Raw genomic sequence first — 120,267 nt, forward strand, 5'->3', positions numbered from 1 at the left:
TTTGTTTGTTTCTGCAATTATAAATAACCTGGCCACTGACATCTTCATGCTTTTTCTGTATTTAGAATTTTCCTCTTAGAATAGATTTCCAATGATGAATTCACTGAGTCAAAGGGAATAACTATTTTTAAAAGACTGACAGACCAATTTATGAAAGGGTTGTGCCAGTTACATGCCCACCAGCTGGGGCATTTCCCCACATCCTTGACTAACAGTATTCCAAGGTCAAGCTAACTCCACACAGGAGAACAGTATCTCCTTGCTGTGGCTTTGATTTGCATTTCTTTAATCACTGAGGCTGAACATTTCTCAAAAAGTCTATAAGCCAAATTGGTTTCCTCTTCTGAGACTTGTCTGTGTCCTTTGTTCTTTTCATCTTTAGGGGCTCAGGGTTTTTCTGATCAATTTCTTAAGCACTCTGGACAATAATGTTGTCATCATTTGGCCACATTTCCTGCAAATATTTTTCCTATTGTTTGCCACTTTATTTTGAAACCAACTTTGCTTGTATTTTTTTAGTTTATGGGCCACATATCTTTTCTTTTGTGTTGTATACTGTGACTTCTAACATTAGAAAACATGCTCCCTTCCAGAGTTGATAGATATTCACTTCTTTTTTCTTTTTTTTTTTAAGGAGAAACTGATAAAACATATTTAAGTCTCTGAATCCCTCTGGATTCCAATCCTCCTCACCTGTTTGGTGGCAGGAGTGAGGAAGGGACCTAGCTTCCTGCTCACCCTGCACCCCTGCTCCCAGCTCTCTGCTCAGTTGGGGGTCCACAGGCTCCAGGCCAACGGGTGTCCAGGGGACACGGGTGCTCTTTCTCTAGTCACTGGAGTCATCAGGAGCCCAACCTTCCCCGGTGTCCCCACTTTCTGATCACCTCTCGACTTTTGTTGCTTGCTTGATTTCAAGGCACAGCCTTCTTAGAATTGGCTTTTAAAAACAGAGGCAGAGAAAACCGAGAAGGACCTGAGAGTAAGTGGTCGGCCCAAAAGAATCTGAAAGGCCTCTGAGATCCTGGGAATTAATCATCAGGTGCCTGGAGAAATGTGGTTACCCTGACGTTTTGAAACACTTTCCAAAGTTTATGATTAGACATTTTCGATTTAATTCTGTCTTGCCGTCTCCTCCACACCGTTCGCCTTGATGTTCCCCATAACTGGACAGTGCTGGGCACCCAATGTGCTCAAAAAACACTTGCGGACTGAATGACCGAATGATTCTAGAATCCCTCTTCCCATACTCTGATCCTCCCTCCCCGAGGGACCCCACTCGCCCAGACACCCCACCGGGACTCCGGGACACAGGACGGAGGGGTCGCAGAGGAGGGACAGGGGAGGCAGGGGGGCGAGAAAAGGCGGGCCAGCGCCTGGGTGGCAGTAAGGAATTCAGGGTGACGCCTCCTCCCCCTCACAGGGCTGATGGAGAAGCAAAGTGAGAATTGGGGGGAGGAGGTCAGGAGAGGAGGACAACGGACGGTGGGAGTGCTCGCGGTGTGTGTGTGTGTGTGTGGGAGCTGTGGGAGGAATGGGAAGAAGAGGGACAGTGAGGAGGTGAGAGACCACCCCCGCGCACCCCCCAGCATCCTGCCCGGCCCGCCCGGCGCTGCTGCCGGCGGCCACTAGAGGGCAGAACTGCGCTGACCAGGAGCTCCCCGAAGGCCAAGGCAAGAGGGCGTGGGTTGCCTGACACCCAACCCAGCCCCGGAGACCGCGACCCCGGCCCCGACTACCCCCCGGGGCGCACCGTAGCACACCCAGGCCACGCTCGCACCCACTGAGCAGGCGGGGAGGCTGAGGCAGGGCTCTGCCTCTTATCCTGCGCTCCCCACCCCAGTTCTGGAGGGGATCTGCCGGTCCTGGTCCCTTCCTCCGGCCCCAATCCGAACCCGCCGCCTGGGCGGGCAGTGGCCGCCGAGACCCGACTCCGCCTCTGACGTCAGCCCCGTGCCGCAAATAACTTCCTCCCGGAGCCGCTTCCGTGGCGGCCGCAAGTCCCGGACACGGCCAGCCGCGCCCAGGGCAGGGTCACCCGGGGACTGTCATCCCGGCCCGGCCTTCCCAGAACCAGCTTCCGCCCCGCCCACCCCGTCCCTCGGGTTCCGGGAAGCCCCCCCCCCCCGCCCCCGGCCCAGGGGAGGAGGGTGCTGCCCCGGGGACGGAAGGGAGGCAGGGGGAGGGAGGTCATGGCCACCTTGGGGCTGGTTCTGGGACTGCTGGGACCCACTTCCTGGAGGGAGGGCCGGTGAGAGCGCTGGGGTCGACTGGGGACCCCGCTCTGGACTCCTCGCCTGCTCTCCTTTGTTCCATAAGCACAGGTGACCTGGACTTTTCCGTGCCCATCCCCCCTCCCCCCAAAGTGTAAGCCCCAGTCCTGGACTCTGTTTCTTTCACTGATGTCCGGTACATAGTAGATGCTCAATAAATATGAATGAACAAATGAATGAATGAAACAGGGAGGGCCTCATGGGCAGACTGTAGTCAGCTTATGTGGGGCCTGTGGTCAGTTGGGGGATGCGGTCAGCCATGGTGGGGGTTGGAACCCCATGCCACAAGCACCTAAATGGGGCAGATGCACCTTGGCCCCCAAACCCCAAGGTGTCTTAGGGTGAGGGGTCTGGCCCCTTGGGGTTCAGGGCCAGGTCATGGAGGAGTTGGGGTTCTGGGGTGCCTCCTTCCTGCTGAGAGGAACTGGGCGGGCCAGGCTGACAGGTCCAGCGGCATAGCCAAGCTGACACTCATCTCCAGCATATAACCCTACTTCATGGAGCCCCGAATGTTGTGCTAGTGTTCACGGATCTCCTGCCACTGCAGTCCCCTGCCCGGCAGGCACTCCAGCCAGGCCAAGACCATGAGGCAGGTGCCGGCTGTGGCCCTGCTCCTGCTCCTGCTGCTGCTGCGGTTTGGTGAGTCCTAGAGGCTGCAGGGCTCCTCTCTCCTACCTGGAACTGTAGCTAAGCCCCCCGCTCCCTGGCCAGGCCTGGGGCTGCAGCACGGGCCTCTCCTCCCTGCCCCAGGGGGAAGGTTCCAGACGTCCCACCTGGGAGAGTGAAGTGGGGAAGGCTGGATGGGGGTGTGGTGCAGGCCCAGGAGGAGCCCAGAGGCAGTAACCATAATCCTGCTCCCCTTGCCTCGGGCAAGCACGGCCAAGCTCTGGGCTTGGCGCTTCTGCTTCCTCTCATCTGGGCCTCTCTCCCTTCTCCAAGGGCTGCATGGGTGCAGGATCTGAACTCGAAACCGCTGCCCTCCAATCCCTGGGCCACTGTTCGCTGGGCCCAGGAGGGGTAGCTGAGCTGCTGCCTGAGCCTGGGAGCCTCGGGAGGCTGGTGAGGGCTTAGCAGGGAGCAGGGGGACAGGGGTGCAGGCTCCAGCTCCTACCAGAGAGGGAGGGTATGGGAGGAGCAGGCCCTGAACTCCTGTCCCCTCTCCCAATCATGGGTCAGGGTTAGCAGGTGCCAGCCAGGGGGCCCCACCTGCAGGCCCCTCCCAGTGGGCAGGCTGCTCTCTGCCAGGGAAACTCTCCCGCATTCCTGGGCCACCTCACTTCCCTGTCCTTAAGTCACCTCCCAGGGCCAGGCCGGGTCATCCCAGGCTGCAACTCAGCCAGGGCTCCAGGCTTTCCACCAGGGGAGGGGGGCACCAGGGCGGCACCTTGGTGGGGAGGCCCCAGCCTCCCTGGGCTCCACAGGGCCTCCCCAGGTCTCGCTGCCCGGCCTACCTCTCCTGGTCTCCTGGTTCAAGAACCACAGCGTTCTTTGAGGGAGCCCATCTCTGCCAGGGTGTTAACACCGTGATTGCTCCTGGTGGGCTGAGAAACCAAGGTCATCGCCAAAATGGAAACAGCGGCCTGCACTTGGCTCTCAAACAGCTGTGACCAGAGGCCTGAACTCCTTCAACACTGTCCTTGCCCCTCATCCCAGGCTGTTCCCTCCTAGAGCCTTGGGTCTCTCCTATCCCCACTAGCAACTAGCTACGGGAGCATGAGGGCCCTGGGCCCAGAGGAGGGGCCTGACACTGCCACCAGCTCACCCAGCCCCTACAGGAGCCCAGGTCCTGCAGAGCCCAGGTCTCCACATCACCCCTTCCCGGTCAGCCGTGCTCCCACAGCTGCTCCCATTCTCTCCCTCTTATACATTCCCCAGGCTCAGGCCCCCTGGATGTGGGCTCTGCCTTCACAGAGCTCCTGAGCCCATAGGTGAGATGAGACAACAATTATACCCCCAGGGCAAGGTAAGCAGAGCTCTGTGAGGCCAAGCGGGAGGACAGAAAGCTCAGAAGAGGGAGCCAGGCTTCCCAGACAGACAGTGCAAGCAAGGAGGGCTGCCTGGAGGAGGAGGCATTTCAGTTAGGCCTGATCTGGATTAGGACCATATAGAATCTGGATTTGTAGACACCAGGAGGAAAGGGGTGCTGTGGGCAAACATTCAGAGGCCGGAAGGCTCAGTTCGAATTAGAAGCAGAGTTGCATTAGGCTGGGGTGAGGAAGACTGCAGAGCTCCAACGGGGTTGGGGGTGGGTGTGCTGCCAGGCAGGGTGCGAGTGCCCTTGATCCTGGGAGCAGGCAGTGGAGGATCCATCTGCATGTATGGGAGGGGGGATGGCTGTGGGGAGAATCTGGACAAGGCTCTGGAAAAGTCCCACAGGGAGGGAACAAGCCTGAAAGCACGTTAATGCCAGTGAGGACAAGGTGAATGGGAGCCTCTTGCCAGCAGAAGCATCAGCCTTAGCAAGAGCATGGGGTCTGGTGTTATCAATCTAATTAAATCATATTATACTAAGATGAGGTGCTGGAGGGAACTGCCCTCCTGGGGGCATTTGCATTTTAAAAAGGCACCTCATTAACACAAATCAATGTCCAGGCAGAATTCCTGCTCCCCCCCCACCCCCCACTGGCCTGGGCTGACTACTTCCACCCTCACATTTCTGCTTAGCACCTCTACTTTGAAGAGTGGCCAGTCCTGCCTGTGCCTCCTCAGCCCCCTCCTCCTCCTCTTGCTCCAAGCACAGCTCCCCCCCACACCGCTTCTTCATCCAGCACCCCCAGCATTGGGGAGTGCACCCCTTAGACTGCAAGAATGGGGGTCCTGTAAAATTCCCCAGGGTCCTTGGGCACCCCATAGAGAGGCGTGGCTCAGCCTGGTCATTTCCTGCCCCCAGGGCCCCTCAGCTGCCTGGGACTGGTTACCAAGAGGGGCTGGTGTATAGGGGGAATACTGAGGGCTGAGGTGGGGAGAGGCTGTCCTGAGCTCCCCACCCCAGCTCTGATCAGATCTGCCTCCAGTGAACCAGATATGCAAATGGGGCTCTCTCTACAGGGCGAGTATTTCTGGAGTGTTGCTGGCACTGGGCTGGGGACTGTCGGCCTGGCTGGGGTTTCTGGGCTGGGGGCGGGGGGGTGGGTCCTGTCAAAGCCAAGTAGCAGGCCCTGTGCCTATGTCCAGAGATAGGGGGGCAATGGATCCTGGGGAGATGGAGGCCATTACCGAACGGTCCCACCCTCACCCCTCCCCTGTCCCTCCCATGGGCAGGGGTGCCATGGCCCAGCAGGGTGCCCTGGGCTCCAACTGCAAGCATGCTGGAATGTCTGAGAGAGGGGTTGGCTCTTGGGAATCTGGAATCTTGGGAGGACTGACCCACGACCACTGGCTGGCCTTTCTCTACTCCCCCGAGACCCGAGTAGCTGGGCTGTCGCCCCAGGACTCCAGCCAGACATGGAGCCTTGCTCCCTCTATCTCGTCCTTCATCCCAGCCCCAGGCTGGTGGAGAGGGGTGGGGAGGGAGACCCCACAGCACCAGGGCCGAAAGCTGGATGCTCCGCAGAGCTTCCAACCAGGAAGAGTGTGGGGTGTGGAGGGAAGGCCCTGTGGGGACAAGAAGGAGCCCTCCTGCCCCAAACAGGAGAGTCAGCCCTGACAAGGTCCCCTCACTGGCATCTCCTGATTGTTTCCCCTGTGGCAAGGGGCTTGTCTGCCCTTGCAGGTGAGCTCTGGCCCACAGGCCTGGCCTGTACACATCTCGGGGGCCAGACCTGTGGGGAACTGAAGGCCGCTGGCCTCTCCTGCCAGGTCCCCCTGTGGGCTGTCCTGCTGAGTCCTCAGGAGGTTGCGTGTGGAGCAGATGAGGGGCTATGCTGACCAGCAGTGGTGGGTGGGGCTGGGAGGAGCAGACCTCAGCTTCAGCTCAGTTGGCTGATCATCCTCTTTTTTCTCATTTCCAGGAACTCAAGAGGCTGAGGCATTAATTGGTAAGCATTCAAGTCCCCTGGGTCGGGGGATAGGAGTGGGCTTGTCTGAGAGCTGCAAGACTAATCAGAAACCCACACCCTCAACACCCCCGGAATGAGACCCAGAATGAATGGGCCGGGCACAGGGAATCCCACAGTGCAGGAAAGTTGTGGAGCCCAGGCAGGAGTGGAGGGGGAAGGTCTGACACACAGTGCAGGTGGCACAAGAGGGCCATCAAGGCAGGAAGCATGGAGAAGGGGGGCAGGGAAAGCAACAGAAAAGAAGCTAAAGACAGAGTTGGAAGGCCACTCACCTACCCCACGTAGGACCCTCCCAACACCCACTGACCTTCCGGGAGCCCGTCTGTCAGGCTCTGTGATAAGACCTTTACCCGTGTTATCTCACTCCCCGCCCCAGGTAGGTCTGATGTCACCATTTCACAGGTGACGGGAGTGGGGCCCATGGGGGTGGGGCACTTTCCCACAGCTGGGAAGGGTCTGCCTGTGTCAGAGGCTGACCTGATGCCCAGGCCTCTGACTTGCCTAAGGTCCCCAAGCAGGTCAGGGGCAGGGAAGCCGGGAAGTGAACAGAATGTGAAAGTGTGGGTTTGGGGGTATGGAATCAGAGCCGATGGAACTGGCCCCCAGTGAGCGCACCCCTGGCTTTGTTCCCCTAGCCTGCGGGAGCCCAAGGATGCTGAACCGGATGGTGGGCGGGCAGGACGTTTTGGAGGGCGAGTGGCCATGGCAGGTCAGCATTCAGCGAAATGGAAGCCACTTCTGCGGGGGCAGCCTCATCACAGAGCGGTGGGTCCTCACCGCAGCGCACTGCTTCTCCAAGTGAGTTGGCTGAGCCCCGACGCTCCCCTCCCCCACCCCTTGCCAGCACAGCCAGCCTCCCTCCCCACCAGGGGCACAGATAATGCAGACAGAACAACACCTCCCACACCTCCCCAACCCCTCAAAACGCCCAGCTTCAGCACCGTGGACAGCGCCGACCCGCTGCAGGTGGGGCGCTCAGGCTGACCACCTATGAGGGGCGGGTTCGGTCTGCATTATCTGAGCTTTCCCTACCAGAGCTCCCCTTAGGTCCAACCTCAGGGCCAGCTTCCAGCAGCAACCCCTGCTTCCTGGCTCTTGCTCCCCGCAGCCCAGCTGGGAGGGGTACACTCTCCTACTGCTGGTCTCACCAGTGAGATGTTTTGCCAGACCTGGGGCCTGCCCCTGCCTATGCTGGCAGGCTCCTCCCATGCCCTGGCCCTCTTCCCCATCCCCCTCCCACACCTCAAATCCAAGACACTCCCTTTCTGGCTGGGACTCTGGGTACAGGTGGACTAGAGCAGAATGGCCTTAAGGTCACCTATGCCGTCCCTAACCAAAGGGCCAAGTAACCCAATCCCTACTACCATACTATGACCCACCTGGTCCTAGACCTTCAGGGTTTCTCGAGCATCTTGGCTCTTGCCTCACCACAGCTCTGCAATTCTTTTAAAACCTCACATCTTAAGTTCAGATATTCGGGCTCAGAGGGAGTAGGCGGCTTGCCCAAGGCTAGGCCCAACCCCCAGATGCACCCCGGTGGGTGATCATCTCCTTCAACCCTCACAGCAAGCGTTTCAGGTGGGGACTGTTAGTGTCCCCATTTTACAGACAAGGAAACTGAGTCACAGAGAACTTGCTGGGTGACTTGCCCAAGGTCGCGCCGGGCTGGCCGGGGTACAGCTGGGAATTAAAGTCAGGAATTAAAGCTGCTTCAGCTTCTACCCCCTTACCCACCTCATCCTGATGTATGTCCCACTGGAGATTACTTTTTTGAAGACAATGTGCAGAGAGAGAATGTTGGCACCACGGGGGGCCTGGAGGGAGCCCAACTCCTCCCCCTTTCCCATCTCCATTTAACTTCCACCAACTCCACCTGTGAAGCCCTTGTGGGGCTGCCTCACACCAGCTCTCTGCTCTCCCACCAGCACCTCTGAAACATCCCTGTACCAGGTCCTGCTGGGGGTGCGGCAACTGGTGAAGCCAGGGCCGCACGCCATGTACACCCGGGTGAAGCAGGTCAAGAGCAACCCCCTGTACCAAGGCATGGCCTCTAGTGCCGATGTGGCTCTGGTGGAGCTGGAGGCACCTGTGACCTTCACCAATTACATCCTCCCTGTGTGTGTGCCTGACCCCTCAGTCGTCTTTGAGAAGGGCATGAACTGCTGGGTCACCGGCTGGGGCAGACCCAGTGAACAAGGTAATGGGGCAGGGCCAGGAGAGAATGCGGGACATGCCTAGAGAAGGCAGCGTGGGGGCCACTCTGAACCAACAATCTTTTTCTGTTGATATTGGTGCACATGATTCTCTACTCAAATGGGTGGAGTAGGTATGGGAAAGGGGCAGTAGACTCAGGAGGAGGAGCCATGGGGAAGTAGAGAGTGGGGAATAGAAAGAGCCCAGGCTGGTGGGTGGGAGGAGGGAAGAAGGAATTCTGTCCCACAAAGCCCCCAGCCAGAAGAGAAGGTCTAAACACAAGCAAGAAACGGGGAGGGACAGAGTTGTGGTTCTCGAGAACCCATGGCCCTGGAGTCCCTAGTAAGGCTGTCCACTGAGCTGCAGGCTGTGTCTCCCCTCCCTAGAGCACCTGCCCAACCCCCGGATCCTGCAGAAACTCGCTGTGCCCATCATTGACACGCCCAAGTGCAACCTGCTCTACAGCAAGGATTCCGAGTCTGGCTTCCAGCCGAAAACCATCAAGGACGACATGCTGTGTGCTGGCTTTGCCGAGGGCAAGAAGGACGCCTGCAAGGTAGGGACCAGGGTGGGCCGTGCCAAGGCTGAGCCCTGCTCCCCAGGCCCCAGTCAAGGTGGAAGCCAGCCCACCTGGGACAAGGGATAAGGCCCCAGGAGGTGGGCCCATGGGGTCCAGACAGGGCTGTGCATTTGACCAGCTGGGAAAGCAGATTCCTGGACCCCACCCGGGGGAGTCAGGCAGCAGGTTTGCAGTGGGACCCAGGAAACTGCATTTTCAACACGCTCTCCTGAGGTGAATCAGGGTGGATAGTCTGGGGATGCTAGAGAAATGGGCACCCCAGGTCAGAGACGAAGGACTGGGTGGCATGGTGGGGGTGGGGGTGGGGGTCCTGGGCAGGGAAGAACAGATAAAGGGAGGCAGACAGGCATGTGTGCACCCATGTAGCTGCAAAGCCTGGCTCTTGGGCCTCCATGGACTGTAACGGTACCTCTTCTTCACCTGCAGGGAGACTCGGGGGGCCCCCTGGTGTGCCTTGTGGGTCAGTCATGGCTGCAGGCTGGGGTGATCAGCTGGGGTGAGGGCTGCGCCCGCCGGAACCGCCCAGGTGTCTATATCCGGGTCACCTCCCACCATAACTGGATCCATCAGATCATCCCAGAATTGCAGTTCCAGCGGCCTAGCTCGGGTGGCCAGAAGCAGAACCCCCGGGGCCAGCAGCCCCTCGGTCGGAACTTTGCACCTTGCCTGGCAGCCCATGCCATCCTCCTGGTCCTCATGGCCCTGCTCACCTTCCTCTGAGCTGCGCTCAGGCCAGTGGGCCAGTGGCACCCCGGGGCCTATGGTGTACATTTGTAAATAGATCTCCAATTCTCCCTACTCTCTAATGCCCACTTATTTTTATTTATGTTCACTCTCCAATAAAACCCCAACCTCAGTGCCGGCTGCCTGGGTGTAGACCCTTGGGGAAGGAGGGGGCCGGTGCTGGGCAGGGGGTGTGGCGGACGAGGCTCCCCAGTGGAAGGAGCTACAGCAGGCACACTGGAGACTAGATGTCACCGAGTCCTGTGACACCTGTGGCCTGACCCCCTCACAGGGGCTTCCGTGCTCCGCCCCCCGCCTCAGCATCCTTGCCAACGTGGTCGTCACCATGAATGTTGCCAAGGGGTGCCCTGCGCTGGGCACTGGGGGCAGCAACAGATACTGGCAGGGGGCCCGGCAGAGGGTCCTGAAGGAGGGGGGCTCTGCGGGGCGTGGGGGAGCACAGCCCCCACTGCCTATGTCTGAATCACCCTGAACTTCTCTTGGCTGTCACACACAGGAGGCAAGGCCCAGGCCACTCAGGGCCGTGGAGGTCGGCAGGACAGGCCCTCCACTGAGACAGGCCAAGGCTTCAGCAGCTCCCTGGGCCAGGACCCCCTCCTTCTTCCTTCCGCAAAGTTTGGGGTTCAGGCCATCCTTGCAGCAGTCTTTAATGGTTTCTGCGAGGATCCCTGGGGAATTCAGGAATGAGCTGCAATCCTGCACAGAGAGCCTGGTGCTTGGCCCTGCCCCCAGGGGCCCCACCCCAGCTCTGCTGCCCCCTCTCGTCCCTTGTCCTGTCAGTAGCTCCACGCCATCCCCCTCCCAGTCCTCCCGTGATGGCCTGTGGCCACCAGGAATCCAGCAGGAATAGGTCTCAGAGCCCAGGCCCCAGCTCGCTCTGGCCCTGCCTGTCCTGGCCGTGATGGTGCGGCTGCCCACGGAGGTGGCCCTGGGTTCTCAGCCTGGCCCAGCATGTCCACGGCAGGCCTTCTGCGGTCGGACAGTCAGCTCCCCAGTGTGGGCCAATTCCTGAAAGGCACCCAGCTTCCTGCCATGCTCAGTGACCATGAACAGACAAAGAGGCCTGAGAGGGCAGGGCCTCGCACACCACACGCACACCCATGCTCACATGCTAGTACATGCACACTTGCACACCCACACACAGAGAAACACGCACACGTACGCGAGCGCGTGCACAGGCCCAGCTGGCCCGGCAGGTGCTGGGAGAAAGCAGGCCTGGGTATTTATGGAACGTATCAATAAGCACTTAGCAGGCACCTGCTGTGGACCGGCCCCGGGGATGGAGTGGGGAACACACACTGAATTCGCCTCTGCTCTGCTTTGCCTGGGCATGTTCCTGCCAGGCAGGGAGCACTGCTTGGTGGCCCTCCAGGGACTGAGCCATCTGAGGGCTTTTTCTCCAGAGCAGAGATGGATTCCGAGTCCCGGTGGGGAAGGTGGGGGCGCGGGGCAGCAGGTGCACTGAGGCCTGATGGGGGGGACGACCGGGCTGTGGGTGTCCTGAGAGTGGCCCCAGGGACAAGTTCTGGGTCATCTTGGCTGGGAGCAGGGGCTGGCCTGGGTCCTGCAGCTTTGGAGAGAGGTGACCCTGCTGTGGGGAATAGAAAGAGCTTCAGGTCCTGCAGTGATGGGGGTCAGAGGAGGTTAGGTGGCCCATCTGCCACGTCTGTGGTGAGAGGCCAGGATGGAGCCCAGGTGAGGGCCAGGCCCCCCTTGGAGGAGGACTTGCCATCCTGCCCCTGCCTCCTCTTCCTGCTGTCTTAGCTTCCTGAGTGCCCTGGGATCCCCCATCACCCCACCATCCTCCTGCCTCTGCTACAGGGCAGGGGTCTGGTCAGGGTCCTGTGGGCCTAACAGGGAGGAGGGGCGAAGATGTCAGGGCAGCCCAGTGCTCCCCGGTGACGCCCCACCCAGCCAGGCTGGGAGAGCGAGGCTAGGGTCCTGGGTGGGTCCCAGGCGGTGGCCAGTGTGCGACCCTAGGGCACAGATCCCCCACGCCCTGGGCTCCCCAAACCCAGGGTGGACACTCAATGAGACAGCTGCAGGACGGGAAGAGACACACTCGTGCAGAGACTAGGGGTTTAAAGGGAAGCAGGTTTATTCACACTGTTCACAGTGTGCTCAGTGCTGTGACGGGGAAGGAGAGAAGTGCCCCCAGCTGTCACGGGTCCCCTCTCCCACCTGGGTGGGGCGCCGCTCAGACACAACTTTCCCTGCTGCCCCCAAGCAGTGCCTCAGGGCCACCGCCTGGTGGGTGGGGGCCCCACCAGGGCCCCACCGGCTGCAGGGAGAAGGCTTTGGAGTGACAGCCGGCTGGCACAGACCACTAAGCTGTGGCGGGCGGAAGGAGCGAGGCCCAGCCCAGGGCAGGGCCCACCTTGCAGCAACCAGAGCAGCCAGCAGGTGAAGCCACAGGAGGGGGCCACAACCGAGCCTGGAAATCCATGTGCGCACACATCATACTCCACGCTCGGGAACATAAGGCTTAGGATCAGCCTGTGGGAGCCCCAAGAAGGAAAACCGCTGGGCCAGGACCCCAGGACCCCTGACCCCTTCTGGCCTCAAGGATCAGGGGTCAGCCATGGTCCTGATGCCAACACCTGGAGCAGGCAGGGGTGCAAATCAAAGCCCCCCCAAGCCAGAGACACCGTCCCGACCCAGGGGTTGTACACCAGTGTCCTGATTTGCAGTCTGTCTCAGGGAAGCACGGCTCAGTCCAAAGGTGCCAGAGCGGCACTGCCTCTGCTCACAGATGCCAGCCCTGGAAACACGACAGACACTCCAAGAAGGCTGAGAGTTTGGGTTGCAGGAGACTCCGGCATCTTGGGGTCAAAGACATCCTACCCAACCTCTGGGAGCCAGAGCTCTCCAGGGAACACGGGGAATGGGAATTTCCTCAAAGCCTCGGCGTCCCGGGAGTTTCTGAAGAGCCACCACCAGGGGGAGCCAGATTGGCTGTGGGGGGTGGGGCCCAGGGAATTTCAGAGAAATTTCTCTGAAGCTGGTGCTTCTGGCCAGGGAAAGAGACAAGACAGGCGCACATGCTTGACGCAACGAGGCATCCGTACTTTTTAAAAAGTCTCTTGAAGATGATCTCCTTGGCCCAAGGGATGGGGGCACGATACCATCAAGAGATGATGGGTGAGGGGCCGGGGGCTGGTCCGGCCGAGGCGGGGAGACAGGCTTGTGCTGCTCTAACCTGCCAGCCCCAGACTGGACAGTGACACAGGTGGCAGGCCCGGGGCTGCCGCAAGGCCAAGGCGGCGCTTCCGCAGTAGTGGCTCTTCCGTGCATTTTAAGACACTAACAGTTGTTCTGCTCATTCATAAATACACAATTTTATTTGCTATTTTCAGGGGAAACTTAGGCATTAAACTGTAAGCTGATAAAATACGGATACCTAAAAAAGTACAAAAGTATAAATATCCCCTTACAATAAATTTTAGTGAATTAAGTCTTAATATCTTTAAATTAAAAAAAAAAAAACCCACAAGCCTATCTATTACGTCAAGGTCACAAATCAAACAACGCTAAACGGCCAGCAGCGCCCCACTGGTACACCCCGAGGCCAAGGAGGGGCTGCCCAGCCCCCGTGCGCTCCACCGGGAGGACAGGTCACCAGGGCCAAGTGTGTCCTACAGAAAGATTGCTATAAACGGATGAAGCCAAACATTTAACAACATACAACAGACCTTACAAAAGGAGGAGGTAAGTCCTAGGTGCTGGAGAACTTGGTTCATCAGGTAATATTGGCAAAGGAGAAGAGGGCACAGGCAAGAAGCCTCTGGAAGCGCCTGGAGCCAGACAGCGGTCGGTAGGCACAGCTCCCCTGGAAGCTGGAGGTCAGGAGGCAGAGCCGCCTGCCGGGCCAGGCCCTCCAGATGGACAGGCCCCACGACCAGCTGAGGAAGGTCTGTTCTCAAAGCATGCGGACAGCGGTTTTCAAAGGAATCCCGGTAGCTCCGTCACGTCAGGGGGCAGGGCCCTTGCAGCCTGTGTCCCCAGCGCCCCAGAAACGTCAGAGAGAACTGCATAGTTACACGAGAGAGCCGGCGAGAGAGAGATGTTTGTGATGTGCTGTAAACATCCAATTTCCAATGTGACCTGGAGTTTCAGCTCCAGAAGCCGGGTGGACAGGCCTCCCGCCCTGACCTCCATCCCAGGCGAGACCAAGGCACTGATGGGCGCCAGCTCCCTCTGAGCCCCAAGGTGGGTCAGACGAGGCAAAACTTGTACCTCCCTTTACATGACTTAACAGATCAGCCCAAAAGGCAGCAGCACTTTTAGGCATTTCTAAGAAGTGAAAAGCACTGGGTTGTCTATCCACAATTGGAAAGAAAGGATGCAAAGGTCTCTCGCCTGGAAACTACAAATGGAGAAGCCTTGACTGTGCCAGGCCGGGTCAGACCAGTGGAGCCCAGCTCTGAAGGAGGACCGGGAAGTAGTGAACACCCGAAGGCTGGGAGAAACCACCAACCGGTCATGTCTGGGAGGCACAGCAGACCCCCTGCCCTGAGGAAGAGGGCCTGGTGCATGCCAGGGTGACCAGCAGGCATCCAGAGCCCAGGGCCGTGGCGCTGCGGCCACTTCCTACCAGCAAGGCCCAGGCTCCGTTACAGACTGTTTATGTAGCACCAAGAACGCTGTCCTTTAAATGATCTTCGGTGATTAAAGGGTCAGTCAGGAGCGCCCTGCCTCAGGCCCGAGCGGCACTTGTGAAAACCAAGCGGAGGTCCCTACAGAGACGCCCGCCCAGGCAGCGTGCCGCCTCTGAGTGGCGACGCCCGGCCTCGGACAGCTGGTCCTGTCTCTCACCACCCACCTCAGAGGCAAAAAAAGGATTCACACCCAGATCTCTAGAGAAATTGTCAAAAGCAGGTTTCTTCTCACGGCCAAGCTTCCTCGACATGGCAGATCATTGCATCTTGGGAAAAGGTAAAACGTCTCTTCAGTTGTCAACACTGTTCCTCACATCCTTGAACCCCGTTCTTGCAAAATCTGAAAATGCCAAATGCAGACAATGAGGACTCAGGCCCTGAATGGAAAGGCAGCCTGCAGCCGGGAGCTTCCCGGCCCTGAGGCCAAGTGCCCTGCTTGGGGGTGGAGCCCACCGCAGGCCAGGGTCCGAGAAAGGGGACCCCGTTGTGCAGGCCTAGCTTGCCCACCTCCAGGCCGCACACAAGGGGCAGGCCTCCCAGCTCTCCACCTCTCCACCCGAGCCTGACATCACCGTGCCTGGGAAGTAGTGAACCTGTGGAGGCTGCGAGGAACCACCGAGTGATCACGCCTGGGGGGCAGCAGCAGACCTGTCCTCAACCCGGCGCCTCCCAGGCCTCCGGAGACATGCGGCAGGGCTCCGGGAGGGTGACTCCTCACTGAGGCCCCAAGGACCTCTGGGCAGCATCTCTCTCGATGGCCTCCTGAGGATGGGAGGCTCCCTGCTCCCAAGGGTGCCAAAGCCCACCTGGCGGTTTAACTGCCCATCGACTCCTGATTTTCTCTCCAGCCCAGCTTGATCCCGGGCAGAAGACACATGTGTGCAACCAGGGCCCCCTGGGCCCCCAGCCCAACCTGCCCCTCTTCTTTCTTCCATGCCCCATCGTAAACCACATCCCTTCCACCCTGCAGCCACACACCCAGAAACCTGGGCCCCTGGGATTGCCGTCACCCCCACATCCATACGGGCCAGCTTGCTCCCCACACTGCCTGGCTGGGGTCACATCTTCTGTAAATGGACCACCCCCCTTGAGGGTGCCAGCCCCCTTCTTGCCACAGCCAGACAGGACTCTCTGGGACACACACTTGACCCAACTGGGGGACCCTGCCAGCCCTCGGCCGCCATGCTTGAGCCTCTCCCTCCCACTCCTCAGCACCTCGGAGCCAGAGCAGCGCCCCCACCCGGCCTTCCTCGCCACTGGAACCATTCATGCCTCCCAACTTCCCCCAAATCAAGCTGGGAGCTCCTCAAGGCCACAACCCCATGGGAGCCAGGGAAGACTTTGGAGCTGGCAAAGTGTGCTGTTTCGACACGTCAAGCATGGCTGCTAAGTATGAAGTAACCAGGACAGAAAGGCCACGCGTCCCGGCCAAGCCCAACCATGCCCAGGCCAGCGCTGTAAGATGACCCTCCCTGCGATCCCGCTGGCAGCGAGAGTGGCCTCCCGGGGGCATTTTCCACTTGAATTTCAGAGCTGAGAGAGATACGCCCCCGAGGACACTGTGTGTTGCTGAGCCCTGGACCCGGTGCAACACGGGGACATGCCTGGAAGGGGCCCGCCCTGCTCATGCCAGGCCCAGCTCACACGGATGCCCAGCCAGAGTGAGGCCCTGCAGGCACAGGCAGACTTCTCAGGCTCATGGCCAGTGGCCACCGGCCCTGACTCCTGCTCACTGTCAGGGCGGCTGTCCAGAAACACACGGCCCATCTCTCACGTCCCCCGAGGGCTTGTTCAAATGACTCAAGAGAAGCCCAAGCTCTCCAGCCTGTCCCGACGCACCCCCATCCCTGTGGCTCCCCAGGCCTGTCCCTCTGTCTTTGACAGCTCTGAGGCCGTCCAGGCAGCACACCCTCTTGCTCGCTGCCCGTTCCCCAGTAGGTGCACCTTCCACTGTGCTGGGGGAACAGCACCCCAGGCTGAAGGCCCCTCCTCAGGCCAGACAAGGACAAGCCCCTAAGCTCAGCAGGACTCGCCCGCTCACTGGGAAAGCCCAGGAGGCCCCTGTCGGAGGGACATGGTCTGAGGACGTGACTTGGGGTGAGGGTGGGTCCCCACTCAGCCCTAGAGGACCCTCTGGCCCCCATGGCACTAGTCCCAGCCCCAAGAGGGTCTGCCGCCTTATCATCGTGGCTGTTTGCAGGGAAAACTGGAGTTTGGGGGGCCGTGAAGCCGAGAGCCGCTCACTCAGTGGGAGCCCAGCAGAGCAGACGGTGTCCGAGTTCCCAGGCCTCAGTGGCGGAAAGGACAAGGCCCACGTAACTATCACGTGGGCTGGGAGCAAGGTGACAGCACAGGAGGGGCCGCCCTGCCAGAGCCCGAGCCCCAGTGACTATCTCCTAACGAGGACAGAAGCCCCCTCCCGGGACCTGTGACGGTCACGGCCCATCTGCCCTGGAAGGAGCTCTCACTTGGGCTGCCGCCCACAAGAAGGCCTGAGTGGGGCCACAGGGACTGAGCAGGCTGTGCATGGCACATGGCACCCCTGCCCCCCGCCCCAACCCAGCGGGCCCAGGGGCCAGGGCCACTCCAGGGCTGCCCTGGCATCAGCCCACCTCGCCCCTCCCACAGCCCAGACCCTGGCAGTCAGGGTCACTGAAGCGGCTCCTGCCAGCAGATGTGAAGTCTGTAACTGGGGGCGGGGGGTGGGCAGTGCTGCTGAAAGAAGCCCCTCCTCCCTCCTGGAGGTTGGCTCCTCTGTCCCTGCCCGCCCCCCCACCCCGTGTCCCTGCTCCTACCACAGTTCACCATCAGGCCAGGCCAAAGTCAAGCTGAGCCCCTAAGGTGCGGCCACTCCAAACCGAGACGGGCCACAAACGCAAACTACCGCCTGATTTCAAAGACTTAGAGAAGAGCAAAGTAAAATATGTCAGTGATTTTTTAGGTTGAAATGACAATATTATGCATGTAATGGGCTAACAGTATTAGCATCAATTTCACGCATCTTTTTACTTTCTTAACATGGCTGCTAGAAAGTTTAAAACGACAGATGGAGCTCGTGCTGCACATGCCCTGGACGGCAGTGGTCCAGACCAGGGCCCAGCAAACCTTTCCTTAAAGGGCTAGGTAGTAAATACTTCAGGATTTCCGAGTCAAGAGGTAAAGCTGCGGATATTATGCACTCATATAATCACCAGAAAAATAACCACTAAAAATGTAAAAGCCATTCTTGCTCTGCGTCCCCATACCAGACTCACAGCCAGATGTTGGCCTCTCAGCACATGGCTGGCCACAGGCTCTTCCCAAGCTCCTCACCTGCAGGGCTTGGCGGGGAACCCTGCATGACACCTGTGCCCTGCCCTCTCTGGGCCTCAACCTCCCCTGTGCAACGCGAGGGAGCAGACGAGGCGCTCCCTGCCGATGGGATCTTGGCTGAGCCACAGGTTTCGGACAACAAGAAGGGCCGGGAGGCAGCAGGGACTTGAGGAGCAGCGAGGGGCTGAGGGGGCGTCCATGGAGCCTCCCATGACAGGGCAAACAGAAGGAGGGTCCCCACAGACTCCTCTCCACCAGCACCCCTAGTCTGAGGCATGAGGGAGTAGGGCTGCCACGGGCTTTGGTGTCGGGATCAGGGCCCACTCTCTGTGGCACAAGCTCCGACTCCTTGGCCCTGAGCCCGTGGGTGGACTGGTGACAGGGTGGGGAGGCTGGCGGGCTGGGGCCTGCGCGTCCCTAGGAGGCGCAGACCCGCGTCTCTGCTGCTGGCACCCATGGCAAGGAGGCCCTTCCCAAGCCTGACACACACAGCGCGCAGGTGCCTCAGCCAAGGTCCCAACCCCACCCACACGGGCATCCTCAAGGGGACAGACAGCCCCGCCCCGAGACAGACTGGCTCCAGTGCAGATCTATGCGCTGGCATCTAGCATGGAAGGTTCTCTGTCAACTACAGGCATGAGACAGACGCAGCGGAGGAGGGGCTGGGATCAAGGAGGCTAAGGTAGGTGGTCAGTTTCAAGGGCGCAGGCTCACCATGACATTTACACTTAATCTGAGTCATTCCCTTCGTGACCCGTGTCCTCGTCGTCACTCTGGCTCGGCACCGGCAGGCGGCAGGGAGGAGAAGAAGAGAGGGACCGTCATCAGTGCAGGGCGAGGCGGGAGGCAGCAGAGGGAAGCCCACCCAGACAGGCCAGGCCTCCACGGGGCAGCAGAGAGCACGGCGCTCAGGGCTGGACCTGAAGTTGTGCTGTGCGGTGAACTACAGGCCAGCCTCGTCCAGATCACACTGTGGGGGGAAGCACGACGTCCCTGGGCCCCGGCACTCCCGAAGTTCCAGAGTTTTCCTTCCCTCTGTGTTGTAAAAAACTGAACCTTGCCCAAACAGAGGTCTGGCCTTTGCCCTCGGCTCCTGGGAGGTCATGACCTCCAGGACACACCAGTCTGACCCTGTGATGGGGGGGGTTGGGTCAGTTGGCTGGGGGACTGGAGACTGCAATCAGGCACATGGGTGATCAACTGTTGATCAATGGATCAATCATGCCTATGTGACTGAGCCCAGTAATATCTCTGCACACGGAGGCTGGCGGGGCACCCCTAGTGGGCGGTGCTCCGTGCACGGTGCCACGCATCCTGACTGCACGAGGAGCACCTCTGCGACATGAGCTCCACGTCTGGCATACTTCCTGGCCTCTGCCCCACACACCCTCCCCTGGCAAGTTTGAAACCCCCCCTCTTTCCGTACTTCCTGTAATAAACTGTAACTTTGAGCAGAACAGCCAGCAGTGAGTTCTGAGTCCTCCCAGCAGATCATGGAGTCGGAGAGTGGTTTGGGAAGCCCCCGAAGTTGGGGCTGCTGGTGGCCGCTCTCAGTGGACCGGTCCCCTCACTGAGTTGCCCAACCTCCACCCACTCTCCTGCCACTTCCACCTCAAGACGCGCGCGCGCGCGCGCGTGCGTGCGTGCGTGTGTGTGTGTGTGTGTGTGTGTGTGTGTGTGTGTGTGTGTCTCTCTCTCTCTCTCTCTCTCTCTCTCTCTCTCTCTCTCTCTCTCTGGCCCGTGCTGTGGGCACCCAGTGAGCAGGTCCACAGTAGTGGACTCACTGTCCTCAGAACATGAAGTACTGCTCCAACCAGGCTGTGCACAGGTGTCCCCAGATCATGACCCCCAATCTGGCCTCAACACTTTTCCATGGCTTATGGAGGCCCTGGCTGTGCTCCACCTCCTGGGGAGCTCCTGCCACGGCCCCAGTTTAGAAGCTGCTGTGGCTGCCACACTCCAGAGCCACGTATTTCTGGAGAGAGACATAGGGCCGCACTTTCAATGGCAAAGGGATTTGGGGTCATGAGTGGAGTTCTGTCAGCACAAATGCATCCCTTCTGCAGCTGAAAAGCCACCAGAGGGACATGAGCTCAGGCAGTTGCCCTGGAGAACTTGGCTATGAGAATTTTTCAAGTTCAGAAATAAAAGTTTCTAAAAATAAGACAACTTGCAAAAGAGCCCTGCAAACGCTCAGAGAGGTATGGCTCCTCGTGAGGCTGGGGGCTCCGGGAAGTGGGGTTGCCTCCTACCCTGACTCAACAGGAAGCACGTCCCCAGGCATGGCACCAGGACCCCTTTGTTCCTGGCCCATTGCGGGGACCTGCACCAACCCCCATGACAGCCTGCCCTGGGCAGCGGCGGAACAGCCCGGACCCTGCACTTGCAGCTGTAGGCACCCTTGCAGGCCAGGAGTTGGGGGTGGGGTGGGGGGCAAGATGTGAGGACTCTGGAGGCCCCAGGGCCTGGACAACTGCCCAGTCGTGCTGGGGTGAAAGAGCTGCCTCGAGCACCAGTGGAGGACGGCCACCGCGGGAAGACCAGCGGGAGAGGCGAATCTGCCATCCATTCCCAAGCCCATGCCTCCAAGGAAGATCCTGAAAGGCTCACAGGGGCAGTTCTAGGCAGGTAGCAGCCAGGGTAGCACCAGCCAAGAGTGTGAGGAAGGCCTGGAGCCCCCGGTTTAATGTCATCCGTTAAAACGCCTCTGGCCTTGCCCACACTCACGCAAAACACCCTCTGACAGCATGCCAGAGCCTTCCACCAGGGCGGCCTGTGGGCCCAGGACACACAGGCTGGCCGCCACAGAGCCCCTGGGTCCCCTCAGAGCCAGCTGTGGGGCTGTCCAGGCACCACCTGGCTTGAAGGTCCAGAAGTCCTGCCCAGGCTGATGATGGACTCTGCAAGGACAGACACATCTGGAGTCACCGACCTCAGCAAAAAGCCCAGAGGAGATGCCACTAGAACCTGTCACCTCCAGGCAAGGGTAGCAGCTGCTCCCTGCCATGAGGCTGCCCTTGCGCTTCTCGGGAGACAGAAGGGCCAGACGTCCAGCAGGGAGCCGGTGCAGTTCAACAGGAACTGGCCTGTGCCAGGCCAAGGCAACACTCCGTGGAGTCTCAAAATCACACAACCTGCTGGATCTGCTCCGTTTACAAACCAGCACGACTCCCAAGCCTGGGATGGGTGTATCCGAGGCAGGTGCCAACCAGGAGGCCCTGCCCTCCAGCCTCGACGTCCCCAGTCCCCAGGAAAACAGCCCACAGTGGCATCACTCAGAAGCGTAGCCCCCACCGGCAGGACTGGAAGACAGCAACACTTCCAGGAGCAGGCTAGCGGGTTAGAAGAGGTGAGGGCAGAAGGTCTGGGCTGTGGTAGCCGCAGCGTGTTCAACAACCCCGCGCTCCACCACTCGCGTCCCATGGCCGTCCGTGTCCTCTGTTCCAGGACTCTGCTTCTGATATGCCAGGCGAGAATTAGGTGATGATGGACAAGCAGCATGAGGCGAGCAGGCCGCCAGGAAGCCTGCATGGCCAGGAGCGCCGTGACGACAGTAAGAAACAACACAGCAAAGGAGAGAAACCCAGCCCTGCAGAGGGCACTCAGGCTGCAGCCTCACCCACCTTGGCCTTCTCACTGGGCTCACTGGTCGTGCCATACGGGGAGTTGTGCAGCTCCTTGGAGACCACGCAGAGGAACTCGGCCTGGTCTTCACTCCCGTAGTTGTAGGAAGAGCCAATGCTGACCAGCTGGGAGGAGAGAAGGCCAGTGGGATGTGGGCAGAGAGCCTCACACACCTGGCTCAAGACCAGCCCCCCGCCAGGAGGGAAACAGCCTGCAAAGACCACCGGCAAAGACGGCCGATGCTCGGGGAAGCTAAGGGACAGGATTCAGCCAAGAGACTTTTAACGAACTTACTGAAAATAAAGTCCCTGAACACCGACACTCAAGCTCAGACGCACCCGTACACACACACCACACACACCACGTGCAGGACGGGCCTCCTGTGCCAGCACGTCCAAGCTCCTCTCATGTTCCTGGCTGGGTCCAGGGGATGCTGAGTGACCCGGGGAGGGGAATGCAACGCTGGAGTGGGCACCAAGTGGGCCAGGCCCGAGAGCAGGCAGCGGGGCAGCGGCACTCTGCTCTGCCCGTAAGTTGTGCCCTCTGCACGGGCTCTGAACACACGAGTGTGAGCACACGCCTGCACACATGTGAGGGTGAGCCCCTCCCCAAGGAAGCCAGGACCAAGCCTTCCTCCCACTGGGGCTACTGACTGCGAAGGGGCATAGGAGGGCCGCAGCAGCTCCGACAGGCTCAGGGAAGGGCCGGGGGCGAGAGAGATGCCAGGGCTGTGGCTTCCCACGCCTCAGCCGCAATCTCAGTCTGGGTGTGTCCACGCCCATGGCCCTGCATCCCCGGGCCTCCAGGTCACCACTACAGCCACACAGGAGCTGAGGGCCGACCCGCCTGCTCCAGCTTAGCCCAGAGCCACCAGGGATTTTGTGTTTAATGAAAAGAAAAGCACTAAAATTGTAGTGAACTATCAGTGGCACAATTATCAAGGCAGTGCCTGGAAGACCCTCCATCTTTGCCTTCTCTACTGATGGAACTGCCCACGGAGGAGAGGCCAGGGGCGGGAGCGCCATGTGCAGTGACAAGGACATGGTGAGCACCGCCGAGTGAGGGAAGTGTACAGAGCGGTGCGGCCTGCTCTGGGAAAGGAGAGGAAAGCTCCAGGGCCAGCGTGCCCACCCTGCCTCTCTGGTGGAGAGAAGTGGATGGTTTCTAGAGGTTATAGAGGGAACTGATCAGACCCCCTGAGAAACTCATCCCTCCCACCCTTCCCCCAAGGCTAGATAGGGTGCCCACCTGTCAGCCTCTGCCAGAGATAACACTCTGGATGCTGGGGAATGGGGTCCAGGGAGTTTGTGTTTTGTGTACACGTACAGGTATTTGTCTTCCCAAACATGGGACTGATTTTTGCAGCAAAGCTGTTTTGTAATTTCTTTGTAAACCTTAGGCTTTTCATTGGGGGTTAGATGGCTACCAAAGCGATGGTGAAATAAAGAGTTGAGGAAGGGGAGGAAAAAAAAAAAAAAAAAGGTCTGTTCTAGGAACAGACTGGAAGGCTGTTCTGGTTCATAAATGCCTCTCGGAGACAGGCCTGCCACCTGCGGACCTCAGGGGTGCCCAGCCCTGGATGCAGATGGAGCAGCGCATATGCAGCCACTCATAATCAGGTCGGCCCAGGGACCACATCCTCACGAGGCGTGCAAGCCTCTCAGAACCTGGCTCTGGCCTTGTCACTGACCACTGGGCGACTCTGGGTTCAGCCCCACCACCTCGCGGGGTCCCAGGCTCTGGCTCCTCTTCCCCTGCAGTTCCAGCTCCTGTTTCTGGGAAGTAGACAAGTGAACAAAACGTGACCCTGGTTCTGGTGTTTCTCTGGCATGAACGGGGGGAGCACGTCCCCAAGGGAGGAACTGGGCAAAGCGGGTGAGACTTGGGGACAGAGGAGCTGCTCTTTGCTGTGGGTTTGGGATCCGCTCAGAGGAGCTCAGGACAAAGCTCCTGAGCTGGTCTCAGGGAGGAAGTGCCCATGCAGGAGGCACGGGAACCCCTCTCCCTTCCGCAGCAGCCACAGCGAAGGTGACCTAGTTCACGGATCCTGAACCGGTGACCGCAGCTCCCGTCTCCCCAGCCCTTTTCCAGGCTGCACACCAAGGGACAAAACGAGGGGCGGTGGGAGCCTTCCTTTCCTTTGTGAGCCTGGTGTGACTGTGCTGGGGTCAGGGAGTGAGGAATGCAAATGCAACCACGGGACCCCACCTGGACACCCTCCACACCCCCGCCCCAGGGCAAGGGCAGGGCATCAGAGCGGCCCTGCTGGCTATGTCTCCGGGTGGAGAGTGGGACACAAGTGCCGACTGCACCTTTCATGACATTTCAAGAGGACGCCAAGCATTCTACAGCCTGATTCATTATTTCAAAAGACCCATAAAAAAGGGTAGCCTTAATTAGGAGGGATGCCAGGGGACCCCATGATTTCCCACCGTGGACAGAAAGCTCGCACCAGAGGATGCTCTCAGGAGCCAGAGGGGGCGGGCTGGGGTCACAGACCTGGTCTCCACCCTTCACGACCAGCGCCTGGGGCTCGGGCCAGGCAGGGTCATAAGCCCAAACCTCAGAGTCTCTGCCTAAGACACACAAACAGCGACAATGAGCTTGTGGGCAAGGTACCACCCACTCAGGAGGACATCCTTGCCGTGTTCTCAGGCCCACAGGTAATGGGCTGCAGTTCCCCAGGACGAGAGGCAGCATGCCCACAGAAACACCGGAGCGCTGTGGACAGAGGGCGGTGGGTGGGTGGAAGAGACTTGGTTCTCATCCCTTCTCACAGCCGTCCTAGCAAAAGCAGAGCTGAGGAAAATGAGGGGCATGGCCGAGCCAGAGTCAGCAGCACTTTCCAATCAAGGGCAGGACAGGGGGCTGGGGGGCTGCAGAGCAGCCCCAAGGGGAAGGGCATCTATGCCAACAGCAGCACAAAGGAGCCAGAGCCCCATCTGCTCGGCCAGCACGGAAGAGCCAGGAGGGGCCAGGGCGGACACGGGAGGGGACGGGTGCTGGGGTCAGGCCAGGAGGCACTCAGGATATCAACTCCACACACACACACACACACACACACACACACACACACACACACACACACACGCGGACACACACGGAGATGTCAGAGAAAAGCACACAGAACAGTCCTCCCACAAAAGAATGGGCTAGACTAAGAAAAATAACTGCAGAGAGAAGACTTGGGAGGTGGGAACCTAAGAACAACTCTTGCCGCTCCCCCCATCACCCGTGACCAATCCAGTCGGGACTGGTACAGCTGCTGCTTGTGAGAGGTGCTGGAGACATGATGGGGACCCATGCTTCCATGAACTGCAGGCCGCCCAACACCTCATTACTGGTCCCGGGGGCCAGCTGACCTGAGGACCCGAGCAGGGCCTTTATAATTAAAAGACCCACTGTGCTGCAGGCTCAGGGGGTACTGTACCTGCTCAAACTTCCAGCCGTCGGACATGGTGGAGACCATCTGCGTAAGCTCCTCCTCCTGACACTGGAGCACACGGTACACGTGTTTCACTGGCACCTGTGAGAAGGGCCACGGGTGAGGGCAGCGCCCGTGCCCCGCCCCCTCGCAGCCCCGCCCCACATGCCAACTGGGGATGGCGACAGGGGCCCAGGGGAGGCTGATGGTTCCCTTCCACCTCTAGGACCCAGGTCATGATGCCTAAAGGAACCCCAAAGGTATCCACCGAAGAAGCAAAAACAAACATGCTGGAACAGCTGCCGTTTTCTGCTTTCTCATCCACCTCCAAAAATATTTCCATTTCTGAATTCCAAAATAAAATGAGTCATGTTCCTGAAATCCCAAGAGCACCTGTGGCTAGATGTGAATACACGATGACAGCCATTCCTGTGCCTTGGGGGAACCACACAAAGTCTCTGAACTAAGGGGGTGCCTTGAGAGCTAAGCAGGACCAGCCTCAGCCCTGCTCACAGAAAAAAGCTCTCAGACACGCACAGCAGGTCGGACAGGAGCCCGTGGATCTTCTGACCCACTCACCCACCTGACCTTCGCTGAGCTATGCTCCAAGCTCGGCTTCTGGCAACACCGCGGGGAGCACTGGCCAAAGGCCTGTCCTAATACAGCTGCCGCTCCAGCCGATACACAACACGTCAGTGACAGGGTCACAGCTCAAAGTACACGGGTCACCACACAGCCCAAGTGCTTTCATTTGTGAAACAGTGGAGGACACTGAGCACTGCTCAGCCTGAGCCTGCTAATCCCCTTGCCAGCCTGTGAGGGGGCCTCTCCCACATACACCATGCAGTGGGGACACAGGCACAGAGGGCTGGTGCCAGCCCAGGTCACAGGGTTCGTAACCAGGGGTGCTGGGCAGAGGGAAAAGAGGCCTCAAACTGGCCAGAGATGACTGGGGAGCTTGTGGCCACATCTCCTATCCCCTCCCCGGGCCCCTCCCGCTGTCCCGATGGCCCTGTGGCTCCTGCAACAGGGAGAGGGCGGGAGCTGTGTGGTGGGTGGTCCCAGCCTCCCGCGCCGTCACCCCATTGTGCCCTCCCCTGGCCCCTGACCAGCCACTCGGAGTGGCCAGGCTGTCAGCAAGCCTCTTCACAAAGGCCAAGAGCTCCAGCTCAGGGCCTGCTGAGTGCCCAGCGGGAAGGCCCGGGGTCGGTGGGGGGCAGTGAAAGGGTTTTAAGTGGATGGTGACTCTTCATGTAGTCTGGCATGAAGCTCTGAGAGAAAGTGCACTTCACAGCAGCCTCCTGGCAGAGGGAACCCGCCGGGCAGGGCCTGGCACTCTACTAGCAAGTGCAGAGCTGGCACCGCAACAAAGACTAATGCCTAGACCCTCTGGTACCTCCCTTCGTGGGAGGTGCTAGACTCAGCCCATCTCAAACAACACTGGCCTAATGGGCAGCAGAGTGGCCAAGTGCAAATGGGTCCCACATGGGGCTCTGCACCACTGGGGACACAGTCCAGCACAAAGAGTACCTACTGAGCCCTTCCTTCCTGGTAAAAGCCAAACTCTCATCGTGCTTACACACACCTACAGGACCCCCACCTCATCTGTCTGTGCCCAGCTTGCCACCAACTCCCCTGTGCTGTCCCTCCAGCCACGCTGGCCCTCTGAATGGGTTGAGTACTCAGCTACCACAGGCCCTTTGCGCTCGCTGTGCCCTGTCTGCAATGCCCTCCCCGAGACGGCCACACACTCAAGCCCCACAGAGGCCTCCTGCTCTCCCTCTGCCCCCTCCTCACCCTCACTGGACCGTCCTCCTCAGCAGCTGCTCATTGTTCCCCACTGGAGTGGGGCCCACGAAGCACGTGCCCTGCGTGCCGGCCAGGGCGCCAGCTGGCAGAACCGCGGGAGGTGTCCAGAGGGCGGGCCACAGGCGCCAGGACAACTGCAGAGGAAGCCGGTCAGCAAGGAGGGAGGGAAGCGAGCCGCGCCTTTATGCCAGGCCTCGGAAGGTTCCTGCACCTTAGTCACCGGTCTCACCTGTGATGTTCTGCTGTCTCGTTCTCTAATTTTGTCCTTTACAAGTTTTATTAGTGAGGTGATATTGTAAAATTCTGCTTCCTCCAACACCCCTAGAATAAAGAAGAACAACTGTAATTCCCACCAGATCAAAGAATAAACGTTGTGCCTCTGCCCCTCAGTGGACCGGTGGCCCGTTCTCAGCCCAGCCCACTGGAAGCCCGGCCCCCGTCCTGCCATCCTACAGACTCTGCAGACACCGCTGGCTCTCAGGGCCCCAGGGTGCACACGGAGAAAGGGCATGTTTGTGGATGCACGTCTGGCCCGTGTCCTTCCAGGTGACCTGCTGGGTGCTGAGTTCACGCCGGGCCCCCAGGACGTTTCTCGGACAGACCCCCTCCAGAGCCTGTGGCCGTCTGTCCTGGGCTAGCGGCCGCCTCACATGGGTCCCTGCATCACTCAGTCAGAAGACGGCTGGTTGAGAGGCTGCTCAGCTGCGGGACACCTGCCAACTTAGGAACCCTTTCCTGCCATTTGCAACGTCCCCAGTTTAGGGGCTCTGAATGGCCAGGAAACTCTGAAGAGCGGATCGGAGGGGCCCTGCCTCGGGAGGCTCCTCGTGGGTATTCCAGAAGGTCAGGTGCATGCCTCCTGCCACCATGCCTGGTCGCCCCGACCAGTCTGCACTCTGTACAGCGGGTCCCTGCGCTAGCAGCACCGGGGGCTCGGAGATGTGGACTCTGTCTGACCCTTGAGCTGCAGCCTAATGAGGTCTCAGGGACTCAGCAGAGTGGGGGGTGGGGCAGCCACCGCCCAGGCAGATGTCTCTCTCTTCAAGGCCCCAAAGGGAGGTGCACCTGGCACGTCCCATCTCAGGATGACGCGGGGCGACGTCCTATCAACCCTTCCCTTTGGATCCAGGGGTGGGGACTGTGGGGCTGCGAATAAGCCCTGGAAGCCTCAGGATAAGCACTTTGGCCTGAAGGGCCAGCCTTCTACCATCCAGATGCTCCAGGCGCCCCTCGTGCTCTGAGGGGCAGATGGGAAATGGCACGCTTGGGGGCCTTTCTCCCGAAAAAAAGCACTCCATCTGAGGCTGACGGAAGACAGGTGAGCGAGGCCAGGCGGCAGGGGCTTGATCTGTGGCAAGTACCACATTTGCTTTCTAAGCAAATCACGCTGGGAACAGTTTGCCTAAAACTGTATAGCTGCACACACAGAACACACGTGTGCGCACGAAAAAGACGCTGCAAAAGAAGATGCAGACACGCAGTCGGAGGAGCAAGAGGGCCCGGAGAGAAGGAGGGAGCGGGCTCAGCTCAACAAGCAAAGGGGAGAGAGCTCTGGGCTCTCAGCACTGACTAGACCCTGAGCTGGGAGCCATAGCACGGCAGGCATCTGGAAACGCAGGAAGAACTCAGAGGGGGTTCTGCCAGGGCTGCCCCAGAAGGAGAGCAGACCCGGGGTGACCGAGACCGGGGACCCCTGGGAGGTGGCGGGCCCCAAGCTGTGTGAATCAAGGCAACCAGAGAGCAGTGGGCCCCAGGGAGGAGCCCCAACCTCACGGCACCACCAACCGGACACCTGAAGGAGGGAGTGGGTTGCAGTCCCAACCAGCCCCCACCCAGCTCTGGATTGTCTCAGCTTCCTGGAGGAAGAAAAGGGGAAGAGGCAGCACCGAGCAGCCCTGTTCCCTCTGAAATAAGCATCTGTGAGGGATGGAGCTGGAGAGCAAGGGAGGGCCCCCCCACCCCGGTCCCGCCTGCGACTCACCTTCCTCGGCAAGGTCTTTGTTAATGACCAGCTTTCCGTGTCTCAGGTAGTTCAGCACAGGCCCAAAATAGGTGGGGTCTCTGTCGATTAAATAGGCACCTGTTTCATCCTACAAAGAACAACACACCAAGGTGAATCCCAGACAAGAAAGCACAGTTCCCACAGCTGGTCCGCAGCCCAGCCACAGCTAAAGGGAGTTTTGGAGGCTTGTGGGCTGTATGCGTCTAACACACAACTGGAAGGATCAGCATCTGTGGCGCTTTAGGGAACCCCTAGGCAGCGCCGCCTGCTTCCAGCCACCTGCAGCCGTTGACCCTGATCTGTCACCACTGCAGGTGAAGCCAAGTTTAAGCTCTGTCGCGTCAAGGTGACCTCCCTATTTACTCTGAGGCAAGGAGATTGTGCACAAGGCCTCTTTCCTCACAGCTCCAATAATTCCTGAGAGCGAGTTCATCCTTTTCTCATTTCAGCAACCGTCCCACAAGAGTAACCTGACACACTTTCCCCCATGGGATGCTCTCAAAGGCGGGACTGATGCCAACAGGTCAGCATCTGAAGGACACTGCGACCCAGGCCGCCGCTGCTCATTTCGGGGCTCCTCGTTGGGCAGGACTGGGTAGTCAGAGGCTCATGGAACACAGCTTCATTTTCTGCTGCCAAGTGACCCTAGAGCCCCCCTGAGACTGCTGACCACCAAGGAGGCCTCCCCCACAGCAGCGCCTCCCGGGGTCCATCTACAGAAGGCGCTCCCTCCACACCTGGGCAGGCCCTGCTTCGCCCCCAGGGCCAGGGCCTTTCTGAGTGTTAGGGACCCTCACTGCCCACGGCACACAGCGTCAGGCATCTTGGCAGGGAGGTGGCGAGGCGGAACCCCTTGAACCTCTTGGACGTGGTGAGCCCACGGGCCCCAGAGCTCACTCCCACTGGGAGGAATCTCAACCGTGAAGCCGAGTGCTGTGTTAGGGCCCCCTTCTCACTCATGAGCACCAAATCTGGAATTTTGTGTAATAAACCTGGTGGTTTCAAGGGTTTCCTCCCGAGTCCACAAAGTATAAAAACCTGCTCTCCTCAGATCAAATCCGGATGTGGGGCCAGCGGGACCCAGAGCCTCGCTGATGGGTGGGCAGGGCCCCGCTCAGCCCGGAGCACCTCTGCCCCTTCCTCTCTCCCACAGGCCCTGGGTGCTCAACCCAACCTCCTGCCTCGATATGTCACTGCCTGGTCCCCCCATGGGCTTCCTGTCCCCCAGGGCAGCATCCAACCACACACAGACCCCCAACTTCATCTAAGGAAGCACTGGTCAGATGTTGTCCCAAGGGACTCTGCCTCCTGGCCTGGCTCCTCAGCCCTTTCTCCAGACTCCCTAGACCCCTCCTCTTCTCCAAGCAAGGCCAGAAGACCCCTGGGACAGGCTTCTGGAAGAATGATGCTTCAGCAGCCTCCCTACTGGTGAAAAACAGCCGCCATTTCCTACAAAGGGGTCGAGGTCTGGAAAGAAAAGGATGGAGCTGCTGCAACACGGAATCCAGGGGCTCTTCCCTGCACCTTGCGGATGAAAAGTGCCCAAGTGTGACAAGTGCAAATTGCCAAGCTCAGGAATTATTCATCGGCTCACCACTACCTCCACAGACAGCTGGCAGAAGGTCGAGAAGGAAAGATCAGACAGGGACTGGGCTCATCTCCGCCCTCAGGACACGCCAGGGAGCCTCCCTTGTCACACGGGGCTGAGGCCCCATGACGGGGCTCAAGGCCATGCCACCGACACACTGGGTATCTCGCTCAGCACCGAGAGTGGGAGGGAGAGGAAAAGGAAGTGACCCAGGCCTCCAAAGCCTGGAGGGATGGGGGATGGGACAGAGAAGGAGGGAAAGGAGGTGAGCCCACAAAACTGTGGTGGTGGCGCGCCCAGGGCCAGGTGAGAGGGCCACCGTCCAGATGCAAAAGGACCCCAGACCAAGCACTGGAGAGCCAGCAATGGGGCTGGGCCTCCAGACACCAGGCTGACCCGGACAAGGGCAGGGGCGGGAGGCCACTGAACAGGGGTGGCTTTTTCACTAAAAGGCCACGTGGCCAATGCTCCAAAGGAACTCCTGCCCAGGCCCAGCCCTCAGCTCGGCGCACACCAGGCCAGGCTCATGGCCCCATCTTAGGGTGCCTGAGGTGAGGCCCTCTAACCCCGGGGGGCTGAGGACTCCCCAGGAGGGACTGGGGACCCAGCACCCAGGCTGGCAAATGCAGAGGCAGCAGCAAGGGGTGGGGGGACAGCACGCCCCCATCAGCCTCCCCAACATGCTCCCACCCATACCCTATGCTCAAAGGCAAGTGGCCTCCGTGCTCAACTACCCAGCCATCCAAGGGAGGGGCAAGCCTGTCGCTGCGTGGGGACCCCTGCCTTCATAAAAGGAGCAGCCTCGGGCTTCCCTGGTGGCGCAGTGGTTGAGAGTCTGCCTGCCGATTCAGGGGACGCGGGTTCGTGCCCCGGTCCGGGAGGATCCCGTGTGCCGCAGAGTGGCTGGGCCCGTGAGCCGTGGCCGCTGAGCCTGCGCGTCCGGAGCCTGTGCTCTGCAACGGGAGAGGCCACAGCAGTGAGAGGCCTGTTGCTCCGCAACGGGAGAGGCCACAGCAGGAGCAGCCTCACGGATACTTCCAGAACAAGGTCAAAGAGTCCAAGGCGTTTGCTGCTAACTGGGCTGGAGCCCAGGCCCAAGGGTGGAAGAGCAAAGAGGACCCCACCTGCGTCTCAGGGTCTGGAACCTAGGCTTTGTATCCACCAACAGATGTTCCTGGTGGCCCAACTGGAGAACAAGAGAGGCACTGGTCCCTGGAGGTGCCGGGGGCACAACTGGGAGAGAGCTGGCACCACAGCGAGGGGGGCACAGAGCCACAGTTGGCAGAAGCACGGAGGTCGAACCCCTGGGGTCCAGGCTCACGCTCGGCTACTCAAGGCGCATTGCTCCTCTCTCCAGGCCTCAGCTTCCCCATCTGTCAAATGAGATACTCAGCCAAGAGGAGGCCGGGGGCCCTTCTGGCTCTAATGGTCTGTGTCTAGTCCAACGTCTCTTCAAGGTGACAGAGCTGGGCTCGTGACCTGTCCTGGGGGCTGGGACAAATTCCAAGGCAGAGGAAGCCACATGCTCTGGCCAGAGATGGGGAAGCACAGAGCCAGGAGACTGAAGCACACACCTGGCCGGGCTCTCGGAGACATGCGTGTTCCATGCCTCCTCCCCGGGCAGGAAGCGAAGGCAGTGCCTCCAGTGACACCCTCCCCACCCCCCACCCCCCTGCCGCACAGTCCATGGCTTATCTTAAAAACCTGTGTGAAAACTTAGAGGAGGCCATCCTGGGCACTCAATCCACACATGGGTTGAGAAAGCTGGGGCCGAGCACCCCAGAAAGAGAGGCCTGGGTGCTGTGCATCCAGACCTGCACCAGAGCACTGGCTGCCCACAGCTGGGCACCCCACCCCCCATCTCAGGGAACACATGCCAGCTCCCTGGGTGTCCCAGGACCCGCTGCCTGAGCCGGCCTCCAGGGGACTGGGGAAGCTGGAATGGGCTTCAGTTGGGACCCTTGTCACCCCATGCTTCTCCCATGTGGTGTCACCAGCTGAGGGCAGGAAGCTCAGTCCAGCAGCTGCCACGCTGGCCCCAGCAGTGTGGCCTTAGCACTCCCTCCCGGGAGGGAAGACCCACCCACCTAGACCTGGAATGCAGGCCCATGGGGTGACCCTAAGATACTGAAGGTCAAGTGGCCATCCCCTAGCAGTGACAAGCCCGCCCCTCCAGCCCCGCCACTGCTAAGCAGACTTCAGGAGGCTTCATGGCAGCCTCCTCCATGGACCCCACAGGGCTCTCTGGCCCAGTTTCTTCCCGTGGATGTGTTTTGCTCTGATGAGCTTCATTAAGAAACAAGGACGAGGACTTCCCTGGTGGTCCAGTCGTTAAGAATCCACCTGCCAATGAAGGGGACAGGTTCAATCCCTGGTCCGGAAAGATCCCACATGCTGCGGGGCAACTAAGCCCGTGCACCACAACTACTGAGCCTGCGTGCTGCAACTACTGAACCCTGCATGCCTAGAGCCCATGCTCTGCAACAAGAGAAGCCACTGCAATGAGAAGCCCACACACCACAACGAAGAGTAGCCCCCGCTCGCTGCAACTAGAGAAAGCCCACACACAGTAACGAAGACCCAGTGCAGCAAAAATTAAAAAAAAAAAAGAAAGAAAGAAAGAAAAAGAAACAAACAAGCCTGAGACTCTAGGGTTAGGAGAGACTGGGCAGCAGCATGTTGGGGCGGCGCTCTCATCCTAGAAGGAGTGCCGGGGGCCCCCAATTCCACTGGGCTTTATCTTGGGCAACAGCCCAGAGGACCGCAGACTGACTCTCGTTTAGAGGCACCCAGGCAGGAGCTCTGGAGGAACACCGTCCTCCAGCACCTGGGCCCGAGCAGCACTCGAGAGTGTATGCGTGCCGGCAAGGGCTGCCTGCACAATCGACTGTAACCAGGCTGCGACTGACACGGGCGCCAGGGCCCTTGGCATCTCATGTTGCTTGTGTTTGTAAGTGGCCCTGGGGCCTCCATCCTAAGGCAGAAATAAAGAAAACTACAGAACACAGAAAAAGAGAAAATACCAAAACATCCCAAATTCAGAAGTCTCAGGCTCGCTTATGCAAAAGCACAGAGAGAATGGTCTCTGTGACACCCACACCAGCAGCGGAAGGGGATGCCCGAGGCTCGGCCACCGGCAGCTGTGGTAACAGCAGCCCATCCATCACCTGCTCACAGGAGAAGAACCTTATGATGTGCACTTGGCATGGTCACACTTACAAAAGGCGGCAAGACACGAGGATCTCTCTCTTCCCTCCCTCTGTCCTCTCCTCAATTTATATAACAAGCATGTGCTACATTTATATAGTGGCAAGGCTTGAGGTTTTTGGGTTTTTTTGTAAAAGAGTCAAAATTAAGATTGCTTGCTTGACAAATCATTTTCCTCTATTGACTAACCCCACTTCTCACTGAATCTGCATTTGACCTACTTGTGAGGTGCTGGCTTTTAAAATATACATCTACCTTAAAGGCATAAAAGAGAGAAATGCCGGACTTGGCTCTTCAATATTTAATGGAGGTCATGCCCATCAGGTTACACACTGTTTGCTGGGGGCTCACTGATGCCCAAATTGGCCGAATCCCACTCCAAGAGGGCCCAGCCTCTGAGGCCGAGCTGCTGGGCTCCAGGGAACTGTGAATCCTGCATCCCTGAGCCTGTGTCGCAGAGGGAACGCCCTGGCCACAGCCAGGAGCACCCTGCCTGCAGTCACTTCTCTGAGAGGAGTCAGCAGGCAAGACAGGCCAGGGCCCAAGTCACACGCTCTCTGAGGAGACCCCTGACCTGCAGTCCCAACATGGACGGAGGCAGAGAAGATGATCCTGATTGGAAACCCGCACAGCCTCACCCCGTCCACTCCCTTCTGAGCAGCCTAGCAGCCTCAGCCCTCGGCGGTGGATAGGAGGCAATGCTCTGACAGGGCCACTGAGGTTCTCCTGCTTGCCTGTGCCTGGCTCTCACGTTCAAGACAGCTTCGAGTGCACTGCGCGGCAAAACATCGTGGGTCCAGGGCGGGCCGCCCACCCCCTTGATAGAACCGTGCACATGGCCTTGAAAATGGCCATAAGGAACGAGGGTCGAGGAAGTCAGGCTCTCAGGCAAGGCTGTAGACAGAAATGCATTCTGTGGCCACGTCTCACTCCAGCTCCGTGCATTCTCTGGAGAGGCCTGCACCTGGCTCCTTTCTATCACCTTCCCAACTTCCACAAACACACGAACTAATGGAACACGAGAAACGCACGGCCACTGGAGACCAGAAATGCAAAGGGTTGAGTGTCCCAAGCTAAACGCAAGATGTATTCTGTCAAATTTCCCCATTTGAAATCTGAACGCAAAAGCATAGAACTTTCTGTACACAAACATTTGCAATCAACATAATTAGAAATAATTTTCACTCTGAAATTATTTAAGTGATTCTGTTTCACTTAAAACCTTCACCTCTGCCCTCTTTTCTCTTTTGTTTTCTACAGTTTGTCAAATCCTTGACCTAGAAGAGGCCTTAGACATCACCAACTACAAATGAGGAAACAGAGGCCCAGAGGCCCAGAGACCTGTCCAAGCAGCAGATGTGCAGAACTGTGCTGACGTGTGTGGGAGTGCTGGCTGCTTCTGACTTAGCTTTCCCCATATAAGACCCTATGACGCCCTGTGTACACCTGGAGATCGGAAACCCTTCGACACACACAGGGAATAAAGGAAAAGCAAGGGCTCTGGGTCATTCCCACCCTCAGATCTCAACCAGCACCCAGCTCTCAGGGCCCTGACCCCCGGGTGCCTCCCAGTCCTAGAATGTGGCTTAGAAACAGAATTTAGGGTGACATAGAGGACTCAAACGAGGCTCACTAAGAAACAAATGCAAGAGGACGTGTGAAAGGCCCCCAGCACATGAGGCTCCTGGTTATTCTCATAGAATAAACGTGCTTCAAATTCACCTAAGGTGGCGGCGGGGGGGGGGGGTTCCCACCAATCTCCACGAACAAGCGGAGATGGCTCACAGGGACCGTTCAGCTCAGCAGGACTGGGGCCCGCTTGGAACAGATGCCACATCAACTGTGCAGACAGAAACAGGCATCAGGCCACCCCAGGGTGTGGGGCAGTCATGGGCAGGATGTCGTGGGTGGACCTGCCAGCCGGAGAGCCACCCGTCCAGGTCACAGCGCTATGAACATCTGTCACAAGGCAAGGGGGCAGCCATCTGTCCAGATTTCTCAGGTACTTCCCTCCCTACAGACACTCCAGTTACAGAACATCTGCACATAAATCCCCTACAGATGCCACACTACTTAGCTTGGTGGTGAGAGAGAGAGAGAGAGAGAGAAATTAGGAAGTCAACTTGACATGGAAACAGGCGGAAACCACGACTGCCTGGGAGAGAAGCACCAGCAGGAAGAGCCCAGGGTCCCTGGCCACAAACCTCCCCCCAGTGGTTCTGCCAGCCTGGAGGCGAGGCCCCCTCCAGGCCCAGAGTCTCCAGTCCCCTGGACGCCAGTCACTCAGCTCAGGCAGGCAGGACATTCTGCAGCCAGGACGCCCCGCCAGGGGTTCACACCACGCCTGCTGCTCCCAGGGGTGCCCAAGCCCTCCCCAGCAGCTGCCCCACAGCCACCGCCCTGCTGGCTCCAAGGCGGCCTCTGTTCTCTTCCTACGCTCGGCCCTGCCGGCAGATCCGGTGCAGAGTTCCCCCTTCCTTCTCGCTGGGGCTGAAGAGCAGGCCCACGGCTCCTCAGCACCCTCGCCCACCTCCCCTCCTCACCGAGGACTGCCTGGCGTCCAGCACTGCCTGCCTCTCCGTTACCTGTTTCGAAAGACCTACCTTGGCCTATGTAGTGGCAGTGATGGGCTGGCCCAGCTCATCACCTCCAGAACCAGCCCCAACAGAGCCTGGCTTGTAACACCAGGCCAGGATCCTGGAAGCCCAACCACTGAGGAAACTAAAACCCACAGAACATAATATGGATGACGAGGAGAGATGAACGGTACACACCCCTGCTCAGATGCCTCCCTGATGCCACGAGCCCATCCCAGACACACATGGAGGATGGTACTGAACTCTGGAGCTGTGTTCTCCAGGCTCGAGGGCATCAGGTTTCTTGTACGATAACTCGATGGCTGCCCAGAAGCTGTGCCCCTCCCCCTTGGCACAGGCTCCAGTGCCCAGAGTTGGGAACTGGCCCTCCAGGGCCTGTCCTAAGAAGTGTCCGTCTGAGAAGCAGGGGGCGCTGAAGGGCCCAGCTTCCACACCCCACCCTCTGAGGCCGGCCCAGCAACCAGAGCTACCTGCCAGCAGCATGAGGTTTGTGGCAAGTGAGGGAGCGTGTAATAAGTGACAAACAGGAACAAAAACAAATTCTGAGGGGGACAAAAAAGCATCCTTGGTACATTCTTTCTAAAAACAAAGTACAAAAGTAAAATAAAGACTATTAAGAGCCATCTCTAAGTCCTGCAACGACCCAGCACCAGGCACTGTGTGGGGGAGGGCTCATATTCCTCAGCTTCCTTAATTCTCACAACTCCTCCTCTGTGACTCCGCTCAGAGAGGTACATTAACTAACCCCAAATCGCAGGGCAGGTTAAGTTGTGGGTGGAGTCAAAGTCAGGCCTGAGTCCAAAGTCTAACTCGGCCACCATGAAAAATGCTCCGTACCCCCAACACCCACATCCCACCAACTCCAGACTGGAATGTGCTGGGCGCTCTGCAGTCTGGGGAGAGCGCCAGTGCTCGAGGTGGCCTGCTGGCACCCTGGCCACACAGACCCCTCCCTGGGTGCCACACAGAGTCAGCTCCTCTAAAGGACTTTAAAGATTCCTGGCCCAATGAAAGCTGTCCTTGAGCATCCCTGGAAAGCAGCCATGTGCACCCACTCCAGGGGAACGCAGCCACAGACAAGCCATAAGGAGCTGGCATCTCTGGGTTCCCATAAAACTCTATTTGCAAAACCAGGCAGGTGGACCGCACCATTCTGACTGCTGCTCGAAACCAAGACCAGTCACTGTCCCGCTGGCCAAGAGCAAGTGAAGGCTGCCCGTGCAGTCGGGGGAAAGAGGAACTGCTCTGCAGTTGACGACCACTTCCTCCCAGCTACCCTCAGACGGCTGCCAGGGGGACGGCTGACGGCTGTGTCCAATGCCCCGAACAGCTCTCCTCACTAAAGGCAAGGCCTTCCTCAGGGCTTCCCTGCTCAGGTCCGAGGGGCCCTGTGGAGAGGTGACCATGGCATCCATGGCGAGCGAACCCCCACTGCACTGGGCCACCACCTGCCCAGGGCCTGAGCCAGGCGCGGGGTCAGGGCTGAGAATATGATCGGAGCCAATCCTCAAGCAAAGCATAAGACGAAATGCATAGTGGTTCGGGACCCCCACTCCTGGCCTCAGACCGGAGACCCAGCCCTCTCACTGGAGCTGACGATGCTCTCAGCCTTTCGCCTCTGACTTAGTCACACAGAACATAATCTGCCGTTTCACTCTAAGTAATCCCCACTTCTCCTGCCAAGCGGCTTAAAAGATAGTCCTTCCACCCACACCCCCACCACTTAGCCCTGTCTGTAAAACTCCTTTCACTATCTTTCTAATCCTACAACTCTAGCTGGGGGTTGGCACAGGCAAAGAACTGCAGAGGACTTGGCATGTCATCAGAAACACCTCGACGGCCCCACCCCTCAAAGACCCATCTGATGCCACCACATCTGCAACCCCAAAGCCAGGACAACGGCCCTGCTGAAGGGCAAAAGCTCATGTGAAACACACAGTTTTCTCCAGGTCTGGCTCAGCTGCAGAGACTGAACCCCCACCCCCACCCCAAATCCTACTTAATCTGAGTGGTTTCCAACCACCAAGTAGCATTTCCTGTTTCCCTTTTATTCCTAAAGCATCTCCACACTGAGACAGGGACTGATTCAGCTCTGAACAAACTCTAACTTGTTTTCAACAATGCCACTGGGCCAGGTACCATGGAATACAGAGATATAACCCAAATGAATCACATGTCGAGTATTTACAAAGCACTTCTGGGAAGGAGTGTTACACCTGGCATGCCCCTGATGGAACAGGGGAGAGAAAAATGACCCAGGATAGCAGGTGAACAGATGCCGAAATGAATAACACAGAAACAGCCCTACTGGGGAAGCACCAGGAGGAAGTGAGAATTCACATTTGGGCTATCTATAGAGAGAACTTCGTGGCAGCAAGGGCCCCGAGTCAAAACTGGAGACAAGAGGGTAAGGGTTTAGCGGCTTGGGGCACAGTGGGCAGTGGGTCCCAGTTACAGCCCAGCTCCCCACCCTCCCTAACAACCTGTCTGTCGGCTATTTAACAAAGCACTCCTCCAGAAAAATGTCCTGACACCACTCCTCCCACAGGGCTTCATGACTGAACTCCCCGCCAGACATTGTGCGTTTAACAGCAAGCTCCAGGTACTCTCCCAGTGAACTCCAAACTCATCAGGCTCCTCAAAGATTCCAGATCTTCCACTTCTTGGAACTCCTCCCCCTGATCTCCCCACCCAACCCCGACCCAAGCACTACTCTGCAAGCCCAGGTGCTCAATAAACAGGAGACAAATGCCCAGCAGGAAATCTTCCACCAGGTGCATCCAGCCCTGTGAATATCTGCGAGGTATGCTTTCATCAATCTTTTAACTTTGAGGTCAGGGCTTGGAGATTTTTACATGTGAATCAACATCCTGTTTCTCTTCCATCACATAATTACTAGCATCCCACTCTTCCAAACACCCCTTTCCCTCCACCCTCATCCTCAGATTCCTCACTCAAGGTTTAACTATCTAGGAGTGAATCTCTGGGACATTCTTTCATCAGAACCAAAGGGGGAAAAAACTGAGAAGAATGAGTACCTTATACATTTTCTCATTTGAGGTAAAACACTCTACGAGCATGACTAATGGGAATTAGCATTACTCTTTCTGGCAAATTCACATTTGTGGCTAAAACTAACCCATATTTACTATCAATTATTTTATGAGACAGAAACTGTATCTGCTGCATTACCTTTATGTTCTAAATTTCAATTTTACAATTGGGAAATCAAATGTGGTTAAGTGGATGATGGTGAAAAAAAGCAACTTCAACATAGACATACCCTGATAAATTACCCTCCCCAAAGGACTACTATACAGTAAAGCATAATTTTTTTAAGTAGTCTTGAGACAGTAAGACTTAACTGGGCAAACTATAGTTAATCAGCTCTGAATAATTGTCTCAGTGCTGAACAGACAGCCATTGCCTCAAAACAACCCAATGGACAAGAGCAATGTAAAATCGGACTCAATATACAAAAGAGAAACGCTCAAGTAGAAATGCAAGTGAATGACCACTAAGGCCCACTGTTTAAACAGAAAAACAAAACAGTAAAACATACACCCACGCTATAAAAGGAAAATCATAGCTAACAAAAGCTTGTTTCTATCCTGGAGATGACTGTCATTTTCTGGGAGGTCAACTCTCTAGGAGTAGAGAGCTTGGTCAAATGAGCAATGGAAACAGCTTGGGTGGGGGGGGGGTGTACCAGAGCGCTGGCATCTCAAACCCTGATTTCTACCCATGACTAGTGGTTTTGTGGTAACTCGAGTTCTCGTCTCCCGATCATAAGGTCAAGCCACACAGAGGATGGTCTGTGTCAGGCTTCTGGATCTTCAAGAGGGATCTGAATCTTTCTGGGAAGCCTATGCCTGGCAAATGCTGGGCTGGCAAGGCACAAAGCCAAGTGCAATTATGTAGGCTCGAGTGAAAGACACAGGAAAGTTAGAATAAGGTTTGTGAACTGCCTAGGATAAATACAGGTAACAACTATTCTTCCAACAGAGCCTTTTCTGAGTTTCAATGCTGTTCAGCTCCAGAGATATTCTTCAGCCACACAAGTCTTGTAAAGGTAATAATCAAAATAGTTTCTAGTACCATCTGCACAACAGTATGAGCATTTAATCTGATGAAAGGCAATCAGCAAACCAAGCTAGAGATTCCTATCCCTTTGAGAGGGCAATAGGAAAACTAGGTAAATTAGAAAGCAGATTGAAAAATATTTCCTATTTTGCTCTTCCTTAACACCCCTAAGCCACCCCTTAATATGAGCAACATTCCGTTTGAAAAATCACTCTATGGACGGCACTTTCTGAGAGTGCTGAGTGGGTTCGTGTTGCGGCTGAAAACGATGGAGAACCAACTCTCTAAATGCAAGTCACTGGGAAAGGCAGGCCACCCGTGTCAACCCCCCACACCAACGTTAAGTCAAACGTCTGGAATGTGAGAAGATGAGAAGAACACCAGGGTTCTCGGATTCCAGAGCCACTAAGTACACTGGGACGGAGAAGAGGTGTTCTCACACCCGGGGCAAAACAATGTGGGGAGGAAAAGAAAGTAGATCCACAGCAGAGTCTGGGGTCTGCGAAACCTCCTCCACCGAAGAGCAGAGAGGGCGAGACAGAGAGACACCCCGAGGTGGACTGGCTGGGGATCTTCGAGGGTGGTGGGCGCCAGGGCGCCATCCTCTCCGTCCCCGGCCCAGGCCAGGGAGTCAGGGGGCTCGGGTCGAGCTGGTGACGAGGGGAGCACGGGGCTCGGAGCCGGGGCGGGTCTCCTCAGCGTGGGGTAGGGGGCGTGCGGCAGGCCGCCGACCAGGGTGGCCCGAACCCTCCTGGCTGGCCCGCGCGGCCCTCACCTTGTCCGAGTCCAGGTCGGGGTCGGCCTGGCACAAACGGTACAGGAAGGATTTCGGATCCCGGCACAGCGTCTGCCGAGTGGTGAGGAAGTAGGTGCCGCCGACGTTGAGCCGGACCCACTTGGACACGCTGCCAGGGCGCTGGGCTAAGGCGCCGAGCCCCGCGCTACAGCGGCGGCACAGGCTGCCCCCCAGCCCCGCCCCGAGGCCGCCCGGGGCCGGCGGCAGCAGCTCGCAGTGATTCTCCGCCATTATCCCAGCAAGCCCCGCCACAGCTCCTCTCTACCGGAAGCGTCCGGCCTTTAATACAGTCCTCCGAGTTCCGTCCCGCCCACAGGTCCGCCCTCGTAAAGCGCCCACCCCGACGTCACGCGGGAGGCGGAAGTTCAGGTCCGGAAAAGCGGCCCGCCATGCCACCTTCCGGCCGGAGCCCGGCGCGGCGTGGTCCGATAACGCCGGTGTGAGCGGGCCGCGGCGGAGCCGGGCGTCGGCCTCTAGAGGGGTTCGCTGGCCTCCGCCGGGCACCTGCATAACCGGACGCCCGTTTCCCGGCCCCGAATCCAGGTCACCCGACCCGCGACCCGGCCAAAGGAAGAGCTACGTCAGCGAGCGTCTATACTCTACATGCTTTTTTATTACAAGACTACCGAGCATACTTGGAAAATTCATCATCCGGTAACTACATCTAAAGCACAAATACTTGAAAAAAAGAATAAACAGATTCATTAAATTATGATATGATTAAATCATCGACCAAATAGAAAATTTATATAATAAAGCCAGAAAAAAAGTTGTAAAATATAGTTTACAATAATTATTCACATTCAAGGCTGTACATCAATACATACAACAACGTGGCCCCGAACATGAATTCAATCCAAATAATTCATATATTAGATTTTAAATAACACAGACTGAACTAGAGGCCAACAAGAGCCAGCAAATAACCTTATATAAGAATAAAAATACAAAAGTGTATATCCTAATATCATTGCATTATTTGTCTTCATAAGTTTTTTTTTAATTTTTGCTTTGCCTGTACATCACAGTTACAGCTACAGACCAGGTAGAGAATATTATACATGTTCTAACTGACTGCCACCAACCTGAAAGACAGCTAACATACTACTGATTCATCCTATTTTGTGTTGTTAAAGAACAGCTACAGCAGCTCTAAATATTGCAAAAATTTGATTGCAGTGTCCAAACTTATGACAGAGGCTTTTCATCAGCAAAACGACCCTTATTCATAGTCACTCAGCCAGATGGGTTAGACCAGGGTGGATTACACAGCTAAAAAACATTTTGCCTTTTGTAAAAAGTTCTCTGTACATAAAGTTTGGTATTTCTTCATATTGAAGAAATGAATTCTGGGGGAAATTCAGGTATACATGTAGGCTTGCCCACCACGCTGTCTGAGCTACAGATAAAACTGCCCTTTGCTGGAACAGCTTCCGCCCCAGACCAATTCTCCACAGGCAGCCTAATTTACAACCCTGCAATCTTGGGCCAGCAGCCTGCACCCCTCAGAGGCTCTGGGAGTGACTCCTGCCCCGATTTAAGGCACTTGCCATGTAGTCTGCCTAAGAGACAAGGGCCACACCCACTTGAGTCACCATCAGTTCATGTTAGGTTTGGATATGAAAAGAAACAATATGGAAAAACGCATATGGCACCATCTCCAAGAATAGTACCTTCACCATGTTCTCATAGTGGCTGCAGCCTCTGCCTCATTCTGCGGACCAACCTGGGGAGAAGGGAATTTGGGGTGTCACAGGGAAGGTAGGAAACCTACTTCTGCACAATCTGGCCATAATCTCTGGCACAGCCAGATGGCACTGAGCATGGCACCTAGAAAAATCTTTCATGCATGTTTCACCTCAGAATTGACACACCCCAAACTGAAGTGGAGAAATTAAGAATGAAACCAAATTTGGGTGGTTTGTACTTCAAGACAACTAGGCAACCTGCAACACTGTGGTCGAGGAGAGGGGAGGAGAAATCATTAAATCCTTGTCAGCCAGGACAATCACATTCTACAATGAAAAAGCCTGGCCAGCGTGCTCTACTGAACTGCTAAGACCTGACTAAGTCGCGCGATTTGAAGAACACGGGGGCAAACAAACTTCTGTAAAATCTAGTTGTCTACATGGTTTCTTTTTCAAGTAGAGCCTTTGCTCTTTTACTGATTCCAAATGGCCCAATGTACTTTCTGAGTCTATAAACTTAATTACAACTCATCCACTAAGTATGTGGCAAGGTCAGTTCAACATTTTTTATCTCTGCTGACTGTGCAGATGCAAATTCAGTACCATTGTGGACACAAAGTACAAGACTCTGTAAATATCACCAAGCACTTGAAAGCCATAGCAGCAGGGATGGGAAGGTAACATGCAAGCACAACCAGGTTCTTTCAAAAAAATAAGGAAATTGGCTTTTGGAAAAATGTGTCACAAATGGCCTGCAGTAATGACAACATTTTAGCATTTAAAAAAAAAAAGCAGTCTTATTCAAACATTCTTGGGAACACACAGCTTACCAGAAATTGATTTGTTCAGGATCTGTAGGACACAACTAAGAAAGTTCTGTACTGGAACTCTGAACATCTAAGCATCAGATCAAGACAGAGGAGAAGAGAGACTATACTAGCTTTAAAATGAACAAACTCTTTGACCCCAAAATACCACTTCTAGGAATCTGGGCAGGGTGGGGCCAAGGGAGATCAGAGTCAAAAATCAAAGATTTATAAGGATATTAATCACAGCATTATTTAAATAGTGAGAAACCAGAAACCATCTAAATGTTTTATAGCAATGAAATGGTCAGATAAGTTATGATAAAAATTATTAACCACTAAACTCTACAATCATTAAAAACAAGGTTTTTGAACAACATTAAGATAAATACCAAGTGAAAAAAGTGGGGTGCAAAATGGTGCATGTTGCAATGTTCCCACTTCAGTTACAAAAGCAAACACACATGTGCGGGTGGGGAGGAGGGGGCAGCAGGCTAGGCACCAAGATGCTCACAGTGGTCTTTCCTGGGCGCTGAGCCTCCAGTTGATTTTTTTCAGAAAACAAATGTTTTAAGAAAGTACAAAATCACCTGGAACCCCAGGCTGGCACTCTGTCCTCAGGAGTCTGTGCCACAGACTGTCTCCTACAATTCCTTCAGGCCTGCACCACAAATACCACAGAGTAGCCCCCAAGGGGGCTGGGGTAGGTGCAGCTCCCGTCAGCTCTGGCATGACCCCAAGAGCCATCTTTCCCAAAGCAAGTCCGTAACCAGCTTCCCCAGAGTCAAGGTTCAGGATGGCAGGCACGCAGGGTGCCACTCACAGGGTGGGGCTTTGTGCTCCACATGGGGCTGCCCATTGCCCACTGGCCTGGTCAGGTCCACAGAGGGAAGGAAACCCCATCCAAACCCAGCTTCCTCATGTTCCCAGAGAGAGGCAATGCACAGTGGGCTGTCTGGGCCAGCAGAGACTTGGCCCTCCTGGCCGTCCTCCCTCCACTCTGTGCCAAGAGAGGCTGCATGGTGTGAGACCATCGCTGCTTGACAGGTGCTGGCTTTGGTGCTTATCCCTGTCTTGTCCCCTCTCAGTAAGACACTCCTGGATCTATTAAACACCAGGGCATTTTCTTTCTCACCTTGGTTAAGACCACACTTATATATATTTCTAGGTATGTCTGCATGTGTACAGAGACTGACACCCGCGTCCACGTCTTAGAACATAAGGCACCTGCATGCCAGGACGATGGCTCAAAGGATGAGGTGGATAAAACTAAAGATGACATGAGTAAGCACAGGGTAAGACTGGAATATATAGGGGCCTTAAAAAAACAAAAAGGAAAGAGGACTCTGAGCAGAGAACGGTGACCTACAAAGAAGGGTTCAGCTGTCACTGGCTCAGGTTGGGCAGTCACTTCAGCTCTGCCAGCTTCGAGCTCAACCCTGAACCCCTCATTCTCTGGTTTCGGAGGTTAAGATGGAGCTTGTCGGTTAAGCCCAGGAGGTAGTGGCGCTATCCAGAGGGAAGAATGCAACGGAAGATTTGTCTCTCCCCGAGCAGCCCAGCCGAGTGCTCTCTTAAAAGCCAAATATCAGCTCTGCTTATTTCCCTGCAACCAGACACCCAAGAAAGACGCTGTGCAGGAGCGGGCTCCTCGCCCTCCTAACTGCACACACACAGATGAGGACGCTCTGACGAGGGTAAATATAAACACGGGAGTGCGCCTGAAATCAAAGTCCTGAAAGAAAGGGTCAAGACTCACTTTCTGGAAAGCACGTGAACACAGGCAAGACTTTTCCAAAACGAGGAGGAGGAAAGGGGGCTCAGTCTACGACCACACCCCCAGGGCAGGCACCTCCTACACCTTGGTATCCTCGACACACACACACACACACACACACAGCCCAAGCAGAAACCCCTGGCAAACCTGGCTCCCACCTCTGCTCCCATCCAACCCCTCTCCCTGTCCAAGCACCGTGGGATTCTCCACATCAGAACCTTTTTCCTAGTTTAAGAGCCACTACTATTATATCACTAAAACAGTTTAAGACATCTTTCCTCTACATGTGCACCAGTGGTCACACAAGGTGATGGATGGTTCATTTGAGATAGGAGACGGGGGCAGAGAAGTAGTCGGGACCTTTTCTGTGGGAGGTTCTGTTGGTGCCTTTATGAAAGTCTAAAGGAAATGGCAAAGTCATCCCTCCCCTGGGGACAGAGCCATGTCTGTGAGCGGCAGCCTGCAGGCCCCAGCGCCTGCTCCTCTCCCACCTGGGACTGAGGACTGCCCCCCAGGGACACCCTGGGCAGGGAGAGGAATGGCTGAGCCCTGCCTGGCTGACAGGCGTTCTCTGTTCAGGGGGCAGCAGCAAAGACAATCAACGGACCGGTAAGCCCTGGACCATCCTAAGTGCACAGCAGTGCGCAGCCTCTAAAGAGCTAAAGGAAATAAGCCTGAAACTGAAGGAGAGCGGGCTGGGGCTTGGGTTCAAGTGTGGTGTTCCTGCCCCTCATGCAAGGTGAGTGACACTTTTTTCCAGGCAAAGTCCACTTGATGGGGACCAGATGACCTGGCAACATGAGAAGGTTTTTTGATTTTCACTGTGCATATGTAAAAACGCTCTGAGTTAGACTATGAGAATGTTCAACTTTAGCAAGAAAAGCGTGCATGTGGCAGCTGGGAGCCTGCTCTCCTCCGTGAGGCCTGCGTGTGATGGAGGACCGTCCAGTGTGCCGACTCCAGGCACCTCTCAGCCCTGACTTAACCCTCCACCTTTCAAACAAAACTCTCAGGAGGGGCCACCAGCTCTCACTCCTCCACAGGGAGGCCTCCAGGCCCGTCTGCTGCACTGCCCTGGCCTCACGCGGGGAGGGGAAGCCACTGAGCCCCATCTCCTGGTGCACCTGGTATTCCTCCCAGGCAGGTACTCAGTTCCCCGCCTCAGAGGGCAACGCTGCTCCGAGGGATGACACATCAGAATGCTTGGCTGGCACCTTCTAACACAGCAGCGACTCCGTATTTCACCTGGACAACCTGTTCTACTTCTCAGTGCCCGAAGCCTGCCCGGCCAACTCACAGACAGCAAGGACCGCAGAAATCTCGCAGCCAGGGCTACTTGAGGAGGCAAGCACGGGCTGTGGGGACCAGGCCATACACTAGGGACGCGAAGAAAGGAGCACACGGACAAAAGCCAAGAACCCGCCTGCTCCGCGGAGCTCGGGGGTCACCCCAAGAGAGGTATGCCTGGCTCCCTGGTGAAAAGTTAGTTCCACGATGATCCGGGGGCAGAGAGAGCCCAGAGACATGCCTGGGTGGTCCCCTTGGCCACAGCAGGACCGGCAGGTGACAGGGCACATGGTGGAGAGCTGGTGCCGCGAGTCTGTCTACGAGTCCGGGCGGGAACCAGGCGGATGTGCATGATGCTGGTTCCCATGGCGAGCAGAGTGCGAGAAGCTCCACATGGCACAGAGAGCAAGCAAAGCGACCCTGAATTCCTTTTTGTTATTGGTTTTGTTCTTTGTGTGGTTGGGTATTTTTCTTTTCTTTTAAATAAAAAAGCTGCAAGGTTCCGCCGTCTGCGTCCCCCTTGAGATGGCTGGCAGGTGGCCTGGAAGTGTCCAGGTGGCGGTGAGCCGTGCTGGGCACACGTCCTGCAGCGGGTGCAGGGCCGCGGGCGTCACTGCACGGCGGCGTCCGGGTGGCTCTGGTATCTGTGCCTCCACACCTCCTGGATCTTTTTGCACCATTTGTGAGCATTCCCGCTCGGGTCCATCAGGTAATATGTCCTATTTGGCTGCAGAGACAGAAACGTTTAACATTCTCCAGGGAGTCCCACTAAGACCAGCACCTCCACCCATCAGCGAGAAACTGTAAAAAGAAATCGCCCTCCACTGCAGCCACCGCAAGTCCCTTCTGGAAGCACATAAGCATGTGAACTTTTTCCTTCCACATATGTGCAGAAATTAAACATACAGGTGATGACCTATAGCTCCCTGAGGTCACCCCCAAACTGAAAACAAGCACAGGCATCTCCAGCCCAACTCTGAACTGAGCCATGAACATTGGGGTCCCTGGAAGGTGGGAAAGGGGGAGACCACTGCCCCCCAACTCCAGATGCCTCCTTGGGCCACAGCATTTGGACGCTCTGAATGGAGGCACAAAGGCCCAAAGGCCTCTTAAGTGCCCTGCAAGGAAGAACCCGTGGGGACAAACTCACCGTGTGGACAAAGAAGGTTTTAAAATTCTTGGCCTCTGGCCGGAGTTCTTGTGACCATGGAATTTCACCTTTCAAGACTTTGTTGACAGGATCCACATAATATAAGTGTGGCCCTTCTGTGAGGAGTAACTGTCGTCGCCGTGCAAATAAACCCTGATGCAAATTAAGAAGAAAAAGAAAGAAAGAAGACACTGCTTGTTAAGGCTCAGAAGTGGATGCTGACAGCAGTTACTGCTGCCTTCGAGGTTGGACTGTCAGAGTAGCTCCAGGCACAGGGACCACTGCTGGCCACCTGCCCACTTGCCTGGGACAGAGGGGTGTGCACACCTCCTCCTCACCTGGACCCAGCCCCTCAGGTCAGAGAGAAGCGGGCAGCACTCACTGCCCGGCCTGTCTCCCTCTGTGAGCTGGATCCCGACGCCCCCGTGCCGGGCGTCATGTGGGGGAGCGGCCACACAGGCAGCGCACCCGAGGCCAGCACACCAGCACACGGCCCTGTTGCTGAGTCGGCCAAGAGGGGCCTGCCCTTGGCAGTCAGGCCCCTGCCGCTTCTCCTGCTCTCTGCTCCATGCCGAGGCACAGTGTCCTGTCTGCTGGCGGTCCCGCCACAAGCCACCTTCACAGAGGTTCTCATGGCAGAGATGCCCCAGGGTATAGGAGGTTGAGTGCGGCCAGCAATGCAGGCTGGGAGCCCGAACTGAGAAGGACCCACAGCAGCAGAGAGAGAACATTTGTGGAATCTGATATTTTTGGACACGTTAATCCATTTTAATTAATCCATAAGACATAATAAGTAAGATTTTCAAAAAGAATTCTAATGAAGTAATAAATGACTTGCTGGGATTCAAACAGAACCTCCTCAACCAGACAGAAGCCTTGACCTCAGTGAACCCAGCCTTGGGCACAAATCGGAACCCTGGCTCCCCAGTCAGAAACGAGAATCTGCATTTCTGTCTGCCACAGCCTCTGCGAGCTTTCAAATGCCTCCCCCAAATGGCTGAAATCTTCCTCAGCTATGAAATCTAGAGATGATCTCTTAAAGGGAACCAAGACAAAGGTGCTATGGGCAAAGAGTTATACAGGAGCCCGAGGAGCAAGGCCTGATCCTGAGTGAGAACTGGGAGGAAGATACAGACGCACGGCAAGGAGCCACAGTAATCTAACTTACCTTGCGCTTGTCTACTGGACCCATTTTTAGTATTAAATTATTTTCTACAAACTGGTGCCTATAAAAAGAAGAAAACATGAATGAGACACCCATATCAGAGTCAGAGACAGAAATTCTCTGAACACCTCCCTTCAAAACAAACTCCCCGATGGCACTGTGAACTCTGCTTCAGTAATGTGAGAAAACCCAAATGTACCCTAGCATGCAAGCCCTACTGCTTTACAGAATTTGCAATCTGTATGTGGACCAGGGTCCACAGATCCTAGAAATATCACCTACCCTCACCTCTCCTCAGCAGGGGAAAGGCAGAGGAGAGGTGGTGGGAACACAAGTCCTCATTACTTTAAGCAAGGCTGGGGTGAGACACAGAACCTCACCAGAGCGGGGAGGCCACTGCGAGGCAAGCTCAGGATGCAGACTGTTGTTCTCAAGTCACCTCCCCAAGCTGGGACCCCAACTCAGCGCTCAGAAGCCACTGCACTGTTTAGAATCACAAATCCCTAAAAGAGCCAAGTGGGAAACTTGCTTTAAGAGCATCTTATCTGGGGACTTCCCTGGCGGTTCAGTGGTTAAGACTTCACCTTCCAATGCAGGGAGTGTGGGTTCGACCCCTGGTGGGGGAGCTAAGATCCCACATGCCTCAAGGCCAAAACACCAAAACATAAAACAGAAGAAATACTGTAACAAATTCAATAAAAGACTTTAAAAATGGTCCACATCAAAAAAAAAGAGAACATCTTATCTGGTATTTCTACCATAGTAATAAAGCACTTGTATCCAAATACAGCAGGAATTTAGAAGGAAAAGCTTCAAATACAGGTTTTGACTTAATATACGTTGTTAACAAGTATAGTCCACTTTGATTCGTAGGAGTTTAATTTCTGCAGGTTCTCTCTTTTGGTTAAAGCTAACAGTTACTACTTTATGTTCTGTCTGATTTTACTGAAATTCCTAAGGTTCTACTGTAGAAACAGGAAAAGGCATAAGACAATTGTCACCTCAAACAGTGACAATTTTACCATGTGAGTATCTGAGCACATCCACCTGCTTCCCCTGGCTCCTCTTGGGATGTTCTCCCACCAAGCTTAACTGGCCCCCAGGTCTGCCCAGCCTAACCCACCAGACCAAGGCCCACTCCCCAGAGCCCACTGGGCTTCTCCACCAGTGCCCCATCACGGAGGACCCAGGCCCAGGTAAACTGACACAGCGTCATATGGATTTTGAAAACAACTAAGAAAAATGTCAATAACAATAAAAAAAGTGTTATGACCTTTATGAGGAAAAGTGCGATGCTTCCTCTCAGACATATTTAAAAACCAACCAAACAAAAACAAGACTTGAAAGAAAGAAAAAAATCAAGATTTTGTGAGAAAGAGACGTAATGAGGGTCACTGCAGCACAAGAAATACAGGGCCGAAGGGAAAGCCCCTTAACCAGCAGGCCCTACTATGTCAGAATGTATGCGTAGGTAAAGAACCACAAATTGATAATAAGCGGAAGACTTTAAATTATCGGCGGTGGGGGGCGGGGGCAGGGGGCGGGGTGAGTGCAGTCTAATCCCAGGCCAGTTAAGGACCGCACCACCAAGGCCTCCAGTTAGCTGGGCTGCTGGGGCCGGGTCACCAGGGCAGCCTGACAGGCAAGGACAGAAGGGAGCCTTTGCAGCCTCAGCTGGGTTAACACGAAGGATGGTTTAAAACAGTAAATTAAACAAGAGAAGGAAAAAGAGAAGGGGCCAGTCATCTACGCTGAAAACAGAACAAGTCACCAAATACAAAGTAACAGACGTGACTACACGGGAACAAAAGGAATCTCTAACTACAAAAACAACCAAAATTCACATGAAAACAGGCTGGAGAAGATTTTCAGCAAATATTACCTATAAATAGTAAACATTTGTACTCTAGAGAGCATACATAAAGCAACATAAAAGGCTTAAAACCTTGAGAGAAAACTGAGAAAGGACACAAACTGGAAATGCCCAAAAGGGAATTAAGTGACCACAAATTCTCAATGGTTCTAAACAAAGAAAGGAAATCAAGCCCCAATTTTCAGGCGTTCTACTGGGGTGCACTGGGGTGAGGTGAACGCAGGCGGGGGCTGTGGAGTAGCATTCTCACCCTCACCACCACCACCGGCCCTGAAATGAGGAGGACTCGCTGAATACTGCAGTAATCCAGCTCCCAGGAATTCTAAGGAGGAAAAGAAAAACAAAAAGGAGGAGCACAAATGTTCACAGCAGTACTAGTCACATGAGTGAACGTGAAGCCAGGGAAGCAGGCGAGCCCCTTCCCAGCCCTGCAGAGGGAGGGGCCCAGCTATCTCCTGACAAGGCCTCCACCACACTCTCCCAGCTTGTCCCAAGAGACAGGAGAACCACGGGTGGCCCAGAGCGGGAAAGGCCAAAGCTGGGCTCCGACTGCACCCTGTGGCTGCGGTGAAACGAGCCCAGGAAGCAGGACGCAGAGTGGGTGGACGGAGCAGCCCGAGGCTCCACTGTTAGCATAAACACCCTGGTCCGTTCATTCAGTTAACTAACCAAGCAGCTTACAGACAGGTTACCAGTTATTGATCTACTTTGAAAAGCTTAAGAACTTAAAGGAATCATTTTGATCTTTTACTTCAGAAAGTCAATTCCCACCCTCCTGAAGAAAGCTCCCCAGGCCCCTGCCCCGCACGGGCACCTTCTTCTCTCTGGCAGGTGGTAGATGCCGTCTGCAGATTAAGCGCCGAAACCAGACCTAAGTCAGAGACACGCCTGATTCTCAACATGTAGGTAGCATGTAGTTAGCATGTAGTTAGTGTGTAGACAGGGCTTTAACACAGCCTCGCTTTCTCACACAGCCTCTGGCTCCCACCATTCAGGCAACAGCTGTCACTGACTCTGTACAGATGTCAACACGGGGGCTGAGAGTCTCACAACTTTCCCACCATCATTTCACAAGGGGTAACCGTGTAAAACCCCCCACTTTTTTTGATTCCAAAGCCAGTTCTCTTCTCCTCACCCTCTCCCATCCCACCCAAACCCCGAGAAGACCAACCTCAAGGATATAAACCTGAGGCCACCAGCAACTGTGGGCCATTTCAGGAGAGCCGAGTGAGTCTGCCAGGGCCCGAAAGGCTCTACAACCACCTCGGGCGGGCTATCCACGCTGGGCTTCTAGGCAGGTGAGGGAGGACCACATGAGCACGGCCAGTTTGCTCTAAAATGCCACCTCTCAACCCTTCAGGTCTCAGGACCCCTTTATACTCTAACTTTATGGAAGACCCCAAAGAGCTCTCCTTCATTTGGGTTAGATGCATCGATACTTATGTATAAGAAATTAAAACAGGCATTTTCAAATATTTAATTCATTAAAAAATAAATCCATTCCACATTAACATAAATGATTTTTTAATTTTAAAAATAATTTCTTTCGAAAATGAAGGTAATTAATGAGAAGCATGACACTGCTGTACACTTTGCAAATCTCTTTAACATCTGGCTTCACAGAAGAGAGCTGGATTTTCACATCTGCCTCTGCCTTCACTCTACTGTGAACATGCTGTCCAGGCTGAAGTACACAAAGAAATCATAAGAGTATTTTAATAGCCTTTTTAGATATTTGTGGGCATTCTTCTTTGATACTACACCAAAACTCCAGAAGTGTAGTTTCTTAAACGTTAGCTGCCATGTGGAATCTGAATCCCCAAGAATGAATTTTTCATACTTTTGACATTAGAATCCACCAACCTACCTTGCACTTTGAATAGATCTTCTGCCCTTATATGATTTTACAGCACCAAACATTGGTCATCTGGAAATAGTGGTTCGCTGAGTTATGGAGATCTTCCAAATGTTGACAAATTTCATTCTATGATATCAACAAATCAACTCATAAATATTGCTACCTTTCTCCCCAAAAAGTCCGTAAATATTGGGAAGATGTTAAGCTCACAGTGATGAATAAAGTTTCCCACAATTCTAATTTTCACTTGAAGGTTTTGATTTTATCATTGGTAACAAACACCAGCAGTTGTCTTCCTTGAAGTGACAGGCTCATTCCAGTCATTTTCCAGAAAAATGTTGGTCAAATAGCCAAGCCTGAACAACCAGTTTGTCAGTCAAACCTTCCAGTGAAAATGGTCTTCCATGAAAAGAGCAGCTCCTTCAGCTCCCAGCACAAACCACCACACAGCGCTTTTCTTGAGGTAGCCGTCACCCTGGAGGTGCAGAAGTGCTTTATGCGTACTTCCCTTTTCGTTCTACAGCACATTAATTAAATCAATCATCTTCAATGACCACTCCTAAGTGAAGCTGGCTTGTTGTCTTTTCCTCTGCCGCTGTGATCGTGTGGCTGTGAAGAGCCGGCTCTTCTCGTACCTCCTGGTGCCATGGCAGGGATTCATGACCTGGCACTGACAGTTTTACCCACCGTTGCTCCTGCACCATCACTGCACATGTCAACAGTTTGTTTCAGAACTGTGAAATTCAAAAGAGGTGCTCAACACGGACTGTCTCAACACAACCTGTGCTTTCTGCCAAGCACTTAGGTAAAAGGTAAAAGAACCATCTTTCTTTGATGGTAAGTTGGGGTGAACACCAGACGTATATACAAGTAAAGCAGTGAGTGTAGTCCCGTCTGTAGATTCATCCACTTGGAAGGCAAAAAAACAATTTGGAGGTAGAGATACCAACTCACTCCCTGTGTCCTCCGCAGCCACATCTTTAATCCAGAGAGTCCTGTATCGTATCGTGGACCACCGTTGTGGCCGGGATTCCTCTCAGTGGCTCTCATCTGCATCAATGGCATTCACTCAGCAGGGTCAATGGCCCGAGGCTCTTCAGCCTCCCAGCACTTGTGTGACTCCTCCCGCCGCCCCACTTAACTCCTCGGGTAAGGCGCTCCAGAGGCTTTCTGACGTTTGGCTCTGAAAGAGTTCATCACGTGTACACTTACAATATTCAATTCCTGTATCTTTAAAATTCTGAATGACTGGTCTCTAAATGATGCTGCAACTTAACTGGCACCAAAATAGTATGCAAAGACATTCTGTTCATAGACACAACACAACAAGGTATTCACATCTATAAAGCCAGGGAAAGACAGCCTTTTGTCCTATTTCTGTTTCATATTTACAGTTTTGCCTAGTTTCTCTGGAGTGGATTCCTTCCTTCCTTCCATGAGTCAGAGAACCCAGTGTCTTCTTTTTGCATCTTTAGACTGAGGTGATGCTACTGTGGGTGGGAAAGCAAGTCTTCTCCCTTTTTAAGTCAATGATCTATACTCAAATATGAAAAACATATAAATGTTCTTTTGTTTTAGAATATATCATTAAAATCTAAAATAGGGCTTCCCTGGTGGCGCAGTGGTTGAGAGTCTGCCTGCCGATGCAGGGGACGCGGGTTCGTGCCCCGGTCCGGGAAGATCCCACATGCCGCGGAGCGGCTGGGCCCATGAGCCATGGCCGCTGAGCCTGCGCGTCCGGAGCCTGTGCTCCGCAACGGGAGAGGCCACAACAGTGAGAGGCCCGCGTACCGCAAAAAAAAAAAAAAAAACAACAAAATCTAAAATAAGTTTCAGATAGAAATTATTAAAGTTCTTGAGAAATTTTTAAATAATATTGCCAAACAACTCAAAATATACTTACTTCTTCACTGTGTTTCCATGTGGGCACAGGAAAAATTTCAGGATTGCAAAGCGGTAAATTACTCGATGATAGGAAGTTACAATAATTATAGGAGGTATAGCTGAAAATAGCTAGTAAGAGCCCAGCAGAAATACTGAGAACTTATTAATGTCTAAAAGTGCACATATTTACACCATAAAGCTACTTCTTTAGAAGATTCAAAAGACAGAAAACACAAATTCCATTAGCTGTCAAAGCAATGTCATCCTACAGTGTGTAGCTTCTGAAAAACTCCACTGTACATTCATAGAAAATAAAAGTAGAAAAGCAAATACCATCTTAGTATTATTACAGAATCATTATTATGGTCCATGGGCCAGGCATTGAGAATCACCGTTCTAAAGAATGTGCCTGAGGGATCTCCACTGACCAAATGAGAGATGCCTTAAAGCTTTCCACAGTCGTCAGCTTCCAAATGGGATTGAATTGGGAGGAAAGGGAAAAGAGCTCGAAAAAAAGAGTGGGTGAGAGGTTGCAGGGCCTGACCGGCCACCAGTTGCTCTGCCCTGCCCGGAACCGTAGGCTGAAGGGCCCGGGCTGCCCAGGGCCTCTGAAAACGCCCCGGGCGAGGCACATGGGCCTTCTGAGTAGCCACCCCCATACCAGCAATAGTGTTTCTTGGCCGTGCTCTGCACCCGCCCAAGCCTGTGGGGAGGACACAGCAGGCCCTTCTCAGGGATCACAACCTGGCGCATGGACCTGCTCAGAGCAGGGCGCCCAGAAGGAGCCCTTCCCTCCTGCTCGGTAAACGTTAGGGCTCCTCGGAACACCAATGCAGGGAACATAAGCCCCCAAGAACTGGAGATTGTTTCAGCTGGCCAAGAGATACACTCACTTTTCTAGAGATGATCTTTTTTTTTTTTTTTTTGATGTGGACCATTTTTAAAGTCTTTATTGAATGTGTTACAGTATTGCTTCTATTTTATGCTTTCATTTTTTGGCCACGAGGCATATGGGATCTTAGCTCCCCGACCAGGGATCACACCCACACCCCCTGCATTGAAAGGCGAAGTCTTAACCACTGGACCACCAGGGAAGTCCCTAGAGACAATCATTTCTAATTGTACAAAATCCTAGCCTCATCCACCCGTGACTTTTCCTCTGTGTCCCCCACCCCCATTCCTCCACACAATGGCGCCCATGTCCAGGTGGCCTCTCTTCCTCTAAACCTCCTTCCCCACCCCCAACCCAGGCTCCTCTCTGCTTGTGCAAAAGGTGAAACCATAAAAATGCTTGAAGAAAATGTCTAGGTGGAGAAGCTCTTCTCAACAGGACCAAGATGGAAAGCAGAAAATAAACACACAAACAGGTTCAACTTTGTAAGAGTCTGCAACTCTCCCCACCAAAAAATGCACAAATAGAATGAAGAGATAAACTGAAAAAAAATGTTCGCAAAATAAACAGAGAAATAGTCTTCGTATCTATGGCTCTGAAAAGTCAATTTTAGAAAGATGCAAAACATACAAGAAAAAAAGAGTCAAAGGATACAAATGAACCTCAAAAAATAAATACAAATGGCCAATAAACATGGAAGATGTTTGCCTCGATAAGAACACAAACGCCAATCACATGGGTCCACTGTTAGAGCATCTGAACGCTCCAGGGCAGAAAAGGCTGTTGGGCAGTGGTTATTTAAATCATGGTGAATCCAGGTCTCAAAACGGTTGCTGGCGTGCCTGGCCTGCCAAGTCCCAAGGGCCAGAGCCCGGAGGGTCCCAAACCCACTCACCCCCCAGACAGCTCTCCAAACACCCACTTCCAGTTGGACATTTTGAGAGTCCTCATTTACAGAAAGGCAGCTGTGTGAGGCGGAAGGGAGCAGAGCCTTTACAGCAGTGGTGACGAAGGTAGGACGCCCAAGCTCTGTCAGTTACCACGGCTGGCGTTCATCCCCGCGCGTTCCACCCTGCGTTTCTAAATGGAGCACTGCTTACAGCTGTATGTTCTTACCAAGGGTTTCCGCTGGCCTGCTTCTCCAATAACAACCTCTTCTCTTCTTCAGAAAACTGTAAGTCCAGTTCAAAAGAATTAGTGTCCAGGTCGTGGATATACTGCTCGATGTTGCTTCCCACCCTCTGGGGCAGCCCCGCGTCCGCGGCGGACAGGGAGTGGGAGGAGGAGGACGACGACACCTGCATGCAGCCGAACTGGCTCAGGAGATTGTCGTACTGCACAGAGAAGAGGGAAAAGTGAGAACAGCGCCTGGACTTCCCTCCGGTCCAAAGATCCAGACACACTCTGACCTATCGTACACCCAGCAAGCTCTCAGCCCGAAGGCCGTGGGAGACGAGTCGCCGACACGCAGCCCAGCTTTCTCCTCTACTACACAGCTGACCACCAGCCTCAGGCTGGATCCAGCCTGCCCTGTGTCCCCCTTCTGATGGCAATGTCAGAAGCTGTTCGCCCCAGAGAGGAGTTTATCCTCAGTCTTAACCTACAGGAAGGGGAGGCCCGGGACCTGCGGCCTGCTGGCCTCTTTGAGCCCTGTGCTGCCCTGGAGGATCAGGATTAAGATGGCAACACTTGAGTACCGAGAAGCCAGAGCTCTCAACGTGGCAAACATGATGGAACAGCAGACAGAGGGCCTGCAACAGACACTCAAGAGTGCGCACACGGCCCACGAAGCCAGGCTCCTTGGGCACCGAGACCTGAGACAACCAGGGCCCCAGTGGCTCCCTCAGAGCCTGGCCAGCAGAGCGTGCTGCTCCCCTGGCATACCCCTGCCAAAGGCCCTGGGGACCCCGCCCGTGCCTGCTGGCCATGACCCCAGAACAACATCAGGGCCCAAGGGCCTGGTCGGCAACTAGGGCCGAGGGAGGGAGCCCTTTGCAGTCTGCACACGCAGAGGCTGTGGACAGCCGTGACCACTGAGGTAGGGAAGCAAGTCAGGGGGGAGCACAGATGGCACTCCACATCTGGCTCAATTCAAGTCTGGGCATAAAGGATATTTTAGGGCAAAAAAGGGAGGGATGTGTTGCTTAAAACAGTAGGTAGGAGACATAGGGGGCTCTTGATCTCCAAGAGGTGATGCCAGTTGTAATTTTAACTTAGCCTTGGTTGACTTATACGTGAACTCTAGAATTCCTCGGTCAACTGAGGCGGAACTCTATATATGATAACTGGTTACAATAAGCCACAATGACAGAAATCATACCAGAAATATGGACTATGGCTGATAATCAAAACACCTGACATTACATGTAAATATGGGGGTCCTGGTGGAGGGTGACCTGAAAGTGGTGACGGACACACTGCAGCTCACCATCCTCCTTGGCCCATTTCTGCATGTTTCACACCGTCCATAAGGAAAGTTTAAAGGACAAAGTATACTGAAGACCCTATGTCTGAGCTTCCCTCGGAACCCAGGGTGCCTCATCCCTCGGGCCTGCACCCACTGTCCCGCTTGTACCAGGCACTAAGAGCCGACAGTGACCAGTGTCCATCCTCAACACTACATCCCCCAAAAGTTCAAAACAGCAGCAGCACCCTGGCATTCTCTGGGAAATACCAGAGGCATTCCGGAATGTCTTCAGATACAAAATTATAAGGACATCAGCCAAAACCGGAAAACAGAAGCCCACCAGCAGAATCAGTGCCCAGGCTCTGGTTCGACCCCTTTGGGCAAAAATTAACTAGAGGAAATGAGAAAGGGATGCATGCACCTGGCGATCTGCACTCGGGGCAGACATAAGCCTCTTCGGCCCCAGTCTCAGTGAGGGACTCAGACTCGGGCCACAGAGTGTTCACTGCTCCTCCCCCTCCACGGATCTACACTGGCTCCCCCTTTAGCCACTCATCCTACCACCTGGGGTCCCTGGCCCTGCCCAGAGGAGCCACTTCCCAGGCAGGCCGGCAGGACCCATCTCGGCCCTGGTGCGCTGGCAATTGGCTTACATTGCCGTAGCAGTCCTCATCATCTTCCGACATGGCCGGTAAATAAGCTGTGAGCTTCGGAGGCGTCTGGTGATGCAGGTTCTCCCACGTGATGGACTCAAAGAACGGATGAGCTTTCAGAGGGCCGTACCCTTCCATTTCTTCACAGCCTAATCGCTTTGTGGCATCTAAAACCTTAAATAGAAGTCAGGTCAGCGTCGGGGTTAAAAAGTAATTCTGACAAAAAAAATTATTTCTGAGTAGTTCTTCTCAATTCTTGGGATCTCCTGGAAACAGGAAGGGCACGGTGTGCTGGGGGCAACTGAGTCACCGTGGGGGGTGGGGGGTGGCCACGCGCAGCTTTCACTTCTCCGGAGTCTCTGCCCCTCCCCCAACAGGTGAAAATGAATCACAACATCAAAAGTTAATGAATAGCAGCAAGTATTCTCTTAAAATCCTAAAACAGGAAAAAGAGGAACTCACTGGCTTTAATAAGAGAATGAAGAGTTTACGTGAACAGGAAGCTTTCACAGATGGGGAGTAAAGGGCCTTGGGTCCCACCTGCACGTGGTCTCAAAGGGCCCCACAGCCAGTTCCTCCAGAATTCGGCTGCGCCCCCAAGACCCACAGAGGATCCAACGCACTCCCCCACTGAGGGGACAGACACACAAGGGACAGGTGGGAAGAGGCTGACTGACCCTGCTCCCCCAAATCAAGTGAATGGAAGGTCTGGAGCCAAAACACATCAGGGAAAGGGACACTATAGTTTCTAGAACATAAACAGACACTCCCTTCCTGGGTAAATCTGTTTACCTTTGCTATATAACTTGGGTTGATCTCTAGCACCTTCATGTAGCTGACTCTAAAGCTGATACTCACAGATGTCGCTAAGTAGAATTTACAGCCACCTGACACTGCAGCATGCCGAGCTGCTCCAGCATCTGGTAACTTAAAATGGTGTGTGTGTTGATGAGCAAATGCAAAGTGATACAGTAATTTCCTATCTTATTAAGCTCAGGAATCAGGCACTTGGAAACTGAAAAGGCCTGACGGGATGAGACTGAAGATATGCATCTACCTACAATCACTATCAGCCCTAAAATGCCCTTTTATTAAACATAGGTGCCTCCAAGGAAAGGCCCTCTGACCACAAGTTCAGAGGGACTCAGGGTGTGGCTACTGGATCATCCTACCAGAAGAAAATTCGAAATAATTACCAGAAGTTTTTCCACAAGATCTCTTGCCTTAGGAAAGAACTTTTCAGGAAAGTCATATTCCAACTTAATGATCTTCTGAAATATAAGATATTCATTTCTGTAAAATAAGAAAAGCCATCATTCTGGGCAGGGTCACACAAACCTCCCCAGTACAGAGCTGTACTTTCCTGGGACAGCCATCTCCCTCTCTCCCCAGAGAGCCACCATGTTCACTAAAGAGCCGTGATAAAAAGTTCCCCCCACCCTGCCCTAACCCTGGGACTGCCCCCTCCCACTTCTCTGTCAGGCTGCTGCGAAGGGCTAGGAGCGGGGTGTGGGGTGTGGGTCTCTTACCCAGCTCGGAACGGTGGCAGTCCTGCCACAAGCTGGTATATTATGCATCCAAGAGCCCAAAGGTCTGAACTTTGAGGGGAAAAACAAAGAAGAATGACATTTGTAACATTTCAGTAGCGAGTATGGTTCATTTCCATCCTGTCTACTCACACCACCCATTTCAGCCTCTGATCTATTTCTCACCTTTAAAACCACGTCAGTGTGAGGGTGGAAACCTGCTCTGGGCTCCCCTTGAGGGGGCCTCTCTGCGGATCCAGGACCAGAGGATCCCCCACACACACAGCAGGCACTGCTGGGCCAGGCTTGGTGCCTTGCTCAGGGGCAACCAACGACCTCACAGGCCCGGTCTGGTCCTGGCCAGAGAGCAGCGGTCACTCCTGACTACAGCAAACACTGACCAAAAAGCCCCTTCTTCCAGTGCCAGGGGCGAGGGCAGGGGCACTGGCAGGTTAGTACAGCTGAGTCTCAGATTCTCTCACAGCTCACTGTTTACCCCCAGGACACAGACGCGAGCTCACGTATGCCAAGGAGCCAAATCACAGTCCACAGGATGCGCACAAAGCAAGCTTTCACTTTCCCTTCTTGGACTCACTGTGCAAAGCCCTGCCCCTCCTTTATGAACATTTTAATTATATATTTTTTAAAATTTTATTTTTATTTTTGGCTGCATTGGGTCTTCGTTGTTGTGCGTGGGCTTTCTCTAGTTGCGGCGAGTGGGGGCTACTCTTCATTGCGGTGCATGGGCTTCTCGTTGCAGTGGCTTCCCTTGTTGCGGAGCACAGGCTCTAGGAGCGCGGGCTTCAGTAGTTGTGGCACGTGGGCTCAGTAGTTGTGGCTCGCGGCTCTAGAGCACAGGCTCAGTAGTTGTGGCGCGTGGGCTTAGTTGCTCCATGGCATGTGGGATCTTCCCAGATCAGAGCTCAAACCCGTGTCCCCTGCATTGGCAGGCGGATTTTTAACCACTGCGCCACCAGGGAAGCCCTTAATTATACATTTTAAAGGAAACACACTACGGTTCTGAATTTCCCTAAGTCTTTTCCAGAACCAGCTGGCAGGGACCCTGGAAGGGCTGCTCTGCTCACCACCCTCCTTCCCTCCTGCTCCTGTTTTTTCTCTCCCCTCAGTGCATCTCAGAGTTCACGGCTGAGAACTACTTTGCATATTTTATTTCCTCTGTAAATTTGCATTCTATTCCCAGCTCAGTCCTATGAAAGCATCAAGACGCAACTTGCCCTGCATGGCCAACTACCTCCCCGCAAGCCCTAAATGTACGGAGGGCTCATGCGTTGCTGGATACAGTCAGTTTCTGGAAGAGGCCACAGCTTGGCATTCTGGAAGATGAAATCGTAGGTCGTGGGTGGAGACAACAGGCCAATTACAGTGCTGGGGGCCTTGGGTGAAGGCTCTGTCCTCGGACCCATATCACAGCACCACTGGCCCGGGGTAGACGAAGCACTTGATGTGGGTGAAAAATGCCACAGATCAGAAATCTGAGTCATAACACACAGATGGAGTGAAGGGCATGTTAAAAATGAACGTACATTCTACTCAGTAACTAGTTCTTATACTTGGTTTTCTCTGCTGTTTAGTGTAGTTAAAATGGGGAGCTACAAGAGAAAAACGCCAACAGAAAAGTATCGGCCTTTCCATGTGGCAGTGGCCAGAGAGGAGGGGCAGGGCTGTGGGGTGGGGCTGCCTCTGCTGCTTTCACAGGTCATCTCCAGGGAGTGGGACTGCCAGCAGAACGGCTTCTGGGCTAACTTTCCACAGGTATCTTGCCATTTAAAATGTTTTTTAATACAATGAAAACTAAAGGGGGAAGCCAGTGTAACATTTCTGGAAAGCAGTATGCACCCATGATTTTTTAAATGCTCAGTTAAACCAAGTGACTCTACTTCTTGAAATTCAAAGAGGAACGTGGGGCATCCCTGGCAGACTCTCCAGCTGAACAGGCAGGAGGGCCCTTCTTCCCCAGCGCAGGGCATGCCGCACGTAGAGGCACACCAGGCTGTGCCCAATATATGAAAACTACTTCAACGTCTTTAACAGTAAAGGAAAAGCTCAATGAACTACAATGAATTCATATGTTGGAAAATCACACAGCTGTTAAAAGATTTCTGCCAATAATGTTAGTGATATGGGGAAATGTTCATCATATAATCAAAGGGAGCAGGATTCAAAACTGGTTATTCAGTATGATTCCAGTTGTATAAAAATTATGTAAACACATTTAAAACACACAGAAAAAAGTAGCTGGAAAGAAACACATACCCAATCATTATCTGTGACTACAAGTGGGTTGGAGACTATGAGTGTTTTTTTGGCTTTTATTGTTTGTTTGTTTTATTTTGGCCACCCGGACTGTGGGATCTCAGCTCCCCACCAGGAACTGAACCTGGGCCTCAGCAGTGAAAGCGCCGAATCCTAACCCCTAGACCACTGGGAAACTCTCTACTTTTTTTTTTTTTATTCTCCATATTTTCTAAGCATTCTTTATAATGAATAAGTATTATTTTTAGAATCAGGAAAAAATTCTTAACTATTTTTAAAATAAGTATCACATGACTTTAAAAATTAAAAGCATAAAAAGGCACCCAGTGAGGTCTCGCTCACAGCCCTAACCCTTACCCCCACCACAGATAACCAGTTATCCATGGCTTGTATATCCTTCTTGAGGTTTAAATGCACAGACAAGTGACTCTGGGTGGCCACTCTGTGTCTTCCTTCTCTCACTCAGTAGAGCCTGGAGACCTTCCTCCGTTAGTACGAAAGGAATCCCTCTTCCTGAAAGTAAACCCCAACTTGAGGAAAAGCTAGTTCTTAGGCAGCAGTGACACACACTTGGAGAAGCTGGCCCAGTGCACCCACCACCTGGAGGAGGGTCTCTCAGCCTGGGCCCTGTGGGCATCTGGGACCCCTCATCCTCGCTGGGGGGCCATTTCTACACTGCAGAATGTTGGGCAGCGCCCTTGGCTCCACCCATTCCCTCCCCATCCCCGCCAAGTTGTGACACCAAAACTGTGTCTAGACATGGCCAGATGTCCCCTGGCAGGCAGAACTGTCCCAGCTGGGAAGCCCTGACCTACAACAGCATCTGGCCCACAGTGAGAGCTCAAAGTCTGTTGGTTCAATAAGAGTAGAAAACAAAAAGCAAAACAAAAACAAAAAAAGCCCAAAGAGCCCAGCAACTGCTAAGATGCCCAAGCTTAATTTTTCTGAATATCCTTCCAACTGTCATGTTTGTGCCCTGTGGCTCCACCCCCTAAAGAGGTTTTAAAAAGCCGTCAGGCTCAGAAACACAGAGCTGCTGTGCCCAGAACCATCACTCCTCTGCTGCCCTGGCAGTCGCTTGTCACTTTAGGAAGGCGGCCCCTTGCAGCCTGCCAGTGCACAACACTGACCGTGTGGGCCTCTGTCAGCTCCAGCGATGGTCCCAGTGGGTTGAGTGTCTGGCCCAGGGCAGGAAGAATCCAAAGAAAAGCTTCAACCACAGAACTTGTCATCCCCAAACTCTGAAAGCCTAGGTTCTACTGCCGCCTCTCCGTCTTCTACCTGCCTCGTGTCCATCCAAGACAGCACCCCAGACTTCTCCCAGCTCCTAGCCATCGGCACCCCCACCTGCTGTACCTCCACTGCCCAACTGCCCTGCCACTGACCCTCTCCACTCTCTGGACCTCCACTCTTGTGAACACAATATCCCACCCCCTGCACTTCTCATTTTCACAACTGAGGACTCCACCAAGGTCCTCAATCCTGTGGCCACCACTGGGCCTGCCCCCTGTAGTGCTGGTTGGGCCCCTACTGGGAAACTGGCCCAGTCCTGTCCTCTCCCACAGACGCTGCCTTCTGGGCCTGTCCTGCACTCTGCAGAGCACGTTACACTGAACAGTTAACGTGCAGCTGCTGCCACAGCCAGGGTGCCTGAGCCGGAGGTGGCACTGTGGCACCAATGGTCCCGGGGCTCTGGGACACAGCAGGAAGCCTCGAGTCACTAATACAGACCTGCCGGCCACAGTACTCCCCACTGAATAGTTAGTTGTTTAGTTGTTCCTGAAGGAACAAGATCAAATCTCGAAGCATAAAAGCAACAACCACCCCAGGAAGTATAAGTAGTAACAAAGTAGCACACAGGTTATCAAAGGAAAGATGCTGGTTAAAAGACAAAAGGCTAACTTCTTCCAAAGTAGGCTTGGCTATGTAAAGGCCATGAAAGGCACTCTCTTAACTATTAATTTCACCTGAAAAAAATACCAACTACTTTAGAGAAAAGAGAATTATGGATCAGATGAAAACAGGTTACCTTTTACAGGCCGATTTCTCTGTGAGCAGCTCTGGAGAAACATACTGGGCTGTTCCTACAAACGAGTTGGCCCTGGCTGATGAGAAGAGGGAAAAGGGTAAAGTTCATGCTGAGACAGAGCATTTTCCACAGTGGACGCTGCACAGTCGGTGTTCATCTCTCGGGAAGCCACCGTCACCTGAGATCAGACTGTACACTCCCAAGAACAGGACTTGTCAGGGGCCCTCCCATCACACCCCTTCTTGGACCCGCCCCTTCGAGGGCTGGCTTCAAGGTCGCCTGCTCAGCAACACCAGCCCTGACTGCCAGGGCAGCACCTCCTAGACCCCTCCCTGCCTTTCGCCAACACACCTGAGTGGCCCTCGCCCAGCGTGCTGTCAGCTGGGAGCATCTTGAGGACAGGGGCCTTGTCTGTTCACAGCTGGACCTCTGGTGCCTAAAACAGCCCTGGACACACACAGAATGTGGAAAGGACTGGATCTCCCGCAGGCTGCACGCAGGGCAGGGATACCCTCTCCTCATAACAAACAGCTCAGGCAGGTTAGGGACTACGAGAGGAATAAGACTCGGGCGTCACGGCCAGAGACCCTTTGCAACAGTCTGCCACCTCCAGTACTGGATTGTGCCAAGTTCAACTGCAGACTTGTGGGGTCTGGCTGCTGGACCCACCCATCACTGCCGCAAGGAGGCATGACACCCACGTCACCCTAGTAGGTCCTCAGGGGCTCATCAGTGGCCAGGCAGCCCTGACAGAGCAGCACTGTGGGCACAAGCCAGCCTGCCCACCCCCCACCCCCCGGTGCCAATCCAGAGGTATCCCCCGCGGAGCACCCTCTGGCATCGGGGACAGAACAGCTGCTTTCAGCCTTGCCCACGACCAGAGGACACAGGATTGGGGATTCCCGTGTGAGAGCCGCCCACCATCTGAGGACAAACCACTACTCTAAGGAGCACGTGAAGTGCTGGGTCACCTCCACTGATTGATTCACTGGGGACACCCATGGCACTGGCACCCAACTGCCTCCCACGACCTTCCACGATTGCGCTGCATAACCAGACTCGGTAACCTGCTTTGAACGGCTGCCAGCGAGGCTCTGGTCCTGCTCAGACTGCCCTTCCCACGACCAGGTCCCTGCACGGCAACCCGGGGCACGTGCAGGACACAACACCACAGCTCAACACCACTGTGCTCCAGACAAACAAGACCCTTTCACCTAGCCTGACCTTCTACAGATCAAGCTGTCCCTTTCCTCAACATCTTTAATAATCTGGGCTAGAAATTACTTGTCTCCATGGACAAATTTTCCTGAACTAACTTAGAAAGTGTACTGGGTAAAACATTACACCAATATACCTACCACTGAGAGGTCTCTGGCCCTTCAGGATCACTTCTGAAATCAGGCAACACTAAAAACTGTAACAGACCCCTGGTGAAGGGGCCTGCCTGTTGGCCCCACTCTCTCAGCTGTGGACAACTGGGCCCCCGGGACATCTGGTAATGCCTGGAGACATCTCTCGCTGCCACAATGGGGGCAGGAAGGGGCTGCTGTCACCTAGTGGGTAGAAGCCAGGGATACAGCTAAGTATCCTGCAGGGCACCAGACAGCCCCAAAGCCAAGAATTCTCCAACCCTAAACTCCCCCAGCGGCTTGGCTGTGAAGCCCTGGGTGGCCTCCTTGGGACAGCACTCTGCCCAGACATGAGCACCTGCCCTCCAAAGACCCGGCTCTAAACACAGCAGGAGCAACTCACTCAGTTCTGGGATGTTCTAGAGGAGGGAGAGCTGGGGAAGGGAGGATGGCTGACACTTCCTTCTTTTTCGTCTTTCCTTCTCAAAGTCAACCACCCTGCTACACAAAGTGCTCCAGTGTGGGGAAAGTACCCTTCTCTTCCTGCACTGACTGAAGGCTCTGTACTGGGCACCTCAACTTAGGCCTGACTCAGAAATAACTTGACAGGGTACAGCCACCTGCAGTAAAACACGACAGACATATGCTTTGTCTGTCTACAGCTGTATTCTTTACAGTGTATGGCTATAAACAACACAACACCAGAATTAAAATGCAAAAGAAACCCAGGGCCCATGGCCACACCAATTCAGCATGCAATGGTCTGCTGTGAGGCAGGCCCACTGGCCGTGGTGGCCATCGGCTCCCCATCTGCCATCCCTGGGGTGGGAAGCCAGCAAGGCTCCCCATACGGCAGACTTCCTAATTGTGGGTCCAACAGCCCCCAAAGGCAGATGCCTAAAAAACACAGACAAGGCCGACATGCTGCATCTTCCCCATGTGTTCCCAGATGCGGTCTCCGTCCTTCTCTGTGCCCTGGAGCCAGCAGGAACCCCCAGTGGGAGACAGGAGAGAGATGGAGATTATTCCTCCTGGCCAACCCCCAGGCCACAGCTCTCTCCCACCACAGAGGCCCCCCGCCTCAGGTGCTGGTCCCTCCCACCTGCCCTCCCAGGGCCGAGGGGCTCTCTATCCCGCTGCGGAAGTCCAGCTTCCTTGGGCCCTGCTGTCTGTAACTGGTCCCCTAGGTCAGCTACTCTCCTGTAGAGACTTCTCAGCCACATTTGCATCCTTCCAGGACCCTGACAGCCGAGAACACTGAAGTGATTCAACAGAGGAAGAAAACAAATCAAGAGCTAAAACCAAGTGAAACCATTCAACCTTACAATGAATCAAAGAAATGTTAATGAATACAATAGCCTATCAAATCAGCAAAGATAAAAAAGAAGGAAAATGCACAGTATTGGCAAGGATTTGAAGAGGAAAACCTCACAGTGCTACTGGTGGGAATGTGAAATGCTGCTGACTTTGGGGGAGCAATTTTCCAAAAAACATCAAAAGCCATACAGGACAGGCTTGCTCTCCGACCCAGCAATTCATTTCTGGCACCTGATCCTCCAGGACGGAGCCAGCACAGATGGCAGGGCCATGACACAATCCTTCGGGGGCCAGGCTTCAACTCGATACTTCACCTGTTCAGTGTTTCTGTTCTTCATAATAATTGTGCATTACTTCCGTGATTTATATTTTTAAGTGCTATTATTTAAAAGTTCTAGAAATATATTTTTATATGGAAAGATATGTATTACACATAATTAAATAATTCAGGCCATCACACAGTATGCAGAGGTATCTGTGCTTTTAAATAGCTACATTATGCACAAAACAAAGTGGACGGGAGACACACACACACCGCATGGCTGGGCTTTAAAGAGCAAATCGTGATGGTATTAGGACTGTGTGCTGCTGCTGCTGCTGCTGTAAGCTTTCTGGGCCTGCGTCTGCTTGTCCCCCACAACACCTGCTGCTTCCTCTTCCCCAGGAGCCTATGTCCACCTTCTTAAAGGGACTCCCAAGTCCCTGGGGATACAGAGTCACCCCCTTAGAAAGGAGCTCTTTCACTAGTCTAGAGATGAATGAATTCTCTGGAGTGTGGAAAAGAATAACTGTCCTCAGAATGATGTTCTAAAGACATAAAATAATATCTGTAAGACTATACATAATGAAAGTATCAAAATATTAAAGTAATAAATATGCAATATACTAATGTTTTTTTTTTAAATTAATGCACCAACAAGATCTGGCAGCAGGTCTATTAATACAGTAATTCTGAAGCAGCGATGAGCATAAACAATAGATCAAGAATCTGTGACGACTGTGACAGGACATGAAAACATCTGTGATTTCTAATGACACAGATGTTTGTTGCCTACCTTCATAACTGAAGGAGATGCTCGATTTCACCAAAGGGTTAGTGAAAGCAAGTAATTTTCTCCTCTCCCACTTCACAAATGGCAGACTTCTATCTGTGACACCAGGGTAAGAGCCTGAGAGTGCATTAGAAAGCCACAGAGATAATCTAGTTACCTCCCCCTGTAAACTCAGAGATTAGCCAGAGGTCAAAATTCTCCAGCTATTGGAAAATCAAGGCCCACAAGCCACTGTTGGCTTATGCTGCCTCCTTTAGGCCACTGACCCACTCAACAGGAGGCCAAAAGGTCAGGGTAAAGAAGGGTTTGGGCTGGGTTGTTACCTCCACCCTCAAAGTGGTTCAAATAAACGGGCCAGCACCCTGGGCTGAGGACCACTCTGGCCACCACAGATCTGCAGGTCAGACTGTGAGATGCCAGTGGGGACGGACGGACCTGACATGCTCCTGAGGTCAGAACACTCTCTTCAAAGCCAAAAGTGCAGACCGCTGTTGTCTTATCCATGAACCCACATGTGAAGCACAGCAAACACACTCCACAAAATGTGCTTATTAGCTCTTGGAGAGAACACAAGCAAACTGAATCCAGCAACACATAAAAAGGAGTGTGCACCATGACCAAGTGGGATTTAATCTCAGGAATGCAAGGGTGGTTCAGCACATAAAAACCAATCAATATATTACATCACATCATTAGAATAAAGGACAAAAACCACATGACCATCTTGATCAAGAGATGCAGAAAAACTATCTAACAGAAATTCAACACTCCTTCATGGGGAAGTATAAAACAAACCAGAAACAGAAGGGAACTTCCTCGGGGCTTAACTGGTGGCGCAGTGGTTAAGAATCCGCCTGCCAATGCAGCGGACACGGGTTCGAGCCCTGGTCCAGGAAGATCCCACATGCCGCAGAGCAACTAAGCCTGTGTGCCACAACTACTGAGCCCACGTGTCACAACTAATGAAGCCCGTGTGCCTAGAGCAACAAGAGAAGCCACTGCAATGAGAAGCCCGCGCACCGCAATGAAGAGTAGCCCCTGGGGCTTCCCTGGTGGCACAGTGGTTGAGAGTCCGCCTGCCGATGCGGGGGACATGGGTTCGTGCCCCGGTCCAGTAAGATCCCACGTGCCGCGGAGCGGCTGGGCCCGTGAGCCATGGCCGCTGAGCCTGCGTGTCCAGAGCCTGTGCTCCGCAACAGGAGAGGCCACAACAGTGAGAGGCCCGCGTACCGCAAAAAAAAAAAAAAAGAAAGAGTAGCCCCCGCTCGCCACAACTAGAGAAAGCCTGAGTGCAGCAACAAAGACCCAACGCAGCCAAAAATAAATAAAATGAATAAATTAAAAAAAAAAAAAAGGGAACTTCCTCAACCTGATAAAGGCACCTATGAAAAACCCACAACAAACATCATACTCAATGGTCAAAGACAAAGCTTTTCCCCTAAGGTCAGGAACAAGACAAGGATGCCTGCTCTCCATTTCTATTCAATGGGGAGGTTCTAGCCAGGGCAATTAGGCAAGAAAATGAAGCAAAACGCATCCAGGCTGGAAAGGAAGAAGTAAACTATCTCTAATCACAGATGACATGATCTGTACATAAGAAGTCCCTAGGAAGTCACTAAAAAACTATTACAACTAATAAACAAGTCCATCCAGGTTGCAGGACGTAAGATCAGTGTACCAAAAAAAATCAACTATATTTCTATATACTCTCAATGAACAATCTGAAAATTAAGAAAACAATTACATTTACAATAGCCTCAAAAATAAAATAAAATACTTAGGAATAAATTTAACAAAAGAAGTGCAAATCTGGGACTTCCCTGGTTGCACAGTGGTTAAGAATTGGCCTGCCAATGCAGGGGACACAGGTTCGATCCCTGGTCCGGGAAGATCCCACACGCCACAGAGCAACTAAGCCCGCAAGCCACAACTACAGAAGCCCACGCACCCCACAGCCCGGGCTCCGCAACAAAAGAAGCCAACCGCAATGAGAAGCCCATGCACTGCAACGAAGAGTAATCCCCACTCACTGCAACTAGAGAAAGCCCGTGCACAGCAACGAAGACCCACTACAGCCAAAAAGAAAATTTAAAAAAAAAATTGCAAAGCTTATAACACTGAAAAGTACAAAAAATTTTTGAAAGAAATTACAAAAGATATAAATAAACAGAAAGACATTCCACGTTGAAGGATCAGAAGACAAGATTGTTAAGAGAGCAATACTCCCCAAACTCATCTATACGTTCAACAAAATCCCTATCCTAATCCCAGCTGGCTTTCACTTAGCACAATGTTTTCAAGGTTCATCAATGCTGGAGCCTATATCAGAACTTCATTCCTTTTAAGGCTGAATAATATTCCACTATACAGATAGACCACACTCTGTTTATCCATTCATCAGTTGATGGACATTTGAGTTGTTTCCACTCCTTGGCTATTACAAATAAAGCTGCTATGAACACTGGCGTACAACTTTTCATGTAAACATTTGTTTTTCAATTCTCTTGGATATATGCCTAGAAGCTGAATGGCTGATTATAAGGTAACTATGCTTAACCTCCTGAGGAATTGCCAGACTTTTCCAAAGCGGCTGCATCATTTGACAGTCCCACCTGCAGAGTACAAGAGCTGTGATCTCTCAACAGCCTTGCTAATACTTCTTATCGGATGTCTTTCTGATTAGTCATCCTAGTGGGTGTGGAGTGGTGTCTCAGTGTGGTCTTGATTTGCATTTCCCTAATGATATTGAGCATCTTTTCATGTGTTTATTAGCCATTTGCTTATCTTCTTTAGAAAAATGTCTATTCAGACCCTTTGTCCATTAAAAAAAATTTTTTTTTGTTATGAGTTCTTTATGTATTTTGGATACAAGCCCCTTATCAGATATATGATTTGAAATTTTTTTTCCTATTCAACCCCATAGGTTGTCTTTTTCACTTTCTTAATGGTTTCACAGCACCAAAGTTTTAAAACTTGTTCTGCTGCTTGTACTTCTGGTATTGTATCAAGAAACCAGAGTCTAACCCAAGGTCATGAATGTTTACTCCCATGATTTCTTCCAAGAGTGTAATAGTTTTAGCTCCAACATTCAGATCTCTGATCTGTCTGAGTTAACTTTTGTGTATGTTGTGAGGTGGGGTAATAATGTTTTTGATGAATTGGTCATCGATGGAGGATGACAGTGAACCAATTCATGCTTTCCAAAAGCTGCAAATAAAGGGGAATGAAGCAAGCATTTATCCTGTTTTTCCTCCACAATCAATATCACTAGTTAAACAAATAGTGGCTAAGGGGAAGTTTCTCTTTAAAGAAGAATTCCAGGGATTTTCCCCTGGTGGCGCAGTGGTTAAGAATCCATCTGCCAATGCAGGGGACATGGGTTCGAGCCCTGGTCCGGAAGATCCCACATGCCGCAGAGCAACTAAGCCCATGTGCCACAACTACTGAGCCTGTGCTCTAGAACCCGCAAGCCACAACTACTGAAGCCTGTGCACCTAGAGCCCGTGCTCTGCAACGAGAAGCCACCGCAGTGAGAAGCCCAGCACCACAACAAACAGTGGCCCCCCCACTCACTGCAGCCAGAGAAAGCCCACGCACAGCAACGAAGACCTAACGCAGCCAAAAATAAAATAAATAAAATTTATTAAAAAAAAAAAAAAAAAAGAATCCGCCTGCCAAGGCAGGGGACACAGGTTCAATCCCTGATCCGGGAAGATCCCGCCTGCCACAGAGCAACTAAGCCCATGCACTACAACTACTGAACCTGCGCTCTAGAGCCCGCACGCCCCACAGCCTGTGCTCCGCAACGAGAAGCCCGCGCACCGCAACAGAGAGTAGCCCCCGCTCGCTGCAACTAGAGAAAGCCCACGTGCACTAACGAAGACTCAACGCAGCCAATAAATAAATAATTTAAAAACAATTTTTTTTAATAAAAAAAAAAAGAATTCCGGCTCAAGAATGAAAGAGCTGGGCTATGATCACTCTGCATTCTCTAATGAATTGATGGATCTAGGCCATCATGGCTATAAAGGGCTGTTGACAGGGAGAGACGACTGGATGCTACATGCTTCCTAATGAAGAACACACCACACACACCAGCCTCTGGTGTGAAAGGACTGAACCTGAATGTGATCAAGCAGCCACATCCAACTCCCAAGTTTCAAGACATACAGAGGGGAGAGGAGCATGTTACATGACTCCACAGAGATGCAATCAGCAAACTCTGGGAAACTCTGTAAGACAAATGACCTGGTTTCTTCAACAGACTGCAAGGGAAAAAACACAGATGTAGAAGAAGCTATAAGTAACAGAAATTTAAGAGAAAAATTAGCTAAGCTGAATGTGAGAATTTTATTTGAAACCTGATTCAAGTAAGCAACAACCAAAAAATTATGATGTGGAATTATGGCGAATGGAAACTTAACACGGACTGAATATTTTAAGATACTAAGCTATTAATGCTAATTTTTTAATGTATAAAAATGGCATAGTATTATGGTTATGTTTTTTAAAAAGAAGCTTTGTATTTAGTAATAAATATTAAATATTTACAGGGAAAACAAATCGATGATGGTGGAAATCAGATCATAAGGATGGTCTGAATTTTTACAAAAAGCAGGTACTCTTGAGTTTTAAAAACAACAACACTCCATACATCACAGATATGACTAAACAAATACCAATACTGAAAAGACCAGAGTAACCGCTTCTCGATGGCTGGGAGGTGTGCTTGGTGGTGGGAGTATAGGGGGGCAGGTGGCCCTGCATGTGCTAGAGTGGCAGCAGGGCAGAGGCTGTGAGAGGGTCTCCAGCCCACAGCACAGCAGGATGGGGGTCAACGCTGGTCTGAGGGTCTGGACAAAGGTGGTCCACAGAGGGCCACTGCACAGGTACAGGTGCAGTGACAGTGATGCTGGTTCTGAGGCTTCCCCGCTGCATCCCCTCTCCAGCAGTCCCCACACCTGCCGCCCCCGCCTGCACCCCCGTGTGTGGTGAGTGGAGCCTCCACACCCAACTGTACCAGAAAGGCCTGCACAATTCAGGACAGGCCTCCAGACACAAACCTCAAGTCTCAACCTCCAGGGCACCCTGAACTCCCCAAGCTTCTTGCAAAGAGGGCCACGGCCAGGCACACGGCCACAGATGAGGGGCTGACTCCATGTAATTAAGCCGCCCTCAGTGTAAAGCTCTGTGGGACCCCTGTGCAAGGTTAGAAGGCCTAAGTCCTCTGTGCCAGAAAGGCCCATCAACCCATGTGCCCACCCACCCTCACTGCACAGGGGTCACTCCCTGGACCCGACAGGCAGCAGTAAGAGAGGGATGTGGGGCTCCCCCGCTCCCAGGAGCCACCCACTGGGACGGAGGTCTGTGAAGACAGACGGCCTGTCTCTCACGAGGTGGAGGGCGAAACATGCTCACTGCACAGCTAAGGAACCTGGGCCTCGCACCCACCAACACTTCCCTTCTGGAAGCTTTAAGATGTTTTGAGGAAACCATCTCTGTACAAAAGTTTATAAAGCTAATGCAGGTGCTCGCTTCGGCAGCACATATACCAAAATTGGAACAATACAGAGAAGATTAGCATGGCCCCTGCGCAAGAATGACACGCAAATTCATGAAGCATTCCACATATTTTAGCTGATTTACTTTGTTATATAGCAGCAACTAACACAACAATGTAAAGCAATTATACTCCAATAAAGATGTTAAAAAAAAAAAGCTAATGCAGGAATAAACTCTAAGATTCTAAACTACGTCAAACAGAAAATGAGAGTATGTCACCAAAATTATTCATTCACGTAATTATACATGTTTTCTACATTTCCTCTAAGAAGAAAAAAAAAAGGCCAACTCAACTGTGTATATGTAAGTATCGATAGTTCTGCCTGGTTTACAATGTTAAGGACTTTTTAGCCTCCTGCTTCCAGACAGATTTTAAAAATCAGGTTTATTGCACTATTTCACCAGTGCATTTAAGTTCTTACATTTTTTTTAATGGCTACATGGCAGTAGGACTAGCCTGTGCCAAATATCAGATCTGAAAAAAATCTAAGTGAAGAAAAAAGGACCAAGCAGACTCTGAGGGGGTGACTCCCATGGCCTACTGGCAGGCAGTGGCTGGTCTCAGCGGCAAGTCACACACGAGATGCCCAGCAGCCCAGCAAGAACATTCAGGTTCCTGTTTGGTTTACCTCTGTCATGGACAATGCTTAGGTTACGAGTTATACCATGTCTATCAAAACATGATTACTGGCCAACAAAATGTTACTATACAATAGGAATGAGTCAAACAGATCAAGGTTTGGGGCATGTCACAGGTGCCAGGAGGACTTCCTGGGGCTTGGGAAGTGCACCTCCAGGCAGGAGCCCTGGGTGGGAAGTATAATACAAAGGTAGGCAAGCATCGCCAGGACTAAGCCTCATTGAGAAATAAGAGCATCTGCCTTGACTGCAAGTTTTGTTTCAAACACAAAAGGGTGGTGCTGGGCCTCCCTGGTGGCGCAGTGGTTGAGAGTCCGCCTGCCGATGCAGGGGATACGGGTTCGTGCCCCGGTCTGGGAGGATCCCATGTGCCGCGGAGCGGCTGGGCCCGTGAGCCGTGGCCGCTGGGCCTGCGCGTCCGGAGTCTGTGCTCCGCAACGGGAGAGGCCACAACAGTGAGAGGCCCGCGTACCACAAAAAAAAAAAAAAAAGGGTGGTGCTTTAAGATTCTCAGAAAAGTTCCCGAATTCAAGATGCCGTCTTGTGACTCAAAGAGTGTCTGTGCACAGATGAAAGCACTGACAGAATCTTGACAAGAACCCTCAGTTTGAAAACACAGGGCTGGGAAAAGGCCTGGAAAGGAAAGATCACACACCCTGCTGAAGGGAACCCATGGAGGCCCAGCCAGGCCCTTCCAGCAGCACAGAGTCAAGACTGCCCACCGTGCCCGGGAGGAGCAAAACCCCAGGTGTTAGCCCCACAGCTGCTGCGAAACAGGCCTCAGTTCAAGCCCGAGGCAGAGCAGGCCAGTGCAGCTGAGCTAGAGGGCTCTTCGGAGGGGCCCAGATCCTCCCCACCACTGCCCTATGCTCATAGCGCTCCCCTTTTCCACGCAAGAGCAGCTGCAGCAAAGTGGGTGCTTCTGTCTGAATCTTTCTTCCACCAACAAACTCTCTACCCTCCCCTAGCATGTCCGTCCCCCCAGGGCTCTCCATCAAGGTCCTTCTTTCAGGGGTACCCACAAGCCCGGCAGAGAAGCACACGCCCTGGGTGGAGGTCCCTGCAGCAGCCTCCCAGGTCAGGGTAGCTCTGACAGTCACACCTGTCCCTACACCCAAGTTTCATTTTCAAGGTCACTTATTACCTCACACAGGGGCTTTGAGTTTCCCCCAACCCTCACCATAAAGGGCTTTATCTTCTCTCTACCCCAATACTTGAACACAGTCTTCAGGAGTTAAACTGCCATTTTTTATACCCTCGGAGTTTATGATTTCCATTCAACAAACACCTGAAGGACAGCAAGATGCCCCCATCCCCACCATGGCCGAGATACCCCTGGGTAGCTAAGATATCCAGGGCTCTCTTCTGACCCAGGTGGACTGCCAGCAACTGTCACAGTACATAATCCGGCTAGGAAATACCCTAGAGGAACAGTGGTTAAAAGGGTCTGCAATGATTAACATGCAGTTGACCAGCAGGAAAAAAATCAGCCCCCAACTCATTCTGTGATCTTATAGAACCTCACTATAATCGGCGTGCCTGGGCCACCACCCCTGGCAGCTGCGCACAGGAGACAAGCAGACAGTGGGCACTGGGATACAAGGTCAGGTGTGTGTGTGTGCGTGTGCGCGTGTGTGTGTGTGTGTGTGTGTGTGTGCGCCCCAACCCCAGAGAACCCACAGTGCCAACAGAAAGAGCTGGGAGCTGACCACACTGACCTCGCACCCCTGCATGGGAGACCAGGAACAAATGTGGCACCCCAGCATCTTCTAGGAAGATGACTAGGAAGGGTGAGCCACAGTGGGCATCCGAGGGCCTATGACAACATGCAGAAAGCGCCTGGTGACCTACTACCACTTGAGGTCAGGAGGACCAACCACAGGCAGCCTGCGAAGCCCCTCCCTGCACCCACCAGACCAGGCACACACCGCCCAGACCCTCAGCTAAAGTTGCCCAAAGGCAGAGGCTTCCTCTGTGAAAACTCAAGCATCCATTTTATAATAACAAAGGTACTACAAACAACTGTCATTAATGATAAGCATAATGCAATTCAACCTGTTTCTAAGAAGTTGGTTTTGATTTAAGCACTGAGCAGGGATCTACTAGAAATAAAACACACACCTTGTTTACTCTCTGGGGATAATACTTTTGCTGTTCCAAAATCTGTGATCTGGATGTGCATATCTTCATTTAACAAAATATTTTCTGGTTTCAGGTCCCTGTGAAAGCAGATTTTTTACGTTTGAGATGAAATATTTAAAACAGTAACATTATTACAAACTCTAAATTTTGCTAAAACCAAAATGAACTGATTAATACCTATAATCTTTACAGACTAACAACCAAGAATGCAAGTCTAAAGTTAGCACTGAACAAATATCAACTGCATATAATGAGGACATTCAAATTACATCATTTCATAACTACATCTACCATTTCAATATACTTTTAATTGAAGTATAATCTATCATGCCTAACCTATAAAGCGCCTTTAAACCTTCTGTGGTATCATTACGCAATAAATGTACACCTTATATTTATATATACATATGTCAACTATTTCTCAATAAAACTGGGAGGGAGAAAATGGTAAATTTTATTTTATTTTAGGCTTTTTTCTTTTTTTTTTTGTCTGCGCCACGCAGCTCGGCGGGATCTTAGTTCCAACCAGGGATTGAACCCATGCCCCTTGCAGTGGAAGCTCGGAGTCCTAACCACTGGACCACCAGGGAATTCCCGGTAAATTTTACGTTATGGGTATTTTACCACCAAAAAAAAAAAAAATCAGTAAGAAAAAAAAAGCTTAAATGAACATTTTCAATTTGACTTTATCAGAAAATCATGGAAAATAAGTACACACAGAATCTACAACTGACAAAATAAAAGCACCAGTCAACATGGCTAAGAGCATCGTTAGTCTGGCAAAAAAGACATCTGACCAATTTCATCTGATCTAAAGGTCCACAGTCTCTCAACATCAGAGTAATGTGAACTCTTCTTAATTCTCACAGTGAGGCATCCCACCCTCCATAAAAGAGACCAGAGCTGACCCCCAGGCCTGGGGAGCAAAGCCTGTACCCCCCTGGCTTGGTACCTGTGAATGATGCCCTTGCCATGCAAGTACTCTAGGGCAGACACCATCTCAGCTGTGTAAAATCGGGTGCATGTCTCATCGAATGAACCAATTTTCCGAATGTATTTAAGTAGTTCTCCATTTTTGGCATAACTAAGGCCAAAATCTAAGCATTGAATAGTTAAGGAAGAGAGCAAAAATCTTTCTTTTAAACTGACCTTAACAGCCCAGTAGCAATTTTTTAAATTAATTAAAACTGAAGGTACCTGTGGCCCGAGACAGCTGCCCCTCTTCCAGCCAGACCCTACCACAACCGCTGGGTCTGCAGGGAATCCCTGGCTCCAGGACAGGGTCCCAGCATGAGTTTCTCACCAACAACAAAAACACGTGCCTCTCAGGCCAACTGCCCCTTCTGGACCCCCCATCCCCAGAAGACACCTGTGGGCTCAGTGAAGGGAAGCCGCTAGAGATGGCGGTCAGGGCCTGTGGCCCCAACGCCATCAGCACACAGCCTCCAACCTGCACCAACCGCACACCACATGCCGTGCTGAGTCCATTCACGTAAAGGTTCTTCAAATGAATGCTCCTTCCCAAGTATAAAGTGACAAGTTTTGTAAGAGAAATGCCATTAATAGATAAACTCAATCTATTTATTGGGCCCCCACTGGGGAGAGACTCGAGGAACACAGTCATCTTTCCCTCGGACACCACTGCAGTGTGATTTGTTTTACTTCTGTTCTCCCTTTTTCTAAGAGGAGAAACTATAAATGGATCCCATATAACTGCTTCCTCCTGGAAGCACCGAACACCTGCACCTCTTAATGGAAATTTACAGGTACTCTGCCACTCCCTGGCAGCCAAGGACAGGGTGACCCAAGTCCTCACCCGCCCTGAGCATCGGCTCTGAGGGGATAAGGGGTGACCTGTGCTCAAGGTGTCCCATCTGGCTTCTGTTTGCCAAGGCACTTGCCATCTCCCACCAAAGAAGATGCCTGAAGCTGCGGCCCAGGAGGAAAGAGACCACCAACCGAAGCTGCTCGAACCTGCCTGTGATCGAGCCCCAACTGTGGCCTCCCAAGCCCTTCCAACTAGAACAATGTTTAACAGGAAGCTGAAGCCCAAAACCAACCTTACTTCTAGGGAATGCAAAGGGTCTCGGCCAGGGCCCCTTCCCCCTCTCCTTGCTTTGATCCCTCCTTGGGGAAGGCTGGTATCCATGGCCTCCTCACCAGCAGCCTGCAGACTCTGGCCCACCCAACCGCAAGCAGGGGCCCCGCCTGGATCTGGACCTGGACCGGCCACAGAGCCTCCCCACTCAGTAGCACAGTCTCCCAGAAACCAGCAGCCCACGTGAGAGACTCAGCCTTGGCCACAGGGCCTCTTTTGGCTTCACAGGTTTTGCCCCTTATCTGACCACTCCCTGAGTTCCTGTTTCCTGTGTAAGGGACACTTCTAGTTCTCTGCTCGGCTATGGCACTAAGTGACCGACAGGTTTTGAACATGACATGTTGTGGATCATGGCTCCAAGCCCGTGTTCTCTCTGACCACACATGTTCCTCATTCCCCAGAAACACTCTTTCAGACCTCATTGGTCCATTTCACACCCTAGAACATTTCTACCTCCCTCAGCACAGCTAAGGCCCCAGGGCAGTGAGAGGAGGCTGCTCTCTCACAGGGAGCGAGTGAATTGCAGGGACGATGAGCACAGATCAGGCCTGTGGCAGAGCCTGAGAGGCTGCTGAGCCCAATGCCTGTGCTTTGCAGAGGAACCCAGCCCAGAGAGGTTAAGCAACTGACTCAAGGTCTCAAAGCCAAGGAGGGACAGGACTGGAGCCCAGCTTCCTGAGGTCTAGTGTGCTGCTCCTGTCCCCAGGCTTCAAGAGAGGACACACAAGGAGAGGCAGGTGGGAGGTGGAGGAAGAATGCAGGTTAGCAGAGCAACAGCCTCTGAAACCCCTCAGCCTTCATCCCTGCTGGAGGGAAAGGCACCCTGGCTGGCTGGCTGCGGTGCCCAGCCCTGCACTGCACTTAAGGAGGGAGGGAGGGCTTCTCTGAGCTCAGCCCTCTCTGGGGAGCAGGGATTGAGTCTGGTCAAACTGAACCTCCAAAGGGCAAAGAGGCTGCCAGTGCCCAGGAGGCCCCTCACGGATCTATCTGCTTGCTTTCAGGCTGCTGGAGTGTCACCAGGCTCTGCCTCACCTGTCCTGAGAGTGTGCTTAGCCCTGTAGTCGCTGGAGGAGCTGCTCCCGTCTCTCCCCAATGTGTAAATTACGGCTAAAAGGAGGATAGTGTGTGCACACTGGGGCTTTTATTCAGGCAGTGTTTCCTTTCCTTTATCTTTCAACACACTGTATACTACAAAGGATTTCCAGTGGAGCAGAAGTCCCCAGGTCTCACTCCTGTCAGAGGTAAGTGAGCCCTTGCAATCTCCACAGGCTTTCAAATTTGTCTTAAAATGTCAAAAGCAACAGACACTACTGGATAGAGACCTAGAGTCCCCTCCACCTGCATTACTCTGGCCAATCCCATCTGAAATCAGACAGCGAGCTCACTCATCTAGCCTCTGAGTGCCTGATCCTACTGAACATGATCTCGGGAGAAGATGAAGACAAGTGTGTGCGACCTGCTGGAGCCTCCCAACCAAGAAGACTTATTCTCCCCAGGCCCCGTAAGAAGCCCAGACCTGGGGCCCAGGAAATCTGGCAGCCAGAGAGCCCCACAGGCTCAAAGAGAAGCACAAATGGGTGCCATGGAGCACAAGGAGCAAGAGGTCTAGGTGGCCTCAGAGGTGAGATACAGAACAGATAGGTCACTGATGGCTGCTGCGTGAGCAGTGACAGCAGACGGGGACATGGGGCGATGCTGAAGCCAGGTGGAGAGGCAAACACTTTAAAAGACCTAAAACAAACCAACAAGGAACCCCCCTTCCTGCCCCACATGCTCTTGGCTACTATACCACTTTACTGCTCCCCTTTACAGTGAAACCACTGGGAAAAACCCACTCTGTTTGCCTTTCCTTGCCTCTCTTTCTTGATTGAGCCCTCCACCCCACCCCCAGACTGCCACTCTCAACGACACTTTGCATGGGAAGCAATCCACAGGTCAGGTCAGGGCCCAGTTACTTGACCACTTGGCACTATCTGGCAGGGCAGCCAGCACCCTCCACTGGAAACCATCTGGTCCATTGCCCCCTGGGACTCTGTTCTCTCCACTCATTGGAACTCTTCCCTGCTGGGCACCTTCCGGCCCATCAACACCCCAGCCCACCCCCCACCAATCTGCACACCAACCTGACTTCTCAGGCTCTGCAGGCAGCCACCCAGTAGCCCACTCAGGCCTCAAGTAGCAAGGATCAACGGATGCATCAATTACAGGACCACTGTGCACCCAGCTCCGAGGCCCCACCCCCAGGAGCCAGCTTGACTCCATCCTCCCAGCTCACTTACAAGAGCCTTCCCTGCAGCAGCAGCCCGAGTGAGAGCAAATGGCTACCCTGCTCCAGACCCTCCTCCTGGACTCTGTGCCACACTCAGAAGAAAAGCCAAAATTCTTGCCGGGACTCCGAGGCCCAAGGAGCTGTCCCCTGCCCAGCCTTTTTGTACCCCCCACACATACGCACACCTGCCCCTGCTCTGCCCGGGCCTCGGGCTGACGTCATCTCCTCAGACCACCAAGTTAAAACAGCTGATCCAACTCTCCACCGACCAACTCCTACCTGGCCTTACTACTCTTGTTCCCTCAGTGTCTATCACACAGCCATTAATCACCTGTGTATATCTTATTCCTGCGCAGAAATGCAAGCCCTATGAGGGCAGAGCCTTCACCTCATTTACCAGCATGTTCCCATCACCTGGCACTCAACCAGGACTTCTCAATAAACAAAAGGAAACATTCAGCTGACAGCTGAAGGAGCCAGAAAATGGTGTTAAAGGGGAAACAGGATCAAGCAAAGTTTTAACCCAGAAGAATATGTGTGGAGAGAGCAGAGAGGGGGAGGGAAGGGGGTTAAGATCAGGCCCCAACCCCCAGGTGGGATGGGGAAGCCAAGCTTTGCAGGTGGTGGGGTGAGGGGAAGGGGCTCTGGAGACCTAAGGGCAGAAGGAAAAGAACAGATGCACAGACTGAGGTTTACACTTGAACAAACTCTCAACTCCATTTGGCAGCTCGACCTCCCTCATTGAGAAGAAGCCAAGAGCAGCTGCTGGGACTGAAGACAGAGTCTCTGGGCAAACGGGGGCTGAGGGAGTCCCGGTTTGGAAGAACAACTGCAGGAGAGGGGCTGAGGAGTGAGGAGACCTGGCGGGCCTGGCTGTATGATGAATGGCCCAGAGACAAGCTGACGACACAGATATGGCCCACCCTGACCGCCACAGTGCCCTGTCTCCTTGAACCCTGAGCAAAGAAGAAAGAAAAAAAGTGCTCCAGGGATTAGAGGAGAAGTCAGGGAACATGAGATGCCCTGAAATAAAACAAAGAATCAGCAGGGTGTGACGTCCCTGCAGAAGTAGCAGCTGGAGAAGCAGTGTGCACAGCCCTGGAGAGCCAGGCACTGGATGATAAGAGACATCCGTAGGGGTGGGGGGGGGAGGCTGGAGGGCCCTGGGGAGGGGCTGTCTCTGAGAAGACAAGTCCTGGATACAGGAAGAAAGGGTTGGGCTCCTGTGGGTCACTCCCTAGACTTTCTACCTGGCAGCTGAGCCTGAGAAAGATGTTCCTTCCAACCAAACCCCACAACCCAGGGCCAAAGAGGGCAGAAAGGTGCCCACCTCCCAGGAGCCCCGGATGCCCAAGATCCTTCTTCCTCTCTCTCACTTCCCTGCTTTGAGCACTGGATTCGACACCTGACAGATACTGCAAGGATGCTGATTAAAAAGGAACGAGGGCATGCTTTAAAATAAATGTCTAGCAAGAACAGCATTAAAATAATGATCCTTTAGATATGAAGCTTACCAACAAAAAACCTCAAAAATGACTGTGATGATCTCCCTTGAAGTAATGTTCTACTTCAGTGAATGTCAGCAATCCCAGGGGGTCCCAAAGCAAAGTGATGTGAATTTGTCTGTATTTAGAATAAGCTACCCTTTTCCCTTCCAGGGAAGGGGCTACTTGTGAAAACAAAAACGGGGTCACGGTTCCAAAATGATAAGGGGTCACTGGCGTGATATCAGAAGGCTTTGACTGTTCAAAGGATACAGAGCTTTTCATCATCCTGAAATGTGAAGTAAAGTTTAACAAAGAAGGGGTGATCCAGCCGCGACATCACGTCTCTCTCTCTGGTTACATACGGGACTTTGTTCTCTTTGATAATGTGACGTTTCTCTAGAATTTTAACTTAAGAGAGAAGCAAGTTACCACAATTGGAAATGGTAAGAAAACACTGAAGACACAACTCATAAAGTAACAGATAAAAATTAAAGTTTTTCACAAAACACACCCACCAGATTTGTGATCTCTAAGACCAACAGTGTCCTGTCCCCTGAAATCAGCACAGAAACCTCCAGGGGCTGGGCAGCCAGGTGGCCGCGTACCCAGAGGTGCGCTGTTCCTGCATCCTAGACACTGGAGCATCCTAGCTTGCTGGAGTTAGTTACTTACTAGCATATTCCCTTGAGGTTGCCAGTTCTCGGGCCAGGACAACCTGGTTTGGGAAGAAAAGGGGGAAAAAGAAGAGAAAAAAACACCCAATGTAACCAGGGCACTGAGTCTCACAAGTCACCCTGCAACCAACCACACAGGCTACCCCGCCCCCACCACGAAATTACATTTTAAATATGTTTGGTCCTGTGCTAACAAACATAGCTGAGTGTCAATGACTAAGTTAATGTGTTCTAATAGTTAAAGGAAACACATGTATCTCTCAAATGTTTCCAGAAGGTTCCTCATCAGATGCCAATAGTCCCCCCTCATGCAGTGGAATATATATTCAGGAACATCTTATGACCAGCATAACCCTCACACAAACAGTAGGAAGAAGCAGCAAATAATAATATCTCCACAAGGTGGGTACTGGGAATTTCTTCAAAAAATAACTCTATGGATAGGTCCCCAGTACATGTTCATTGCAAAAGGCCACCCTGAATTTGGGCTTTTACAAATAATAGTTGCATTTCACTGGATGCCACTCTCAGATGCTGTAAATCCCATCCCTGCTACTGAGGGCACAGGAACTGCGGCCGGCAGAGAGTGCCTCCCTCCAGCGTGCAGTCACACACACACCCGCCCCCCGCCCCCTCTCCACAGTACAGCCCGGTCTTACACTCTACTTCGGGGACAGAGCACCAGTGGAGCCTCACACACATTGAAAAGAACTTTCTACACGAACACACCCTGGGCACAACCTGAGTAACAACTTCCAAATGCCTGATGAGCCCAGTCTGGCAGTGAGCTGGGGCGGTCCCCACCACCGCCAGCTGGTGCGAATTCCTCTCCTGAGACACCTACAGGGAACAGCCGAGGACCAAAGAGCAGATGAAAACCTGCTGACTCCCGGGAAATACCGGAGCCTCCGGGAAGACCTCTGGAGGCCCCTGGTTGTAAGTTATATCCTGTTAGGGAATCCTTCACCAAGTTCATTAGAAGTGACCCTGGAAAAGCACTGTATGTAGCCCTGCAGTTTTTAAGAAGAACAAGGTCGGATTATATGTGTTCAAGTGGAAATATCTTAAAGATCTCTGTGGAGGAAGGAACCTGTGTGGACTGTTCTCAGGCGCTGGTGAGTCAAGGAGAGTAGGCTGGGGAAGGGCTGGCCTTCTCTAGGTTATGTACCGATGTAATGCTAAATTTCTTTACAGCAGCATGCACTAGCTACCTAAGTAGGAAAAAGGAAGAAAAACACTGAGTACTAACATTTAATGGAATCCTATCTGAAGGAGATATTTATGTCATCTTTCTGTTGTGTGAACTCTGCATGTTCTATGCAGTTTCCTTATGTCCCTCCACATGGCCCGGGCCAACTGCAGGGGCAGTAGACGTCAGGATCACCCTCAGGTTGCTGGCGACAGTGGACCAGGCTTCCCCCTCTCCAGCGCAGGCTCCATCATGTGAAGGTCCTGCCTGGGGATCCAGCCTGGGAGCTGCCTCCCCTGGAAACCTCATTTTAAATTGTCTCTATTTCAGGAATGGTGAGAAGGAACTGAGGGTAGCACATATAATTTGAGACCCAAGGCTGCAGGATTCCAGACAGTACCAGAAAGGAGGCTCCAGGCTCACGGCACTTTCCTGGGCACCACCCTGGTGCAGGGATGACAAGAATCTCAGCTGGGGCTTTTCTACATCAGGAATCTGTCACCCAGAACAGATGGCACCTACTTTTACCCACGGTGGAAACCCAGGGACACAGGGGAATTTCATAAATACATCCTCATTTTCCAGTCAATATAAATGTCCAATGAAGTACAGCTGAGAAAAGGAGAGAGAACGCTTCTTCTTTTACTGGACTCATGTCAGTAACTGTGCAGAACACCCAAGGTTCTTTTCAAAATAGTTTTTTCTTTCTGAAAGGACCTGTGAGTACCAGACCTACTGGGGATTATCCTCAAAGTTGAAGGTTTTTATCATGAGGGCCCAATTCTTTTCATTAACTTAAAAACTGCCAATAAAAAAATCTAAATTAAAAATGTAAAAGGAGCAAAAGTTAACACTTAAAACAATATTGGGGGCTTCCCTGGTGGCGAAGTGGTTAAGAGTCCGCCTGCCGATGCAGGGGACACGGGTTCGTGCCCCAGTCTGGGAAGATCCCACGTGCCGTGGAGCGGCTGGGCCCGTGAGCCATGGCCGCTGAGCCTGCGCGTCCAGAGCCTGTGCTCCGCAATGGGAGAGGCCACGTCAGTGAGAGGCCCGCATACCCGAAAACAAAACAAAACAAAACAAAACGATGTTGGGAACATGGGTGAGCACCAGTATGTCATGTTCTTTGTATTTTGAAATATTTCATAAATGGAAAAAAAGAAAAGGAAAACAAATTTCACACGAGGTTTCTTCACAAAGGCCAGGCAAGAAAGTCTCATTATTCAGGAACCCTGCTGGCCTGAGGAGCTGCAGCTCATGCTGGGCCCAGCTGAGACCACAGTGGCAAGGATCTGTCTCTTCTGAAGGCACGGACTAAGACTGCGCGCGCTGGCCAGGGGACAGGGGCTCTGGCCTTCCCGAGCCTGCAGCAAGCCTCTGGCCCGGCCACAGCCACATGAGGCCTCCAACTCAGCAAAGGGCAGCTCTGAACCTTCACATCTTTGCTTTAAGAGGAAAAATACCACAAGATAGGTAAAACTCCCTCAGGTAACAAAAAGAATTACCCTGAGTGTGACTTGACAGTGCTGTGACAGTAATTCTGCCCATGAAACTGAGGACACAAAAATCTGGAAGCTAGCAGGTCTTGGGCTACAACTCTAGCAAATATCAGTGGTGTACTGTTTTATATTTTAAAAATAACAGAGAAATAACAAAGGTCATTAAATGTTTCCCCAAAACTATGAAGAGATACATCAACACTAATGTTTAATCTAAGGAACAGGAAAGCTTCTCAGGGCCTTGCTAACAGGACACAATGATATGAAATGTAACTTAGAATACAATCTAACTGCATTTTTTGAGAAAATTAAAAGTAAGATCATGAAATGCCCTTTAAAGCTTTCCCCTACAAAATCATGAGCTAGATATTTAAACCACATGATCTGCCTGGTGGTGGCCAGCCCCAAGTCACCTTCACAACAGGAGAGGAATCCCCAAGGGCCTGAGACCCTCCTCTGGGGTAGAACACCACTGTGGTGTCTTAGTCCCCCAGCTCCAAGTCCCGAGAAAGGCCAGTACTCCCAAGGAAAACACCCTCATTCAACAAACAGCAGCAGCCTGTACTCACTGTTGAAAAAGAGCCTTCACCAAGAATTTTCCCAAATTTAAAGTCTTCTGGCCGTTTCTTCCGAGGCTGTGGTGGCGGCTGTGTGGCGTGTTGCAGCGAGTTGGCGCTTGGCCGGGATTCGGCCGTGGTGCTGTCCATGGTGGGGCCCTGCCTGCTACCACAGCTGGGAATGCCAGGGGCCGTGCTGGACTCAGTCTGGGTCCTCACCATTGATGGGGACGGGCAGGAACATAATACCACGCTGGACTGAATAGGAACGGTGTCATACTGGTGGACACAGGAAAAAAGAGGTAAGATTCAAAGTGGCTCACCCTTCCTAAACGTATGAACTAAAGTGTTGACATCGTTGAAACACCACCAAGCACAGGGCAGGCCATCTGATGTTCTGCCATGCAGTTCAGGCCACTGCCCTCCTCTCCCAAGTCCCTTCCCCGCTCAAATCCCACCCTGCCCTGTCCTGCGTGCCCATGGACCCCACCACCCAGAACCTACATGCCCTCACCCTCTCCCTCAGTACTGCGTAAGTCTCCAACGCCTCCCCCACCCCCCACCCAGCCATGGCCAGCTGGCCTTCCCATCACACTGCCTGGCCTAAACATCATCTGTGGCCCTGTCCACAGAGAAAGCTGGTCCAACCCTGTGACCACGGTGTCTCCCATCCCAGAACCCCTCCCCTGCTCACCCACTCACATTTGATATAAGGCTAGACACACAGAAGGCACTCGGGGTTTGAACAAACAGACTAGCTTAAGACCGCATCCCGGACTTCCCTGGGGGCGCAGTGGTTAAGAATCCGCCTGCCAATGCAGGGGACACGGCTTCAATCCCTGGTCCGAGAAGATCCCATATACCACAGAGCAACTAAGGCCATGTGCCACAACTACTGAGCCTGCGCTCTAGAGCCTGTGAGCAGCAACTACTGAGCAGGCGAGCCACAGCTACTGAAGCCCACACACCTAGAGCCCGTGCTCCACAGCAAGAGAAGCCACTGCAATGACAAGCCCACGTATCGCAACAAAGAGTAGCCCCCGCTCACCGCAACTAGAGAAAGTCTACACGTGGCAACGAAGATCCAAAGCAGAAACAAACAAACAAACAAACAAATAAATAAATAACTATATCCCACAACTAAATAGAATTTTAACCTAGCAGTCCTGGAACACAGAAGTATAACTTAGTGGAAAGAAGAGCCCAAGAATTGCCAACTACACGTAAAAGTTACAGTTGATAAGAAATAAGCTGCTCAAAAAAAAGACAGTAGTGGAATAACTGCTTAACAATTTGAAAAATAACTGATTTAGAGCCCAACTGCTCACTACACACCAAACTTACCTCTAAACAAATTAAAGAATTATATGTTTTTTAGTTATTTAAACAAATTCAAAAACCTAACAAGTTTTTAAAATTTTTCAAGGCAATCGCTATTAAAAGAAGCTGGCTTCCTTGCAGAAATCGCCAAGATGATCCTAAACTTCATATGGAAATTCAAGGAACCCAGAATAGCCAAACAATCTCAAAAAAGAACACTGGAGGACTCACACTACCTAATTTCCAAATTCATTACAAAGCTATAATAATCAAGACAGTGCAGGTCTTCCCTGGTGGTGCAGTGGTTAAGAATATGCCTGCCAACACAGGGGACACGGGTTTAAGCCCTGGTCCGGGAAGATCCCACATGTCACAGAGCAACTAAGCCGGTTCACCACAACTACTGAGCCTGCACGCCACAACTACTGAAGCCCACGTGCCTAGAGCCTGTGCTCCGCAACAAGAGAAGCCACCGCAATGAGAAGTCCGCACACAGCAACGAAGAGTAGCCCCTGCTTGCCACAACCAGAGAAAGGCCGTGCAGCAACGAAGACCCAACGCAGCCATAAATAGATAGATAAACAGATAGATAGGAAGAAAGAAAGAAAGAAAGAAAGAAAGAAAGAAAGAAAGAAAGAAAGAAAGAAAGAAAGAAAGGGAAAGGAAAGGAAAGGAAAGGAAAGGAAGGAAGGAAGGAAGGAAGGAAGGAAGGAAGGAAGGAAGGAAGGAAGGGAAGGAAGGAAAGGAAGGAAGGAAGGAAGGGAGAAAAGAAAGAAAGAAAGAAAGAAAGAAAGAAAGAAAGAAAGAAAGAAAGAAAGAAAGAAAGAAAGAAAGAAAGAAAGAAAGAAAGAAAGAAAGAAAGAAAGAAAGAAAGAAAGAAAGAAAGAAAGAAAGAAAGAAAGAAAGAAAGAAAGAAGAAGACAATGAGGTATTGGCATAAGGATACACACATGGGTGACTGGAACAGAGTCCAGGAATAAACCCGTATGTCTACGGCCAATCGATTTTTGACAAGAGTGCCAAGACCCTTCAATGGGAAAGAACAGTCTTTTCAACAAATGATGCTGGGACAACTGGATATCTACATGCAGAAGAATGAAGTTGGATGCCTTTCCCACAACAAAATTTAAGAAATAAAGAAATGTAAAATGTAAGTAATAAAACTAATGTAAGAAATAAAACTAGAAAACTCTCAGAAGAAAATATAGGAGTAAATCTTTATGAACTTGGCAATGGTTTCTTAGATATGAAACCGAAAGCACAGGAACAAAAGAAAAAAACAGATCAAAGGGATTTCATCAAAATTTAAAAACTTTTGCTCTTCAAAGGCACCACCAAAAAAGTGAAAGGACAACCCAATTATAGGAGAAAATATTTGCAAATCATGTATCTGATAAGGGACTTGTATTCAGACTATATAAAGAACTCTTAAAACTAAATTAAAAAAAAAAAACCACACAGTTAAAAAATAGGCAACAAGGGCTTCCCTGGTGGCGCAGTGGTTGGGAGTCCGCCTGCCGATGCAGGGGACGCGGGTTCGTGCCCTGGTCCCAGAAGATCCCACATGCCGCGGAGCGGCTGGGCCCGTGAGCCATGGCCGTTGAGCCTGCGCGTCCGGAGCCTGTTCTCCGTGACGGGAGAGGCCACAACAGTGAGAGGCCCACATACAGAATAAAAAAAAAAAGGCAACAAATCTGAATAAACATTTCTCCAAAAAAGACATACAAATGGCCAATAAGTACATGAAAAGATGCTCAACACCATTAGTTACTATGGAAATGCAAATCAAAGCCACAATGGGACTCCATTTCACACATACCAGAATGGCTAGAATCAAAAAGATAATAACAAGTGCTGATGGAGACGTAGAGAAATTGGAACCATCATATTGGTGGTAGGGATGTCAAATTGTGCAACCACGTTGAAAAACATTACAACAGTTCCTCAAAAGGAAACAGGTATCACATAACCCTGCAATTCCACTCCTAGAAATGAAAACATAGGTCCACACAAATCTTGTACAAGCATGTTCACAGCAGCATTATACATAACAACTAAAAGGTGGAAACAACGCAAATGACCATCAACGGATAAATGGATAAACAAAATGTAATCTAGCTATAAAATTGAATATTCAGCCATAAAAAGGAAATACTGATATATTCTAAAAAACAGATGAACATGCAAAACATTATGCTATGTGAAAAAGGCCAGACACAAAAGCCCCATACTGTATGATTCCATTTATCTGAAACGTCCAGAATAGGCAAATCTATAGAGGAAGAAAAATTAGTGGTTGTCAGGGGCTGGAGGGGAGAATGGGGAGTGACTGCTAATGGGTTTGTTTTTGGAATGATGAGGATGTCCTGGAACTGGATGGGGATATACAACCTCATGAATATACTAAAAGCCACTGAAATACACTTTAAATGGGTGAATTGTATGGTATATGAATTACATCTCAATAAACTTATAAAAATAGCTATATCATATATGACTACATTAATTTATATATAAGATCTCATTCAAATCTGTAAATCCTAAAGACTTTTTTTAACGAAGAAATGCACAAAGGATTAGGCACCAAAAAAACTCAAGTAACTAGATGGAGAGATATACCATGTTCTTGGATTGGAAGAATCAACATTGGGAAAATGACTATACTACCCAAAGCAATCTACAGATTCAATGCAATCCTTATCAAACTACCAATGGCATTTTTCACAGAACTAGAACAAAAAATTTCACAATTTGTGTGGAAACACAAAAGACCCCGAATAGCCAAAGCAATCTTGAGAAAGAAAAACGGAGCTGGAGGAATCAGGCTCCCTGACTTCAGACTATACTACAAAGCTACAGTAATCAAGACAGTATGGTACTGGCACAAAAACAGAAATACAGATCAATGGAACAGGATAGAAAGCCCAGAGATAAACTCACGCACATGTGGTCACCTTATCTTTGATAAAGGAGGCAAGAATATACAATGGAGAAAAGACAGCCTCTTCAATAAGTGGTGCTGGGAAAACTGGACAGCTACAGGTAAAAGAATGAAATTAGAACACTCCCTAACACCATACACAAAAATAAACTCAAAATGGATTAAAGACCTAAACGTAAGACCAGACACTATCAAACTCTTAGAGGAAAACATAGGCAGAACACTCTATGACATAAATCACAGCAAGATCCTTTTTGACCCACCTCCCTCCTAGAGAAATGGAAATTAAAACAAAAATAAACAAATGGGACCTAATGAAACTTAAAATCTTTTGCACAGCAAAGGAAGCCATAAACAAGAGGAACTAAGACAACCCTCAGAATGGGAGAAAATATTTGCAAATGAAGCAACTGACAAAGGATTAATCTCCAAAATTTACAAGCAGCTCATGCAGCTCAATATCAAAAAAACAAACAACCCAATCCAAAAATGGCCATAAGACCTAAATAGACACTTCTCCAAAGATATACAGATTGCCAACAAACACATAAAAGAATGCTCAACATCATTAATCATTAGAGAAATTCAAATCAAAACTACACAGAGATATCATCTCACACCAGTCAGAATGGCCATCATCAAAAAATCTACAAACAATAAATGCTGGAGAGCGTGTGGAGAAAAGGGAACCCTCTTGCACTGTTGGTGGGAATGTAGATTGATACAGCCACTATGGAGAACAGTATGGAGGTTCCTTAAAAAACTAAAAATAGAACTACCATACAACCCAGCAATCCCACTACTGGGTATATACCCTGAGAAAACCATGGTTCAAAAAGAGTCATGCACGGGCTTCCCTGGTGGCGCAGTGGTTGGGAGTCCGCCTGCCGATGCAGGGGACACAGGTTCATGCCCGGGTCTGGGAAGATCTCACATGCCGCAGAGCGGCTAGGCTTGTGAGCCATGGCCGCTGAGCCTGCACGTCCGGAGCCTGTGCTCCGCAACGGGAGAGGCCACAACAGTGAGAGGCCCGCGTACCTCAAAAAAAAAAAAAAAAAAAAAAAAAGAGTCATGTACCACAATGTTCATTGCAGCTCTATTTACAATAGCCAGGACATGGAAGCAACCTAAGCGTCGATCGACGGATGGATAAAGAAGATGCGGCACATATATACAATGGAATATTACTCAACCATAAATAAAACCGAAATTGACTTATTTGTAGTGAGGTGGATGGACCTAGAATCTTTCATATGGAGTGAAGTAAGTCAGAAAGAGAAAAACAAATACTGTATGCTAACACATATATATGGAATCTTAAAAAAAAGGTTCATGAAGAACCTAGGGGCAGGACGGGAATAAAGACGCAAACCTACTAGAGAATGAACTTGAGGACACGGGGAGGGGGAACGGTAAGCTGGGACAAAGTGAGAGGGTGGCATGGACATATATACACTACCAAATATAAAACCGATAGCTAGTGGGAATCAGCCGCATAGCACAGGGAGATCAGCTCCGTGCTTTGTGACCACCTAGAGGGGTGGGAGGGAGACGCAAGAGGGAAGAGATAATGGGGATATATGTATATGTATAGCTGATTCACTTTGTTATAAAGCAGAAACCAACACACCATTGAAAAGCAATTATACTCCAATAAAGATGTTTAAAAAAAAAAAACTCAAGTAACTAAGAGCCGAAAATGTGCGTTGTATTCAAAGAAAGTTAAAGCATCAGAGATAGTGCTGTACATTTTTAATTACGGGAGGAGGGTGGCGGGGTGAATTAATAGATAAGAATTATGATTAAGTACGTGTGCAACACACAGAGATACCAAATGCTGGCAAGACTGTGATAAAGCAAGTATACTCATACAACTGTGGCTGGCACCAAAAACCCGTGTTGCTGTTAAAACGTTTCTGGAAAGCAATATGGCAATTTGCCAACAAAGCGACAACACAACAGTTGTCAATGAGATACATAAAAGTACTAAAGACAAGTGGATAGATATACAGTTAAATATTCAGATGGACATTAAGAAAGGATAGTGTCAAAGTTAAATTGGAAATACATAAAAGTTGTGCCCACAACCATTAAAAAAAATCTCTTTTCCAGTCTGAGCCTAAATTGTTCTAGCAGTGACATCATTAGCCTACTCATCACCAGACTGTTGCAGAACAATATGAAATAAACGTGGAGCACGCAGATTTGTTTCTAATAGTACTGCCCATTAAAAGAATCCAGGAGAGGACTTCCCTGGTGGCACAGTGGTTAAGAATCCACCTGCCAATGCAGGGGATACGGGTTCAAGCCCTGCTCCAGGAAGATCCCACATGCCACAGAGCAACTAAACCTGTGCGCCACAACTACTGAGCCTGTGCTCTAGAGCCCGTGAGCCACAATTACTGAGTCCGCAGGCCTAGAGTCCGTGCTCCGCGACAAGAGAAGCCATCACAATGAGAAGCTTGCGCACAACTAAGAGTAGCCCCTGCTCACCGCAACTAGAGAAAGTCTGCACGCAGCAATGAAGGCCCAACGCAGCCAAAAACAAAAAACAAAAAAGAACAAAAAAAAACCCGTTACTCATTTTAAAAAAAGGTACAATTGAGTACTAAAGATATTAAAAAAAAAAAAAAAAAAAAAAGAATCCAGGAGAGCACTTGACTCCACATCTTGGAACAGGAATAAGACAATCAACATGGGCCTGGAATCCCTTGCTACATCTGAAAAGGAAGCTGTCTGTGGTAGGAGGAAAAGGCAGGAAAGCTAGCCTGTAGGGGCGTTACTGGCCATGTTGTGACCCTGCAAACATAAGTACAGTTAATCAGAATGAGCTGAAACTGGGAAAAATCATGAGTCTGCAACAATACACAAGGCGATAAGAAGTATATCAACATGGTAACATAAAAGCAGACTGAAGACAATTGAACACTTAATATTATAAATTTAAGGGCTTCCCTGGTGGCACAGTGGTTGAGAGTCCGCCTGCTGATGCAGGGAACACGGGTTCGTGCCCTGGTCCGGGAAGATCCCACATGCCACGGAGCGGCTGGGCCCGTGTGCCATGGATGCTGCGCCTGCGCATCCAGAGCCTGTGCTCTGTGTAATCAAATTCAATAACTTCCATGGAGATTAGCTGGAACTTTCTGTCCTCGAAGGCAGTGGTAAGTGGGGAAGAGGTCACAGTCACCAGGCTGAGGCCCATCAAGATAGGCCTGGACTGTCCTCACCAGCCAGACCAGCTGCACGATGACCGAGAGCTGTGCCCAGGGAGCACTGAGAACCTCACAGAGTTCCCAGACACAGCCAAGGGGTAAGCACTCCCTGGTCCTGCAGGGTCATTCCGAGTGCAGACCCTCAGGCCTGGGACTGAGGAGCAGCAGGACTGTGTGACCCAGAGGGACACACACAAGAGAGGGCAAGCAGAAAGAGCCAGCACTTCACAGAGCACCGTCCCAGGCACTACAGCACTGCTTCCAACTGGCCTGGTCGCAGGCCCACTGGAGGCCATCGCTGCCCAAAGGGATAGGGGAGGGGAGAGCACCGCCTGTCTGTGTCGTGCCCCACCCCCACCGCACCTGTCCCACCAAGTGTGGGCCTGTTTACCGACCTCATCTAAGTCCACCTGTGCGCCCAGCCTCCTGCCAAGTGAGGCTCAAGGAGACAACCGGAGATGCACAGAACAGTGGCAAATGTTGCTTTTAATTCAAAACTGACAAGTGAACTACTGAATGAAATCTCAAACATGAAGTTTTTAAATAGCAAAACATGATGAGTTGACTCATGGACCTGGAAAAATGTAATTTTACATAGACATGCTTCTGGACCCAATGACAATTCTAGCAAAGGCGCCAACGTATGTGGCACATGAAGGTTTCCGGCACAGCCGAGGGACAACCCACTGCTTCTTCACGGAGGGCAGAAGCTCAACTCTAGGAGGGGAGGTGCTGGAAGTGACAGCCAAGAGCAGCAAGGATGAGGAGGCAGGGCCTGCAGGCAGCAGGCATCCACAGCCACGGAAAGCAAGACCTGGCGTGACAGCCACTATCAAACTGGCTACTCCAGGGACAGATGACCCTGATGTCAAACACCCTGGGAAGGCCCAGCACAGTGAAGAATGCTTATGCTGGCTTCAGAAATACTTACCGAGGAAAGCGGTCTTCAGCTCCAACTTCCATAACGATAACTGAACACACGTCCAGCCCACGGAGAGTGGTCTCCAAAGACAGTGAAAGGTAAGTCTAATGAAACACTGGTTGACAAGTACATGTTTCTGAGAGCTTTCTTTCCTTTTCATCAAACTAGTTTCTATGGTTATTTAAAAAAAAAAAAAAAAAAAGGTCTCCAAAACAGGTCCTCAAAGGAGAGCACTGTCCCTTAAAAAATACAGGTTTGCTCCTGACCTCAGCTGGGCCGACCCCACACACAGGTACCAACCAGGCGGCAGCCCTCGGCTCGCAACTCTGCCCATTTCTGGTGGACATGCAGAAATCAACCACGAGGTGCGCTGAAAATCAACATGCTGTCTCAACAGAGCTGGACCTGCCTCCAAACCTATGACACCGAGCAGCATCTGGCTGGGCAATGACAAGGTAGGAGGTAGAACATCGTGCTGGATAAAACCTGCTCACCTCCTCCCTGACACCCGTCCATGATAAGCGCCACGGAAAATGCCCAGGCCACCTGTATACTTCCCAGAACCTGTCACTCAGTAAAGGTTGGAGCACAGGATTTTCCCACCTGTAAACATTAATGCATCTGATGCCAACTCTTACCTTTACAAGATGCCTGGCAAGTACGTCCAGCCCAAAAGCACAACTTCAATGAGAGGTTTGAAGGCAGCTGATAGGCCTCTCTTTAAGGGATACACGCCACCTTAGTATAAATTAACGTAAACTAGTAAGCCGTCTTTCTTTGTCATTGGCAGCTGGCTGAAACTGTCAGCATGCTCTGGACAGGTGCAGAATGTTCTGGAGCCTGAGCTAAACCATGCCCGCTTCAGTTTGGTGGGCACTGAAGTAAAAGGCTTGACTACAGTCAGAGGAGAGAAACAGAGTGTGTGCTCTGGAGACGCCGGCAGGTGGAAACATGACCCAGGGGGCAGGGAGAGGATGTTGTATGTCTAGACACATACACCTGCCGGCCTCACCCCCAGAACACAACCACCATCCCCCTCCACCTCAAATGCCCAGGACTCCGCCACTGCCCCCAGGAACCTCTCTGCCCCTTCATCCCCCCCCACACAGCAGGCACATTTTGCTGTTTGCCACAGCTTATAGCGCATCCCGCAGCGCAGTGCGCACAGTCCCAGGAGGGTCAAGGGGAGCGCCAAGACCTTTAACTCACTAGCGCAGACAGCTCTGGAGTGACTAGATGTGGAGTGACTTCGGTAAAGTACACCTTATTCTCCAAAGCCATGCTTTTCTGTTATGTCATAAAAATATATGCACTCATTTTGCTCATCAGTGTTTCTTAAAAAAGGTAAATTAACTACATTTTTAACCCAGTTACTCAACAAACATGGCCGCTGTGCTAGCGAAGGTCCAGGAACTTGGCTGTAAGGCAGACATGGTCCCTACCCCTAGGAAGCTACATCCCAACACGGTGACAGACCCAATATCATTTACAGAACTAGCAGAGTAAAGCTGTGAGGGCAGCCATGGCAGAAGTGGATGAGTGCTGTGAAGCCGGAGCGTGGGTTGGGGAGGGGCTGGGAGAGGGTGCTGGGGGGGTGGGGGGGAGCGGTCAGAGGGCTGCAGCAGGTCCAGGGGAGGGTGACAGAGGCTTAGATGTGCTGCAGTGGCAGTAAGGGGAATACTCACATACAGAATATGAAATATAATAATAGCTAATCATGCATCACGCGTTTCAAAATTCCACTTTCCCCTAATGTTTCAGATTCAAAATTCAGATTCAGCAGCCTTTATGAGTCAGAAGGAAAAACCAGTCATTCTGAAATCAACATCCAAGTGAAGTGTAGAATGAACTCCACATTTTTGAAATGGCAATAACAGATGATGTAATACAGACAGACATACACACATACCTGCTTTTCCACCACATGCTTTATGAGAAACGGCAGGGCCACCACCAGTACTTCATAGCAGCTTCAGTGATTTAAGGTAAATGCAGTACCCTCAAGACCACACTGTTTTATCCACTTCATCAACAAATATTCACTGAGCACCTACTATGTGCCATGCACTGTTCTAGGCACTGAAGATACAGCAAAAAACAAAACTGAGCCCATGCCCTCAAGAAGCCCACATTCTAGTGGGAGCAGACAGACTCCCCCCAAAAAACAAAAGCCAGGTAAAATCCACCGTGTGTCAAGTGGTGATAAATAACTGTGAGAAAAATACAGCAGGGAAGGAAGATGGGAGTGGTACAAACTCAAATAATCAGAGAAGCCCTTACTAGGAAGGTGACATCTCAACAAAGACCCGAGGAGGTGGGGAAAGCCTTCCCAGGAGAGGACTGGGCAATGAGGAGGCCCAGAGGCAGGAGCAGCTCTAGACTCACAACAGTCCAGCTTGGCCCTCTGGACAGGCCACCTCCAGACAGAACCTCTGGATGCCAGGCAGGACCTCAGGGTCCCTGAAACACTCCTCCTGGAGTCACTTCTGGGCACCTCAAACCACAAGGGTGGAAGCCTGAGCAATGGGACTTGCCATAACTGGTGCCTCCTGAACCAGAGTCTGATGCCAGCCTAACCCTGGCTGTACTGTCCCTCATCAGACCTGGGCTGGAAGATGCTGGACACCAGACCACTGCCGCTCTGGAAGCGCCACAGCAGCATCTGCTCTGCTCCAGCTTTATGGGCATGATAACACAGAGACTTGTCATGGCAGCCTTTCCCCTTCGTGGAATTCCGCAATTTCCTTCCTGCCTTGGCCATAGCACGCCAGCCAAGTACCTCGGTGCAGGACCAGCTCTCATGGCCCCTCACTGATAGAGAGATGTTCATAGTGACAACTCAGTGCTCATGCTTTCTCTTCCTGCAGTCATAAGTCGCTGGCATGGGTATGTTTTAATGAACAGTTTCACTTCTGCAGTTAAAATGATGGTCAAAATATTACCTTTTAAAGCACTTTAAAAGCATCAATTACAAAATGAAAAACCTAAGAAAAGAGCCCTCTTCCAGTGTGAAAAGCCCAAATGTTTATTTGTACTACAGCTATTATTCTAAAGGGCTGATTTTTTTCACATTTGAGGTGGTAATTAAGCTGCATAAACAGTACTCTGAGACGGTCTGCCATGATCTGGAGGACACTCATTATACGGTGGCCCAGGGGCGGAGGCGGGGGTCAGGCTCCCGAGGAGCTCCTTCCAGCCCTCCAGCCCGGGGCCCTGCGGAGGCAGTGCAGCCCTGTGTGCCCAGGCAACCCAGGGCCTTGGGAGAGTCACTCCCTCCCAGCACAGCCCAATCAGCTTACCACCCACTTGGTGACCCAAAATTATGGTAAGTAAATACATCTAGTTACTCAACAGCTTCTGAAATTTAAGTCTCTGGAGAAATTTAAAGCAACAATACCCTGTCCCCCATCCCCGCCCTCCCTAATAAAATGGAGCTGGTCACAAGTTCTCAAGAACACGGCTCTCTACCTGGTCCTGTAGGCACTGTGTCACCACAAGTCATGACTGCTGGCCTTTCCTACACACACAGGTGCACCCCAAATGCAAGCACCTCACACCCAAGAGAAGGCTGGGAGCTGCAGCCTGCCTCACCAACAGCTTCACACCAGTGGCTCCCTGTGGCCAAGGCCTCGCACTGACCAGGCCACGTCCCAACCCCCACCCTTTCTCCCCCACTTCCCAGTACCAGCATCCTTTAAATCCCCCCACAGGACAGGACCCCTTCTGTGCTCCTCTCTCCTGCTTCCTGTGTGGCTGTCAGAACAAGCTTCCACAACTGCATGAAGTGGGAGCCATGTCTGTGGCTCAGCTCTACTGTGAACAAGGAAGGACGGCTGTTCTCAACTGAACTTGGCCAGGAAAACCAGCGCCACGAACATCCAACACCTGGGATGTCTCCGGAAAAGTGGGTCACACCCCCCTAACTGCACTCAACATGCACCTCGTCCTGCACCTGTCACCGTGTCGCGTGACTGAGTAAGCAGGAGGGCGCCTGTGTGCTCACAGCCTCCCCAGAGCAGGACCACGACACCCTTCCGCAAGAGCACCTGTCAGGAAGACAATCCCAAGTCTTAAACAACTGACTTCCAAATGAACTTGTAAAAATACTGTCCATAAACTGGGTGTTTTCTGTAGACTTCAACTGGTTTCACATCAATTTGTATATAAAAACTTAGGATTTTCAACTTCTTTGACTTCTTGAGTGTTGAGTTCAGCAGTCTCCTCTTAGAGGTAGAAACTCTCAAGGGAAAATTAATTTGCGATGGAATTACATTTTCGTATCCACCAAAAACATATCAAGGTTCAGTTTAACTATGCAATACATTGCTCAACCACTAGAGAGCTTAGGAAAATATGAACATCAAAATATCCAGTATCCAACATTCAAAACTGCTAAATGTGACAAATATATATTTTTTTTTAAAATAAATTTATTTATTGATTTATTTCTATTTTTGACTGCGTTGGGTCTTCGTTGCTGCATGTGGGCTTCTCTCTAGTTGTGGCGAGCAGGAGCTACTCTTTGTGTGGTGCGCGGGCTTCTCATTGCGGTGGCTCCTCTTGTTGCAGAGCATGGGCTCTAGGCATGCGGGCCTCAGTAGTTGTGGCTCATGGGCTCTAGAGCACAGGCTCAGTAGCTGTGGAGCACGGGCTTAGTTGCTCTGCGGCATGTGGGATCTTCCCGGACCAGGGCTTGAACCCATGTCCCCTGCATTGGCAGGTGGATTCTTAACCACTGCACCACCAGGGAAGCCCCTATAAGCAGTTTTATGATTAAATAACACAGAAGACAAACACACACACACACACACACACACACACACACACACACAGGTTTTCCAAACCAAGGGTCATCAGATCATAAAATAAGCTCTTCAAGACCAAAATGAAGCCCATCCCCCTTCCACATACTATATCTGTGAGTAAACTGAGTTAACTATATACTGAATTAGGAGGCCCAATTCTAACTGTGAGGCAGACAAAATGATACAGGAAGGCTGGGCTCCCTAACACACTGGGAGAGGAATCAAGATCAAAATCAGGGCCTTCTATGGTCAAGATGCTGTCACGCAGCTTAAGACTCCAGCCAGCAAGAGAAAGGATCCCAAACTCAAAAGGCTAAGCTGCCTTTAAATGCTGCCTGGGCAGAGTGTGCTCTGAAAGGCCCTCGACCGGTACAGCCAACACACTGCACAGAACACCACCTCCCTCTAGGCCCCTGCATAAAGGGGGGTGGTAGACTGCCACAAAATCCGACCAGCTCATCCTCAAAGGGACACTGCTCTCAAGTCAGTCGTGCTCACTGGCAAAGAACATTCTGGTAAGAACCTCCTCTCACCTCAAGAAAGTCCACAAAGCTAGGCCCAGCACAGAAAACCTGGCAGAGGCAAGGACAGCAACCACTGCCACCTTCCCCAAACCCCAGACCTCTACCATGAAGAACTAGAGTGAAAGAGCAAAATCGAGGACCCAAGGTGACTTAGCTGAAATCATGGGTAACTATGGGTAAGCCACACTCTCTCTGAGCCGTAATTTACTATTCTGTGAAGTGAGGTGTATAACACTGACCCATCCCTTGAGGGCTGCTGGGTGCCCACAACAGACAGGAGCTCAAAGTCACTTTGTGAAATACATCTGTCTTGTGTTCACAGGGCAGACCAGGCATGGCTACTGCCTAAAATGGTGGGAGGGGATTGCGGGGCATGGGTGCTTGTAACACAGACCACGCCACATGCTCCGCCCACATTAGCCTTCAACCACAGGCAGACCAGGAGCTGGCCCACATGACACAAATAGTCACCAATGCTCTTGTGCAACTCGACACATAGCAAAATGCAGCTCATCCTAACCAGCATGCAACTACACTTAGGAGCTCCAGGTGGATGGCTGACTGGATTTAAATGAAGACCCGAGTAAGACTTTCTATTGTTCCATGGAGCAGCGTGGAGAAAGTGCACCAGCGGAGGGAGAAGCGTCTAGTGGGTGATCCCTGAGGGTGACCACTTAATCTGTCCTCCCACTCTCTTCTGCAGCCCCTTGGAGCCTCTCACCCAGCGAGAGGCAGGTGGAAGAACACAAGGTCACAGCTGCCAGCCGCCTAAAGTCTAGTCCTCAGGCTTAACAGACGCCAAGACTCAGTAAACAATGTCTGAATTTTGCTAATAAACCTGTACCTTGAACATTAACTTTGTGCATACCACAAACATACTATGAAACACTGAAATACAGGATTTCTTTGCTCTTCTAACTTCCTTCGGATACTTTGGAATTGCATAAAGGTATACTTTACATGCCATTAACTTGATTAACATGAACATCAGGATGCAGGTGACTTCTGGGTTGGAAGGGAGGAGATTACAATCAGCAGAACCACTCAGAGGGCTTCTAAGAGCCTAGTAAAATCCTACATTTAAAACAGGGTGGTGGGGGCTTCCCTGGTGGTGCAGTGGCTGAGAGTCCGCCTGCCGATGCAGGGGACACGGGTTCGGGCCCCGGTCCAGGAAGATCCCACATGCCGCGGAGCGGCTGGGCCTGTGAGCCATGGCCACTGAGCCTGCGCATCCAGAGCCTGTGCTCAGCAACGGGAGAGGCCACAACAGTGAGAGGCCCGCATACCGGGGAAAAAAAAAAAAAAGCCCAACAGTGAAGCCAGATTCAAACTCACTCTCAACCCTCCCCAGCTGGTAGAGGGTATGTCTGATGCTGATACTCCATGTGACTCAGGGAACAAGAAAGTAGGGTCCCAAATTGGCAGGACCTTCCTGGGAAGCATTCAGTAACCACTCCCATATCACATCTTAGGCCCAAGTCCTTCTGACCTGCCAATTTCTGCTACACTGAATCTAGTTGAAACAGTCAAATTCATACTAAGATTTATATTATGAAAACATTCATTAAGAAATTACTCCAAACAGCTGGAAACGGCCAGTGTAAACGTCCACAACAGGACAATGGCTACTTATGGTTGACCCACAGAGGGGAGTACCACACAGCCACTGGAAGTGGCTCATGCAAAACACTCAGTGAAAAACAGCAGGAGACAAAACTGTCTCAGATATATGGTCAGGGTCCCAATTTGATTTTTTTTTTAAATACAGAGACAAAGACCCCTGGGTGAAGAAAAGATAGATCTTCCAGTTGGTTCCCAGTAACTATTAACCTTGATGGCTGCAAGGGATGAAATTTGACCTAGGAGGGTCAGCAGATGCAGCACAGGGGCTCCAGGCGGTGAGGGCCTCTGAGGGACCTTATCAATGGCGCACCGACCACAGGGGCCACTAAGTCATCAATAGACACTGGTAATACCACACGGGGCCCAGAGACCTTCTGCACTTCCTTCCAGGTCCATCAGTTCATTCATCCAGAAAAGACGTGCGATGTATAAAAAGTATTTGTTAATGAGTAGATGAATAAATTAATATCTTTTAGATACAGATCCTATGTGTGAGGAAGAAATCATTAACTACCACTGGGGGCCGAGTGTGGAAATCCTATTTCTGCTTTTAAAGCCTATCATCCTAGAGCAGTATCAGAAAAACAGCAGCACTTCAAAGACAGTCCAATCCATATATTTCACAGCCAAATAACTTGGATGAAATCTAGAAAGAATATGCATTAAAAGCTTTAGTAAAAAAGCTTTTCAGTAAAATCTATTATTAGTCAGAAAACAATAATATCAACAAGCTCTCGCCTTCTGTTTTACTAAAATAATTTAACATATTAAACTTGACAACTAAGAAAAACTGAGTTTCTAAGCTCAAGTCACATTAATTATATACCACTTAAATATGAATCTTTCCTTGGGAATTAAACTCATTCAGCAAACGTTTTTCCCCTGCAATCTAGTTTGTGAATCTGAGTGATACCTAACTTGATCCAAAGCAATTTATCTTGAAAGTTAGGAGATGTGGTGAGGCCAGCAGGTACTGAGCTGTTTCCCCTTCTACCCAGAGGAGCTGAACCCTGGGGCTCCTCTTTCCCACTCTCCAGCTTCCAACCCCAGCTCCTTAAAGGAAACCTCCCTCAGCATCCAAGACTGAAAGGTCAAGGGCTAAAATAAAATCTAGAGCACATGGGCACTTCCAATGAAATGAGAACCGTTCTCTAGGGTTCCAGCCCTCCCAAACCCTCCCCTCCAGCCCCACCTTCCCCTCTTCTGCGCTGGGGATCCTCAGCAGCCCCATTACGTCCCCCTTGCTGACACTGACCCACTAGCCATGCCCTCTCCTCCTCCTGTGTCCTTCAACCTCAGTGGGGACTGCACTGTAATTTGTCCTTGCCGGAACACAGCTTGTGCCCCTCCCCCAGCAAGGTGCACGATCCTTGACAGCAGCAAACGGACCTGTTGGAACTTCCCTAAAATGCCCTAGATTTTGTTTACCCTCATTGGTGTTTCCCACACATAAACATACAACCACAATGATATGGATAACTGTTGTAATCACCCTAACAGATTATCCTGTTAAAAAAAAAAAAAGCCAGATTAATGTGGTCAGACTTTTGTTTTTTAATCCTCTGAAGCTCCTCTCTCTTTGAAATAGGAGAAAAACAAACCAGCCCCCAGAATGCCACTGGCCATATATATCAACAGCATCTGGCAGGAACAACCTTCCAGCAATGTAAACTTACATGGTTTTGGACAGAGAGAGACCCAGCTTATTTCTAACTAAGAATGCCTATCCTGACACCTGAAAAGGCTCCTTTAACAGATGCTTTCCTTTCCTGGGCCTTTATCTGCAAATTCTGAATAACGAGTTTCTTATTGGGAACAATAATGGCCAACTGAGACAGAGAGATACTTTGTCCCACTGTTAACCACTAACTCCCACAGAAGAGCTTCACAACATCATCAGTGTGCAGAGAAAGATCTATTTTGTCTAGCATGACATTCATCCACACCTCCACCAATCACCAACTTAAGAGTTCAGTTACCAGAAACAAAGAGAGGAGGAGGAAGGAAAGAAGAGCAGGCCAGGCCAGTCCAGTCTCTATTTCACCTTCTCTTAGCCAACCCCAAGCACGTAAACAGCCTCCGGACTCCTAGAATCCTAGGGAGGGACTTCAATGCCTTCAGGCCTCTCAGTCATTTTAGCATAGTGCTTTGCCCTTATATCAGCGCCCGGCTCTTTCTTCCCACCAATTCCTACCTTCATAACTGTCTTGTTTTTGCTGTGGTCATATGGAAACAACGTTGGAGGGGCAAATCCATAGATGGGTGGGAAAACAAACCAAACTCGTGACTTTCCTGAATATGCCTATCTTCAGAGTTCTGGGCTAGAAGAAACTCCAAACTCTGTGCTTGTTTCAATCTCAAAGTCTCAAAGTAACAGCCCACAAGTCAGGCCGTGACTCAAGATCTTTAGACAGTAAACAACACCATAGCTTCACTTGAAAGAAAAAAAGCTAGAGAACATACCAAAGCTAACCACCTGCTTTCACAAGGACCAGGTGATACAGATCTATCCTCCTACCTGCAAAGAAAGCACAAAGCGACTGAGCACACAGGACCTGAGCAGATCACGGCAAATGCTAATTAGATCACAAATAGCAGCTTCCAAATACTCCGGAGGGACACGGGCCTTCCCCGATTAGAAAGCGTTTCTATCAGTGGGTTCAGGTTCACTCGGCACCTGGGGACATCTCTGTCCCTGCACAGTGTCCTGGGAGCGTCCATGCCTGCAGAAAGGGACCAGAGCAGGCAGGCACCTGGACCCCATGCCAGCTCTGACCTGGTACATAAGTCAGAAGCCCTCCAAGTCCCAAGTGTCTTCATCTGGAAACCAGAAGGATCCAACTGGGTAAGCATGAAGGTCCCTCCCCAAATAAAAATACTGTGGTCATCCTATGACACACAAACAGCAAGTATCAGAGAGCAGAGCAGGGCCATAGGCCTAATTCCAGTCAATCAGAACTAATCTTGTTTCATCTTTCCAGTGATAAGTCATGTGGACATCAGGCACTCCTGATATATGCACTAGGGGCACCCAACTTCCTTGGGATTCTTCCTGAGTCCATAACCCCAGTTTCATCAACAAAAGACATCAGACAAACCCAAACTGAGGGACAGTTTATGAAATACCTGACCAGTACTCTTCAAAAGCATCGAGTTCATGACAAACAAGGAAAGACTGAGAAACTGTCATAGAGCAGAGGAGACCAAGGAGACACGACAACCAAATGCAATGTGGTACCCTGGATGGGACCCTGCAACAGAAAAGGACGTTGGGGGGAAACTGAGGAAATCCCAATAGGTTTGCAGTACAGTCAATAGTGTGGCACCAATGTTGAAGTCTTAGTTTTGACAGATGTGGCAGGGTTGTATACATGTTAACATTAGGGAAAGTGGGATGATGGGTATTATGGGAATTCTGTGTTGTGTTTGCAACCTTTCTATGTATCTAAAGTTATTCCAAAAATCAAGTTTATTTTATTTTTTTAATATTTATTTATTTATTTTGGCTGCTCCAGGTCGTAGTTGCGGCATGCGCAATCTTCGTTGCGGCATGTTAAGTCACAGCATGCGGACTCTTAGTTGTGGCATGCAGGATCTAGTTCCCTGAGCAGGGATCGAAACCGGGCCTCCTGCACTGGGAGCGTGGAGTCTTACCCACCGGACCACCAGGGAAGTCCCTCAAGTTTATTTTAAAAATAAGTTTCGGGGCTTCCCTGGTGGCGCAGTGGTTGAGAGTCCACCTGCCGAAGCAGGGGACACGGGTTCATGCCCCGGTCCAGGAAGATCCCACATGCCGCAGAGCGGCTGGGCCCGTGCGCCATGGCCGCTGAGCCTGCGCGTCCGGAGCCTGTGCTCCGCAAGGGGAGAGGCCACAACAGTGAGAGGACCGCGTACCGCAAAAAAAAATAAATAAATAAAATAAATAAAAATAAGTTTGTTTCGAGGCTATTTTGATAGCTTCAAGCAAACTTAAAGGATCTGAAAACATCCTGTGTCATTAAAAACTTGACTCAGGGCTGGTGGTCCAGTGGTTAGGACTCTGATTCCACTGCAGGGGGCACGGGTTCGATCCCTGCTCAGGCAAGCAGTGCAGCGCAGCCAAAAACAAAATGAAAACAACAACAACAAAAAACAACTTGACTCAAGAGTCCATACTGAATACTAATCTGAAAAATATAGGGCTACTGAAGGAAAATAATACACTTGAAAGAAGGGAAAAAAACCTGACACTAAATAAATTCAGTATAAAATTCCAAATACCACCACCTTCATCATACACTGTCCAAAAGACATCCGTGTTTGAAAGGACAGCAGAGAAAGCACTAGGCAAGCACAGCCACCTGGTCTTCCCAGCACACAAAACGGGGCTCCCTCCTTGAACTTCCTCCACAGTCAGCCACTTCCCTGCTCCCCTGCCCTCCGGGCTGCCGCTGCCAGGAAAGCCCCCCTGCTCGGTGCACCCTGGGGCCAGGTTCTTCTGTGTTCCTCACTGCAGCAGCCCTACAAAGGCCAGCCAGCCCCTCCTGGCAGGGCACTGCCCTCCCTTCTGGCCGCACTGCTGACCATTTCCCCTCAGCCCCTGAAGCGGGGCCATGGTTAAGGGGGTCACAGAGGGGTGAGAGCGCGCACGTAGGCTGCCCCCCACCCACTAAGCTGCACATCAGGTCCTTTTCACCCAAGGATTCCTTCAGGGCATGAGCATGGAGCCCTGTTCTGTTGATGCCTCTTCTCCTAACTCACCACCTGACCATCCTCACCCACCCACCACCCAACCCCCTCTGAAACACAAAGCTCAGTGCCAGCGCTTCTGGGTAGAAGAGTTTTCTAAGATTAAAAAAAAAAAAAAAAAAAAAAGCACTTAGATTGTGTGAGTTTTGTTTTTCTAGGAATGAAAATAAATGTGTTCGCAAATAAAATCTATATTTAGATGCACAATTTTAAATCTGTATATCTGATAATAACAACTATGTACATACAATCAGCAGACTATAATTTTGACCAATGAAAAAAACCCATGAAAGAAAAATGCCAAACTGCAGGAAGAAAAAAATGAGTTAACAATGGAAAAAGAGAGCAGTATGGGCTGAGCTTCTGAGACTGTGCACTGAGGAAACAGTTTATTCTCTCAGTCTCCAGTCCAGGCTAAGTCACAGGCCACTCTGAGAGAAAAATGCAGAATGGCTAAGGGCTCACCCTCTAGGAAGGAAGCCAGTTAATAATGACAGGACCCCGGAAATGAGCAGTTATCAAGCTTCCTGGCTTGCTAACTTACCTGCTTCCCCAGGGCCTAGCTGCTACGGATCAGACTTTGCTAAGAACATGCCTGAGCAGAGCCAGTATTCGGGCAATTTTCCCAAAGACTGGGCTGTTCCCACCGTTTCCCACAGGAGAAGCACTGCTCACAGCCAGTGCTGGCACACACTTAGGTCTGAAGTTCCCATCCACTCCGGCCCTCCTCCTAGGTTGGTGGCTCTCACTCACACTCGTTCACCCCACATCCGTGCACAGGTGTATGGCAGGAAAACCCAAGACAAGGTGGGCTGCTCAGACACTGAGTGTTGGGATCCCCCAGGACCACCAGCCGCACAACCATCTCAGGAAGGTGGAGCCCCTCACAGCCAGGGGCACAGCTGTGGCACTGCACACACCCACAGAGCAGGTGCTCCTCTTAAGACAGGACGCTCTTAGAAATTAGAGCAAAGCCAAGGGCTGGGAAAAGCTCTCTCTGACCTTACCCAAAGCAGCAAAGAGAGGTGTGCCAAAGGGACCGCAGAGCAGGGTGGCTGCTTCCGTCATGAGGGGAAAGAAGCTTGGCTTCTGGTCAGAGAATCTGCTAGGGTCATCCTGATCCTCAGGGCCCACCTGCAGGGTCCACAAAGCTGACGCTGGCTCTTCTACAGGTTAGATACTCACGGTCTGACCACATGAGGACAGTGGTCCATGGCAGGGCTCACCCCTGCCTGTTGGCACAGCAGGGCAGCACTGCCGACATGGAGAGCCTCAGCCCAGAATACTGTATGCTTGACACTAACACTTACTAATCCAGATTTAACCTGACATTTGATCACCAAAACTTCCCAGGAAGGACTGTAGTATAAAAAGGAACCAATGGCTTTCAAATACAACCTTTCAAGGGTTGAAAGGTGGTCAAAGGGTAGGTGGTATAATATATAGTGAGAAAAAAGAGCCATCCCCTTTTTGAATTATATTTCCTTAGACAATGAAGAAATGGTACATGGGACCATGTTTTTAACCATCTGACTTCTTCCTAGTTTGGAATGCTTCCATATTAAGCAACAAACAGTTTATGAAGAGACCCTCCATCCCTCAAACACATACAGCTCTGAACACAGGGAGTCAGAATACACATGCAGGATTCAGAGATGTCTTCATTAATAAATAGCAAAAATGGTAAGACAGGCTTGTCACAAATATGCCGGGTATGAGAACCATGAAGAGAAAGCGTGAAAAAGAGTAACAGAAACCATCTAGACTCCAAGTTTAGAGAGATATATACATAACAAGGTACAGAACCCGTTTTAGAGAAACAGAACATTGAATATATAACAAAAGCTGATGCAGGGCTTCCCTGGTGGCACAGTGGTTGGGAGTCTGCCTGCTAATACAGGGGACACGGGTTCAAGCCCTGGTCTGGGAAGATCCCACATGCCACGGAGCAACTAGGCCCGTGAGCGACAACTACTGAGCCTGCGCATCGGGAGCCTGTGCTCCGCAGCGAGAGAGGCCACAATAGTGAGAGGCCCATGCACCGCGATGAAGAGTTGTCCCCGCTTGCCACAACTAGAGAAAGCCCTCGCACAGAAACGAAGACCCAAGACAGCAAAAAAATAAATAAATAAACAAATGTGGTGTTAAAAAAAAAAAAAGAAAAAAATAATAATTTAAAAAAAAAAAAAAAAAAAAGCTGATGCAGACCAAAGGGCGGTAGGGGGGACACAAAGAAGCTGATTGGCCAGAAAAGGCTTCACAGCCAGGGGGTGGGGAGGCCAGTGTGTTTCCACTGAGGGGAATTTCTTCAGGCAAAGAGGAAGGGCCTAAAGAGGAGAACCTGGCAGCCGAGAACATCCTGGACACTGTCCTGGGCTTTATAGGCCAGGAAGAGAGGCCACATGGCACGGGCAACTGAGGGACGCTAGCGGAGGAGTAGCTAAGTGACAAACCAAGAAAAGCAGGGGAAGTCACAGGAGCATTGGAATTTGGGACCCCCACCAGCAACTCACTTCCTCACCAAGAAAGGGAAAACTAGGAAGAAAGCGTGTCAATGTTTTCAGCCCCACAGGCGAGAGCGTGTGATGAGCACACAGTGTGGCCATCCCCCTCCAGACATAACTACTTCCTTCACTGCAGGAGGGTGTCCACAGCCACGCCACCGTCGAGCACAAGAACCGACTGCACTTCAGACCCGGTGCAAGAGCAAGGTCTGCAAGGTAAACCTTCTCCCCCTGGACGGGGCAGAGTTCCCAGGTCCACGGCAGCCCCTGTCTTCCCAAATCTTCCAGAAACAGGGAGGGAAGATAGAAAAGTTAACTCCAAGCCCCTTTTCCCACAGGTTTCCACTGCAGGTCAAAGCACTAAGGAGAACTTCAATGCGGCTCCCAGCGAATCTTATCAACCTTCTTTGACAGCATCCAATATTAGGCTGTCACTTTGAGATACAACTCCTGCTGCAGTAAAATTAATTCCAAAAAAGAAAAACAGGTTGAAGAATGAGACTTTAACAATGAATTCATTGTTAAATAAGCTTTTACCCGGATGAATTCTGACTGATATACTGCCGAGAGAGACACACACACACAGCCTCTCATCAGCCCTCTCCAGTGTGGGCAGACCTGCCACCAGCTCCACAAACAGGCGGAAGACAGGGACCTTCAGACATACCTTCAAACCACATCTTTAAATATTTCAGAGGCTGCAAGTGGCTGGTACAGAGGGCACACAATCCTATCTATAGGATAGAGGAGGTCACCAGGCCACCAGGAACTATGTGCCCACCTTCATCAGGCCCCTCAACTACACTACAGCTGGAAACCACACTTATTTGTTCTTCTGTGGGCCATGCACCCAGTCATGAGCTGCTAAGGTCAGATTCGTCCCTCTTTTTCACACACAGAGTTTGCAGTGCTGTCAGTTCTCGCTTCTGCGAGCCTATGTGTAATCCAACTATTTAAACAGAAACCTGAATCAGTTGCTCTGATAAGGGATTTGAAGCCCACAAATGTAAACGCTTTATAATGAACTCTCTCTTAACACATTCAAAACAACTTGGAATTTCTTGGGATAAAAGTTCCATTTTAGGGACTTCCCTGGCAGTCCAATGGTTAAGACTCTGCACTTCCACTGCAGGGGGCGCGGGTTCAATCCTTGGTCGGGGAACTAAGATCAGGCATGCCACGTGGTGTGGCCAAATAAAAAATAATAAATAATAAAATTCCATTTTAAATTAGGAAAATTTTCTAGACCAAGAGGATGGAAGCAGACTTCATGCAACTATATAAATGCAACCCAGCGTCGAGCACAGAAACTAGACCGCCCCTCCCAAGAACCACCATGAACCCAACAGGCCTTTCTCCTCTAAGACATCATCATCAGAACATGTTCCCCACTGCTCTTGAGAAAATGCCTTCTGCCTGTTGTTTCATCTAGAGACTGGATACACGACTGGTTCTCAATATTCAAGTTATTTTTTTTTAAGGGTTTGGTATCACAGTGAACAACAATGCAATCCAGTTACGGAATAATGCACTACTGAAAAGGCCTTAACAACACATGTCCAAAACTTACAGTTTCCACACCAGCACTTCCTCCCCGGTGATCTGCTCTTTGAACCTGCCTTCAAAACAACTGTGCTCCGCACCCCTATGGCCAGCTGTCATCACAAGGGCAGGCGCAGAGCACGCACACGTTGGCCCCAACCCTCACACCTGCTGAGGGAGTCATTTCTGCATCAAGTGTTCCTCAGCAGTGGCTCCTTATTCCATAGTCACAGAAGTGAAGTATCACGTGGGATTCCATCAAAGTCCGTTCCCACAGAAGATACTCCTCAGGAGGGGACAAAATGTAGTGGCCGGCCAGTGGAGGCTCTCCTCACGCCATCAACTCAGAAGGGACCAACTTTGTTCGCCCCCTCATTTCTGCAGCGCTTCCCAGTTCATTACACACTTGCCCTACGTGCACCCAAACCCTGCGTTAGGTGGCTCAGCAGACAAGGGCACAGATTGAAGAGGGGGACCCACCCAGGAGCTGCCTTTTCCTCCTCCCCAAACCTGTGCTAAAGGTAGCCTAGACTGTGTATACTGACTCAAGTCTCAAGTGCCACCGCCAGTCCACCCCACCCCCCACCCCCGTCATTGTAACCCATTATCCTGTAGTATGTTCTTCATTACACTTATCATTATATAAATATAGCTTACATATCTTAAAAAAAAAAAAAAAGGGCAGCCTAGAGGCCAAGTCCTGCTTTGAAGAGCTGCCCAAGGCCTCTTTTCAGGTCCCATATCGCCACAAGCTGCTGCTGTGATCCTTCTTATAAAACGCATGTCAGGGCCTCCCTGGTGGCGCAGTGGTTGAGAGTCCGCCTGCCGATGCAGGGGATACGGGTTCGTGCCCCGGTCTGGGAGGATCCCATATGCCGCGGAGCGGCTGGGCCCGTGAGCCATGGCCGCTGGGCCTGCGCATCCGGAGCCTGTGCTCCGCAACGGGAGAGGCCACAACAGTGAGAGGCCCGCATACCGCAAAAAGAAAAAAAAAAAAAAAAACGCATGTCAGAAGAGTAGAACATAGGGACCTCACCTTGCCACCTCTGGACTCCGCTCAGTAAGTGCTGTAGGGGCGTCACAAATACATCACACTGTACGAAGCCACATGAGAAGCTCCCCAAAAGGGTGTGTGAAAATCAGAACCCACTTCTTTCCATGTTCTCTGCCTTCCCCACTGGCTTCCCACACAGATGGAGCCACCCTTGCAAAAGCCACCCTAGAGTGTGCAAGGAACCACTCTCCCTAATCAACAGTTTTACCTTTAACAAAATCGTTGCACAATTTTTTAAGAAGCAAGGATTCCAAACCTCACCCATTCAGAATATCAGCCCTCAAATAAGGAGGGACCAGAGCCTCTTTCCAAACAGCTGCTTTCTGACAATGTGAGGCTGAAACAGGCTCCAGGGGTCACAGAGTTCAGCCATCTGCCCAAAGAAATAGCTAAGTGTGCTGGCCTTCCATGAGAAGATGTCCCTCCTGCCTCCCACACGGCAGTCTGAGGACACGCACAACCCCCAGGAAGACGTCCTGGGCAGTGGCACTGAGGACTTCCCCAGACAGAGGGCTGCACCCCTCCCTCAGGGCGCCCCTCCCAGGAGGGGCAGGGTGGCACCCAGGCCTCTGCCATCGCTCAGATGTGGGTTCAAACTGCACTCTATGTATTAGGCGGGTACTTAACCTCTCTGCACTGTGGAAACTGAAGTTTCTGCACCTGTAAAATGAGAGCGACACCTATCTCACAACACTTTTGACAGAAGTCAAGCAACATGGTGTGAGCTATCTTGCAAAGTGCCTGCCTTGAAGTAAGTGCTCAATAAATGGTTCTGACGGCCTCTGGCTCACCGTAGTACCAAACTGGGCTGGGCCATTTCCAGACTTCCCAACTCATACTGCTCCCCCGCGGGCTGTACATACGTAAAGAAGTGGGAAGTAATTGGGACGGGGACTCTCCTAAAGTGCCACCTTAAAAATCCAGGTGCAAACTCACTTGAACAGTGCAAATCTATCTGTCCCCAGATGAAAAATCCACTACTGGGGGCATCTTTGCCGTTACTGATGGGAAATACAGCATATTCTCACATACATGTGGACAAATGGAGCTGATGAAAACACAAAAGCCTAGTTCCTCTCACTTCCTGACGGGGAGGTCCATCCTTTATTCTGTAATTCATTTCTTCTCACTGGATTCCAATCTTTTTGTACTAAAAAGCTGCCTTCTGCAAAGAAACTCCAGACGTCAAGTGTCCATCACATGGAACTACCAAGACTATGACACGATATGCTCTTTTCCTCTTCCCCTGTACGCCATCAGAGCGCACACCTTGTACTGCAACAGCATCACTGTGTGAAAGTTCCTCTTACAAACTTCCATGATCACTGTCAGCCCCAGCCGCCACTGAGGTCCGCCAAGCAGCCTATCTCCTGTTTTTGCGCGTTAGCCCAGGCACCCCGCGGTACAGCCACACATGTCGCAAGAGTCAAAGACATCCCTTGGCCTTTCACCATTTTTCTCAACTGAACAGGTCCTCCTCCTCTCAGACTTCAGAGTATCACCCATCTCTACAAACCAGAGTTCTCAACCTCAAGTCCACGGACCAGCTCCAGAAGGATCAAGAGCCTCCTGAAATAACTACAAAATTCAGTAAAACCGTGCGGTTTTCTCAGGAGGGGACTCAGATCTTGCGTCAGACTCTCAAAAGGGCCCATGACCCCTCAGAAAAATTAACAGCCGCTACCGTGGAAAATAAGGAGTAATGTAAATTTCTTGGGTCTTCCCTCATTTAAGGGATTTGGTTTTTGAACCAGACTTTGCAAGCTGTCTCGACATTCTTCCATTCTTCACGTTCGCATACAAGGTATAAATCCTTAAACCAACTTCCCAAGACTCCCGAACTTAACCGAGGGCAAACATAAAAACACTAGGGATACTTTCAGCAACAGAGGGAAAACACAGAAACACTAACGATACTTGCAACAAAACATTTAACCCAGCAAGTGCTTTATCTCTTTCCTTCCCCTTAAAATCCCTCCGCCCGGTCAGGCTCAATTGCCCGCGGTGGTGGTTTCAAGCCCGGCCTCGAGGAGGCTTCCCATCACACCAACGCCGGTGCCGGAGCGGAGCCCCAAGGCATGAAAAGCACCGAAACGCCGCCCCACCGGGCCGGGAAAGGAGCATATCCGAGTGTATCAGACTCCACCCCAACCGAGAATTCGGAGGGACCCGAGCATCAGGTGCTTCGAGCAAGAACTCGCACGTCCCGCTTTCGTTGCGAGCGGAGGCACAGGGACCCCGTCCCAGATGAAGGCCCGGGGCGGTTCCTCTGCACACAGAACGAAAGGTAACCCCGGAGGCCTGACTCAGGCCGCGCCGCGCCGAAAACAAACTTTCCAAGCACTTCCACCGCGACGGGCCGGTGACACCTCCCCGGCCTCCCCCGCCCTCCGCGCGCCTGTCAGCGCCCCCGCCGGGCCGGCGCCCGCCTCAACTGGGCCAGGGCTTCCTGCAGCATTCAAGCGGCGCCCACACGGCGCCCACGGTCCCAGGCCCGGCCGTTCGCCGCAGGTGAGGCGCCGCCTGGCCCCCGGGACCGCGGGCCGCCCCGCCGGACCCCGGCGACCGCCGCGCTTAGCGGGGTGACGGGCCGGCTCGCCCGGGCGGCTGCCGCGCACTCACCAGCTGGCTGGTGGTCCTGGCCATGGGCCCCGCGTCTGCACGGGCGACTCCCCCGCAGCGCTGCGCGGCTCGGCGCCTCCTCAGCGTCCTCCTCCCCGCAGCAGAGCCCCAGCAATGGCCGCCCGCATCCTGTGCCCGCCCCGCGGCCTGCCGCCCCCAGAGCCGCCCCGCCCCCGCGCGACGCCAGGCGGGACTTCCGCCGCGCCGCCGCCACCGCCGGCGCCCATTGGTCACACTCGCCGTCGCTCTGCCGCTGCCCCGGCCAGCCCCGCCGGCGCCTCAGAGCTGCATTTCCGGGTTGGAGCCCGGCAGGCGGGAGAGGCTTGGCCCCGCCTCGGGCGCGGGGGGTTTGGGGGGAACCCCGCGCGAGCCAATCCCAGGGCCGAGGGGCGGGGCCTGGCGCGGGACAGGGCGAGCTGTCATCCCGGCTGCCAGACAGGAAAACTGAGGCTCGCTGGGGTCGGCCCCGACGCGGGAGTGGGGCTGGGCTCCAACCGTGCAGCTTCGACTCCGGAGCGGGGCTCTGAGTAAACATCGAGAGGAGCAACTTCACTAGTTGCAAAACTAAGAAGTGTTCGCGGAAGGAAATCTAGGCTCTAAAGCCATAGCTAGAAGGCAGAAAACAATCCCATCTCATCACTGCTAATAGTCCCAGGGACACCTTCAGAACTTTCTACTCTGCTTATAAATTTTTTTGGAGCTGTTGTTGACGATGATGATGTTGAATTTTTTGGTAGTTGTTGTTGATGACGGTGATATTGTTGCTTTTTTAAATTGTGGTAAAATATACATAAAATTTACCACCTTAACCATTTTGGAGTTCAGTGGCATTAAGTACATTCATTCACTTTGTTCTAAGATGATGTTGTTTCAAACAAAATTAGAATCGCCTTGTTACCTGAAGGTTTGCATATTTTAAAATAACTTTTTTTCTATTTCCAAAAGAAATGCATGTTCATTTTTTAAAATAATGATTTAGACAATACAGAGAAGTAACAGTAAGATAAATGAATCCCTCATCCCACTGGCCAGAATTAATTGTTGCATAGCACTGATGGCTGCGAACATTCACTTGGTGCTTACTCTTATCAAGGAATTTTCATGTCTAGGGCTTCCCTGGTGGCACAGTGGTTAAGAATCCGCCTGCTGCTCTTTTCTCATCCCCCATCCTATGTGTGGTTGAATTTGCTCCTTGCCATGTCTTCTCACAAGACTTTCAGGATCAAGCGATTCCTGGCCAAGAAACAAAAGCAGAATCGTCCCATTCCCCAATGGATTCGAATGAAAACTGGTAATCAAATCAGGTACAACTCCAAGAGAAGACATTAGAGAAGAACCAAGCTGGGTCTATAAGGAGCTTCACATATGAAGTGACACACATGTATGCTAACAAGGTCAATTGCATCTTACTATATCAGGACATCACTAGTGTCTGGAACAGCTGCCTGGGTTTATGGGAGAAATGGAATGGCTCTCTCCTCTTTTTTTGATCTTTCCTCACCACTGTTCACCGTGTAACTCAGAAATAAATATGAAACCTTTTGTTGGAAAAAAGCAAAAAAGAATCCTCCTGCCAATGCAGGGGACATGGCTTCGATCCCTGGTCCGGGAAGATTCCACATGTCGCGGAGCTACTAAGCCTGTGCACCACAACTACTGAGCCTGCGCTCTAGAGCCCGTGAGCCATAGCTACTGAGCCTGCGTGCCACAACTACTGAAGCCCACATGCCTAGAGCTCGTGCTCCACAACAAAGAGAAACCAACCGTAATGAGAAGCCCGCACACTGCAACAAAGAGTAGCCCCCGCTCACCCCAACTAGAGAAAGCCCGTGCCCAGCAACAAAGTCCCAACGCAGCCAAAAATTAATTAATTAATTAATTAATAACCAATAAAAAGGCAAATGTAACCCCTATCCCTCAGAAGGCTCCCACTGTTGTTTTTTTTTAATGTATTCATTTATTTATTTTTGGGCCTTGTTCATGAGGTAGAAGTCTGGGAACCACTTCAGTGTCACACGCTTACTTCTTCCCTTAGGATAAATTCTTAGTAGACGTAATTGCTGGGTCAAAATGCCAGTATCCCCCTCAGGACTTCTGCTGAAAATTGCTATTTGCCTACCCCACTCTAAGAGTGAGACACTCTCACCCTCAGGGGACACAAAGACAGGTCCAAAGTAGACACTGCTCTGGCTCCCATACCAAGCCACATCCAACATTATACTACGTCAATAACCACTACTGCATATTAAGAGCAGTGTATTGGATTTTGCCTCAAACAATAGGTACTATGACCATTTCCATTCTTTACATGAGGAAACCAAGGCTTCAGTGACTTTGTTACTCTTGGTCACAGAGTTACTAGGTTACAGAGCACAGGACTCAAAACCAGCCCCGACCAACACCGACGCCCTGCTCTCGGCCACTGGGCTCAACTGCCTCCCAACAACTCTTATTTTCTATTTGTTTCAATCCTCACAAAGTAATAATACCTTATCCTCAAAGAATGCTAACCACTTTATCTTCTCGCCACAACCTTGAGATACTCAATGTTTATTACCATCTTACAACTGAAGAAATTTGCCAGACACAACATTAAATGTGAATGTAAATATACATATAGCTATAGAGTCTAAAAATGTATATCTTGGGACTTCCCTGGCCATCCAGTGGTTAAGACTCTGCACTTCCAGTGCAGGGGACGTGGGTTCGATCCCTGGTCAGGGAACTAGATCCCACAAGCCATGCGGCACGACCAAAAAATGTGTGTGTGTGTGTGTGTGTGTGTGTGTGTGTATCTCACAAGCACCCTTTCTCAGAAAGTTACTGAAGCATGAGCTCCACCAAATGAGGGGGTAAGCACACAGGTGGGCAATAAAGGGAAGTCCCAGGAACTGTCCATTCAACAAGCATGTATTGCACCTCCCCCCCGTGCCAAGCACTGTGGTAGACATTGGCAATTCATTGGTGAACAAAACACAAAAATCTCTGCGCTCGTGGCACTCTGATACCACCGGTGGGGGGCAGGGGGGGCAGCAAGCATAATAAATAAGCACATCTTATGGGATGTTGGAAGGTAATAAGTACTGTGGGGAAGAAAGAAAATTAGGTAAGTGGGGCACAGGAGTGCCCAGGGAGAAGGTGCAATTGAAATGGGTAATGGGGACAAATCCAAGATTCCTCAGACCCAAGGGAAGCAAGCAGGCTTCAGAAGCTCCCCCAAAATACTGAAAATGATAGACTATGATAGGTTTCACCACATTAAAAAATTGAATTAAGAAGCTGACAGACAGGGCTTCCCTGGTGGTGCAGTGGTTGAGAGTCCGCCTGCCGATGTAGGCGACACGGGTTCGTGCCCCAGTCCGGTAAGATTCCACGTGCCGCGGAGCGGCTGGGCCCGTGAGCCATGGCCGCTGAGCCTGCGCGTCCGGAGCCTGTGCTCCGCAACTGGAGAGGCCACAACAGTGAGAGGCCCGCGTACCACACACACACAAAAAAGCTGACAGACAGATGAGAATAACTTCAGAAAAACAGCCACACCAAAAACGAAGCACACGGAACTTCCCTGGTGGCGCAGTGGTTAAGAATCTGCCTGCCAGGGCTTCCCTGGTGGCGCAGTGGTTGAGAATCTGCCTGCTAATGCAGGGGACACGGGTTCGAGCCCTGGTCTGGGAGGATCCCACACGCCGCGGAGCAACTAGGCCCGTGAGCCACAAGTACTGAGCCTGCGCGTCTGGAGCCTGTGCTCCCCAACAAGAGAGGCCGCGATAGTGAGAGGCCCGCGCACTGCGATGAAGAGCAGCCCCTGCTTGCCACAACTAGAGAAAGCCCTCGCACAGAAACGAAGACCCAACACAGCAAAAATAAATAAATTAATTAATAATAAAAAGAATAAGGTCTTTGAATGCAGAGAATGTGCTTTAAAAAAAAAAAAAAAGAATCTGCCTGCCAGTGCAGGGGACATGGGTTCAATCCATAGCGCGGGAAGATCCCACATGCCACAGAGCAACTAAGCCCGTGCACCACAACTACTGAAGCCCACGAGCCTAGAGCCAGTACTCTGCAATAAGAGAAGCCACCGCAGTGAGAAGCCCGTGCACCACAACAAAGAGTAGCCCCCGCTCACCACAACTAGAGAAAGCCCACGCACAGCACCGAAGACCCAACAGAGCCAAAAATAAATAAATAAATATTAAAATGAAAAAAGAAAAAAGAAAGCACAATCGCAGTTCACGAGGGAGCTCACTCATCTCAGCACCGAGTGATAATTACAGACATAACACAGATGCACTGATTCAACCGGTAATTACTATACTCCACCCTGGCAGGACCCGGAGAGAAAGTGGGGTATGAGAGAGCTGAATTCTCAACTATTTTAACAGAAAGGCAATAGATAATGACTACAAGTGATAAAGCAAATCATAAAGTACAAAGATATTATTTAGAAAGATGGACAGAAATGATAGGAAGAACACTTAAACCAGCGGTAAGTGGGCTGTGAGTAGGGAGCTATGTGGCGGGGGCTGCTGTTTTTCATTACAAGCCTTTCTAGGGCTGTTTGGCCTCTTAAACATTGATGCAAATAATGATTAATAAATTGGTATATCTTCTTCATGGAAATTCTAAGCAGCTCTCACTTGCGAACGTAAAGCTGTGTGAGGATGTCTATGACCACATGGCTTTAGTAAGGAGCAAAAAACATAAAAGAAAAACAACCAAAATATTTATCAAGAGAGTGGTAAAGTAAATTAGGTACATTCCTCCTGAATTCTCTGCAGCTGCTGAAAAGCACGGGGCAAAGCTCTAACAGAAAAAGAGTAAGGACAGAGAAGCAAGTTGCAGAATATGAACTGAAGTCTTAGCTTTTTTTAAATTAGAGTCTATGACACCAAAGCATGGCCTATGGAGATCTTGAGTTATGCAAGGAAAAACAGGGAGGTGAACAAAACTTGAGGAAAACGTCCGTGGTCAACACTAGAGCCTGCTGGAGAGCAGGTGGAGGGGATCACACACAGCCAGCTTCAGGGAAAGGGGTGAGGGGGGAGGGGGAGGCCACAGCCCTGAAGAAGTCAGCCGAGCAGGCAGCAGGGGCAGGGCAGGGAGGGACAGCTGAAAGAAGAACGAAGGACAATTCTCAGTCTTCACGGGGCCGAAAGGCAGCCAGCGTGCAAAGCCCAAGTCACGCCAGGCCACTCCTCTCACCTTGCGAGAGGCAGGGCACCCCCTCCATGGGCTGGGTTTGGCTGCCCATCCCAGGAGAGTGGGCAGGAAGGGAGATGGACTCACCTGGTCCAGCACAGTTCACTGGCACCCCAGCTGGAGAAAGGAGAGGGACAGTCCACGGCTCTGATCTGTCCCTTCCCTGCCCAGAGCCTCTATCCCTGGCTGGCTTGAGAGTGACCTCAGGCCAAGAGTGCAATGGCTTGGCCTGATGTTGTGAGGTCATGTTCTGCCCAGGGAGGGGCAGGAGGATGACTGTAACCATCCTGGGAGGGGGCTGGGAGGCTGCTTTAAGCACATGGCCCATGTGTGTGGAGCACTTGTTGCAAACCAGGCCCTGTGCTTGCAGTTGGCCTGTGCTGTTTCCTATGTTTCACTCACTTCTATAACCCTCGTGGTGCAAGGGAGGAAATTGGGGTTCAGAGGCTACAGAACCTGCCTAACATCACACAGCTAGTGTTAATTATCTAGTACTGTGCAACAAATGATCTCAAAACTTAGAGGCATAAATCAGCACACATTGATGATCTCATGGTTCCTGTGGATAAGGAATATGGGAGCAGTTTGGCTAGATGGTCCTGTCTCAGGGTCTCTCATGAGGTTGTGGGCAAGTTGTCAGCTCAGGCTGTCATTGAAAGGCTCGACTGAGGCTGGAGGATCCACTTCCAAGATGGCCCATTCACCCAGCTGTTGCTGGAAGCCTCAGTTCCTCATCATGGGGGCTCCTCCACAGGGCTGTCTGTCTTCATGCCACAGCAGCTGGCTTTCCCCAGGGTGAATGAGTCTAGAGAACACCCAAGATTGAAGCTGCAGTGACTTTTATAACTAAATCTCAGAAGCGACATAGCATCACTTCTGACACGGTCTGTGGGTCACAGGGTACCCCTGGTACCATGTGGGAGGAACTGCAGGAGAGTGTGAGTTCCAGGAGGTGGGATCACTGGGGGCCATCTTCAAGGCTGGCCACCACAGCTGGTCAAGGGCAGAGCCAGGACTCTAATCCTGCTAGGACGCAGGGAGAGACAAGGTGAGAGAAGCGGGCCAGGCCCGCACCCCCGGAGGTTTAGTGAGCCCAGGAATAAAGCGCTCTACCAGGAAAAGGGGAGGCAGGGGGACCAGTTAGGATGCATCCAGTTAGGGAGAGACACCAGGACTCTCAAAAGATAATGGGGGGGACTTCCCTGGTGACGCAGTGGTTAAGAATCCACCTGCCAATGCAGGAGACATGGGTTCGATGCCTGGTCCAGGAAGATCCCGTATGCTGT

General features: G+C 51.8%; 4 protein-coding genes across 5 annotated transcripts; 2 read left to right on the forward strand and 2 right to left on the reverse strand.

Moving 5' to 3' along the window:
* Positions 1-2,450: 2,450 nt before the first annotated feature.
* PRSS27 (serine protease 27) lies at positions 2,451-9,761 on the forward strand (the record flags this gene model as incomplete). Its single annotated transcript, XM_081256868.1, is given in 9 exon segments — positions 2,451-2,483; positions 2,752-2,760; positions 2,762-2,788; positions 2,792-2,909; positions 6,221-6,247; positions 6,904-7,066; positions 8,194-8,465; positions 8,848-9,017; positions 9,468-9,761. Coding segments are annotated over 9 exon segments (1,113 nt in total).
* Positions 9,762-13,087: 3,326 nt separating this feature from the next.
* KCTD5 (potassium channel tetramerization domain containing 5) lies at positions 13,088-41,154 on the reverse strand. Of its 2 annotated transcripts, XM_081256644.1 has the most exons (7): positions 40,865-41,154; positions 28,594-28,702; positions 26,842-26,933; positions 24,810-24,905; positions 21,379-21,504; positions 18,470-18,528; positions 13,088-14,783 (listed from the first exon to the last, which is right to left on the reverse strand). In XM_081256644.1, the coding sequence occupies exons 1-6, from the start codon at positions 41,114-41,116 to the stop codon at positions 18,484-18,486; spliced, it is 720 nt and encodes a 239-aa protein (XP_081112770.1). In that variant the 5' UTR covers positions 41,117-41,154; the 3' UTR covers positions 13,088-14,783; positions 18,470-18,483. The 2 variants fall into 2 exon arrangements, with proteins under 2 accessions (XP_081112770.1, XP_081112771.1); XM_081256645.1 differs by lacking the exon at positions 18,470-18,528 and having other exon boundaries at positions 13,090-14,783.
* Positions 41,155-41,480: 326 nt separating this feature from the next.
* PDPK1 (3-phosphoinositide dependent protein kinase 1) lies at positions 41,481-113,939 on the reverse strand. Its single transcript, XM_081256836.1, has 14 exons — positions 113,786-113,939; positions 86,001-86,267; positions 82,742-82,784; positions 82,340-82,477; positions 77,168-77,312; positions 76,195-76,292; positions 64,155-64,230; positions 59,855-59,923; positions 59,522-59,618; positions 58,326-58,499; positions 56,382-56,599; positions 48,762-48,819; positions 47,594-47,746; positions 41,481-47,170 (listed from the first exon to the last, which is right to left on the reverse strand). Exons 1-14 carry the CDS (start codon positions 113,807-113,809, stop codon positions 47,054-47,056), a joined length of 1,677 nt encoding a protein of 558 aa, XP_081112962.1. The 5' UTR covers positions 113,810-113,939; the 3' UTR covers positions 41,481-47,053.
* A 1,019-nt stretch (positions 113,940-114,958) lies between these two features.
* On the forward strand, positions 114,959-115,125 carry LOC308628997 (large ribosomal subunit protein eL39-like). The gene has a single exon (XM_081256444.1). The coding sequence runs from the start codon at positions 114,983-114,985 to the stop codon at positions 115,112-115,114; it is 132 nt and encodes a 43-aa protein (XP_081112570.1). The 5' UTR covers positions 114,959-114,982; the 3' UTR covers positions 115,115-115,125.
* Positions 115,126-120,267: the final 5,142 nt, after the last annotated feature.

Source organism: Mesoplodon bidens (genome assembly GCF_964165515.1).
Source record: "Mesoplodon bidens genome assembly, chromosome: 15".
NCBI lineage: Eukaryota > Metazoa > Chordata > Mammalia > Artiodactyla > Ziphiidae > Mesoplodon > Mesoplodon bidens.

Bases quoted from the DNA above. Each gene is read 5' to 3' on its own strand.
- LOC308628997 (XM_081256444.1), top strand. From the start codon at position 114,983: ATGTCTTCTCACAAGACTTTCAGGATCAAGCGATTCCTGGCCAAGAAA.
- PDPK1 (XM_081256836.1), bottom strand. From the start codon at position 113,809: ATGGCCAGGACCACCAGCCAGCTG. The intron at 59,619-59,854 runs GTAAGAGACCCA...CTTATTTTACAG, and splicing joins CTGCCACCGTTCCGAGCTGG to AAATGAATATCTTATATTTC. The intron at 58,500-59,521 runs GTAATTATTTCG...CTTCTATTTAAG, and splicing joins ATCTTGTGGAAAAACTTCTG to GTTTTAGATGCCACAAAGCG.
- KCTD5 (XM_081256644.1), bottom strand. From the start codon at position 41,116: ATGGCGGAGAATCACTGCGAGCTGCTGCCGCCGGCCCCGGGCGGCCTC. The intron at 26,934-28,593 runs GTGAGTCGCAGG...TCTTTATTCTAG, and splicing joins CAAAGACCTTGCCGAGGAAG to GGGTGTTGGAGGAAGCAGAA. The intron at 21,505-24,809 runs GTACAGTACCCC...CTCTCCTCCCAG, and splicing joins ACGGCTGGAAGTTTGAGCAG to CTGGTCAGCATTGGCTCTTC.